This window comes from Lampetra planeri, chromosome 3 (genome assembly GCF_965212315.1).
Source record: "Lampetra planeri chromosome 3, kcLamPlan1.2.h2, whole genome shotgun sequence".
In the NCBI taxonomy this organism is placed as follows: domain Eukaryota; kingdom Metazoa; phylum Chordata; class Hyperoartia; order Petromyzontiformes; family Petromyzontidae; genus Lampetra; species Lampetra planeri.
Window position 1 is genome coordinate 7967831 of NC_136109.1, and position 144179 is coordinate 8112009.

Sequence of the window (144179 nt, forward strand, 5' to 3'; positions counted from 1 at the left end):
GGTGTGTGTGGTGGGTGTGTGTGGTGGGTGTGTGTGGTAGATGTGTGTGGTGGGTGCGTGTGGTGTGTGTGTGTGGTGGGTGGGTGTGTGCGGTAGGTGTGTGTGGTAGGTGTGTGTGGTGGGTGTGTGTGGTGGGTGTGTGTGGTGGGTGGGTGTGTGTGGTGGGTGTGTGTGGTAGGTGTGTGTGGTGGGTGTGTGTGGTAGGTGTGTGTGGTGGGTGTGTGTGGTGTGTGTGTGTGGTGGGTGTGTGTGGTGGGTGTGTGTGGTAGGTGTGTGTGGTGGATGTGTGTTTGCGGTGTGTGGTGGGTGTGTGTGGTGGGTGTGTCTGGTGGGTGTGTGTGGTGTGTGTGTGTGGTAGGTGTGTCTGGTGGGTGTGTCTGGTGGGTGTGTGTGGTGGGTGTGTGTGGTGGGTGTGTGTGGTGGGTGTGGTAGGTGTGTGTGGTGGGTGTATGTGGTAGGTGTGTGTCGTGGGTGTGTGTGGTGGGTGTGTGTGGTAGGTGTGTGTGGTAGGTGTGTGTGGTAGGTGTGTGTGGTAGGTGTGTTTAAATATGTGTGGTTGGTGCGCTGTGGGGTGTGTGGTAAATGTGTTGAGGTTTTTGTGGTGGGAGTGTTTGAGGTGTGTGTGGTAGGTGTGTGTGGTAGGTGTGTGTGGTGGGTGTGTGTGGTGGGTGTGTGTGGTAGGTGTGTGTGGTAGGTGTGTTGAAATATGTGTGGTTGGTGCGCTGTGGGGTGTGTGGTAAATGTGTTGAGGTTTTTGTGGTTGGGAGTGTTTGAGGTGTGTGTGGTAGGTGTGTGTGGTGGGTGTGTTGAAGTATGTGTGGTAGGTGCGCTGAGGGGTGTTTGGTAGATGTGTTTATCTTATAGGTGAACATGAGGGAGAAAGAAATAGCGGGTAGCCGGTGGTAGTTGTGTGGGAGGTGTGTGTGTGTGTGGTAGGTGTGTTTATCTTATAGGTCAGCAGGAGGGAGAAAGCAATAGCGGCTAGCCGGTGGTAGTTGTGTGGGAGGTGTGTGTGTGTGTGGTAGGTGTGTTTATCTTATAGGTGAACAGGAGGGAGAAAGCAATAGCGGGTAGCCGGTGGTAGTTGTGTGGGAGGTGTGTGTGTGTGTGGTAGGTGTGTTTATCTTATAGGTGAGCAGGAGGGAGAAAGCAATAGTGGCTAGCCGGTGGTAGTTGTGTGGGAGGTGTGTGTGTGTGTGGTAGGTGTGTTTATCTTATAGGTCAGCAGGAGGGAGAAAGCAATAGCGGCTAGCCGGTGGTAGTTGTGTGGGAGGTGTGTGTGTGTGTGGTAGGTGTGTTTATCTTATAGGTCAGCAGGAGGGAGAAAGCAATAGCGGCTAGCCGGTGGTAGTTGTGTGGGAGGTGTGTGTGTGTGTGGTAGGTGTGTTTATCTTATAGGTCAGCAGGAGGGAGAAAGCAATAGCGGCTAGCCGGTGGTAGTTGTGTGGGAGGTGTGTGTGTGTGTGGTAGGTGTGTTTATCTTATAGGTGAGCAGGAGGGAGAAAGCAATAGCGGCTAGCCGGTGGTAGTTGTGTGGGAGGTGTGTGTGTGTGTGGTAGGTGTGTTTATCTTATAGGTCAGCAGGAGGGAGAAAGCAATAGCGGCTAGCCGGTGGTAGTTGTGTGGGAGGTGTGTGTGTGTGTGGTAGGTGTGTTTATCTTATAGGTCAGCAGGAGGGAGAAAGCAATAGCGGCTAGCCGGTGGTAGTTGTGTGGGAGGTGTGTGTGTGTGTGGTAGGTGTGTTTATCTTATAGGTGAGCAGGAGGGAGAAAGCAATAGCGGCTAGCCGGTGGTAGTTGTGTGGGAGGTGTGTGTGTGTGTGGTAGGTGTGTTTATCTTATAAGTGAACAGGAGGGAGAAAGCAATAGCGGCTAGCCGGTGGTAGTTGTGTGGGAGGTGTGTGTGTGTGTGGTAGGTGTGTTTATCTTATAGGTGAACAGGAGGGAGAAAGCAATAGCGGGTAGCCGGTGGTAGTTGTGTGGGAGGTGTGTGTGTGTGTGTGGTAGGTGTGTTTATCTTATAGGTGAACAGGAGGGAGAAAGCAATAGCGGCTAGCCGGTGGTAGTTGTGTGGGAGGTGTGTGTGTGTTTGCGGTGTGTGGTAGATGCCGTGTCAGCAGGTGGGAGGAAGTAATACGAGTTGTGTGTGTCTGAGTTGCTGCCCGCAGGGATTGCCCACTTCACTCTCCGCACATCCCTGGCGCCTCCATCTCCTGCTGCCCACTTGGGAGGCAAGGGGTGGGGAGGGGAGGGGAGGGGATAAACGAGGGAAGAGCTCTTATTAATAAGCAGCGTCTGCTAACATTCACACAACTCACATTGAACGCGCCACTCACACCGAAACGAATGAGAGCTCAATTCCAGCCTCAGTTTTGTTAAGGATTTTCTTGAGTTCTGGTTTATTGGCTGTGGCTGCGTCCCATATCAGGCTCAGTGCCTTCGCTATACCGAGGACCGGGTTTGCTTCTGCGTTCTGGGATCCAGGTGGTGATCTGGATTACGATCTGGAGTCTTGTTAATTTTTAGTTCTGCTGTCACTTGGTTGCAAGGGTAAAGTTACAACCAGGTTCTAGGCGGTGGTCTGGCTTCCAGTTTTAGGGTTTAGATCCAGGTTTGGGGCAGTGTCTTTACACAATTATCCAAGTTTCAGATCTTGGTCCAGAATACGATATTTTTGGGTTTGGTTTGTGAGAGCAGAATGGGATCCAGCTTTTTCGGCTTTTATTTCTAATTCTGTAAAATACTTTTACCAGGGTTCCTTTTGTCCTCTTTTGCTTCTCAGTTAAAAGCTAAAATTTAGTGCTTGGTTGGGTTGCCAGGATTAATTCTCTGAGTCTTGATCTTGGGTTATCATTGTGCGCTCTGCGTTCTGCAGTTAGGTTTATGTCGGAGTCTGGATTGAGGTTCTGAGTTCCAATTTAGCATTTTTTAGTTTGAAGATTAATTTTTTTATTCATTGTGGGATTTGGGTTGCGTCCGGATTTCAAGGTCCGCATTCGGATTGGCTGCAGATTTCAGCGTCGATATCTTTCGGGGTCCAGTGTCGAGAGTTTTTTTTTTCGGGAGTTCGGGTTTTCGCTCCCAAGTTCCAGGTTCTGACTCCGGTGCAGGATGGGGGGATTCGAGGAGTCTGAGGGGGGCAGCTGCTGCTCTGGATTTCTCGACTACGAGACGCCAAAGAGCGTGGTGGTGAAGAGCAGAGGCCTCGGCGTCGCATATCGCATCGGACAGACGCTCATCCTGGCTTATTTCATAGGGTGAGTGTACAACCACTAACCACTACAATAATACACGTAATACACGCATGTATGCTGAACTTCTTTCGCGCCATACGTAGCCCACCGTGATAATCGCAGGTGCCTACACAACAGCAACACACAATACTTAATACTCAACAGGGGTATGGGCAAGAGCAGTTTCACTGTTTTTCAAAGATTTTCACAGATTTGAGCATTATCAGGCAAGAATGCTTTGGCTGGATTGTGCAGCCCGCATGCACAGCCATCACAAATCCCAAGCAGCTGCTGTTTGGCTGGATGCAATAGCTAAATGAACACGCCACACAAACTTGGCAGGCGATGAGCGATGTGGCCCGGGAGGGCCTGAGTGAATTTGCCAATGAGTGGTGCTAGTGCTGTCAATATTTCCCTCTGTGCAAATGGCTCATGAAAGGCTCGACTGGGCAGCCATCGCATTGAACAGCAGACGGTGGGTGACACAATATTGAGCTGAATGCCAGGCAGATGAAGCATAATGAGGTAGCGTCATTGTGCAGGTGGGGTGGTTTATATGCCAGCCACTGCGGTCTAGAAGCCAATGACATTTGGGTTTGTCCTGTGACCTCCTGCCACTGAGCAATCCGTTATTGTCTCCATGTAGCCTCAAAATGTACCTAGCCTGGCACAACAACCACGGGGGCCATGTCACCACCACTTTGTGTGAATATAGGCTGCTGCTGCTACTGTTCATTCTAGATTTGAAGTTTTCGTGACTGCAAGGATCCATACTCTTTGGTTCTGTCGGTAAAGTCACGTAGGTGAAAAATAAAAAATAGAATAAAATAAAATAAAAATTAACCCGTAAAAACAAAGTTTTTCACTCTGAATCCTTTATATGCGTGGCGGCTAGAGTCCTCTCGTCCTCTGGCTTGAGATGGCTGCCACCTATGGGTCAGATGATTGTCTGCCAGCATTAAGCAATTGGTAATTCAATATTTACATTTTTTTCCCTAAACAGTGTAAAATGTTGGAAAAAATTTTTCACGAAAATAAATTGTCACGCACAACGAGTCTGTGTGGAAAATGTCAGCTCGATCACGGAAAGTGGGTTAAAAAAACGACCGAAAGATTTGCACGGTCGTAAGCAAGCAAGCAAGCACGCAAGCACGCAAGCAAGCAAGCGAACTTAATATAAAGGATTTAATAAATAGAAGTAAATGAAATTACAAATTTACTGGAAAAAAAAGTTAATTAAATCACAAATGTACTTTTATTTTTTTATTTTTCACCTACGTGACTTTACCGAAAGAACCAAAGAGGTTGCTGCTACTGTTATCGTATTGTATGCTTCTCTGTAATTTTACTGTAGTAGGGAGTGGTGCCCGAGTGGTTAGCGCACTAGTTTAACCCCTAGTCCAGCTAACATCAGTGGCAAATGGCTTCTGACCCAATCGTGTGCCCCCTATAAGTCAATTCAATTTTGTGTGGTGTATTAATTTGAGCACTTGGGAGACTAAAAGCGGCTGGGCGTGGTGCTGGTCCCACCACGATCTTGTGTGCTGGGGTAGACTTTAATTGGAACTAGCTAACAGCAGTTGTTTCCAGTCTATAACGCGCTATACAGCATGTTGTAATTCTGCGTAGTGTTGTCTGTTTTCCTTTCTTCCTCGGCACGTTACTAATTAAGTAGCGTTTTAAGGTGATGCCACTCAGGATAGTCTCGTTATGTGTAAATAATTGTCAATGAGTAGTTGTTCAATTTACGTCTTTGTTAAACAACTTTGAGAACAACAACAGCATACTACCTTTCGTTAAACATATCTCTCTACACTCCACTGTCTAAGCATGTACTTCTAAACGCCAGCGCCTGTTAATGTCATGCACACGTTTTCTACAAGAGTGTATCGGTGTACGCTGTATGTAAACACATTCCTGCGGAGGGAGCTGGTAGGAACGTTGGGTTGCTCGGTCAATGGCCAGGGTCAACGGCGGCGTGGTGTATTCCGCAAATATGGCCGACTGTGAGGGCGGGCACAAGCCGGCGTGAGTAGGTTAAACGTTGAGTTTTATAAGGGCACCACGGGGTGACCAGCCCCTACCCACCCAGCCCCACCCCTTCCACCCCCCACCCAGCCCCACCCAGTCCCTCCCCACCCTCCCCACCCAGACCCTCCCCACCCACCCAGCCCCACCCTCCCCACCCAGCCCCTCTTCACCCTCCCCACCCACCCAGCCCCTCCCTCCCCACCCAGCCCCTCCCTGCACGACGGACACAATAATCCCCTGTGGGCTGGTGTAACCAGGAGGTTCCTACCAGTATAATACGTGTTTGTGTATTGTGTGTGTAGCCTGGCGTTTACGTGTAGGAATGTGTTTCTGTGCGTACTGCTTTGTGGGTGTTTGTGTGCCGGTACCTGTTTGTACCTAAAATTACAAGAATGACCAAGCCACTGGCTAAGGTGAAGGAAGGGGGAGCTCTACTGGGGAAAGAGGGACTGAGGGAAAATGTGCCAAAAAGTGGGTGAAAGTAGGAGGCCCACTCCCACCGTGTACCAACATCCCACGTCCGAGAATGAGGAGGTTCACCACAGCCTTCGCTCAGAGATTCGTAAAGCAGTGCGGCGCTGCAACGATAAGTGGTGGTCAATCCATCTTTAATATAATGGAGGCTCCTGAAGGATGCTGCTGTATGGTATATGTATGTATGTTGAACTTCTTTCGCACCATACGTAGCCAACCGTGCTAATCGGACGTGCAGGGGAAGGACAAGAAACTTAACACAAAAATAATTTCTAAAGAAATTAAGTTTTCAACCTCGAAATTAAAAGCGCATAACTCTAGCGGCTTCCTAATATCGGAAGGAAGAGTGTTCCAGACGTCCGCAGAAGCAGCGCATCTGAAAGCGTACAATGCAGTTGGCCGCAGAGGTCGCAACCGGGTACCCGATACCCGTACCCTACCTGATACCCGGCTACCCGTACCCGGCCGGGTACGGGTACCCGTTTGCGACCCTGGTGCGGCCGGGTACGGGTAGGCCGTGAGTCACTGGTGAGTCACTGTTTGTCACTCATTTCCCAACGTCTTGTCTCTTCTCACAATTCAAGTTCCTAGAATCAACCCACCCGCGCCTTCAACATGGCTTCATCCCAGAAGTCGCAATCAGGTACCCGATACCCGTACCCTACCCGATACCCGGCCAGGTACGGGTGGCCGGGTATCGGGTAGGGTACGGGTACGGGTACCCGTTTGCGACCCTGGTGCGGCCGGGTACGGGTACGGGTAAGGAATCAAAACCCGTTTGCGACCTCTGGTTGACCGTCTTTGTTCGATGGCTAAGCCAAAAGCCGCTGCCGTGAGGATGACCATAGTTTGCGTGATGGTGGTTTATGCTCCTTGACGAGATCAGCAAAGGTGTTGTGGTTGATTTGTGGCTCGGACTTTGTGTATAATTCATGCGGCCTCGTAATTAATTAATTCAATGCAGTTCGGCGAGCATTGGACTCAGCAAAGTAGGGGGATATCTTGCAGGACCCATCACGACCCGTGCCAGAGTATTTTTCTGAAAGATTTTGCAGTTTTTTTCCTAGATTTTTCTGTTTGCGCATAGTCACTTTAAGATGTTTTCTTGCTCATGTTTTTTGTTTGTTGCGGTTGCACCCGATACAAGAGCCGAATGGCTCACAGGGCTAAACCAGATAAATGAAACTGAAAAATGAAACTAAACTGAAGCTTCACCATTGGAACCTCATTTGCCAGTAAAAAATATGATAATTGTTTTTTTACCCCTTCTATCTGGCAACAAAACTGACACCTTTTTTACAAGGAGTCATGTTTGCATAGACCACAATACCTGCAGCCATAATGCATCATCAGGTCCAACCCATGTGAGACTAGGCTTTAAGGAAAGCTGTCTCGGGTGTGGACCAATCAACTTCAAGCACATTGCATATATTATCAGAGTTATGTTTTTTGTTTGCGTTATGGCTGCAGGTATTGTGGTCTATGCAAACATATCCTTGTAAAAAAAAAGGTGTCAGTTTTGTTGCCAGATAGAAGGGTAAAAAAACAATGATTAAACTGAAGCTTGGTAATGTTTTTTCTTTGCCAGACGTCCCCGTCGAGTACTGAGTTGCAACAATCGAGACGTGTCGATACAATGCTGTGCATCGCTTGTGCAGGTACGTGTTCGTGTACCAGAAGGCATACCAGGCGACTGACATCGTGAGCGAGGTCTCCATCATCACGAAGGTGAAAGGGGTGGCGGCGGTCGGGGCCGTGGGCACGGAGACGCGGCGCGTGTGGGATGTGGCAGAGTACGTCTCTCCCGCTCAGGTACACTACCCTGGGTAACCTCATACATACTCTTGGGTAACCTCACAACCCCCTGGATAACGCCACACCCTTAGATCAAGGCCGTAGCCATGGAGTCAACATTGGGGGGGGGGCAAATATTTCAGGGTGTCTGGGGGTCCCAACCCAGAAAAAATATCTAAATTTGAAAACCAATTTCCTGCCATTTCCTGCCTAAATATACAAAAATTCACTAACACGTGGGATAGACTTTTTTTTTTACCATTTCTTGTTTCATTGTATGTAATGAGGTTAGGAAATAATAAAGTACAACCATAACCGCAATCAAATAAACAGAAATCTATGCATTGTTTTATGAAGACAAGTCCAGATATTGTGGCCAATGTTTAGCAAATTGTTGTTTTTATTTACATAGCATAGCAATTTATTTATAGCAATATATTGGGGGGGGGGAGGGCATTTTGAGCATATTTGAATATTACGGCCTTGCCTTAGATAACCCCACACTCCCTGGGTAACCTCATACATACGCTTGGGTAACCTCATACCCCTTAGATAACCCCACACTCCCTGGGTAACCTCATACATACCCTTGGGTAACCTAACACCCCCTGGATAACCCCACACCCCTTAGATAACCCTACACTCCCTGGGTAACATCACACTACCTGGGTAACCTCATACATACCCTTAAGTAAGGGGCCGTCCATAAATGACGTCACGCACCTGGGGGGGAGGGGGGTCAGACATTTGTGACGATGTGTGACGAGGGGGGGGGGGGTGAGAAATGTGACGTCACATCAAAACGCGCAACTTTAAATAAATATAGAATTGTTATAACAACACTCCTACAACATCAGAGTATTTTAAGCTGGGTGGGAGGAGAAGAGCGCCTTGACAAAGGAGTTTACATATCAACAGAGGAATTAAGCATGTTGATGACACATGCAGATATGGGGTTAGTCACTCCTTGTGGAATGTGTAGGCGGTGGGGGGATCTCAAAGTCATATTATGCTAGTGTGGGATTAGCAGTAATAAAGGAAGGGAAATTTTAATAATAAAGAACTGCAGCAGCCAAACCACCGCGTATCAAGCTAGTGCACTATGTGTGTTGTTATTATAATACACATACACACGCTGCCTTTGTGCCCCGCTCTCCCACTCTCTCCCACCGCAGGGCTCCAGCAGTTTTGCCATCATCACAAACGTGTACGTGACGCCGGAACAGACCCTCGGCAACTGTCCTGAGGTAAGCAGTGTGAGGAGTTTACGGTGGTTCAAAATGGTCTGGTTGGGCCACAGAGCCAGTAACCTTTGTCTCAGTTCCTGGGTTTGAGGCATACGTGTAATGCTCTACAACAGCAGTGCTTCACGAGTTTGCTTTACTTATACAGTCTTGCTGTTTGCATTGAACAGGAGATCCTATCGTGAAGGTGGGGTATTCTTTACAATAATGCCTCGCAATCCAGCAGTTTTCCGGCGCCATAGTGGGTTTGATCCTGACCCTGGCACCTGTTGTATATTTCGAGTTTGCGTGTTTCTCTTATCATAATCACGGTGGTGTGATGTTAACTACCTCGCCTGGTATACAGGAGGTCATGGATTCGATCCCGACCCGAACGCCTGTATATTTGGAGTTTGCATATCTCTCTTTCTCCCCGTGTTCAGGTGGACTATTCTCCGGGTCCTCCGATTTTTCCCCTCCATATTTAGAATCAACGTGCGTTAGAGCATTTGGTTGCTATAAATGTCCATATGATAAGCCACTTCGTTGAGCTATCATTTGTGGCCAAGTCACTTATGAAAAAGAGCTATATAGGCCAGTGGGCCTCCCCTGGTAAAATATAAAATATTTTGTTAAAATAGTGAATAGTTTCACAAGCTTTACTCAGCTAATGAAACCCACAAGCAAGAAATTGGTTGAGAGTTTTATTGATTAAACAAATGCTGATGGGTAACATTAAGGCCAGACAGCCAGCTTGCCAATGGCTTAAGATACTTTATATTTTTTACCTGGATAGGCGAATGGAAAGTTACTTGAATGTGCCATGAAGAAAGGTACGGTAATTGCCTGAAACGTCGCCGATTATATATTTTATGATTGTATTTAAAAAGATATAAATTGTGGTTGTGCATCCCCTGCCAACACAGCACCATCACCGACTAACTTGTACGTTAAATGCTTCACATTGAAAAGAAATGTAATGTGTTTTTAATTTTCAGAGATTTTTGTCTTTGTCATGTGTGCCATTTTGTTCGTATTGCCTGTACAGTATATATTTTTCTTTTTATCTCGTATTTTTCGCCTTGTCTCGTTATATTGTCCGTTTCTATATTGTCAATCTCATTTGTTGCCTCGGTTGTATCTTTTGAGTCATCCGCTCCACATAATTTGTCACATTTTTGTAGTCGGCCTTGTTTGTGTTGCCCGTCTTGTTTCGTATAATTATGTTCGTGTATAATCAACATATTAAATGTGTGCATGACTTGTGTACAAGTTACGCTACATTTCGTATCATTCGTAATTCATCGCACATGTGATTTGCATGTATGTATGTATGAATGTTGAACTTATTTCGCACCGTACATAGCCAATCGTGATAATCGGAGGTGCGGGAAAAGGACAACAAACTAAACACAAAAAGGAAGTTCCAAAGAAATTCGTTTTCAACAGTGCATAGCTTCAGTGGCTTCCTAATATCGGAAGGAAGAACGTTCCAGGTGGCCACGGAAGCGCACCTCAAAACATGTGATGCAGTGCCCATCTTTGTTCGATGGCTTGCCAAAAGCCGCTGCGAGGATCAGTGGTTTCCTAATATTTGATGCATGCGGAGCGATCACGAGGGAGCCGGTGAGCATCGTTGGGCAGGTTTTTTTTATCACAGTTCCATCGGATTGCCCTCTCTCCAACACTAATGAGACTGATCGACACGTTTAACCAACAGCAGGCACTATTTTTCGTCAGCACACCACCGATCAGTGCCCGACTCTTCCCTTTCTATCGAGTAGGGTAAGAGCCCTACTCAGGGAATAATATGCCGCCTATATCCTGGTGCTAACGAACGATATGCCATCAGCCATAATCATTTTCAGGTGATTGTTGTCCTCTAGAGCAGTATTTCCGCGGAACACCCAGCCCCCCACCCCTGGTGACAAGACGCATTCACTTCCCTCTCTAAATACCAGTCATAGAAGATGATATTACCGGAACAATACAACTTTTTTTACACGGCAGGTTTTTCTTAGAGGGGGGGCATTTAGATCTTAGCGTGGTCTGGTTGGGCCACAGAGCCAGTAACCTTTGTCTCAGTTCCTGGGTTTGAGGCATACGTGTAATGCTCTACAACAGCAGTGCTTCACGAGTTTGCTTTACTTATACAGTCTTGCTGTTTGCATTGAACAGGAGATCCTATCGTGAAGGTGGGGTATTCTTTACAATAATGCCTCGCAATCCAGCAGTTTTCCGGCGCCATAGTGGGTTTGATCCTGACCCTGGCACCTGTTGTATATTTCGAGTTTGCGTGTTTCTCTTATCATAATCACGGTGGTGTGATGTTAACTACCTCGCCTGGTATACAGGAGGTCATGGATTCGATCCCGACCCGAACGCCTGTATATTTGGAGTTTGCATATCTCTCTTTCTCCCCGTGTTCAGGTGGACTATTCTCCGGGTCCTCCGATTTTTCCCCTCCATATTTAGAATCAACGTGCGTTAGAGCATTTGGTTGCTATAAATGTCCATATGATAAGCCACTTCGTTGAGCTATCATTTGTGGCCAAGTCACTTATGAAAAAGAGCTATATAGGCCAGTGGGCCTCCCCTGGTAAAATATAAAATATTTTGTTAAAATAGTGAATAGTTTCACAAGCTTTACTCAGCTAATGAAACCCACAAGCAAGAAATTGGTTGAGAGTTTTATTGATTAAACAAATGCTGATGGGTAACATTAAGGCCAGACAGCCAGCTTGCCAATGGCTTAAGATACTTTATATTTTTTACCTGGATAGGCGAATGGAAAGTTACTTGAATGTGCCATGAAGAAAGGTACGGTAATTGCCTGAAACGTCGCCGATTATATATTTTATGATTGTATTTAAAAAGATATAAATTGTGGTTGTGCATCCCCTGCCAACACAGCACCATCACCGACTAACTTGTACGTTAAATGCTTCACATTGAAAAGCAATTTAATGTGTTTTTAATTTTCAGAGATTTTTGTCTTTGTCATGTGTGCCATTTCGTTCGTATTGCCTGTACAGTATATATTTTTCTTTTTATCTCGTATTTTTCGCCTTGTCTCGTTATATTGTCCGTTTCTATATTGTCAATCTCATTTGTTGCCTCGGTTGTATCTTTTGAGTCATCCGCTCCACATAATTTGTCACATTTTTGTAGTCGGCCTTGTTTGTGTTGCCCGTCTTGTTTCGTATAATTATGTTCGTGTATAATCAACATATTAAATGTGTGCATGACTTGTGTACAAGTTACGCTACATTTCGTATCATTCGTAATTCATCGCACATGTGATTTGCATGTATGTATGTATGAATGTTGAACTTATTTCGCACCGTACATAGCCAATCGTGATAATCGGAGGTGCGGGAAAAGGACAACAAACTAAACACAAAAAGGAAGTTCCAAAGAAATTCGTTTTCAACAGTGCATAGCTTCAGTGGCTTCCTAATATCGGAAGGAAGAACGTTCCAGGTGGCCACGGAAGCGCACCTCAAAGCATGTGATGCAGTGACCATCTTTGTTCGATGGCTAGCCAAAAGCCGCTGCGAGGATCAGTGGTTTCCTAATATTTTATGCATGCGGAGCGATCACGAGGGAGCCGGTGAGCATCGTTGGGCAGGTTTTTTTTATCACAGTTCCATCGGATTGCCCTCTCTCCAACACTAATGAGTCTGATCGACACGTTTAACCAACAGCAGGCACTATTTTTCGTCAACACACCACCGATCAGTGCCCGACTCTTCCCTTTCTATCGAGTAGGGTAAGAGCCCTACTCAGGGAATAATATGCCGCCTATATCCTGGTGCTAACGAACGATATGCCATCAGCCATAATCATTTTCAGGTGATTGTTGTCCTCTAGAGCAGTATTTCCGCGGAACACCCAGCCCCCCACCCCTGGTGACAAGACGCATTCACTTCCCTCTCTAAATACCAGTCATAGAAGATGATATTACCGGAACAATACAACTTTTTTTTACACGGCAGGTTTTTCTTAGAGGGGGGGGGCATTTAGATCTTAGCGTTAGGGTAGTTTAACGAGGGTAGTTTACCTTATTTCATATTGAAATTAAATATCATGAATCAAATATTAATACAGGTCCGAAACAAAAGGTATAAACATTGCCATTCTTTCCGGATCAACCCGCATTTGCATGACAACCCTGCGGACCACCTGGAGGGCGGTCACGTACCATTGGGTGGTCTGGGGACCACAGTTTGAAAACCACTGCCCTAGAGGCACGTGTGGAGCACCAGGACAAAAAAGGCCTCTGACCCCCAAGTAGGCCTCTGACAGAGGTCGCAATCGGGTACCCGATACCCGTACCCTACCCGATACCCGGCTACCCGTACCCGGCCGGGTACGGGTAGGGGTAGACCGTGAGTCACTGGTGAGTAACTGTTTGTCACTCATTTCCCAACTTCTTGTCTCTTCTCACAATTCAAGTTCCTAGAATCAATCCACACGCGCCTGCAACATGGCTTCATCCCAGAGGTCGCAATCGGGTACCCGATACCCGTGCCCTACCCGTACCCGGTCGGGTACGGGTAGGGTACGGGTACGGCCGGGTACGAGTACGGGTACCCGTTTGCGACCCTGGTGCGGCCGGGTACGGGTACGGGTAAGGAATCAACACCCGTTTGCGACCTCTGGCCTCTGACCCCCAATCTACCACATTTTCACTGAGAACGCAACTAATTAGTTTTTACACTCCTGCTTAACAATTTATTTTAGTGCAGCCTCAACATACTTTTGGGGCAAGTGCTTTTAGCGGGCGCCTATGAAGGGGACGGCACGACACGCAAGGGGGTGGGTGGCCAGCACCACGCTCAACAGTCTTTGTCTGCCACATGGCATTGTTTACACACCACAGGAGATACTCATTTTAGGCTGATTCGACCTAGGGGAAGCCCAGGACCGGTTCAGATAATATCATCGTCACTGGTGTTGACCGTATGTGGAAATACAACTGAGTTTGCCGAGTTCATGGCGCAGCACGCTAACTGCTACAACTTTTTGCAGACATTTCTATGAATTCTCCCAATCCCATCAGATCTCAGAAGCTCAGCAGAGTTTTAACCTGGGTGGGTGAGCCACATGAATTAACCAAGTGCTGTAGGCGGCTGCGGGGCTGCATTGCCAGCAGGAGGTAGTGCTGCGAACACATTCCTGTGGAGGGAGCTGGTAGGAACGTTGGGTTGCTCGGTCAATGGCCAGGGTCAACGGTGGCGTGGTGTATTCCGCAAATATGGCCGACTGTGAGGGCGGGCACAAGCCGGCGTGAGTAGGTTAAACGTTGAGTTTTATAAGGGCACCACGGGGTGACCAGCCCCACCCAGCCCCACACCCCCCACCCAGCCCCTCCCCACCCTCCCCACCCCACCCAGCCCCCACCCAGCCCCACCCTCCCCACCCAGCCCCTCCCCACCCTCCCCACCCTCCCCACCCAGCCCCTCCCCACCCTCCCCACCCTCCCCACCCAGCCCCTCCCCACCCTCCCCACCCAGCCCCTCCCCACCCTGCCCTCCCCACCCAGCCCCCCCCCTCCACACCCAGCCCCTCCCTGCACGACGGACACAATAATCCCCTGTGGGCTGGTGTAACCAGGAGGTTCCTACCAGTAAAATTCGTTGTACTGTACTATACTTTCATGTCTATGCTGCCCACCTTCACTATCCCACACTGAGTTAGCGTAGTTAAGGATGGTCAAGGTAACCTCGCACGACCCCCAAGACCCGCATGGCATGGGGACCGAGGCCCTCATCCAGCAGTGGATTGACAATAGCATGGTGGGAGCGGTGGCACAGTGGTTGGCGCACTGAACTCTGAACCAGGCAACCCAAGTTCGATTCCAGCTCACGACTAACAGTGGTGAATTTTCGAACCGGTTCCTGGGCCCCTCCCCGAGTAGGATGACTAAGCCTCAAATGAGTACCTGGTACCGTTGTGTAAACATCAGCACTGGGGAGACAAATGCATCCGGGCGTGGTGCTGGCCACCCACCCACTCCCTCAATGTGGCATGCCGGCCTTCATAGAGGTTTTGTCTCAAACCGCAGTTAGAAGTTGGTTGGAAGTTCAATATTCAGTGAATATTTGCACAAGCCACAACCGTGTCCCAAACCTCAGATTAGCACGGTTGGCTACGTACGGTGCGAAAGAGGTTCAACATACATGTGTAGTGTTGTAAAGGAGGGACTTCTAAACTTCTTTATGGCACACACTGTTTATTATCTTGATACACAGTCCCTATCACACTAAGGGGTATATGGTCCCATCACCCGTTACCCTCAGAAGGTACAGGCTCCGGACCTTGCAGGTTATCTAATCTCCCTGCTCTCCCAGCGTCCTCTGGCTGGACCTAGGGGATCTCTCCCCGACCACTGGTTACTCTGAGCCCTAGCCCTGATAAGGGCTGGAGGGCTTGGTCCAGGGTCCTAGATGTCTTCGGCCGACTTGGGTCTTCGTGTAGCAGAACTGGCCAAGAGCTCTCAGCGCTCTGGCTTTTATACCTGTTCGTGGCCGGGTTGTCCAATCCCCGGCCACCTTGTGGAACCCTCCGATTGGTCCTTCCCAATCTGGCGTTTGGATCCTACCTCACCCCATTTGACCCTGACCGTCTGATTTAGCGGGAAAACCTTGTTTACGATCCGCTCTCTCACAGTTTGCGAACAGCGAGTAGTTAACACCACTACACATGTGTGAACGCTTGCACAACAACCCTCACTCTTGCTGTGAAGGTTGTGCACAAACACTCACATTCATCCAGCTTCACATAACCGTTGTTTTTTAGAAGTGTAGAGATGATGATGATGCAGTTGCGAATGTCACCTGAATATCGAACTTCCAACCGAGCCGACCACAATGTTGCAAACGGCGCGCACTTGCCCCAACACGTGTGCATGCCCACACGCATTGCACACGCGTGCTGTGTACATGGCTTTGCCTATGTTGCAATGCAGGGAAAAGTAGAATGCAGGCTGGAGAAGGTATCATCAGAAGACGTGGGGGGGAGGGGTGGTGTTTTGTAAAAAGCAGGGATTAAATCCATAGGTATCCTCTTAAACGTCAACGCTGGCGCGCTTGATCGCTATTATACAATTACGCAATGTATACATAACAACTCCTGAGTGGTCATTCGCCACTAAGTGGCGGTTACATCACCACGGCACTTGTGCCAGGCTAGGTGTGCCTTGAGGCTATCACGCGAAGTGTGGAAGGCTCGCTTGCTTACAGGAGGTCACGGTTCTGAGTCAGCTGTTATGGGACCACTGGAACCAGTCATTGCCGGTACGAGTCATCAGCAAATCCACTCAGCTCCACATCCTTCTCTACTGCATGAGCCCATCTCCTATCCAGCCTCTATCCGGCCAAACCGAAGCTGCTCTCGATTGTGCCAATTTGCTGTGGTTTTAGCCGCTCGTTGCGAGCATCACTCATCTGCCCTCCGTTGTTGTTGGAGGGCAACTGCCTCCAACTGCCCGAGTAACGTCCTTTACGAGCCCATAATAGTGCTCAGTGCATGTCTCATATAAAATAAACGCGACTGTCTTCCTTTGTGTACCACCACCAACACCACGACGCTTCCCATAAACAACTGATGGACGGATGGGAATTGATGATCTTTGACCCCGTGTTTCAAAAATCGATTCCCTTAAATGGTTTCCTGTCAAAAGAATATTCGAGCATCAGTCGACCAGATGGATGGCTTCAGGAGAGTGAAATTAATGGCTGCTTGTCGGAGCCATCCAGATGCTGGGTTCAAACCTGGCAATTATTTAAACTGTGAATCTTCTTCTTCCACGCATTTGTCCCACTTGCCAACCTTCTCAATGCTGCCCTGTCCTGCACCATCTCCCTTTCCGTTCCTCGGGCCACCGTGTCCGACCGCATCCTATCGCCTCACCTCTTTTTCTGCCTTCCTCTTGATTTATTTCCTTCCACTTGCATCACTTGCACCGTCTGACCCACATCGTTTTTCTGTTGTCTATCAACATGACCTAACCACACCAGCCTTTTCTCTCTCATCTTCTCTGTGGTTTGGTCATGTTTGTTTGTTGTAGTGCAGAGTTGGCCTGATAACTTTAATCTACATTGTCTTATGGTTGTTATTGTTTGACTTGCATCCAACTGGGATTTTTTTTGCACACAGCGTTGAAATGCGGTGTTTTTTCTGGAAGACTTTGCTGTTTTTTCCAGGATTTTTTCTGTTGCGTATAGTCACTTTAAGATGTTTCTTGTTCATGTTTTTGTTTTGTTGCGGTTGCACCCGAGTCAAGAGCCGCATGGCTCATGGGGTTATACCTAATACAATGGTACCCCGGAGATCGAACTTAATCCGTTCCAGAAGGCCATTCGAACGCCGATTTGCTTGAACACCGAATTAATTTTCCCCATAAGAATTAATGTAAATGACATTAATTAATTGGTTCCAAACACAAACAAATCTCTCATTATAAAGCATTTTTACACGAAGTTTATAGTAATTACATGCATAAAATCATACAAAAAAACAAGAAACACAATAAATAAATGGAATAAATGAATAAATATATGGAAAAAATGAAATAAATTAACATTGAACTTCACTTTTTACCTGTAGTACAGAGAGTTGATGGCTTGAGTGGAAGTGGTGAGGAGGAGGTGGTGGTGTTAAAAAATTAAGGAACGATGTTTTGCGAGTAACTGCACTGGGTTAGAGCTAAGTGTTAACTGAACTTCTCACACGGCAAAACCTTTGTCTGGGCAAGCGTCATGCACGCTGGCCATGCGCATCTCAGCCGTGCAGGTTCTTTCAAGTGGCGATTGCCCGTTCGACCTCCGAATTTCGTTCGGTTTCCGGGGCAAAACATTGTTCAGAAATATCGTTCGAACACCGATTTGTTCGAGTTCTGGTGCATTCGATCTCCGAGGTTCTACTGTAAATGAAACTGAAATATCCGCATCCACCATGGTTCCTTTGATATCCGTCCTTACTTATTTCCACTCTTCCATTTAAGTCTGTGCCCATCCCCACTGCTTCATCTACCAGTAAGCTTTGAAGCTACTGGTCTAAGCTCTCTCAAAATGAATCCTTCTCTTGCTCACTGCAGCCGATCTGCGGGACATACGCACACACCACATTTACAACCCCACTGTCCAATCTGACTCTCATCAGTCATTCACTCTTCCGACTTCCGCCACCTTTGTCTTCATCTCCTCACTTAGCACAACTCCAACCCCATTTCTCCTTGATATTGTTCCATGGTATAGCAATTTAAAAGCACAGCCAATCAATTTCGCTCTGCTGCCTTTCCATTTTGTTTTCTGGATGCATGCGATGTCATCTTTCTCCTCCTCAAGCAGTCCACTAATTCCTGACCTTTTCTTGTAATTATTCCAATATTCTACGTGGCCAATCTCATCATCCTCCCCAACAACCTTCTGCTCTTTCCATTCTATCTCGATTTGAAGTTTTCGGTAAAGTCACGTAGGTATAAAATAAAATAGATCACGACGTTTTGGGCGCAACACAAGCGTCCATCATCAGGTGGGAAAGCATGGTCTGCTGCTGAGGCAGGCTGTTTTAAAAGGTTTGCAATGGTTGTACCTCAAAGGCGCTCTCCTAGCTTACTTTTACATGCTAATTTCTCACATTAACATAGCCACTTCCATGCCCTCGTTTAGGAGGCCGCTCTTCTATCTTACAGTTACATGCTAATTTTTCACATTAACATCACTAGCCCAGGCCACTTCTTTATAACCCTTGAGCTACACCCATTTCAAAACTTTTAAAACAGTCTGCCTCAGCAGCAGACCATGTCTTTACATTCTGTTTCTCCATCTTGATATGTTGCAGACAACATACTATCACCGCCCGTGTCAGCACTCCCTGCAGCAGTAAAATCATTGGGTCCCGAGATTCTTTGCACCCTCTGCTCACTTAAGGGCTGCGGGGAACTGAGGGCCCACCCTGGCAGTCTACATAACAAAGGTTCAGTCCTAGCAGCAGCCTCAGCCGCACCAATCTTATCATAAAAAAAAATTAACCCGTAAAAACTAAGTTTTTCACTATAAATCCTTTATATGCGTGGCGGCTAGAGTCCTCTCATCCTCTGGCTTGAGATGGCTGCCACCTATGGGTCAGATGATTGCCTGCAGCAATTAAGCACTTGGTAATTAAATATATAAAAAAAAATCCTAAAAAGTGTAAAATTTGGGAAAAAAATTTTCACGAAAATAAATTGTCACGCACAACGAGTCTGTGTGCAAAATGTCAGCTCGATTGGATCACGGGAAGTGGGTTAAAAAACGACCGAAAGATTTGCACGGTCGTAAGCTCGCAATCAAGTGAACTTAATATAAAGGATTTAAAAACTCCTGTCCAGGGGCCTAACCTGGCTCCTCCCCCCTCAACCAGTATATATACAAGGTCGGGTCTCTTGCAATTTCTCTTTACTTGATACAGCAATCGTAGCTGTGACGGTTCCACCTGAAGACGGAAGCTTGTGTTGCCTCCGAAACGTCGTGATTTTTTATTTTACTTTTATTAATTTTTATTTTATTTTTTTACCTACGTGACTTTACCGAAAAAACCTAAGAGTATGAGGGCCATTTGTTTTGCCAGGACTTTTCATGTAATGGCTTTAGGGTTTTACGGCCGGTTGCCACCAGACACCAACCCTCTCCACCTTCATCCTGGCTTGGGACAGGCAGAAACACATTTCTGGCGGAGTTAATGATTTAGCCTGTCGATATTGCTTCCAAAGATCCACGATTATATGGCACTAAATCAATATTGTGGTGTTTGCAGATTATACAACGTGTATATGAATCGCATATGTACGCAAATGCTACGCAGACATCGCGTCATGTCTATCGAACAGCCTGAGCATATGACGTCATATAACTCCTTAAGTACTCTTATCTCCAGACGCCTATTATTGATCAACTCCTGCGCTCACTTATCCTCGACCGCGACTCTTTCACAGTCGTTCAATCGCTTCTTTGTCACTCTGTTACAGCTAATACCGCGGTCGCTCATAATATTCACATCTCGATATCTTTGCTAATGGGAATGAAGGACTGAGTTTAGCGAGTCTGATCGTTTCCTTTCCTCCGTGCAATGTATATAACGAGCATTCACTGCTCTTGGAAGGTTGCGAGTTCAACTTCCAGCAAGTGTTTACACGTCCCATCGTCGTATCTTCAGGGTCAATAATATGAGTCCCAACTTGCTAGAAAACAACAATGGTTGTCTCATGGATGTACTTGTTCCCCATCATAGAAACGTGGAATTTCCACTGCACCCCCAATTAGCACGGTTGGCTAGGTACGGTGTGAAATAAGTTCAACATACATACGTACCGTTGAGCCAGTGCTGTGAATGGAGATGAGCAAATTCTCCAGTGCTCATGTGAGCAGGGAGGTGTTTTGGACTGTGGCTTCATTAGTTTAATAATCGCGGAGAGAAATGCATGGGCAGTCTGTATGTGCGGGTGCATTTTTTGGGAGCAGTAATCATCGCACTGTGCTATGAACCTCGCAACATCATGAATTCAATTCCTGTTCATGGACAACATCAGTGACATAATATGAATTGGTGCTTGGCCTCACTTATATCAACTCAGTATGAAGGGAGTGCTTGGCACTGTGTGTAGAATTCAGCCTCGGTGGGACACGAGGGGTGGTCAGTGCATGTTTGATGGCCGCACTACCCTCTCGTGCGCTTTGCCGATCTTAATAGATGCTAGCTAACAGTACTTGCCCCAAAAGAAGTCTGTAAAAGGCTGCACATGAGAGTCTGCGTGAGGAGAGTGGTGGTTTCGTAGCGTGTCGCTCATTGTAAGCAACAATCCTGATAAATTTCAATTTAAAGCTTTCGTGACTGCAGGGATTCATATTCTTGGCTCTTTCGGTAAAGTCACGTGGAAGGGAAATAATGAAATACCTGATGATGATGATTGCTTGTGTTGCCTCCGAAACGTCGTGATTTTTATTTTATTTTTATTTTATTTAATTTGATTAATTAAAAAAATTTACCTACGTGACTTTACCGAAAAAACCCAAGAATATGAATATTTACCGAAAGAACCAAGAATATGAATCCTGATCAACTCAAGGTTGACGTCTGGCGATGACACGTACCACGAGTGACAATCTCTGACTGAGCCGGGTCATTCTCGTTAATGGGACTCATCCCTGGTCTCTTGAATTCTTACCTGGCTTAAAAAAAATAAACCTGAAGCCTGAAATCTCCATCTAACCGTGTCCTGGGCCTCCGCCAGTCAGCCTTTAAACGAGCTGGTCTTTAAATGAGTGTGCGTTGAACTTCTTTCGCACTGTATGTAGCCAACCCTACTAATCGGACGTGCAGGGGAAGGACAACAAACTAAGCACAAAAAGCAGTTCTCAAGAAATGAGTGTTCAATCTAGATCAAGGCCGTAGCCATGGAGTCAACATTGGGGGGGGACCAAATCTTCCAGGGTGTCTGGGGGTCCCAACTCAGAAAAAGATCTCAATTTGAAAACTCATTTCCTGCCTAAAATATATTTAAAAAAAAAATCACTAACGCGTGGGATGGACTTTTTTTTTTATTTGCATTGCTCTGTTTTTACTTTTTTTTACCATTTCTTGTTTCATTGTATGTAATGGCAGAGATTAAGGAGTAATAAAGTAAAGTACAACCATAACCACAATCATATAAACATAAATCTATGCATTGATTTATATGAAGACAAGTCCAGATATTGTGGCCAAGGTTGAGCAAATTGTTGTTTTTATTTACATAGCACAGCAATTTTTTTAAAATAGCAATATATTGGGGGGGGGGGGGGGGGAACATTTTGAGCATAATTAATGCGCCCCCCCCCCCCCCAATATAAATTATAATTACGGCCTTGATCTAGATGATTAAAAAGTACATAGCTCCAGTGGCTTCACAATATCGGAAGGAAGAGCGTTCCAGACGGCCGCAGAAGCGCATCTGAAAGTGCACAATGCTGTGACCGTCTTTGATCGAGGGCTCGTCAAGAGCCGCTGCTGTGAGGATGACCCGAGTTCGCGTGATGGTTTATGCTCATTAACAGGAGCACGAATACACTGTGCGATGCACGCACATCTGCAGTGGTGATATAAAGACGCCTGTGTGTGGAATTGGCCCCAACAGCAACAGCCTTGACGGGAATGAGGGACATTTGCCCGTATTCATCTTCTTGGTTCTTTCGGTAAAGTCACGTAGAAGGGAAATAATAAAATAATAAAACATCATTCAAATTCTCACAAATAGTGAGAATTTGTGTTAATATTCTCTGAAATAGTGATAATTTTTATTATGTTTTATTATTTTATCATTTCCCTTCTCCGTGATTTTACCGAAAGAACCAAGAATATGAATCCCTGCAGTCACGAAAGCTTTAAATCGAAATTAAAGAATATTATTGCTGCTACTTCCTGGACAATGAGGCAATGCCTGGCTAATTTTGTGAATACTTCAATGCTGTGTCTATGAGGTGGATATACTGTTAAGTAAAACAAATACGAGCGCTATATATGATGAATGTCGGCCTTGTATCGTGTTCTGTAAGCGTTGGCTGTGCTCATATTTGAACCGAGCAGGTCACGCTGTTGAGCAGTTCTTCCCCGCTGAAATTGCTTATACGTACGTGAGAATCTATTTAAAAAACTGTAAAAAAATGAAATTATTTCTATAAAGCGATCATGAAACCGGTAGACGCTGAGCAACGATAATCTGATTACATCACTGAGCATTGGGTAAAAATGTAATGGTCCGGATTTACCAGCATCCGTCCCCCTCCCGCCCGCCTCGGTTAATATCATTACGCCTGCCGACGGCTTACAGCCACAACGGAGTGAGTTGAGTTCAGGCCAAACCCTGTGGCCCATTGGATGGAGTGCGGAGACCCAATTTGTGTGTGTCTGTCTGTGACCTGACGACTGCCTGTGTAACGCACTGCCTGTTTTGATTTTAGGCTCAGATTATCCCCCCCAACCCACCCACATGATCAAACACAACGATAACGACGACACCTCGCTCCACAATTTCTAACCAAGCAACTCCTGCCCCGCTCCAAATCCGCTCTCCCACCCAAACCCACCACTTGTGTGCAGCCTCTCGATATGCGGTGCTGTGCTGCCATGTTTACGAGCTTCCTTCTTTTTGAGTACAACGTTTCGCCAGTAATTACAACCAGCTTCATCAGGCGACAGCCAGATTTGTGGAGAAGTCCACCGGTTGTTCTTCCTTATGTAGTGTTCTTCACGGAGGCACACACTTGACTTGGAGGCAACACGTTGATTCCAACACCCCAACCGGGTAACTACATAAACGTACTAAATAACAACATAGGTGATAGCCACTTTGAGTATTAACTAAGCCACCACGGGGGCAACTGCATAACCGGGTCAGTCAGTAACATTGTGACTGACCCACGATGCCGAGCGAAGACCGAAGATCGGAGAGACGTATCACCGAGGATTGATTCCAGAGAACAGCCCTGATCGGGGCTCGGGACTTGGCCTTTATCGGCCTTCCCGAAGGCTCTGGCCCCTACGTCACGTGTCCCTCTTTCCCCCTTTTGGGCCCCCCTTGCCACCTCGTCCAGTCACGTGCCTTCTCGGGGTCACCCAGACTGTCACGTGAGGCCTCACTCGACCTCTCTCTCACTGTCACCAGGACTATGCCCCCTAGGGCCTGCTTCCATGGCATACCCACCAGAGGTCGCAACAGGGTACCCGATACTCGTACCCTACCCGATACCCGGCTAGCCGTACCCGGCCGGGTACGGGTACCCGTTTACGACCCTGGTGGGGCCAGGTACGGGTACGGGTAGGCCGTGAGTCACTGGTGAGTAACCGTTTGTCACTCATTTCCCAACGTCTTGTCTCTTCTCACAATTCAAGTTCCTAGAATCATCCTAACCCGCGCCTGCAACATGGCTTCATCCCAGAGGTGGCAATCGGGTACCCTATACCCGTACCCTACCCGGCTGGGTACGGGTACCCGTTTGCGACCCTGGTGCGGCCGGGTACGGGTCAGGAATCAAAACCCGTTTGCGACCTCTGATACCCACTCTGGTGCCCGAGAGAGGCCCAAGACCCACAGCTCCACTCTTGTGACGGTAGCTGGTGCTAACCGCCATAGTGACCCCATTTACGTCACTACACTTATATAAAGGCGTAGATGTGGTTACCACACTTCTGCGTTCTTGCGCAAAGTGGGGGAGGGGGATTAATGAGCCAATGTACATTATGCATGCGCATTATGCGAGCCCTTTTATTTTGTCCTTCCGGTCCATTTTGTATATTAAAATAGGCGTATGAACGGTAACCCCTATTGAAGTATGGTGCCCTGTATAGGCATGCATTTAAACAATGTATTATTTGATGTTTGGCTTCCACGCAGCACTAAATCGGTAACTATCCGAATGGTTAAATCATTTTTATTTCTTTCAATTTCGATATATTCTCTAATTAGTCTTGGCCAGTAGTAGCTAGTTTTGCACAGAACTTCAAAATCAATTGAGTAACTATCCGAACGGTTAAAATATTTTTTTATTTCTTTCAATTTCGATAGATTTTCTAATTAGTCTTGGCCAGTAGTAGCTAGTTTTGCACAGAACTTCAACATCAAAATCAATTGAGTGCCCTTGTTGGCACGCCTGTTCTGCTACTGCTGACATTTGTATTTGGGAGAATTTAATATTTCTCTGATATTATTTTAGTCTCGTGCTGATCATTCGTCCTGTTTGCCCAACATAACATTTGCCACAAGTGCAGTTAATCCTGCACACACCTTCTGTTGATAGCTTTGGTAATACATCTTTTGTACGATATATAAATTTCTGTATTTTATGTACGGTGCCAAATCTGACTCGGATGTTTGGTTTTTTCAAACATCTGGCTAGTTTATCAGTTACTCCCGCAATGTACGGTATTTAGATCATTTTTATTACTTGGACAGTTTCAATGCTCGTGTTATTTGATTTGGTTTTGGCATTCAATGCCCTGTTGATTTGTGCATCATTGTAACCATTTATTTGCAGAGCTTCTTTAACGTGTTGAATGAATTATTAAATTATTTGCCGTGTGGCTAGACCACGGCAAAGATAAACTTAACGAATGCCAAAACCAAATCAAATAACAGGACGAATGATTAGCACGAGACTAAAAGAACATCAGATAAATATTAAATACTCACAAATTCAACTGTCAGCAGTAGCAAAACACGCGTGCCAACAAGAACACTCAATTGATTTTGATAATGTTGCAAAACTAGCTACTACTGGCCAAGACTAATTAGAGAATCTATCAAAATTTAAAGAAATAATAAAAACATTTTAACCGTTGGGATAGCTACCGACTTAGTGCTGCGTGGAAGAGAATCATCAAATAACACATTGTTTAAATGCATGCCTATACAGGGCACCATACTTCAATAGGGATTACCGTTGGTACGGCTATTTTAATACACACAATGGACAGGAAGGAGAAGATCAAAGGGCTTGCATAATGCGCATGCATAATGTACGTTGGCTCATTAATCCCCCTCCCCCCCACTTTGTGCCAGAGCGCAGAAGTGTGGTCACCACATCTACACCTCTATTTAAGGAACGAAACAGGTGGATTTCTCCACAAATCTATCTGTCGCCTGATGAAGCTAGTTGTAATTTCTGGCAAAACGTCGTACTCAGAGTGTAAATGCTGTGGCTTGGCTCTCCAACACACCGGTGTGCTGTACTAGTGACGAATTGGCCACGTTCTGTTTACGTGACAACCCTTACTAGTTGGCTGCGTCGGGTGGTGGCGGGTTTTAACGACACATTTATATATTTACACGATCTAACCCAAAAAAAACCTCCATTATGGAAGATATTATTGTGTTGGGTTTATTGTGTAGTTGGTGTGTATTGTGTGTGTTCACGTGGGCCGTGATGCATTTATGTTCTTGTAGTTTTCTACGTGGTTTTCAATGTCTGTGTGGTCATGTCTGTGGCCCAAAAGTCAGGACACCTGGGTTTATTATGTTTATTTTAACAAATCGCACAGGATAATTGTTTTTTTACCCTTCTATCTGGCAACAAAACTGACACCTTTTTTACAAGGAGTCATGTTTGCATAGACCACAATACCTGCAGTCATAATGCAAAAAAAAACATAACTCTGTTAATGTATGCACTGTCCTTGAAGTTGATTGGTCCACACCCGAGGCAGCTTTCCTTAAAGCCTAGTGCATACATTATCAGAGTTATCTTTTTTGTTCGCATTATGACTGCAGGTATTGTGGTTTATGCAAACATGACTCCTTGTAAAAAAGGTGTCAGTTTTGTTGCCAGATAGAAGGGTAAAAACCAATTATCAAATTTTTTACTGGCAAATGAGGTTCCAATGGTGTAAATCCCACAGTGTTGTATAACAATAAGAACGGAACAGGATGATTTCTCCACAAATCTGGCTGTCGCCTGATGATGCCAGTTGGAATTACTGGCCGAAAAAACATCGGACTCCAATTGTCAATTTTGTGGGTTTACTCTCCAACACACCGGTGTGCTGTACTAGTAACGAATTAGTATGTTTCTTGTTTACGTGACAAACCTTACTAATTGGCTGTGTCGGTTGGTGGCACGTTTGACGACGCATGTATATTTACGTGATCTAACCCAAAAAACCTCTTTTATGGATTATATAATGTATTTTAACACATGTTCAAACTGACTGCCATTAACATGAATGCATGAATTATCTTTTTAAATTAATTTAGGGCTTTTTTAAAGATTACAGATCTAATCTCTGAAGATTCATCAATTATGTTTGTCTCAATGCATTCAAGGGTTAATTGTCGATCTAGATTTGAAGTTTTCGTGACTGCAGGGATCCATACTCGTTGGTTCTTTCGGTAAAGTCACGTAGGTATACAATAAAATAAATTAAATCACGACGTTTCGGGCACACCCCGGCATTTTTTGCCGTGCTTGTGTCTTACTTGTAGCCTCCACTCCCTCTATCCCAAACCCCCCTCTCTATCTCTCCTCCCTGGCTCCTCCTTCCCTCTCTTACCTATATAGCCTCTTGTTACAGCTGCCCCTTTTGCCCACTTCAGCAATTGTTTCTTGCTGTGGTTGTCCCACCTGATGACGGACGCTTATGTTGCGCCCGAAACGTCGTGATTTGATTTATTTTGTTTTATACCTACGTGACTTTACCGAAAGAACCAAAAAGAGTATGTTCTTGGTCGAGTTTTGTAAATGATGGATTTGAGGTGAATGATGATAGATCAAATATTAACTTCAATAATTAACAATCAAAACATTTAATGCCAGTGTTAAAACAAATGAAATAATCCTACGTGTTAAATTTTGACTTTAAATTTGAAAAAACCACGGCAAGAAAATAAAAAAAACCCGCCACTTTTTTCAAAATTTCTTGCTGTGTTTTTCACACCTGATGTTGATTGCTTGTGTTGCAGTCGAAACGTCGTGAGAATGTTATTGTTTTATATTTTTATTATTTTATTGTTTCCCTTCTACGTGACTTTACCGCAAGAACCAAGGACATGAATCATACGTGTCCTGACTAATGGGCAACACGTTATGTGCGTGAGGCTGTGTGGGGGTGGTTTTGGTGTGGGAGCGGTGGCGTAGGCGGTTAGCGCGCTGGGCTATGAACCTGGGAACTCAGTTCTATTCCCGCTCACGACCAACACCAGCGGCCATTTTCTGAGCCAGTTCCGGGCCTCCGCTAGGTCGAATCAGGATCAAATGAGCACCTGGGAGACAAATGCGGCCGGTCGTGGTGCTGACCACTCACCCCCTCATGTGCTGTGGAGGCCGTCGTAATGTGCTCGCTAATACGCTTACCCCAACAGTTAGTTAAGGCTATAGCTGTCTTCGTAGTTTTTTTTATGAGCGTATTTCCTGTGGTTTTGTATACACGTGCGGTTTGTGTTCATGTTGGAATGTGAATGTGGTGGTGAGCAGTCGTACAGTGGTTAGCGCACTGCACTAAGAGCCCAGAGAATCGAATTCAATTCCCACTCCAGGCCAACATCAGTAAATAATCTCAAGTGGTCCTAGGCTTTCCTTAGGTCGACTCAGTCTTAAATGAGTACCTGGTGTGGTGTGTAACCATCAGCACTGCGGAGACAAAGGCCATTTGGCGTGGTGCTGGCCACCCACCCACCCCTTCGTGTGCGGTCCCAGCGTTAATTGGTGCTCGCTAAGAGCATTTGCCCCAAAGTCTGTTAAAGGCTCCACGGGGGAGATTTGTATTTGTGTGGTGAGTGTGCTTGCTGGGAATCCATCTAAGTGTGCGTTATTGACGAATGTCCACATCGACACGTGCTTTGCGGAAGCACTGTTGCGATAATGGATATAGATTACATTAACCTCAGCAACCCTCTCACTCCGCGTGTCTCTTGGCTTCCCATCTTGCTGCCTCTGTCTCATCACGACTTCCTCCATTTATTTCAGTCTCCATATCCTTAATTCCCACTTGCATTTGTCCCTGCGTCCCTCCCATCCCTGCAGTCGGTCCGTGTTGGCGAGCAAACATGTAGTTGACACGTCGCGTACATGTGTTGCGGCGCAAGTTACACGACGCAGAGGCAGGTTCTGTTAGGGGCTCACGCCGAGTTTATTGAGGTTCTTACGCCGAACCAAAACCACCCTAGCCTATAACTCCCCAGGGGACAGGGGACTGTGATCCCCTACAACGCCGGCTAACTCGGCTCTCCTCCCTGCCCCGGTCCGGGACTACCCCAACCTCGGCCGGTCGGGCGGAGTAGCCTCCCTTAGCCTCGTGTGAGGATCACCTACCCCGAGTCCCCACTCCTACCCCCGGGTCCCCCTTTAAATATCCCCCAGGGGACATGACGTCACCGTCCCCCAAGGTCCGCCTGACGTCACATTCTGCGACGCCACTCTCTCCGAGGGCGAGCGTGACGTGACGTCACCCACGACTCCTCTACACATACACAAAAAATGCAAAACCTTTCTGTCAATTCACTGCCAGATGAGGGCCTCCCCACGGTCGTGCATGCAGGTCATAAAGGGGTGGGGGTGGGTGATCATACTATACCACGTCAGTGCGTGTCGGTGAATGCATAGAGTTTGCAGCATAAAAATACAGTACAACGGTCAGATAGATATTTTTTGCATTGCCCTCTGCTGTCATCACGCAAACTCTGGTGATCCTAGCAGCGGGTTTTGGCGAGCCATCGAACAAAGACGGTCACTGCACAGAGGTCGCAAACGGGTTTTGATTTCTTACCCGTACCCGTACCCGGCCGCACCAGGGTCGCAAACGGGTACCCGTACCCGTACCCTACCCGTACCCGGCCGGGTACGGGTAGGGTACGGGTATCGGGTACCTGATTGCGACCTCTGGGATGAAGCCATGTTGCAGGCGCGGGTGAGTTGATTCTAGGAACTTGAATTGTGAGAAGAGACAAGAGGTTGGGAAATGAGTGACAAATGGTTACTCACCAATGACTCACGGCCTACCTCTACCCGTACCCGGCCGCACCAGGGTCGCAAACGGGTACCCGTACCCGGCCGGGTACGGGTAGCCGGGTATCGGGTAGGGTACGGGTATCGGGTACCCGGTTGCGACCTCTGTTACTGCATCGCGCGCTTTGAGACGCCCTTCCGCGGCCGTCTGGAACGCTCTTCCTTCCGATATTCGGAAGCCACTGGAGCTATGCACTTTGAAACAATCTAGATTGAACACTAATTTCTCGATAACTATTTTTGTGTACTCACGTAGAAGGGAAATAATAAAGCAATAAAAATAAAACATAATAAAATTCTCAGAACAGAGCTGTCGGAAAGACAGCGTCCTGTCCTTCCAACAGCTCTATTTCTTCACCTGAGGACGGCTGCTTGCGTTGTGGCCGAAACGTCGTGAGAATTATTTTATTATGTTTTATTATTTTATTATTTCCCTTCTACGTGACTTTACCGAAAGAACCATGAAGTCACGAAAGCTTTAAATCGATACCTATTGTATATTACTGATATCTATTTTTCTTATTCCTTTTCAAATGACGTTTAACAATTAAAAAGGAACATTGACTGAATTGAGACAAAACGTAATTGATGAGCTTTCAAAACACATTTCATGCATGCATTGATGTTGACGAAAGTCAGTTTGAACGTGTGTTAAATTAAATAAAGTAACCCTTTGCGATTTGTCCAAATAAATCTAACCCCATGTTTCCTGATCTTTGAGCCATCCCGTATCGTGGACGTGCCCGTGCCAGAGCCCACTCGCTTTCCTGAATGGTCAATGCGATGTCTGCCAAAGTGTAATAACGTAGGTAATTTTTAAAAAATAAAATAAATTAATTCACGACGTTTCGGGCGCAACACAAGCGTCCTTCTTCAGGTGAGGACAACTTAGCGAAGGCTATTTTTTTTTTACGTGACTTTACCGAAAAAAACAAAGAGTATGAATCCTTGCAGTCACGAAAACTTCAAATCTAGAAATGTAACAGCGTTTGTGCTCTAATCCACGGCTCCGTTTCTCTTTCTGACTCTCGGTGTAAATCCCCGCACGTGCCACGGCCGTGATAAGAGCCGTGAACTCAACGTATGGCACTCGCTTAAGGGGCCGTTCATAAATGACGTCACGCACCTGGGGGGGGGGGGGATGGGGGGTCAGACATTTGTGACGATGTGTGACGATGGGGGAGGTTTGAGAAATGTGACGTCACATCAAAATGCGCAACTTTAAATAAATATAGACAACACGTTCTACTTAATTAAATATACTTTTTAATAAATGTTTTCTTCTACAACATCAGAGTGCAGCGCCGCATTAAATACGCACTACAATGAAAATAGTTTAAAGCGATTTGAAGCATGTTTTATTTGTTTTGGGGGGGGGAGCAGAGCTTTGTGACGTCATATTTTAGGGGGGGGTATCTGACCTTTTGTGACGTGTGACGAAGGCGGGGGGGGGTCAAAAATCGTCCAAAATCGCGTGACGTCATTTATGGACGTCCCCCTAATGTCTTGAAATGCGTGTGTGTGTTTTCACAGGACGGAGAAAACAAATTCGCGAAGTGCACAAACGACACAAGCTGCCTTCCCAGGCACAACGATCACCTCTATAGCGGTGCGAGAGGGCTCTGTGTGTGTGTGTGTGCAAGATACGAATGTGTGTGTGGGGGAGCGGTGGTGCAGTGGTTTAGGAGGTGGGAAATGAGTGTAACAGCTGATTATCGTCAGCCTCGAACTTCCTCCCCCGCCTCCCTATGGCACTGCTCATAGTTTCAGTTTTATTTATTAGGTATAGCCCTGTGAGCCATTCGGCTCTTGAATTGGGTGCAACCGCAGCAAACAAAAACGTGAACAAGAAAACATCTTAAAGTGACTATGTGACTAAGTGCAAACAGAAAATCCAAGAAAAGACTGCTAAATATTGCAGAAAAAGCAACGTACACCAACGCTGTGTGCACAAATCCCAGTGGGATGCAAGTCAAACAACAACGACAACCACAAGACAACTTAGATTAAGGCCATCAGTCTAACTCCGTACTACACCAAACAAACATGGCCAAGCAAAAAAAAACTTTTCGAAATCACCAAAATAATGCCATGAAAGCAATGTAATTCTCTATTTGAAGCTTTCGTGACTGCAAGGATTCATACTCTTAGGTTTTTTCGGTAAAGTCACGTAGGTAAAAAGTAAATAAATAAGATAAGAGCTATACAGCTCAGTGGGCCTTACCTGGTAAACTAAAAAAACAATCCTCTCTGTGTTCTTTCAATTCTGGATGCCCTAATCGCCACCTACTCCTCTTCACCACCTCCTCCTCACCTCTTGACTTTGGGTCCACCGCAGGAGAGAAGACTGGACGCTGCGTGCCGTTTGACGAGAACGTGTCCACATGCGAAGTGAACGCCTGGTGCCCAGTGGAGGTGGAGGGAAAGAACGTGGGGTGACAAGAGCTTCACTTTCACACGCGCACACGCACGCACGCGCAGAGGTCGCAACCGGGTACCCGATACCCGTACCCTACCCGATACCCGGCTACCCGGCCAGGTACGGGTACGGGTAGCCATTTGCGACCCTGGTGCGGCCGGGTACGGGTACGGGTAGGCCGTGAGTCACTGGTGAGTCACCGTTTGTCACTCATTTCGGGTAGGGTACGGGTACGGGTAGGGAACGGGTGCGCGTACCCAGCCGGGTACGGGTACGGGTACCCATTTGCGACCCTGGTGCGGCCAGGTACGGGTAAGGAATCAAAACCCGTTTGCGACCTCTGCTGTTGGGGCAGGTGCTGTTAGTGAGTACACATGAAGGCCGGCAAAGGCACACGAGTAAGGTGTGTGACCAACACCTCGCCCGACCGCCTTTTTCTCCCAAATGCTGATGTTTACACACCGCACCAGGTAATAATTTGTTTAAGGCTGAGTCAACCTTTGGGGACGCCCAAGACTGGTTCAAATATACGCTTACTGTTATCGGTCGTCAGTGGGAATCGAAGTCGAGTTGTCGGGGTTCGTCGCACAGTGGACTACCGGCTCCCCACACGCCCTTACGTATATATACACACAAACACATTCCTGCGGAGGGAGCTGGTAGGAACGTTGGGATTCTCGGTCAATGGCCAGGGTCAACGGCGGCGTGGTGTATTCCGCAAATATGGCCGACTGTGAGGGCGGGCACAAGCCGGCGTGAGTAGGTTAAACGTTGAGTTGTATAAGGGCACCACGGGGTGACCAGCCCCTCCCCACCCAGCCCCATCCCTCCCCCACCCAGCCCCACCCATCCCCTCCCCACCCTCCCCACCCATTCCCTCCCCACCCTCCCCTCTACACCCAGCCCTACCCCTCCCATTTTTGGATGCACGACGGACGGACACAATAATCCCCTGTGCGCTGGTGGAACCAGGTGGTTCCGACCAGTAATAGCAAATCCATTTTATCCACGAAAGCCTCACCGAGTCTCAGTATACTCATTCAGGAAGATCCTGCTCATTTTGATGTTTGGCCAATTCATTAATGAGGAGTCCAAGTTTGGTTTTCCAGGTTATGAATATCCTTGCAGTAATGCTGGCAGTTACTATGTAGGACCGTGAGATACGGTGAAAAGTTCAACATAGTGTTTGCGCCGTGAGCGTGAATCGAACTCGGGTCGCTGAGTTTGTAGGGCGGCTCGCTAACTGCTACATTACCCATAATACGCGATCTAATAAAAAAAACCTCTATTACGCGATCTAACCCCCAAAAAACTCTATTATGTATGACATTGGTCACGAAAGCCTACGTGTAAAACTGTTACATTACTGCTCCCAAAAAAAACAAAGATCCTCCCTATAGCCTGAACAAACTGTTGTGGCAAGTGCTGTTAGCGAGCACCTATTAAACGACACATGAGGGGGTAGGTGGCTAGCACCACGCCCGACCGACTTTGTCTCCCCAGTCGCGATGTTTTTTTAACACCGCACCAGGTACTCATTTGAGACTGAGTCGACCCAGAGGAGGCCCAGGACCGGTTCAGATAATCGTCACTAGTGTTGGCCGTGAGCGGGAACAGAACTCCGATCGAAGAATTTGTAGCGCAGCGCGCTAACCGCTACACCACCGCTCCCCACCAATACCAATACCTGCCATTTGCCACGGCGCTTGTGCCAGGTCAGGTGCACTTTGAGGCCATGTGAAGTGTCAAAGGCCCGCTGATAGGTCTCGGGATAGGCCCAGGTGCCATGGGTCGGCTGACTGAGATGATCGGTAGATGCACCAGCTGTACCCCCTACTGTGCCAACTTGCTTTGTTTTAGTCGCCCGGCGCTCCGCTTGTGAGCGTCGCTCCTCCGCCTTCCGTTGTTGCTGGAGGGCGACTGCCTCCAACTGCCCAGTAGCGTCCTTCACGAGCCTCCTCCACAGAGGCCGATCTTGATACCACTGGTACCAGTCATTGGCAAGTCCACTCAGCTCCACGTCCTCTTCTACCACATTACTCCATCTCCTCTCTAGTCCGTGCCACGCCCGTTTAGCCTCCTCTATCCGGCAGACTACGTGACCCACCCAGTGCAGCCTTGCCTGCCGGAGGACCTCACGGATGTAACTTTGTCGAGACACATACGCGTTCTTTCACTGATGCATTGTGTGGCCACTCTTGGATTCTTTACAGGAAGCGTCTGCTGCGGTCGGCAGAAAACTTCACCATTCTCATCAAGAACAACATCCGCTTCTCCAAGTTCAACATCGCAAAGTGAGCAAGCGAGCGAGCGATCAGGCAGGGAGGGCAGAGCCCTCACACACACACACACACTGAAAATGTGTTGTTGTCAAAGTTGATTTTTTTCTCAACGTCAATTTTGTCGTGGTTATTGTGGTTCACTCAGTGGATTCTTGAGCAGATGTGTGGTTGTGTGGGTGCTTATAAAAGCTATGGCTGATTATGAAGTTGAATTGGTGTGCGGTTGATTGAGTGTGCGATTGGCAGTGTTTGTGGTTGTTTGTTTGATTTTGCAGTTGGCTGTGTGTCTGTGTGGTTGCTTGGTTGAGTGTGTCTGTGATTGGTGACTGTGTGGTTGATTGTGTGGATGTGCTTACAGGGGGAACCTGCCGGAGAACATGGACAAGAATTTCCTAAAGTCGTGCCACCACCACCCGAAGCACAACAACCTGTGCCCCATCTTTTCCCTGCGCGACATCCTAAAGGGCGCTGGGCAAGACTTCAAAAGCATCGGGACCAATGTGAGGAAGCCCACCATATCACGAGGGCAAGTGTCAGAGACACCACCAGAAGTAAACATAATACCAGATCCAAACACAACACCAGTGGCAGCTGCACAACCAGAACCAAACACCCCACCAATTTCAAACACACCACCAATTTCAAATACACCACTAATTTCAAACACACCACCAATTTCAAACACACCACCAATTTCAAACACAGCACCAATTTCAAACACACCACCAATTTCAAACACCCCACCAATTTCAAGCACACCACCAATTTCAAACACACCACCAATTTCAAACACCCCACCAATTTTCAAACACGCCACCAATTTTAAACACGCCACCAATTTCAAACACGCCACCAATTTCAAACACGCCACCAATTTCAAACACACCACCAATTTCAAACACGCAACCAACTTCAAACACGCCACCAATTTCAAACACCCCACCAATTTCAAGTACACCGCCAAATTCAAACACACCACCAATTTCAAACAAACCACTAATTTCAAACACACCACCAATTTCAAATACACCACCAATTTCAAACACCCCACCAATTTCAAACACGCCACCAATTTCAAACACACCACCAATTTCAAACACGCCACCAATTTCAAACACGCCACCAGTTTCAAACACACCACCAATTTCAAACACCCCACCCATTTCAAACACCCCACCAATTTCAAACAAACCACCAATTTCAAACAACCCACCAATTTCAAACACACCACTAATTTCAAACACACCACCAATTTCAAACACCCCACTAATTTCAAACACGCCACCAATTTCAAACACACCACCAATTTCAAACACCCCACTAATTTCAAACACACCCCACCAATTTCAAACAACTCACCAATTTCAAACACCCTACCAATTTCAAACACACCACGAATTTGAAACACACCACCAATTTAAAACAACCCACCAATTTCAAACACACCACCAATTTCAAACACACCACCAATTTCAAACACCCACCAATTTCAAACAAACCACTAATTCCAAACACACCACCAATTTCAAACACCCCACCAATTTCAAACACACCACCAATGGCAGCCAGATCACCAGGGCTGAACACGAGACAGTTGCCGTTGCTGAGTTGGGAAAAGTGACGAAGGCATGGGTCAGGGTTTCGGCAGGCAGTATAAGACCACGTCGGGTGCGGGAGATGTTGCGGGTATGTATAATGAACTTCTTTCGCGCCGTACGTAGCCAACTAATTGGAGATGTGGGGGGGGGGACAACGAAGAGGTTCCTGCAGCGTTGAGGTTTACTTTGCGAGAGGATGAGAGTCCAGTATCAATGATAACTCCGCGGTGTGGCATGGCCTTCGTCGGTGTGATTGTCAAGAGTTTGAGAGGGGTGCCTTAGAGGGAAACAGCTGATTATCATCAGGCCTCGGGCTCTCCTCCCCCCGCCCCCAATGGCACTGCTCACCTCAGTGTTGCAGTCTGACACCGGCATGGAGGTGGGAGTTGTACTGCTGTAATAATAGGGGGTTTCCCCCCTTTTTTCTGGCAACAAAACTGAAACTTTTTACAAGGAATCACGTGTGCGTTAACCACAATACTTGTGGTCAAAATGCAAACAAAAAACACACTAACTGGTTCTTTCGGTAAAGTCACGTAGGTGAAAAATTGTAATAAAAAAATAATAAAATCGATTAACTAAATAAATTATTCGAATTATATTTATTTTTTATTTTATTTTTTATTCTTATTTTGATTATGTGTGACGAGGGGGGGGGGGCGGTTGAGAAATGTGACGTCACATCAAAATTTGCAACTTTAAATAAATATAGACAACACGTTCTACTTAATTAGACTTTTTAATAAATGTTTTCTCCTACAACATCAGAGTGTAGCGCCACATTAAATACGCACTACAATGACAATAGTTTAAAGCGATTTTAAGCATGTTTTATTTTTTGGGAGCGGGGGGGGCAGAGCTTTGTGACGTCATATTTGAGGGAGGGGGGTCTGACTTTTTGTACCACCGTGTGACTAGGGGGTGGGGGGGAGGTCAAAAATCGTTCTAAATCACGTGACGTCATTTATGGACGGTCCCAAAGGCGGCCGTGCGTGATGCTGGCAACCCACCTCCTCCAACAACACTTGCCCCAGCGGTCTGTTTCGGCTACACGGTGTGCAGGGTGGAGTGCTGGGCGTGCTCATAGACTGGAGGTGCAACTTCGATTTCAACGCCTCGCTCTGCGAGCCGCTCTACTCGTTCCGACGCCTCGACACGGTGTCCAAGGAGAACCCCGTGGGCTCAGGGTACAACTTCCGGTGAGGTCAAACCCCCGACAGCCAACATCAGCACTAACATCAACACCAACATCAACACTAATATCAACATCAATATCAACATCAACACCAATACCAACATCAACATCAGCACCAACATCAGCACCAACATCAACACCAATATCAACACCAACATCAACACCAATACCAACATCAACACCAACATCAACATCAGTACCAACATAAACACCAACATCAGTACCAACATAACCGACATCAGTACCAACATCAACACCAAATCAGTGCCAACATCAGTACCAACATCAACACCAACATCAACACCAACATCAGTACCAACATCATCAACACAGTGGCATCACACCAACACGAGCAACAACAACAACAGCCAAAAACTCGCAGTGACACGGAATTCTCGCGGTTCGCGGACACCCGCACATGCAACGGCGAAAGGGTGGCACAAACAAAACAAGGCCCCCATTCGCCCACCGCGTGGCGTGGCGGTTGGGGTCACGGCGGATGGGGTCACGGCGGGGGGTGGGGTCACGACGGCGGTTGGGGTCACAGCGGTGGGTGAGGTCACGGCGGTGGGTGACGTCACGGCGGGGGGTGGGGTCACGGCGGCGGTTGGGGTCACGGCAGGGGGTGGGGTCACGGCGGATAGGGTCACGGCGGCGGTTGGGGTCACGGCCACGGTTGGGGTCACGGCGGCAGTTGGGGTCACGGCGGCGGCGCTTGTGCCAGGCCACGTGCACTTTCGAGGCCATGTGCGAAGCGTCGTCGAAGGCTCGCCGCCATGGGTGTTTTTTGACTGCCCTGAGATGACTTGGGCAGACGCAAACACCCTCGTGCTCGCCCACTGCGTTTTAGCCGCCGCCAGGCACTCGTTGTTGTGAGCGTCGCTCCTCGTAACAGGCACACGCAAAAACAAAGACCCCCCCGTATAGCCTCAACGGACTGTTGGGGCAAGTGCTGTTAGCGAGTAGCACCTGTGAAGGCTGCCACGGCACACGAGGGGGTGGGTGGCCAGCACCAGGCCCAACCGCCTTTGTCTCCCCATAACAGGCACAAAGATAAAGATCTCCCGTATAGCTTTTACAGACTTGGGGCAAGTTGCTGTTAGCGAGCACCTATGAAGGCCGCCACAGTACACGAGGGGGTGGGGTGGCCAGCACCACGCCCGGCCGCCTATTTATCCCCGGTGGCGACGTTTACACACCGCACGAGGTACTCAATTGAGGCTGAGTCGACCTAGGGGAGGCCCAGGACCGGCTCCCATAATCGTCACCGGTGTTGGCCGTGAACCGGAATCGTGGTGCTGGCCACCCACGCCCACGTGTGCCGTGCCGGCCTTCACAGATGCTACTCGCTAACAGCACTTGCCCCTACAGTCTGTTGAGGCTATACGGGGGATCTTTGTCTTGTAAATGCCCGTGCCGCATATGCACGTGCGTCTGCGCTACGAACCCGACGACGCGAGTTCGATTCCCGCTTACGGCCAATACCCAGTGACGATTGTTGGAACAAGTGCTGTGCCTCCCCTAGGTCGACTCAACCACAAATTGAGTAACTGGTGCGGTGTGTAAATGTCGCCACCAGAGAGACAAAGGCGGCCGGGCGTGGTGCCTACACCCACCCCCCACTCTGTGCCGTGCCGGCCTTCATTGGTGCTCGCTAACAGCACTTTCCCCAACAGTCGTAACAAGCCCAAACAAAGACTAAGGTCCCACCGTATAGTCTGTTAATAATAGGCACAAACACGCACACAGTTTCAGTTTAATTTATTGGGTATAGCCCCGTGAGCCATTCGGCTCTTGAATCGGGTGCAACCGCAACAAACTAAAAACAAAAACATGAAAACATCTTAAAGTGACTACGTGCAAACAGAAAAATCCCGGAAAAAAACAGCAAAAATCTTCCAGAAAAAGCACCGTACACCGACGCTGTGTGCAAAGATCCCAGTGGGATGCAACTACGATCGGACTGCTTCTCCTTCGCTGCGAGTCGGTGCCTTCTCTCGTTCCGCGCCAGGTTCGCTAAGCACTACGTCTTCCCCAACGGCACAGAGCACCGCACGCTCATCAAGGCGTACGGAGTGCGCATCGACATCCTCGTGTCTGGCCAGGTAAGGCCACTTCGTCGCCAAACCCTGACCTCATCACAACTCACACCGCCTGGGTTCAACCCCTGACCACATCAGAACTCACACTGCCTGGATTCAAACCCTAACCTCACAGACAAAAATTATTATAATTTTTTACACTTCTTTACCCAGGAAAGCTTAATTGAGTCTAATGGCTCTATTTCAGCAAGGTCCTGCTAGGTTTTCACAGTAGGCGGCAATACTTACTTTGTATTGATTCAAAGATTGATTGTATTTGTTTACGTGGGTAAGAAACATTAAGCCTTTTAATGATATCGTCGGAACCCTAAGCCAGCAACTACTTTGGACCTGGATTTGAGTCATGGGTCGAAGTGTGTCTCCCTCTTTTAAGAGAATGCACAATAGCACGTCACAGCACTTAGGCAGCGCCTTAAAGGATCAGAGTTTGAGCCCTGGATTTTCAGAAGGTTAATACTGCTAGGAACCCACTGGTTCCACCAGCCCCCAGGGGATTATTGTGTCCGTCCGTCCGTCCGTCGTGCAGGGAGGGGCTGGGTGGGGAGGGAGGGGCTGTGTGGGGAGGGGAGGGTGGGGAGGGGTTGGGTGGGGAGGGTGGGGCTGGGTGGGGAGGGGAGGGTGGGGAGGGGCTTGGTGGGGAGGGGCTGGTCACCCCGTGGTGCCATTATAAAATGCAACGTTTAACTTACTCACGCCGGCTTGTGCCCGCCCTCACAGTCGGCCATATTTGCGGAATACACCACGCCGCCGTTGACCCTGGCCATTGACCGAGCAACCTAACGTTCCTACCAGCTCCCTCCGCAAGAATGTGTAACCTAAGGAAGTTCACAATCGCCATTTATTTGAGCACCATAACCACTGTCCAAGCACTGCAACTGGACGACTCTCTGAGGAGGTTCATAATGACCACGTCACGGCATTAAACTGCATTTCTGAGGTCCCGAACTCGGTCCACTGGATGGGGTCTCTCTGTTAGGGAGTCCACAATTGCCATTATTACAGGCCCTGGCTTAAAGCCCTCTATCTCGGTGCCTCTCATCGGCTCATAATTACCAATGTCGCAGCACCTCTTGGGTCGTGGATTGGAGTCTGGGGTTTTAGTCTCCCATCGCAGGCCCCCATGTTGCACGGTCAGTCTGCTCACCTACGATTGCATGAACGTTCAACTGTTGCACGCAATGTGCTGCTGCTGCATTATGAGGTTGGCGACACTCAGTTCTCTCCCCGACCACGGCTAACATCAGTGGCAACTTATATCTAAAGGTGTGCCCTCCACCCCCACACCGCAGCCTTCAACCTGCCTTGTGCAGTGTGGTGAAGGAGGAGGTCTTGATCCAGCAGTCCATTGACAAAGGCTAAACAAATACTCTTGTATTATATGATGATTATTATTATAAAATGTTACAGGTTGTTGAGGTGGTGATGGTGGTGGTAAGGATAGTGAGTGCTGTATGTATGTATGTTGAACTTCTTTCGCACAGTACATAGCCAACCGTGCTAATCGTAGGTGAGTCGGAAGGACGGCAAACTAAACACAGAAAGCAGTTCTTAAGAAATTAGTTTTCCATCTAGATTTAAAAGTGCATCGCTCCAGTGGCTTCCTAACATCAGAATGCAAAAGCATTCCAGACGGTCGCGGGAGCGCATCTGAAAGCCCCTGTTGCGGTGACCGTGTTTGTTTCAATGGCTGGCCGAAAGCCACAGCGAGGATTGCCGGAGTTTGCGCGATGATTTGTGCTCCTTGACGAGATCAGCAAAGATATTCTGGTTTATTTGTGGCAAGCACTTTGTGTGTAGTGAGTGCGACCTTCTAATGCAGCTCAGCGAGCACTGGACGGATATGGTCGGATCTTTAGTTTTCATTTTCTTGAACCGGGTGCAAGAAAACAAAAACATGAACAAAAAAACATCTTAAAGTGACTATGTGACTATGCGCAAACAGAAAAATCCAGGAAAAAACTGCAAAGTCTTCCAGAAAACGCACCATACACCAACGCTGTGCAAAAATCCCAGTGGGATGTAAGGCAAATAACAACAACCACAAGACAACTTAGATTAAAGCCATCAGTCTAACTCCGTACTACAACAGACAAAACATGGCCAAACCAAAAAACTTTTCGAAATCACCAAAATAAAGCCATAAGCAATGTGTAATAAAGGACTCGATCCTGGGTCTGTCTCCGTTGTCCTTTATTCGGGTTCTTACACTTGTCCCACACGGCCCTCGCTCAGAGCTCTCCCCTTGGCAGCTCCATAGCTGCCCTCGCTCCCGTAGCCTCCACACCTCTGCAGCTCCGCTGCAGATCCCCTGTGCAGTCCTCCGGCTGCCCTCACTGCAGCTCCACCGCTGCCCTCACTGCAGCTCCACCGCTGCTCGTCGTTCCTCCGTGCTTGGTCACCGCTGGCCGACGGTGCCAAGTCTTACTCTCCGTGTGTGTGGCGATCTCGCCACTCCTCGACCTCCGCCCTGCGTGGCCTCACTCTAACTCTATCTCCCACACTCTCCCGTCTCTTCCGGTATCTTTCCCTTAAGACCTCACCCCTCTCTCACACGTGACCTAACTCCTCCCCCCCATGACGTCATATCCGCGAAGCCGTTTACGCCCGCATTACAAATGTAACAGTGATCATAGGAACTGTGACCGAAATTTCACAATAAACGACATAAACAACTTGTACCACCAAACCCTGTAGCCATAGCTCACTGTATGAGTCACTCCACAACAGCAGGAGCATCAGAAGGAGTATCAACATTTTTCAATGCACCTTTGAGATCAGCACACTAAGTCAAAACACAAGATCATACTTTGCAGCGGTCATCCGGAGCGAAAACATTTGATTTTAGGCCACTGAATAGCAGAACCTGTCACGACACGTGCCAAATATTTTTGTGTACACGTTGCAGCTTGATGGTTGATGCACCTTGACTGTGCGTGTGTGCAGGCCGGGAGGTTTGACATCATCCCAACCATCATCAACCTCGTGGCAGCTCTCACTTCAGTTGGAGTAGTAAGTAGACTCGCTCGCAACGCACTCTGATGCCCTGCGACAAAACGCACCACATTACAATGCAGCGCGAGGTATTGTGCTAATATACAATTTGCTAGAATACAGCGCGGTTCATTGAATTGCCTCGTAACGCACTCCACTACGTTTACAGGGAATGTCAAAATAAGAAAATCCAATGCGCTGGTACGTAACGAAGGTCACTATAAAACAATGCGATGAATTACAATACTGCACTACACTGCACACTAACACAATGCTCATATACAATACAATATTCCGTCATTATTTACGCGGCCTCAGCCAAAAATCTATTTTGAATCGATATCATATGCTCGACTACGTTATACGACGGCGGTCAATCAATTTATTCTCACGAATCACATCGGATGATTCAATTTCTGAGAGCAAATGTTCAAACTGACTCCCAATAATACTTATACATGCATTCTCTTTTGAAATAAAAGTAGGATTTCCTTTTTTCAAGATTACAGGTGTAAACTTTTAATATTCATAAATTATGCTTCGTCTCTATTTATCCAGGGTGCTTGGTCGAGTTTTGTAAACGACAGCTTTGAGATGACCCCCACGGGAAGAAGAAAAATGATAAATTAATGATAATAGATCAAATATTAATCTTGATTTGAAGCTTTCGTGACTGCAGGAATCCATAATCTTTGGTTCTTTCGGTAAAGTCACAATTGTAGGTGAACTATCCTAACCCTGAGACCTACATGCCCCCCATAACAACAAAAAAACAACCATAGATAAAAAATAAAATAAAATAAATCAAATCAAATCAATCACGACGTTTCGATCGCAACACAAGCAACCGTCATCAGGCGGATCCGAATAAACAATTAAATGTTTCCATGCTCGCGTTAGAATAAATGAAATGACCCTAAGCGTCCCGCCTTTTGGGCCACCATGTACACGTGTGTGGAGTGGTAGTGGACTTCCCATTACCACGGTTAACTACGTACGGTCAAAAGAAGTTCAATATATATCCGCAGTATTGCACTACGAACCCGGCGACGCGAGTTCGATTCTCGCTCACGGCCAACGCCGGTGACGATTATTTGAACCGGTCCTGGGCCTCCCTTAGGTCGACTCAGCCTCAAATGAGTACCTGGTGTGATGCGTAAACATCGCCGCTAGGGAAACAAAGGTGGTCGGGCATGGTGCTGGCCACCCACCCCCTCGTGTGCCATGCCACCCCTACAGTCTGTTACTGGTAGGAACTTCCTGGTTACACCAGCCCACAGGGGATTATTGTGTCCGTCCGTCCGTCGTGCATCCAAAAATGGGAGGGGTGGGGCTGGGTGGAGAAGGGAGGGTGGGGAGGGTTGGGAGGGGCTGGGTGGGGAGGGTGGGGCTGGGTGGGGGGTGGGAGGGGTGGGGCTGGGTGGGGAAGGGCTGAATAGGTTAAACTCAATGTTTAACCTACTCACGCCGGCTTGTACCCGCCCTCACAGTCGGCCATATTTGCGGAATACACCACGCCGCCATTGACCCTGGCCATTGACCGAGCAACCCAACGATGCTACCAGCTCCCTCCGCAGGAATGTGTTAAGGCTACACGGGGATCTTTGTCTTCGTCAGGCATCCATCATCTGTGACTGGGTGCTTCTGAACATCATGCGTCAGCGCTCCGTCTACCGGCAGAGCAAGTTCGAGGAGGTGAGCGTGCAGCCAATACCTTCCAGCCAGGTCTCTTCCGCTCTTTCTGCATCGTTTTGGCATCAGATGAGGACAATGCCATTCAATCGCTGACCGTGAGCAGTGCATTACCTTGTGTTAGTGGCCACGTGGGATGGTGATATCGTGGAACGACATGCCGTGTGTTTGTCACATGGCAAAATGGCGCGTTTAATCCTCGGAGCTAGAATATGCCGAGTTAACCTTTTCCCGATCCGAGACATCTGAGTCTCAGAACGCGTTAATGTTATTTCTAGAGGCATAGAGCCGTTGTTTTCAAAGGCATTGTACTCACCGCTCTCAGAACTGCAGCGACACGACCGCACTGTGCGATAGCTGGCGCCAAACTGTGCCACACGACCTCCCGCATGGCCTTTTACTCACGATTCCATTCTGATGACGTACACGGACGTCATCGGAACCGGAATCGGAAGAAAAACTGATAACGTACACGTGTCATCAGCATGGCAAAGAGTTAACTGGCATCTCAAATGTATTAGGGCGGTGATGTTGTCTCGCGGTAGCACGTTCACCTGCCCCAATGAATACTGCGGGTGCGATAACCATAGCAACATTACGAGTCGTATGCTTCACTGTGAGCGTTAAATAACCCCTAACGTTGTCCGCAAGAGGATAGGCCATAGTATTCCAGCGTCAGGGTCCAAATTTGACAAATGCGTAAATTACCAGCAAATTAGTTAAGTTGTCACGGTGTTAGGGCGTGTATTTTTTTCCCTGTGTTTTTTGTGTTTCAAAGCCCAATTTTAGTGGAAAAAAGCATGTATTGTAATTATTAAATACATACAGTATATCGTTTATACAGTACGGTATTGTAAAAATTGCTCTGTTTTCGCTAAATTATCACCATTCTTTAAGACTCCTGGTTAGGCGAGGCCATCTTCGACTTACGATATTTTCGACTTACGATGGGGTAGTCGTAACGTATCTCCATCGTAAGTCTGGGACTACCTGTACTTTACAACATTAGACTTTCATTGTCATATCGAATAGCTCGCTGACGTGTGTTTGCTGTTGTTGTTGTTGTTCTTCAGCGCGAACAATTTGCCGAACGATGCGCGGCACGGCGCCGAAAGAGAGACCCTTTCAGAGAGCTGTGTCGTCACGTGTGTGTCTTGTGTTCAGGTGACCTCCTCCCAGCAGTGCAAAGCCAGCATGGAGTTTTCACCGTCGCCCTCACAGACGGTCGTGGTCACGAGGGTGAACGGCATCCCCAGCAGCTACCCCTCCTCTGACGACTCCATCCTGTGATCCCTCTCTCCACGACGCACCTCCAATTACCACCAGCACCTCCAATTAGCACCAGCACCTACAATTACCACCCACACCTCCAATTAGCACCTCCACCTCCCATTAGCACCTCCACCTCCAATTGGCACCTCCACCTCCAATTACCGCCCACACCTCCGATTAGCACCCAAAATTCCTATTAGCACCAACACCTCTGCTTAAAACCCACACCCTCACTTAACACGGTTGGCTATGTACGATGCGAAAGAAGTTGAACATACATATGCATTTATTCTAGATTTGAAGTTTTCGTGACTGCAAGGGTCCATATTCTTTGTTTTTTTCTGGTAAAGTCACGTAGGTAAAAAAAGAATAATCATGTTTTTATTTTTTACCTACGTGACTTTACCGAAAAAAAAACAAAGAGTATATGCATACATGTGTACTCGCCCGAAACCCCCGCTTGGCTGAGACATCGGTCACGATACTTTCTCGTGATCATTCGCCTTCTGCTAGAGCTATATCTCCAAGACGTTCTACCCCGAGTCCAGTTATATCTTGAGTGTTGAGGCTCAAGCAATACACTGATGGTGAAACACGGTCTTCTGGACGCAAAGCTTACGATACTGATCTTGAGACAGAGGTTTTTGGAATTAAGTTTTAATTAAGACAGTGATCCTTAAACCTAGACGTCTAGAGGTGGGTATTGAGACATTAGTCTCCTCGAATGTTATTGCAGTATGTATGTATGTATGTTGTACTTCTTTCGCACCGTATGTAGCCAACCATGATCATCGGAACTGCAGTAAACAGTGATTCTGAAGCATGGTCGTTCAGAGCCAAGTTGAGTCATAGTGAACCCGAGTTCTTCTGGGGTCATATTTTGAGAAATAAATCTGAAACACGGTCTCCTGGAGCAATATCTTAATCAGTACGTCAGTCCTGATGACGATATTTGAGCAAAGGTTAAATATGCTCCACCTGATGCCCCATACTCCTGGAACAAAGTTCTGAGATGCTGATTCTGAAACTCATTACCGAGTTACCATTGACATCGAACTCGAGGGAAAGGGAGTTCACCTGAACTCGAGTTAAACTCACATTGGTGACACAAAACGAGTGATGTGGCTCATGGGAATGCGGAATTAATTGCCCAGCTCAAGGTCCCATGACACGAATCCTAAAACTTGCTGTCATGATGCTGGATCTCAAGATTTTTAATTCTGAAACCTGACCTCCTGACATTGCCAGTTCATTTAATTTCAAACATACTCCCTGTAGGCCAGGGCTTTGTGGAGGTCCTCTGCAAATCCCAAGATCAGACGAAGTAAATTTGGATGGGTACAGGGCGGGAATAGCGTGGATCAGGGTTTGAAAGATTGCATATGGATTAGAATGGATATGGGTTACGGACAGTTTATCCAGTTCATTGGAAGTGGGTCGAGTTTAAGATTATTCAAGTGAGTGGAACCTCATTGAAATGGATTCTTATTATGTAGATGTAAATCCTGATTATAGATTGTCATGAATAGATTTACTTTAGAGGAGAGTCTTGTTATTGTGCATGTGAATGTTACCTATTCAACTGTAATTAATAAACGTACCGTATATATGATTCGATGCATCTAATTTATTTAACAACGTAGGAGCTCATTGATATGATCATATGTATAGGGGAGGTCTGATTATCATGGTTTATGAAGAAACCACGATTATCTAGCCATGATATTGTGCGGCCCAAAATTCAGGACACACGGTTATTTTTATTTTAACATGTTCAAACTGACTCCCATTAACATTAATGCATGCATTAATTGTCCTTTTTTAAATGAATGTCGGACTTTATTAAGACTACGGGTGTGATATTTGAACATTCATCAATTATGTTTCGTCTCAATTCATTCAGGGTTCTTGCTCAAGTTTCATTAACGACAGATTTGAGGTGACCCTACAGGAAGAAGAAAAATACGTATTAATCATAACAGATAAAATATTAACCTAAAGAATCAACATTAATGCCAGTGTTGAAATTAATTAAATGACCGTATGAGTCCTGCCTTTCCAGTCACCCTGTACACGTGTTCGGAGCAGTATTGGACTTGTTATTTTATATTGCCAGATTCATACATAATGATTCACCATTGGCTGTCATGTACGATATAATTTCATACTCTTGGTTTTTTCGGTAAAGTCACGTAGGTGAAAACTAAATAAAATATTTATTTTTTTATTTTTATTTTATTTTGTTTTTACCCACGTGACTTTACCGAAAACTTCAAATCTAGATATAATTTCACACATTTATAAATCGCCTGGGACATTTAAACATACCCCAGAGGTCCGTGTACCCCTCATTGAGAACCACTGCTCTAAACCATACATTCCTGTTGCGATGTAATTCCCAACATTAACACCCCCTAGTAAATCTCTGCAAACTGTGCAGCTTTTGTTCAATTTCCTATGTCAGGAATCCATGTGTAATGAGAGAGCACACCGACATACTGAGGGCTGCATAGGCTTTGCCGCATCGGTCATTGCCAATCAGGGCTACGGGTTCGATCTGGGCCAAAGTTCATGGGCGGAGCTCAGGGGTACATTTGGGAACCATCGAGAAGGTTTTGAAGGGGGCGTGGTTAGAGGCGGGGCTTCGCTCCGCCAAGGAGGATATAAGGAGAGGCAGGAGGAGAGACTCGGGGTTCGGTGTGGAAGCCTGGGTCCGGACTGCATCTCCGCCATTTTGTCACGCCACCGACCACGTGGTAGCCTCGAGGGCCGAAGCTCTCCCGATTCCCGGCGAGCCGTCGACCAGCGATGCGCAGGGTCGCGTCGAGGAAAGCCACGTCGAGGGAACAGAGGAGCAGAGAGCGCGTGCATGCGGCAAGAGGGAGAGAGGGTGACCACGTAAAGAGAGTGCGGAGCCGATCAGTCATCTCCATATATATAAACGGCAAAGTTGTGAATATGTGTGTCTGTTCAAAATGTTTAGAGTATTTCCCGACATGCAACAAACTGGACATTTGCCATGTGGGTACTTTCCAGACTGTACACCATGCAAAAATTATAAAAATACACTTTTTTGGGGGGAGGGGGGAGCTCAATATAGCATACATTTTTTGCACGCCAAGTGAGCTGTGACGTCACATCTGTCACGTGACCCTCGCATGTGGAAGCGTAACGCATTGTAGTGTCGTGGTTAGCACGCCGCGCTACGAACCCGGCGACCCGAGTTCGATTCCCACTCACGGCCACCTCCGGTGACGATTATTTCAACCGGTCCTGGGCCTCTCCTAGGTCGACTCAGCCTCAAACAAGTAACTTGTGTGTGAACATCGCCACTGGGTCGTGGTGAATCCAAGTCCCGGGCGAAGCCGGGTAGTACAGCTAGTAACTAATAAAGAAACGACGCAAGTCTCAAACGTGTCGTGGAAGTCGTTTATTACACACACACGTGTCACAGCAGGTAATATAGCACAGAGAGAAAAAACTACATAGTTTAGGAACATTACTCCGTTGCTTTTCACTCTGAAACGTACGCATGTTTTTATGTTGAACTTCTTTCGCACCGTACGGAGCCAACCCGTGCTAATCAGAGGTGCGAATGCGAATTTACAATAGCTCTCCTGCCCAGTGTGAACATGGCAACGTTGGACCAACGTTGCCATGTGGTTGTAACCGTTGGACAAACGTTGACCCAATGTGTGTATTTCGTCGCCAGTTTACCAAGTCAAATGGTATGGGGGTTTGCCTTGAAACAAGTTATTAAAGATATCGGAGACAGTGAACCGATTGCCTAAGAGATTCAACTCGAAACTCACCTAAGAGATGGAACTCGAGTGGATTTGCGGAGATTAGAGGGAATGGCTCTGCTTTAGATGAATATATGACACAAAGTGAATCGAGATTCACGGACATTGATCTAGGTTCGCGATCGTAGATCAGTATTGCAGAATTGGGCCTCGGTTAGAGTCTATACAGATTGTGGAGAGCAGAGAGAGGATCTGAATTTGGGAACTGGCCATCGAATCCGAGATCCTTTGTATCTCTCTGGATCCGAATTAAAGGTGCGGATCTGCATCACAGAGATTCAATCTAAATTGTAAGGAATGGACCATAATTAGATGGATCTAAACCGGCAACCATTGTCATTAATTGGAGTAGGTCATTAAACTGTTTAAACTAAGCTAAACTGTTTATTTTTTATTTTACTAGGTAAGGCCCACTGAACTATATAGCTATTTTTCAGAAGCGACTTGGCCACAAATAATAGCTCAACGAAGTGGCTTATCACGTGGACATGTATATCAGACCAAGGACTGGAAACGCATGTTTCTAAATGTGGAGGGGAAAACCGGAGGATCCAAAGAAGAATCCATGCAACCACGGGGAGAGAGGCATGCAAACTCCAAAAATACAGGAACCAGGGTCGGGATCTAACCCACGATCTCCTGTATACCAGGCGAGGTAGTGCTCTGGTGGGTCCAGAGCATGTGACTCACAATTGTAAGTTCGTGAATTAAAAAACAGGTTTTGGTGTTGACTCAAACTTTTGTCCTACAAAAGGTCGACAACACGAGTACCACTTTGTGGGAAGTCAACTTTGGTTGTTCTGGAGGGGAGAGATTGGCACACGCCATGAAAATGTAGCATTTTCACCGCTGGCTTAAAGGTCACCAACAGAGACAGATTCCACCCGGTTACCTGTTTAAACAGAGAGACGCTTTGAGTTTTACTGGTAGGAACCACCTGGTTCCACCAGCCCACAGGGGATTATTGTGTCCGTCCGTCGTGCATCCAAAAATGGGAGGGGTGGGGCTGCGTGGAGAGGGGAGGGTGGGGAGGGGCTGGGTGGGGAGGGGCTGGGTGGGGAGGGTGGGGCTGGGTGGGGGGTGGGAGGGGTGGGGCTGGGTGGGGAGGGGCTGGTCACCCCGTGGTGCCCTTATAAAACTCAACGTTTAACCTACTCACGCCGGCTTGTGCCCGCCCTCACAGTCGGCCATATTTGCGGAATACACCACGCCGCCGTTGACCCTGGCCATTGACCGAGCAATCCAACGTTCCTGCCAGCTCCCTCCGCAGGAATGTGTTGTTGGACCCCGACTAGATACATTCCCAATGTAAACTCGCCCAAGGGCTCTTAGTGCTGCCCTACAAAGATAAACCAATAGAGTAGATGAATGAAGATCGATTGAGTAAGTGAGACACACATTTGTCCCCAGTATCTGGTGCCCAGAATCAATGCTGATCTCGTCAAGGAGCATGAACCATTTCTAGATTTGAAGCTTTCGTGACTGCAATGATTCATATTCTTAGGTTTTTTTCGGTAAAGTCACGTAGGTAAAAAAATAAAATTAATAAAAGTAAAATAAAAATAAAATAAAAATCACGACGTTTCGGAGCAACACAAGCTTCCGTCTTTAGGTGGAACCGTCACAGCACGATTAATTTAAAATTTTTACCTACGTGACTTTACCGAAAAAACCTAAAAATAAGCATAAACCATCATGTGAACTTCGGTCATCCTCGCAGCAGCTGTTTTGGCTACCCATCGATCAAAGATGGTCACTGCATTGCGTGCTTTCAGATGCGCTTCTGCGGCCATCTGGAATGCTCTTCCTTCCGATATGCACTTCTAAATCTAGATTGAAAACTCATTTCTTTATAGCTGCTTTTTGTGTTTAGTTTGTTGTCCTTCCCCCGCATCTTCGATTAGCACGGTTGGCTACGTACGGTGCGAAAGAAGTTCAGCATACAGTAGTCCACGACTGCCAACTCCTGTGTAGCTACACCTGTCCTGACAAACGTGTCTGCGCTTGGTGTCATGTTCCTTCACAATGCTTCATCAAGTGCTTACCGAGCATTAATTACAAAGTAATATATGGTGCTCGCATTGAGAGATGCCTTGGGCTGGGGCTAATGGCCAAACATAAGGTTGTATGTGTGATTGGCGGTAGGGAATATTGAATTTGGGCAACCGATACTGGGCACACGTGCATGTCTGTATGTTGAACTTATTTCGCACCATACGGAGCCAACCGTGCTCATCAGAGGTGTGGGGGAAGAACAAACTAAAGGGGCCGTCCATAAATGACGTCACGTACCTAGGGGGAGGGGTCAGACATTTGTGACGATGTGTGACGAGAGGGGGGGGGGGGGTGCGAAATGTGACGTCGCATCAAAATGCGCATCTTTAAATAAATATAGACAACACGTTCTACTTAATTAAATAGACTTTTTCATAAATGTTTTCTCCTACAACATCAGAGTGCAGCGGTACATTAAATACGCACTACAATGACAATAGTTTAAAGCGATTTGAAGCATGTTTTATTTTTGTGGGGGGGGGGGGGGGGGGGCAGAGCTTTGTGACGTCATATTTGAAGGGGGGGGTCAATCGCGTGACGTCATTTATGGACGGCCCCAAACACAAAAAGCAGCTCTAAATAAATTAGTTTACAATTTATATTTAAAAGTGCATAGCTCCAGTGGTTTCCTAACGCCGGAAGGAAGAGCGTTCCAGATGGCCATAGAAGCGCATCTGAAAGCGCGTGACCATCTTTGTTCGATGGTTACCCAAAAGCCATTGCGAGGATGACCGGAGTTTACGTGATGGTTTATGCTCATTGCCGAGATCAGCAAGGTGTTGTGGTTCATACTCTTTGGTTCTTTCGGTAAAGTCACGTAGGTATAAAATAAAATAAATTAAATCACGACGCTTCGATTGCAACACAAGCAATCATCATCAGGTTGGAAAACCACAGCAAAAAAATTACTATACTGATACAATAATTTTCCTGTGACGGTGCCACCTGAAGACGGAAGCTTGTGTTGCCTCTGAAACGTCGTGATGAAATTTATTTTTATTTTATTATTTATCTACGTGACTTAACCGAAAAAACCAAAGAGTACGGACCCTTGCAGTCACGAAAACTTCAAATCTAGAATTAGTTTAAATAATGTGAGCCATCTTCCTCAAACTTGCTGGCCCGCCCATACTTTGCTGACCCGCCCATGCTGGACATCTGTGAAAAAAGAGCTTCATAGCTCATCGGATTCCTCCTGCAGTCTAAATAAAACATTTTATTCAAACCATTATCATGACCATCATCACCACCAACTACATTATCATCAGCAGCAGCAGCGGAAGCATCATTTCCATAATCGTGACCGGCACTTCATTTCAGAATTTTGGAACGCTGTTCTAGCGATTATTTTGGCAAGTCCGATTCAGCTTGCCTTATTGTCCTCATTGCACTCGAGATTCCAATAATCATGTCCGCAGGATTATATGGATATAGGATCCAAATACATTGTATTGTTGTGGATAAGCGTATACTCAGAGTGATAGTGTCTTACGCCGATAATTAATGCCTACCCAAAGCCAGCCCCAGGGGCGTTCCGGAAAATGTCAATGGAGAAAATGAAACCCCAATCGTTAACACCACCACCACCACTATCATCATCACATGAGCATCCTTTTCACTACTATAGTTTTACCACCAGAATCATCAACAGTATCATCGAAATCACGATGACACCATCGCAAGTCATTATCGCCACCACCAACACGACCACAACCATCAAAAGAATAAAGATTTTAATTTATAGGACGCTGATATTTCTCAAATTATTTGGTGATGCTGCTGGTGCATTGGCAGTAATACACAGGCACAATTAACAGAAGAGACACTCAAAATATTCGTCAATAACGCTGTGTTGTCTTAAAATAAAATAAAAATAGATATGCGACGTTTCTGCCAACGGGTCTTCTTCATAGCACGCATAATTATCGTCATCACCACCATCACCAACACGATCATTATCATCAGCAAAATCATCATAATTACTACCATCATCAAAGATAAAGATCCCCGGTATAGCGTAGAGCCTTTAACACACTGCTGGGGCAAATTCCCGAGTCCGCGACGACAATTCCACATTCCTATGGCAGGGCCAGTTTATATATATAGGAGGGCGATGACGACATGGCCGAGCGGTAGCACTTCCGTGGCTTATTGCGGAGGTTTCACGGCTCGAATCTCAGCCGCCGCCCCCATTAATACTGCAGTGTGTAATGTCCATGATAACACCACGCGCCGACTGTTTCACAGTGGCCCGTGAAAGATCCAGCGATGTCATTCGCCAGCGCAGACTGTCGTGTGCCTTTGTCATTTGACAAAATGTGAAATAAACGGCAAAAATTCTCAATTGTGATGATACACAGCAGCGGTCATCGCCCCTACTGGCAGCAAACGAATGCCTCAGATCACTCGGGCAAATAAACGAAACTTTTTACTGGTTGGAACCTCTGGTTACACCAGCTCACAGGGGATTATTGTGTCCGTCCGTCCGTCGTGAGGGGAGGGGCTGGGTGGGTAGGGAGGGGCTGGGTGGGGAGGGGAGGGTGGGGAGGGGCTGGGTGGGGAGGGTGGGGAGGGGCTGAGTGGGGAGGGGCTGGGTGGGGAGGGTGGGGCTGGGTGGAGGGAGGGAGGGGTGGGGCTGGGTGGGGAGGAACTGGTCACCCCGTGGTGCCCTTATAAAACTCAACGTTTAACCTACTCACGCCGGCTTGCGCCCGCCCTCACAGTCGGGCATATTTGCGGAATACACCACGCCGCCGTTGACCCTGGCCATTGACCGAGCAACCCAACGTTCCTACCAGCTCCCTCCGCAGGAATGTGTTTTAAAAATGTTACCAGGTAAGGCCCATTGAGCTATATATAATACTCCTATCATGGTCTCTTGAGTTCTCATCTGGAAGTACAAAGTAAACTTGAAACTAAGACGAATCTATGCGATCTAACCCAAAAAATCATCTCATGGAAAATATTTGTCGTGACTACGTGTTCAACTAAGGGGCCGTCCATAAATGACGTCACGCACCTGGGGGGGGGGGTCAGACATTTGTGACGATATGTGACGAGGGGGGCGGGTTTGAGAAACGTGACGTCACATCAAAATGCGCAACTTTAAGTAAATATAGACAACACGTTCTACTTAATTAAATTGACTTTTTAATAAATGTTTTCTCCTACAACATCAGAGTGCAGCGCCACACTAAATACGCACTACAATGACAATAGTTGAAAGCGATTTGAAGCATGTTTAAAAAAAAATTGGGGGGGGGGCAGAGCTTTGTGACGTCATATTTGAGGGGGGTTCTGACTTTTCGTGACGCCGTGTAACGAAGGGGGGGGGTTCAAAATTCGTCCAAAATCGCGTGACGCCATTTATGGACGGCCCCTAAGACGAATGTTGACTTCCCAAAATGCGGTGCTCATTTTGGGTTGACGGTGATGATCAGAATTAGAATCTTTATTTATCCTGGAGGAAGTCCGATGAGCTGCGAAGCATTGTTTTGTTCACAGACGATGGGTCATGTCGATCACAATTTAGGATTCATCTTCTTGGTTCTTTCGGTAAAGTCACGTAGAATGGAAATAATAAAATAATTAAAATAAAACATTTCGATTTAAGCTTTCGTGACTGCAGGGATTAATCTTCTTGGTTCTTTCGGTAAAGTCACGTAGAAGGAAATAATTAAACGATAAAAATTTAACATAATAAAATAATTCTCTGTCTCCTTGACAGACCTGTTCTCCACCTGAAGACGGCTGCTTGCGTTGTGGCCGAAACGTCGTGAGAATTATTTTATTATGTTTTATTTTTATTATTTTATGATTTCCTTCTACGTGACTTTACCGAAAGAACCAAGAAGAAAAATAAAAAAATAAAAAATAAATGTTTTATTATTTTTTTATTATTTCCATTCTACGTGACTTTACCGAAAGAACCAAGAAGATGAATCCCTGCAGTCACGAAAGCTTTAAATCGAAACACAATCTAGGAGTCAACACGAGGACCAAGATCGCAATACTTGAGCAAGCGCAGAGGGGGCCAAGGTGGAACAGACAGGGCCTGGCAGGAGCGTAACCAGCGTGGGGCCAGGAGGTGCTTTGGCCCCCCCTGGTGGCCAAAGCTACGAGTTGAGCCTCCCTTGACAACCACCATGATATCTGTTTTCAACAAAGTGTAAACGAACACAAACGTCATCATTAGAACTCCTTTGCCAGTTCTAGATTTGAAGCTTTCGTGACTACAAGGATTCATACTCTTAGTTCTTTTGGTAAAGTCACGTAGGTAAAAAATGAAATTAAAATTAATAAAAAATAAAAAAAATCTTGATGCAGCAAATCTGGCTGTGACGGTCCCACCTGATGACGGAGACTTGTGTTGCCTCCGAAACGTCGTGATTTTTATTATTATTTTTTTATTAATTTTAATTTCATTTTTTATCTACGTGACTTTACCGAAAGAACTAAGAGTATGAACCTTTGCCAGTACCAAATTATAATAATAGGGGGTTTCCCCTTTTCCCCCCCACCTTTTTTTGTCTTTGAGCTGTACGCCTTTTGGCGTCCTCTGGTCTAGCACCAATTGAGACGAGGCTCAAAAGAAAGCCGTCTCTGGTGAGGACCAATCAGTTTCAAGGACAATGCATATATTATCAGAGTGTGTTTTTTGTTTGCATTTTGACCACAAGTATTGTGGTTAATGCACACATGATTCCTCGTAAAAAGGTTGCAGTTTTGTGCTAGAAAAAAGGGGGAAACCTTATTATTATGATTATTATAATTTGAACACAAACGTATTTAAAACGGGGTTTAAATATTTTATTTACGAAAATGCATTCATTTACGTTACACCTTCTATTTTAATTCAATAAGAGCGGTCACGAAAACATTGCAAAAACGTAATTTTACACTTCCGTAATGGAAGTGTAAAATTTCGATTTAAAGTTTTCGTGACTGCAGGGATTCATCTTCTTGGTTCTTTCGGTAAAGTCACGTAGAATGGAAATAATAAAATAATAAAAATAAAACATAATAAAATAATTCTCACGACGTTTCGGCCACAACGCAAGCAGCCGTCCTCAGGTGGAGAACAGGTCTGTCGAGAAGACAGAGTCTGAAACGGAAGTGTAGTGGCTGCATTTTACGAATAGGGAGCACCCCTCCAGCGGAAAATGTTCCAGACCGTGAGCGTAACGATGATGTGATTATATTAGATTCTTGGTTCTTTCGGTAAAGTCACGTAGAAGGGAAATAATAAAATGATAAAAATATAAAACAATAAAATGCTCACGACGTTTCGACTGCAACACAAGCAATCATCATCAGGTGTGAAATCCACATCAAGACATTTTGAAAAAAGTGGCGGTTTTTTCTTAACGTCAGCACCACGGACAGCGATTTGGAAGTTGTTCATCTATGTTCGGAAAAGAGGAGGGGGGAGAAAAGTAGAATGGAATGCGGTCTGAAAGTCACCGTAAGCGTGAACACAATCAATTAAGACCCGAAATGGTTGATCAAATCCTTCCAATGATTGCTAAGCCAGAATCCATCTTCTCGGTTAAAATTGTCTCTGTGTTTGTATATGTGGATAGCCTCATGAACGAATCTCTCATGGTAGCCAGATGGCTTGCAGAGAACCTCTGTGATAAGATGTGATCATAGGCAAGAGGAGCCGTGGTATTATTAATCCTAACGAATCAAATATCCCTGACCGATTGCGCACCCCCTGAGCTGATAATTAAGTTATGCTATTGGGACCTGGCCATACGAATGTGAAATAAAGCATCACACTGTGTAATAATACAAATAATTGTTGTTCCTGGGTAGTGTTATTTTGCAATTGCTTATGCCTCAAACATACAGAAAAATTGCTTTTTTTTCCCCACAAACTTTTATTTTGTGACCAGGACGGTGATATTTAGAAATGTACCTATTTTCAATGAGAAAACGTGTGCATTTGTGTAATTCCTTCACGTAAAAGCCCGGTCACAAAAGCAAAGTTTGTGGGGAAAATAGGCATTTTCTATACTTTTAAGGCATAATCAACTAGAAAATAACATATTTTTAGGGTTTTTCCGGTAAAGTCACGTAGGTAAAAAATTAATAAAAGTAAAATAAAAATAAAATAAAAATCACGACGTTTCGGAGGCAACACAAGCTTCCGTCTTCAGGTGGAACCGTCACAGCACGATAGCTGTATCACTTGATACAGCACGATAGCTGTACCACTTGATACAGCTATCGTGCTGTGACGGTTCCACCTGAAGACGGAAGCTTGTGTTGCCTCCGAAACGTCGTGATTTTGATTTTATTTTACTTTTATTAATTTTATTTTTTTGCCTACGTGACTTTACCGAAAAAACCTAAAAATATGAATCCTTGCAGTCACGAAAGCTTCAAATCTAGAAAATAACACTTAGTACCCAGGAATAAAAATCGTGTTACATAATGTCATTAATCGAAGAGTGAACAGCAGAGGGCGCTTGAGCCACACGCATTGCTGCACTCCACCGTGACCAGGGCGGTGAAGTATGATCAAGCAACAACAGCCGCTGTGTGATCCATACATTACAGACGACCCAGGGCCCCCACCACCGTCACCGTCGATTAGTGCGTGACGTATTCCTAGCTAGAGCGATGACGTCATTATATCTGTAGAGTTGGGCGTTGGCTCGCGCTCACCCTGGAGTGACGTCATGTCGTTTTTTAAGAGCGAGAGGGGCGTGCTTCCCGGAAATGACGTCACGGAGCCCCGAGTCAGGGGCAGGAAAAAACCGCGGGGGGGGGGGACAAGAATCGATTTCGATTCCAGAGCAGTAATCGATTACTACTCTCAAGATAACGTACATCGAATCACGTATTCGCTTACTTTCGATTATTCTACGCCGTGATTGATCCCGTACCTGGGAGACTCTCTAACCAACCGTTGAGTTGGCACGTACCAACAAGCGTACGCACACAAAGCAGCAACCGCGGCCGTGGAATCGATCGCAGTGCACGGAATCGATATCGTGGAATCGAAGTAGAGACCTGACGCGTGACGTCACGGAGAGACGCGGAAGTGAAGAGGTGGGGAAGTGGCCGAGCAGCAGCAGCAGCCGTCGTTCGTACAGCGCCTCGTCTCTTCCTCCTCCTTCTCGTCTCTTCCTTCTCTTCCTCGTCTCCTCCATCTCCTCCTCGTTGTCTCGCCCCCTTTGCCGTCATCATCATGCCGGTGAGACGGGGAGCCCGGGAGATGGAGCGCCGTCTCTGGGTCGCGGGGTGACGGCGGTGATCGACGCTGCCACGCCCCGGGCCCCGCCACTTGGCAGAATGGGGGGCAGCCGTGGGGAGCGTGCAGGGAGCCCTAAGGGGGGAGCATGGGGACAGCCTGACGACGTCTGGGTTAGACATGTAGGGAGACGAGTGTAATGGCGTGCTGTGTTTGTATGTTGGACCTAGGTTTTCCACCGCATGTCGGAAATGGGGGGTGGTGGGGGGGGGGATTGGTACGCAAAGCGGAAAAGCAGAGGGAAGCAACGGGACGTGAGAAACGCGCAGAGGAGGGAGCACAGGTTGAGTGCAGGGGAGGTTTCGAGGGAGCGTGGGGAGTTCTAGGCCAAGCATGGGGGAGTAGAGGGATGCATAGTGGGCGCATGGGTAAGCATAGAGGGAGTCATCATCACGATCCATGGGCAGATCGATATCCCACTGCACATTTCGTAATTAGTTTCCACTTTCCTCTGCATTGTGCCAATATGTATATTCTTGGTTGGTTCGGTAAAGTCACGTAGAAGGGAAATAATGAAATAATAAAACATAATAAAAATTATCACTATTTGTGAGAATTTGAATAAAAATTCTCACTATTTGTGAGAATTTTTATAATGTTTTATTATTTTATTATTTCCCTTCCTCGTGACTTTACCGAAAGAACCAACAATATGAATCCCTGCAGTCACGAAAGCTTTAATTCGAAATTGTGCCAATATGGTCAAGTAGTGCCACATCTCTCTGGCACCAATCTCTAGAGGAGGGGGGGGGGGTATGGGGAGGCACGGGGGGAGCATTGACGAATGCATGGGGCATAGAGGAAGCATTGAGGAAAACAACACTATTTTAATTCTACCAGGTAGGACCCACTGAAGCTACATATGCTATTTTTTAAATCCTTTATATTAAGTTCACTTGCGCGCTTGCTTGCTTGCTTACGACCGTGCACATCTTTCGGTCGTTTTTTAACCCACTTCCCGTGATCCAATCGAGCTGACATTTTGCACACAGACTCGTTGTGCGTGACAATTTATTTTCGTGAAAAAAATTTTCCAAAATTTTCCACTTTTTAGGGAAAAAAAAAATTCATATTTAATTTAAAATACCAATGTGATAAAAATGAAACTCTTACTCAAGAAAAACAGAAATGATTAATAAAATAAAACCGATGCCACGCATATAAAGGATTTATAGTGAAAAACTTTGTTTTTACGGGTTAATTTTTTTATATGATTTGTTTCGGCTTGGGTCTAATTGTCCACGCTCAACTGACGTTGGCTGTAAATCACCACGGCTCCTTACGTTATGGCAAGCCTCGGGGCCACTTGCTGGAGTCGTGGAGTTCTGCCATTACGAGTACGGTACATTTCATTAAAACGTGTTTTTAAAAAAGTTGTTTAAATATTACTTTTTTCAGAAGCGACCTGGCCACAATTGATAGCCCAATGAAGTGGCTTATCACGTGGAAATTGATAGCAGCCCAATACTCAACGCATGTTGATTCTAAATATGGATGGAAAAAACCGGAGGACTCTTGAGAAAAATCCACACGACCACGGGGAGAGAGACACCGCAAACTCCAATTATACAGCAGCAGGCGTCGTCAGGGTCGGGAGTGTGCCCTGTATGTGTGTGTGTGAACGTGTTGGTGGAGGTTTTGGCATCTTTTCACGCGAATGCGGTGTTTGTGATGGTACACATGCTTGTGTGTTGTGGGGAGCGGTAATGTAGTGGTTTGCGCACTGCGTTACGAACCCCGCACGGCCAGAATTCAGGACCAACAGACAGTGGCGAATATTTGAACCGCTCCAGGGCCTCCCCTAGGTCGACCCGTCCTCTAATGAGTACCCAGTGCGGTGTGTAAACATCGCCACTTGACAGACAAAGACGGCCGGGCGTTGTGCGGACCACCCACCCCCTCGTGGGTGGTCAGCACAATGCTCGCTAACAGCACTTGTCCCAAAAGTATGTTCATGCTATACGGGGGATCTTTATCTTTTCGTATTCTCTATGGGGAACGGTTGTGTCGTGTTTATCGCGCTGCGCTACGAACCCGGCGACCCGAGTAAGAGTCCTGCTCACGGCCAACATCGGTGGCGATTTTAGTCGCTTGCTAACATCTTTGTGTGCTGTGTGCTCAGGCCTACCACTCGAGCCTGCAGGAGTCCGATAACCGGATGGTGGGGAACATGGCTTTACTCCCGCTGAAGACCCAGTTCAAGGGCCCTGCTCCCAGAGAAAGTGAGTTTCTGAGATCCTGGCATTTGTGTGGCACCGGGAGGTCGGTGATCATGGTTGAAGATTTGAAGCCGGATGGTGGTGGTGCTGATGACGTCACAGCGGCTCATTGGAGGTTTGATATTGACTTGTATGTGTACGTGATTCTGTGTGTGTTTGCGTGTGGTACTTAGCTAGGGAGATGGACATCATTGATGAAGCCATCATGTACTTCAAGGCGAATGTGTTTTTCAAGAACTACGAGATCAAGGTGATACGTCCACCACATTTGCCATCACCATCCTCACCTGCATCACTATCACCATCAATGGCATTGCCATCGACCCCATCACCATCTACATCGCCATCATCCCAACCTTTATCGCCATCACCAGTTTATATGTCCACATCAACTCAATCAGCATCTATTGTAAAACACATTCCTGCGGAGGGAGCTGTTAGGAATGTTGGGTTGCTCGGTCAATGGCCAGGGTCAACGGCGGCGTGGTGTATTCCGCAAATATGCCCAATTGCGAGGGCGGGCACAAGCCGGCATGAGTAGGTCAAACGTTGAGTTTTATAAGGGCACCACGGGGTGACCAGCCCCTCCCCACCCAGCCCCTCCCCACCCTCCCCACCCAGCCTCTCCCCACCCTCCCCACCCCACCCTCCCCTCCCCACCCAGCCCCTCCCCACCCACCCAGCCCCTCCCTGCACGATGGACGGACACAATAATCCCCTGTGGGCTGGTGTAACCAGGAGGTTCCTACCAGTAATATATCGCATCTGCGGCTGGATTGTGTGTGTGTATGCGTGTTCAGATTCGGAGGGATGGGTGGTGTAGTGGTTAGTGCTCCGTGCTACAAACCTGGAAACACGAATTCGATTCCCGCTCATGGCCAACACAGTGACGATTATCTGAACTGGTCATGGGCCTCCCCTAGGTCGACTCAGCCCTAAATGTGTACCTAGTGCGATGTGTAAACGTTGCCTCGAGGGAGATCAAGGCGGCCGGGCGTGGTGCTGGCCACCAACCCCTTCGTGTGCCGTACTGGCCTTCACAAGTGCTCACTAACAGCACTTGCTGCAAAAGTCTGTTAAGGCTATACGGGGGATCTTTGTTTTTGTGTGCGCTTTCAGAATGAGGCAGACCGCACTCTGATCTACGTGACTCTTTACATCACCGAGTGCCTCAAGAAACTGCAGAAGGTGCGTGATGGTGATGTTGGTGATGATGTTGGTCGTGGTGAAGATGTTGATAGTTTGTTAATGTTGGCTTAGTTGATGGGATGTTGGTGTTGATGGTGGTGATGTAGCGATTGGTGCGCTGCGAACCCAATGACCCAGGTTCGATTCCCGCTTATGGCCAACACCAGTGACGATTATTGGAACCGGTCCTGGGTGTCCCTTAGGTTGACTCGGCCTCAAATGAGTACCTGGTGTGGTATGTAGATATCACCACTGGGGAGACAAAGGCGGCCGGGCGTGGTTTTTACAAGCTACCCCCTCGTGTGCCGTGCCGGCCTTCATAGGTGCCCGTTAGCAGCACCTTCCCGAACAATCTGTTACAGGCTATGCGCGGGATCTTTCATGTTGGTGATAATGACGACGACGATGCTTATGGAGTGGAAGTTGATAGAGTTGATGTGATATTGGTAGCGATGATATCGGATTACAGTAAAACCTTGGATTGCGAGTAACTTGGTCTGCGAGTGTTTTGCAAGACGAGCAAACATTTTAAATAAATATTAATTTGATAAACGAGCGAGGTCTTGCAATACGAGCAGTACGTGTTTACGCTTTTTCTGCCGAGCGTCACGTGATCACAACTGATGTACGAGTGCTTTGATATACGAGTGCTTTGGATTACAAACACGTTTCCGGAACGAATTATGCTCGCAATCCAAGGTTTTACTGTATTACCATTGAGGTGATGTTGGTGGTGACGGCGTTCACAGTCTTGATACTGATGACGTTCGTGTTGATCCCGTTGATGTTGGTCGTCAATCAGTGTTGTTGTGCTGTTATTATTTGTATTGGTCTTGATGCTGCCCACTGACGGTGTTGACGTTGTTGATGGTGTTGGTGCAGTGCACGTCCAAGGGCCAGGGAGAGAAGGAGATGTACTCCCTGGGCATCACGAACTTCCCCATCCCCGGAGAAGGCGGCTTTCCCCTCAACGCCATGTACGCCAAGCCCAGCGGGCGCGCCGAGGAGGGTGAGGCAACGCCCGCGCGGCCGCACTACCAGCCGACAACCCCCCGCGCTGCGCAACGACTTGGGGCGCGTTGTCGCGTCACGGCACGATGCCGGGGAACGCAGCGTGGCAGGGCGGCTTGACACGAGGACACGGTGTTATGACACCACGTGGCAACGCGATGCCACGCAACACATTGACATGTCACGTAACACACGGACATGTGACGTAACACATCATAGCGTCAGGACAGGACGCCACGGAACACAGCGTGGGGCGCCGCGGTGACGAGATGTTAGCTCCTTCGCCTGGTACGCAGTAGGTCGTGGGTTTGGTCCCATCCTTGACGCCTGTATATTTGGAATTTGCGTGCTCTCCCTGTGGGTCCCTCCGGTTTTGCCCTCCACATTCACAAACATGTGCTGAGATTATATTATTGGTTCTTTCGGTAAAGTCACGTAGAAGGGAAACAATAAAATAATGAAAGTAAAACATAATAAGATAAAATTCTCACGACGTTTCGGCCACAACGCAAGCAGCCATCCTCAGGTGAAGAACAGGGCTGTCGGAAAGACAGCGTCCTAATAAACATAATAAACATTAGGATGCTGTCTTTCCGACACCTCTGTAGAGATTGAGGTTACCTGTCTGCTGGGTGTAGTGATGATGAGAGGTTACCTGCGTGCTGTGTGGAGAGATGTTGAGAGGTTACCTGTGTGCTGTCTGTGTAGAGATGATGAGGGGCTACCTGCAGCAGCTGAGGCAGGAGACGGGGCTGCGTTTGTGTGAGCGCGTGTTTGACCCGGCCACGGACAAACCCAGCAAGGTAAGATCATGCACAGTACATACACACGCACAGAGTATACGCACCCACACACACACACCGATACACAAATATGCAGCGAAACTGTTGTGGTGAAATGGTGAACACCGTGGACTTGAAATCCACAGTTAGCAAGTTCGATTTCATCTCCTGGCACGGCAGTTGAAGCAAGGAGCAAGTTGCATAAATACACCCCCCCCCTCCATTCACTGCGTGTTACTGGTAGGAACCTCCTGGTTACACCAGCCCACAGGGGATTATTGTGTCCGTCCGTCCGTCGTGCAGGGAGGTGCTGGGTGGGGAGGGGCTGGGTGGGGAGGGCTGGGTGGGGGGGTGGGTGGGGAGGTGCTGGGTGTGGAGGTGGGGCTGGGTGGGGAGGGGCTGGTCACCCCGTGGTACCCTTATAAAACTCAACGTTTAACCTACTCACGCCGGCTTGTGCCCGCCCTCACAGTCGGCATATTTGCGGAATACACCACACCGCCGTTGACCCTGGCCATTGACCGAGCAACCGAACGTTCCTACCAGCTCCCTCCGCAGGAATGTGTTTACCCAGCAGTATCAACGGGTACTCCACACTCGGTCGATCGGCAGGTCGCGTATGGTGGGGTCAAGTGTGGGTCGTCCCACCTCTTACGAAATGTCTGTGCAGTGTGGAAGAGTGATACAGTATACCTCCTGGAGGGCCTCTCTGGAGGTCCCGCTAGCGGAGAACCTTCACCCTGCAGTGGGCGTGAGCACGCAATTGCAGGGCTGCCCCTTTACCTTTTAAAACATACGCGCGCACGTATATTGCTCATTCATAAACGTGTATGTATGTTGAACTTTTTTCACACCGTATGCAGCCAACATGTTGATACGATACACACGTGGTATATCCAACTTGTACACACATGCAGATCACATGCACAATCACGCACGTACTTACACACACACGACGCTTACACATTATTTCACACATTCACACACGCACAATATATGCTCGTGCACAACGAGTCCTATACATACGCGCACCTATTTGCACATACACATAAATAATATGTACTGCACATACATATCATGCATGCGCATAAAACACAGACATTACTGCCCCTTTCAAACCATGACTAGATGAAGGCTTTGCCATTCCGTATTGGGCAAGGGAGTTGTTCGACCATACTTCACTTTGCTGGACAATGCTGGTTGGTGAATAATTGGGTCCAAGACGAGCTCAGATGTCACTCCACACTGATAACACATTTCTCCTGCAGAGGGAGCTGGTAGGAACGTTGGGTTGCTCGGTCAATGGCCAGGGTCAACAGCGGCGTGGTGTATTCCGCAAATATGGCCGACTGTGAGGGCGGGCACAAGCCGGCTTGAGTAGGTTAAACGTTGAGTTTTATAAGGGCACCACGGGGTGACCAGCCCCTCCCCACCCAGCCCCACCCCTCCCACCCCCCACCCAGCCCCACCCTCCCCACCCAGCCCCACCCCACCCTCCCCACCCACCCCCTCCCCACCCTCCCCTCCCCGCCCCACCCTCCCCACCCACCCACCCACCCCCTCCCCACCCACCCCCTCCCCACCCACCCACTCCCCACCCACCCACCCCCTCCCCACCCTCCCCTCCCAACCCAGCCCCTCCCTCCCCACCCAGCCCCTCCCTTCACGACGGACGGACGGACACAATAATCCTACCAGTAGTATACACGGCCAAGAATCGAACTTCTTAGATCAGAGGTTTGTGGCGCACACAAGACAAAGATCCCCAGTTTCTCTTTGAATGGCACTTTCACCCAAGGGTCTGTTAAGGCTATACAGGGGAGCTTTGTCTCGTTTGTCCATGATTGTGCTTCATTAGGCCCTTGTGTTGTGCAAGCATTTTGTGCATTCGTCTGCTAGATTATTTTTCATGAGTGCTCATGTGTATGTCCATGCGTGCTTCTACGTCCATACATGCGAGTGTGCGTGCGTGTTTCCGTTTGTACGCATGCGTGTGGGGAGCGGTCGGCTGGATTTTGTGCGCGTGCTTATTCGGATTTGGAGGGAGTGGTGGTCTAGCGGTCGGTGCGCTGCACTGAACTTGGTGACCCGGGTTCGATTCCCGCTCACGGCCAACACCACCAGTGACGATGATCTGAATCGGTCCTGGCCCTCCCCTAGGTCGACTCGGCCTCAAATGAGTACCTATTGCGTCGGGTGAACATCGCCACTAGGGAGACAAAGGCGGCCGGGCGTGATGCTCACTAACAGCACTTGCCCAAACAGTCTGTTAAGGCTGTATGGGGGATCTTTGTCTTCTCAGTCAGTCAGTCAACCCATGGCACCTGGATCTGTCCTCTGACCTGCCAGCGGGGTGTTGGACACTTCACGAGGCCTTAAAGCGCACATAGCCTGGCACAAGCGTCGTGGTGATGTCACCGCCGCTTAGTGGTAAATGGCGGTCGTTGTTGTGTTCTTGTGCGTGCTTGTGTTATACGCATTTGTGCGCATCAATGTGTACGTTTGTATCCGTGTGTGTGTGTGCGCGCGCGCGCGCGTGTTTATCGGTGTTGCAGTGGTGGATGTGCTTCGTGAAGAGGCAGTTCATGAACAAGTCGCTGTCCGCACCGGGACAGTAGCGAAATCCAGGCAGCACGGCGGATACCGGCTCGGTCGTCACACCGAAGCTTACGACAAACCCCGAAGCCTGGTTTCACACACGACTCTTACACCCTGCACTCAACCCAGCTTAACCCTAACCCCAGCCCTAATAAACCTGGCTTAATCTTAAACCAGCCACTCGATCTAGCTTAGCTCTAACCACAGCCAATGAACCTGGATTAACATTCAACCCAGTCCTTTGCTGACACCTTAATCCTGGTGCTAATGCCAATTGAACGCATGTCTGGTTCTAACTTGGTTTATATTGAAACATACACCCAGCCCCCTACGCTGGCTCTGCCCAGTGTTAACCGCAGCTCATACAGACTTTAGCCATCAAAACCTGGCTTTAAACCTCTCGGCTCTAAATAAATCAACCCTAAATGTACCTTAAACAGCCCTAAAATCTGTCTTTAACACCAACCCCAAGTCCCATCCCTCTCCGCCAATGCGGCTGGGGTGGGGTTTAAGGGGCGATCGGGCGAGGAGGACGAGATGGGGCGATAAGGTGGGGCGGCGATGAGAGAGGTCTCGCAGGACATGATGTTCATCCAGCGTGTGTGTTGGTGTGCCTGTCTGTATCTTTGTACACTTGCGAACAATTTTTCAATAAACTCGTCAGCTCGTTTCACAAAGTTCGATTCACCGACATGTTCCTTGTGTGCTACTGTGGTGGGGGGGGGGGGGCAGTCGTCGGTGCTGTCAACGTGGTAGTCGTGCACTTGTTTTAAAAACGCACCACAGCGGTTAGTTATCGTGGTGGTGCGATGCTCGCTGACAAACACACCTCGCCGAGGTTTAACATTCCCATTCCACTTCTTTATTAACCATCAATTCCACCGTTCGTGAATTTAACTTTTTAGTTTTTTTATCCATTAAACCTTTTTTAAAATCATCATCCCAAAAAAAAAAAAACCGCAAAAAACTACAGGGCAAGCAGCATGGAACAAAGCGTGGGTCCACAACGAGCGACAGCCGGCCATTATGAATAAGCCGGGAGGGACACGCGCACACGCGTACACACGCACTCGCACTCGCGCGCTTTAAGACGTCTCGGGTCTCCTGGCGGGGAGTTTGAACGCGGTATCGGCCACGCCGGGGGTCCGTGTCGCCCCGACGTCAACTAGAAGCCTCCCCCCTCGCCTAAAACAAACGGAAAAAAAAATAAAATTTCTCGCAACAAAAACTTTATTTTTTTGGCAGCGACCAAACGCCCATTTTGCGTGGTTTCTCTAGCATTTCAGTTTGGTGCTGGCGATGATTTTTAAATAAATAAATATTGTCTGGTTTGTTTCAAAGAGGAGAAACAGAAACGTGGGATTTTTTTTTATTTTTTTATGTCATCGGTGGACATGAAACTGAGAAGGCGAAACTCTCCGGGCCCTTAACCGTCGCCCGCCAAGAATATATGGCACGGCGTCACAGTGGGAGAGGGGTAGCTGTTTGTCCCACGTTGACCGTGCGTAGAGTGCGAGGTGGTTAGGGTTCGGGATCGGGGTTGGGTTGGGGGCAGGAAAGAAGTTTGAGAGATTTGCATGAAAAATGCTTTAACTTTTCTCAGCATTTTCTTACACGAGACCCACACCCTGCTGATGAAACCCAGCAAACTAGATATCAAATTCCTGATGGGCAAATATTAACCCAGAAGAGATGATATTTTACCCATTTAGCAACTGAACAAATCTGCCCTTTTACATAATTACCTATTTTGTGATTCGTATCGAATTGTACGTTTTGTGCTTTTTCCCTGATGAATAAATATGGGCGGAATCACCGACGCAAGTCTGATCCCTCCCACCCCCCCTCCCTCTTCCCCTTCCAGTGTCTTCCCAGGCTCCAGGCTCCGGATTCCAGGCTCCGGGTTTTGGCCTCGCCCTACCTCAGTTTTCAACTCCTCGGTCCTTCCCTGCAGAGAGAGAGAAAGGGGGGACATGCAGTCAGGGGTGGCAGCAGTTTAGGCTGTGTAGGTCGGCTCGCCGCCGGGGCCCACGACCGTGGGGGGCGAGAGTTCCATTCCCCCGGTAGTCACCGTGTGGCTGTTCCTGTGGTGACGTTCGCAGGGTAACTGCTGTTAATCCGACACCAGCTGTGTCCATCCCGTAGACACCTCGTGTCACAAACAATCGACGTTTATTTGCGCAAACAAGGATGCAGCAGTCTCACAAAGAATAGGGATGCAGTCGCACTCATCTCCACTGGCAATTTGCAGCCAGTGGTGGAAATTCCACGTTTCCATGGCGGGACAAGTTTTCCCATCGTACCAATTTATTATGGCATCCCCCAAAAAGTGCTTGCTCATTTTGTCGAACCGTCCCAAGGGCCTGTGCTTCAACTAGAAACCTTCCAATAGTGATTCCAGCATTATTGCCAGACCAGTGGTTATTGATTAACATGGCCACCACCGTGCTGACGAGTCTTGGTGAGAATTAAGGCTGTGCGGCCCAGTGCCGTCTTGTTTTATTACGCCGATGTCAACTGGGAAACATTCATCTTAGTGAGGGAAATGGCTCAAGCGCTGTTACTTCTCAGTCAGTAATCCAGCCCTTGCCAACTGAGGCCATCATCATCCCACTGCGGTGTCAATAAAGCAGTAGAATGCAGCACCACTTTGCATTCTAAATTTAAAAATAAACGTCCTCTGCCATAGAAAGGTGGAATTACCTCCACGAGCTCGGTACCCTTAGTAAAGACGACTGGTGCCCAACGCTCGTTGTATATCGGCGTTGTGCCATTATCATGAGCGTCTCCCACACGGAGATGCTGCTGCTAGTTTTCCTGCCAGTTGTGATTATGTTCAGGATCTTGGTGAAACAACGCAAGGTTCCTAACATTTCTATCAGTGGTGGGGATACTTTTTTCTGGATTAGGCCAACAATAGGACTTTCATATACCCTGAGTGGAAAAATTCTTTTTTTTCCCTCCACATTTAGAAACATGCGTTTAGAGCATTTGGCCTGCGATAAATGTCAACATAATTGATAAGCCACTTCGTTGAGCTATGAATTGCAATAACCAGGTCGCTTCTGCAATAAGAGCCGTATCGCTCAGTGGGCCTTACCTCGTCAAAATAATAAAAAACGGTTTAGTTTAACACGCGCACCTCAGCGATAGCCAATGATGGCAGGGAAAAGCAACGCGTGTGTCGAATACACGTCGAGTCCTCAACTCGCGAAATCATCTGCAGCCTTGCACGTGGGGGGAAACACTCCATCCCGTACAGACGGAACAGGTAGAGTCCACATTGTGCCTCCTTCCCCTGGCGAGCCAGGGTACGGGCACCTTGACGCTCACGGGAAGGGAGTTTCACAACACTTGTGTGATCCATCAACCCTCGCTGCTGCCTCCACCATATAGATAGATGCAAACAACTGGGAAATCTATGCTCTTGGTAGACCATCATGGAGGGCGAAAATAAACAATGGAACTCAGCATAATAATAGGGGTTTTCCCCCCTCTTTTTCCTGGCAACCAAACTGAAACCTTTTTACGAGGAATCATGTGTGCATTAACCACAATGCTTGTGGTCAAAATGCAAACCAAAAACACACTCTGGTAATATTAGCATTGTCCTTGAAACTGATTGGTCCACACCAGAGACGGCTTTCTCTTGAGCCTCGTCTCAATTGGTGCTAGACCAGAGGACGCCAAAAGGCGTACAGCTCAAGGACAATGCACTATCAGAGTAATGAGGGCTCGGGTTAAGCATATACATCGAAAAAGGGGGGAAAATCCCTATTATTATATTTTGGTACTGGCAAAGGAGGTCTAATGATGAAACTCAGCATTTTGAGGCCGAGCGAAGAGAGTTGATAGCCGCAGAGCACACAAACACTAGAGACAGAGACAATAACGAGTGGAAGCTTTAGGATGGACCATCCTGGTGCCCCCACTGTGCCAAGATCTGCAGGTCACGGATTGGCCTACTCAGCCATCTCCGGACCCATGGACAGCCAGGTCCACCCTCACAACACAGACAAGTGACGCCTGGAGGGACATCATACTCGAATACGAGGGATCCCAGAAGAAGGGGGATTGCAGGCATCGTGCGACGCATGCGTTTGCAATTCTTCCAATATAAACAATCGCCTTGCGAACAGCAAAAAAACTAAATGGGGTGGGGGAGGGCGGAAACAAGCCTACAGGTGAAGAACGCGTGACATCACATCTCGATGCTTTCTCACAATTGGCCCACATCGGGGTGCATGTCAAAGGAAAGTGGTGGTGTGTCTATTGAATATGCTACACGACCACTGGTTTACATCGGGCCCGGGGCTAAGAAGTGGGGAAATTGTTTAGGAGGGGCGGGGGGGGGGGGTGCTACGGTGGCGAGATGTTAACTACCTCGCCTGGTATATAGGAGGTCGTGGGTTCAATTGCAACCCGGACGCCTGCTGCTGTATATTTGGAGTTTGCGGTGTCAACTCTCCCCGTGGTCGCGTGGATTTTTCTCCGGGTCCCCCCGGTTTATCCCTCCCAATACAAAAGAAACAACCCACCGCGAACATCGTGAATAACGTTGCCTTACACGAGCGACACAGGGCGATCCGTTTACAGACACCCCAGTGATTTTGAGTGGACGAGCTCCTCCTCCCGATGTCCAAACGTGCGGCTGAATGTCGTGAAAGCGATGGCTCCGTGCCTCACAGGCAGAGGTCGCAAACGGGTTTTGATTCCTTACCCGTACCCGTACCCGGCCGCACCAGGGTCGCAAATGGGTACCCGTACCTGGCCGGGTACGGGTAGCCGGGTATCGGGTAGGGTACGGGTATCGGGTACCCGGTTGCGACCTCTGCTCACAGGGGAGAGCGTTGACATATTTAATGAGCGTATCTCCGAGATTGATATTTAAAAAAAACACCATTCCGCAATATATTTCTCCATATTTGTATTATTTCGGTGGGGTATCTATAAATGGATCGCGCTGTACCATAAGTATCGATTTTGACTTCAGACTTTCGTGACAGCAGGAATTCATATTCTTGCATTTGGAGGCTTTGTCTCCTCTTTTCTCTCCGCCGAATGAAGACCGCTCGTGTTGCGATCGAAACGTCGCGCGTGGTTTTTTTGCTTTTATTATCCTCAATTTATTATTGAAAATGTAAATTTTATTTAATTACACTGGTCAACAACAACATTTTTTTTTTCTGGCCTGGACTTTTGCAGCTGTTTTAGACTAATTTCAGGGTGCTGATTCCAAATCTGATCTCAGATTTGCTCTATCACGTCTCATTTTTATGCTATTAGCATACCCTATTTTCATTGATTTTACCCGAAATTAACTCTGTCACTTATGACTGCAAGTTGTTGCGAGTCAGTGACTGCTTTAGTGTTAAAATATGGTGCTGCACTTTTAGGATAGTGTGTTCATAATCTCATTTTATGTAGATATCCACATTTTTTAAAATATTTTTCTTCTGCAGTTTTTATTGAAAATGCAATATTTGATATCTCAAAAACCTGATGTGATAGACAAAAACTGATGCCAGATTTGGAATCTTATGCCAGAAAAAGTGTGTTGACCAGTGTTATTTAATAAAAAAAAATACATTATTTACAGCGGACTGACATTGCGGACAATTTGCCCGCTTCGAATAAGATGGGCAGAGAGATCTTCTGACTTGTAGCTGTTGATCGTGGCTTTAACTGCGATGTCTTAAAGCGCACACACACACACACCGGGCAATATCATAGAGCCACGCTCAGCCAATTGTTCGTGCCTCACGTGGACTCCACCCCAAGGATCAAGAGGAGCCGAACTGACAACCATCCCTCTCGTGCTTCGAGGGATTCAAACAGCCATTGCCCCAAAAACCCCTCCTCGCAGACAATAAACCACAGGCACATTTCCATTCCTCCAGATTTCGTTGCTGCTGCTGCTGTTGTTGTTGTGCAAGCAATCCCGGTGCCTTCGCCAGCAAGAGAGAGGAAAAGCAACCGAAGAAACTTCGGGAAGAAAAAAAAAGAGAGAGAGAGAGAACCGAGCCGAGGCACGGTCGAACCCAGCGTGTCTGGAACCTGACAATTGCGCGGCTGATACACGACAGGCATTTCTCAAACGTGCAGCATCAAGGCATTGGGGCAGACGCCCACGTGGTAAACGCAGACACATTCGCAGGCGATCAACGCAGACGACCCCCCCACCCCCTCCCTCCCTCCAAGGGCTCCTCTCCACGAGCCACGCATCTCGTCATAAAGCGCGTTCCAACTCACGTTGCGGGCAATCAGGCGGCAATCCCAACGTGGCCGGTTCAACAAATGCAGGTTCGCAAATCCAGACCCCCCCCCCCCCCCCGTGGGTCCTCCGGGTGCAGGAATTGCATGCACGCAATGTGGCAGGCATTGCAGGCAATGGGGGTGGCTGGGGGTTCGGTACCTGGAGTCGAACTGATGTTTTTGGAGGTGGTTAGGCTGTGATGGCAGAACGTACGCGTGGAATGGGAGGACACGCGGTGAGGTTAGGGTTTCACACAGTACGCACACACACAGTACACACACACACAGTACACACACACACAGCACACACAGTACACACACACAGTACACACACACAGTACACACACAGTACACACACAGCATACACACGGTACACACACACAGTACACACACACAGTACACGTGGTGATGTTTACACGGTACACACACAGTACACACACAGTACACACACAGTACACGTGGTGATGTTTACACAGTACACACACACACACAGCACACACAGTACACACACACACAGTACACACACAGTACACGTGGTGATGTTTACACAGTACACACACACACAGCACACACAGTACACACACACACAGTACACACACAGTACACGTGGTGATGTTTACACAGTACACACACACAGTACACACACAGTACACGTGGTGATGTTTACACACAGTACACACACACAGTGCACGTGGTGATGTTTACACAGTACACACACACAGTACATACACACACAGTACACACACAGTACACACAGTACACACACACAGTACACACACAGTACACGTGGTGATGTTTACACACAGTACACACACACAGTACACGTGGTGATGTTTACACAGTACACACACACAGTACATACACACACAGTACACACACAGTACACACACACAGTACACGTGGTGATGTTTACACAGTACACACACAGTACACACACAGTACACGTGGTGATGTTTACACACAGTACACACACACAGTACACGTGGTGATGTTTACACAGTACACACACACAGTACATACACACACAGTACACACACAGTACACACACACAGTACACGTGGTGATGTTTACACAGTTCACACACAGTACACACACACAGTACACACACAGTACACGTGGTGATGTTTACACAGTACACACACAGTACACACACACACAGTACACACACAGTACACGTGGTGATGTTTACACAGTACACACACACACAGCACACACAGTACACACACACACAGTACACACACAGTACACGTGGTGATGTTTACACAGTACACACACACAGTACACACACACAGTGCACGTGGTGATGTTTACACAGTACACACACAGTACACACACAGTACGCGTGGTTATGTACAAACACAGCACACACAGTGCACGTGGTGATGTTTACACACAGTACAAACACCGCACACGTGGTTATGTACACACAGTACACACGCACAGTACACACACACACAGTACGCGTGGTTATGTACACACACCGTTTAATGGCTGGGATGGGAACGCACACAGACGTAATGTATACGACCTCGGGGTGTATACATTAGATTAATAATCATCCACGTGTGTGGGTTTCCTGTTCGTACGTGGTACCTACCACACATTTGTTAGTCATTTCAAGTCAGTCAACCCACGGCACCTGGATGTCCGTCTCCTGACCTCCTGCACCTAGCCTGGCACAAGCCACTTTGTGGTGAAGGACGGTCGTTGTTGTACAACGCGTGCTATACGGGGAGCGGTGGCGCAGTGGTTAGCACACTGCGCTACGAACCCGGGGACCCGAGTTTGATTCCCGCTTCACGGCCAAGAACATTGGCAGCGAATATCTGAATCGGTCCTGGGCCTCTGCAGTTTATCAACATCGCCACTGGGGAGACAAAGGCGGCCGGGCGTGGTGCGGCCGTGTCGTGCGCCGTGCTGGTCTTCATGCGGTGCTCGCTAACAGCACTTGCCCCAAAAAGTCTGTTGAGGTTACACGGGGGATCTGTCTTTTTGTGTGTGTGAGACCAGATTTATCCAACTTTATGTGATATGAAGAAGGGCTCTTGGCCGAAACGTCGCCGATTATTGATGTTCTGCTTTTAATGCACGACGTTAGAGGTGATAGACACAAAAAAAAAAAACTAAAAAATAATTCACTTGCGGTCACACTGATTGATCCGGGCACGGAGTACGATCCATTCCAGGTTTTTTTGCGTGTGTTAATGTCCGTGTGTGTGTGTCTGTTGTGTGGTGCATCAGCCAGTCATCTCAGTCATCTCAAGCCAGTCAGTCAACCCGTGGCACCTGCTGGGTCTGCCCCGTGACCTCCTGCCAGCGGGCGTTCGACACTTCACGTGGCCTCAAGGTGCACATGGCCTGGCACAAAGCGTCGTGGTGACGTCACCGCCACTTAGTTGCGAATGGCGGTTGTTGTTGTGTTCAATGACTCTCCGTCATGTTGAACTTCTTCCTTTAGAGCCATGCGCCTCTCAACCCGCAGAATTTTAGTCCAATTGGCCAGAGAGATGAGCTCGGTCAACGTTTACATATATAGATAACGTCAACGTTATACTGGTAGGAACCTCCTGGTTACACCAGCACACAGGAAATTATTGTGTCCGTCCGTCGTGCAGGGAGGGGCTGGGTGGGGAGGGGAGGGTGGGGAGGGGCTGGGTGGGGAGGGTGGGGAGGGGCTGGGTGGGGAGGGTCGGGCTGGGTAGGGGATGGGAGGGGTGGGGCTGGGTGGGGAGGGGCTGGTCACCCCGTGGTGCCCTTATAAAACTCAACGTTTAACCTACTCACGCCGGCTTGTGCCCGCCCTCACAGTCGGCCATATTTGCGGAATACACCACGCCGCCGTTGACCCTGGCCATTGACCGAGCAACCCAACGTGTTCCTACCAGCTCCCTCCGCAGCAGGAATGTGTTTGTCTTTGTTGTGCTCTCACCCTCCAGGTAGTTTCGTGCGAAGAACTTCATAACCTCATCGATGAGGATGACGGGGAGGGATATCTTCATCACCATGAGCCATTTCGTCAGGTCCAGAGGACTCACTTGGAACACCATCTGTACACACACACACACCGTGCAGACAACATTACTACATCACCATCTATATACACACCGTACAAACATTACTATACTACCACAAACATACAAACACCGTACAGACTAGATTACTACAAAGAAGGCAAAGATCTCCCGTATATTCTCAACAGACTGTTGGGGCAAGTGCTGTTAGCGAACACCACATGACGGCCTGGCACGGGCGCAGATGGGGTGGGTGGCCAACACCAAGCCCGGCCGCCGTTGTCTCTTTTTTACACCGCACCAGTTACTCATTTGAGACTGAGTCGACCTAGGGGAGGCCCCGGTTCAGATAATCGTCACTGGGTGTCGTTGAGCGTGAGCGGGCATCGAACTCGGATCGCCGGGTTCGTAGGGCAAGCGCGCTAACCGCTAAGCTGCCGCTCCCCCACCACCTCCACCACGACTGCCTTGACCACCACTGCCACCACCAACACCACCACCACCACGGCCTTGACTACCACTGCCACCACCAACACCACCACCACTGCCTTCACTGCCACTGCTTTCACCACCACCTCCACCACCACCTCCACTACGACTGCCTTGACCGCCACTGCCTTCACCAACACCACGACCAACACCTCCACCACCACCTCCACCACGACTGCCTTCACCATCACCACCACCTCCAACACCTCCACCACCTCCACCACGACTGCCTTGACTGCCACTGCCTTCACCACCACCACGACCACCACCTCCACCACCACCTCCACCACGACTGCCTTCACCACCACCACCACCACCACCTCCAACACCTCCACCACCTCCACCACGACTGCCTTGACTGCCACTGCCTTCACCACCACCACCACCACGACGACTGCCTTGACCACCACCGCCGCCACCACGACTGCCTTCACCACCACCACCACCGCCACCACCACCGCCACCACCACCACCACCACCGCCACCACCACCACCACCGCCGTGTGTCCGTACCGGCAGGGGTTCCACGTGAAGGATGAGGAAGTGCAGGGACATGGAGAGCAGCATGGAGCCCAGGAGCCACAGGTTCACCCATGGCGGCATGCGCACCAGGGACTGGTTCTCCGACAGACTGCAGAGACAAAGGCCATCATCCATTTAGTACGTAAGCATGGCGGGGGGAGGGGGGGTTAACCCAAATGCGTACGTCACACGGCGTCACAAAAAGTCAGACCACCCCCCCCCCTCAAATATGACGTCACAAAGCTCTGCCCCCCCCCTCCCCCCATAAAAAAACATGCTTCAAATCGCTTTAAACTATTGTCATTGTAGTGCGTATTTAATGTGGCACTGCACTCTGATGTTGTAGAAAAAAAACACTTAAGAAAAAGTCTATTTCATTAAGTGGAACGTGTTGTCTATATTTCTTTAAAGTAGCGCATTTTGATGTGAGGGGCTGGGTGGGGAGGGTGGGGCTGGGTGGGGGGTGGGAGGGGTGGGGCTGAGTGGGGAGGGGCTGGTCACCCCATGGTGCCCTTATAAAACTCAACGTTTAACCTACTCACGCCGGCTTCTGCCCGCCCTCACAGTCGGCCATATTTGCGGAATACACAACGCCGCCATTGACCCTGGCCATTGACCGAGCAACCCAACGTTCCTACCAGCTCCCTCCACAGCAGGAATGTGTTTGCGGTGGTGGTTGTTGTAATTATTGCGGTATTAGTAGCTGTGATGGCGATGTTGGTGGCCGTCGTTATTGTAGTTGCTGGTGAGCGGTGCCTGTGCTTGCTCGCCTGTTGAGGGCGTTGGACATCTCGATGGTGACGAGCACGGACAACGCCATGGTCATGGGGACCGGAGACTCGAAGATCTCGCAGTCCTCAACGTCGTGAAACGCCGGATTGTCCGGGCCGCACTGCAGGAAGTGGCTCTGCAAACACATTGACCGCACCGCGCCGGTCACAACGACTCCGCTCCCATTAACCGCGCCGGTCACGCCGCACTGTCCAAATCACACCGACTGCGCTCCCATCAACCGCGCTGGGCACACCGCACTCACCGCGGTTGGCTGTGTACGGCGCGAAAGAAGTTAAACACGAACTAAACAATTTTTTATTTCACCAGGTAAGGCCCACTGAGCTATGTAGCTCTTTTCTAAATCCTTTATATTAAGTTCGCTTGCTTGCTTAGGACCGTGCAAATCTTTCGGTCGTTTTTTAACCCACTTCCCGTGATCCAATCGAGCTGACGTTTTCCACACAGACTCGTTGTGCGTGACAATTAATGTTCGTGAAAAAATTTTTTTCCAAAATTTTACACTTTTTAGGACAAAAATATTATATTTAATTACCAATTGCTTAATGCTGCCAGACAATCATCTGACCCATAGGTGGCAGCCATCTCAAGCCAGAGGACGAGAGGACTCTAGCCGCCACGCATTATAAAGGATTTATAGTGAAAAACTTTGTTTTTACGGGTTATACTTATTCAGAAGCTCCCTTACGGCAAATCATAGCCCAGCAAAGTGGCTTATCGTCAGGTGGACATTTATAGCAGCCAAATACTCTGAACGGCGTGATGCTGATTCTAAATGCGGAGGGGGAAAATCAGAGGACCCGGAGAAAAATCCACACGGCCACGGTGAGAGATAGAGACACCGCAAACTCAAAATATACAGGCGTTGGGTCGGGATCAACCCACGACCTCCTGTATGCCAGGCGAGATGGTTAACATCTCGCCACACATACATAGATACACCAATCTCACCCCTCTTAACCGCACTGTGTTAACTGCGCGTGATTAACAACAGTACTGCTTGTGTGGTTGTTTGTGACCGTTTGTGTGTATGACTGTGTGTGCATTGTCCGTGTGGTTGTGTGTGTGGTTAACTGTGTGGCAGCGTGGTTGACTGTGTGGTTGACTCTGTGTGTGGTTGTGCGGTCGACTGTGTGTGGTTGTGTGTGGCTGCGTGGTTGATTCTGTGGCTGTGTGGGTGACTCTGGTTGTGTGGTTGACTCTGGCTGTGTGGTTGACTCTATGGTTGTGTGGTTGACTGTGTGTGAGCTGTGTGCTCGACTCTGTGTGATTGTACGTGGCCGCGTGTGTGTGTGTGCCGATCACCACGCACCAGCTGGTAGTAGCTGAGGTGGGGCCCGTCATCGGCGTACATGAACCACCAGGCGGCCGCCCCCACTGTCGCGCAGCCCACATAGCCTGGTGCACGGGGGGAGACATTCGAGTTGGATGAGGAGGAGGGAGGCACAGGGAGGAAGACGAGGAGGAGAGAGACACAGGGAGGACGAGGGAGACAGGGAGGAGGAGGAGGAGGAGGGAGACAGTGGAGGAGTAGGAGGATGAAGATGGAGACACAGGGAGGAGGACGAGGAGGGAGACACAGGGAGGACGAGGGAGACAGGGAGGAGGAGGAGGGAGACAGGGAGGACGAGGGAGACAGGGAGGAGGAGGAGGACGAGGAGGGAGACAGTGGAGGAGTAGGAGGATGAAGATGGAGACACAGGGAGGAGGACGAGGAGGAGGAAAACACGGAGGAGGAGAAGGGAGACACAGGGAGGAGGACGAAGAGGAGGGAGACACAGGGAGGACGAGGGAGACAGGGAGGAAGAGGAGGACGAGGAGAGAGACAGTGGAGGAGTAGGAGGATGAAGAGAGAGACACAGGGAGGAGGACGAGGAGGAGGAAAACACGGAGGAGGAGGAGGGAGACACAGGCAGGACGAGGAGGAGGGAGACACAGGGAGGACGAGGGAGACAGTGGAGGAGGGGGAGGATGAAGAGGGAGACACAGGAAAGAGGACGGGGAGGAGGAAAACACGGAGGACGAGGAGAAGGGAGACGGGGAGTACGAGAAGGAGGGAGACAGGGAGTCTCTACAACGCAGAGCAAAACCCACCACCGCTCAGGCCCTGTCACGAGACACCAATGGACAGTGACAGGGCCTATTATTTTTATAATTTTATTATTTGTTTTTATTATTATTATTTATTTTTTACCTACGTGACTTTACCGAAAAAACCTAAGAGTACCAATGGACCCTCCCCCCACGACCCGACGACCCACGGTACGCCCTCACCTCCGATGGCCATGTATCTGAAGAAGAGCCATCCGCTGATGAGGCCCTCTTTGGGGCTGCGAGGAGGCTTGTTCATGATGTCCAGGTCGGGGGGGTTGAAGCCGAGGGCGGTGGCCGGGAGGCCGTCCGTCACCAGGTTCACCCACAGCAGCTGCACGGGGATCAGCGCCTCGGGGAAGCCCAGGGCGGCCGTCAGGAAGATGCTGAAGTGGTACGGGTGGAGGAGAGGCAGGCGGGGGGGGGGGGGGGGTGAGAAGGGAAAGAGATTGTGAATAGAACTCGAAGTATAGAAGCATGGAGTCGCTGTGTTGCAGGTGATGGGGCATGGTGAGGACATCTGAGATATGGAGACGGGGAATATGAGAGAGATCTGGATATGCAGGAGGGATATGGCGAGGATGTGACAACAGGACGTAAGGGATAGATATGGGAAGGTACATTTGGATGCTAAGAGGACACTGAGAACATAGGACACGAGGAGACAAGGTCACGGGGACAAGGAGGGAAAGTGGGGCATGAGGACGCAGGGACACACAGAGCCGAGGACAGAGATGGACAGTGGAAATTATTACACAACAGAGGAAACAGTGAGAAAGAGAGAGAGAGACGGGCACACCGAGACAGCTAGGGACGCAGAGAGAGAGAAAGACGTGGACACATGGACACAGGGGCACAGGAAGACAGAGAGACGCCCCAGGGACACGGGGAGACGGAGAGACATAGAGAGAGAGAGACGCACACACGGGGGTCGCATTCGGCAGTGTGCTCCTCACCACACGACCTCGCCCACGTTGGAGGAGATGAGGTAGCGGATGAACTGCTTCATGTTGTTGTAGATGGCGCGGCCCTCCTCGACGGCGGACACGATGGAGGCGAAGTTGTCGTCGGCAAGCACCATCTCGGACGCCGACTTGGCCACGGCCGTGCCGGAGCCCATGGCGATGCCGATCTCGGCCTTCTTGAGCGCAGGGGCGTCGTTCACGCCGTCGCCCGTCTGATGGGGTGGAGGGGGGAGAGACGGGGAGTGCGGGGAATTGCGGAGCGTGAGACGCGGGACATGGGGAGAAGCGGCTGGCACGATGGGAGCACCAGTGCGGTGGAATTCGCCAACACCAGCAGCAGTAGGTACCTCTACTACCACCACCATCATCATTATTAATACCACGGCCACCACAATCATCATCACAGCCATTAACGCCACCGCCACCAGCAGCTTCACAATCACCACCGCCAGCAGCAGAACCTCCACTACCACCACCATCATCATCATCAATACCACTGCAACCACAATCATCATCACAGCCATTAACGCCACCTCCACCACTACAAGCAGCCTCACAATCATCACCGCCAGCAGCAGTACCTCCACTACCACCATCATCATCATCAATACCACTGCCACCACAATCATCATCACTGCCATTACCGCCACCACTACAAGCAGCTTCACAATCACCACCGCCAGCAGCGGTAACTCCACTACCACCACGATCATCATCATCAATACCACTGCCACCACAATCGTCATCACAGCCATTAACGCCACCGCCACCACTACAAGCAGCCTCACAATCACCACAGCCAGCAGCGGTAACTCCACTACCGCCACCATCATTATTAATACCACTGCCACCACAATCATCATCACAGCCATTACCACCACCACGACAAAACCAGCCTCGCAATTTGCACCCACCACCACCAGTAGCTCAACAATCAACACCACTGCCCCCACCGCCACCACCGGTACGTCACCCACCATGGCGGTGATCTCGTCGTATCCCTGCAGGTACTCCACGATCTTTGACTTGTGCGAGGGCTCGACACGGGCGAAGCAGCGTGCGCGCATGGTGGCGGGTCCCTTGTCGGAGCTGGGCAGGTCGTCGAACTCGCGGCCCGTGTACGCCTTTCCTTCCACGTCCTCGTCCTCCGTGAAGATGCCAATACGACGGCAGATGGCCACGGCCGTGCCCTGCGCGTGGGAGGGAGGGGAGTGGAAACAAGTAAACCCGTAAAAACAAAGTTTTTCACTATAAATCCTTTATATGCGTGGCATCGGGGCGGTTAGAGTCCTCTCGTCCTCTGGCTTGAGATGGCTGCCACCTATGGGTCAGATGATTGTCTGGCAGCATTAAACAATTGGTAATTAAATATGTTTAAAAAATTCCCTAAACAGTGTAAAATTTTGGAAACATTTTTTCACGAAAATGCATTGTCACGCACAACGAGTCTGTGTGCAAAATGTCAGCTCGATTGGATCACGGGAAGTGGGCTAAAAAACGACCGAAAGATTTGCACGGTCCTAAGCAAGCAAGCAAACTTAATATAAAGGATTTTAAAACAACGGGACCCGTCACGGGAAGGAGAGGAATGTCTCCTGATCGCATCGAGGCCAGTGAGGGCACCGCGATGTTGAGATGTCAACTACTTCGCCCGCAATACAGGAGGTCGTAGGTTTTCGAACCCGACCCTGACACCTGAATATTTGGGGGGGGTTTCTCCGGTTCCTCCGGTTTTTCCATCCACTATTATCAATTTCCACACGATAAGCCACTTCGTTGAGCTATCATTTGTGGCCAGGTCACTTCTGAAAAATAGAGCTCACTGGGCCTTAGCTGGTATAATAAAACAAACATGTATAGCTTTAAATAGTTGTAGAGTACTCGTCACAGGACATACACAAAATCTTAGATGTGCAATGACCCCCTCGGAGGAGATTTCCCAGGAGAGCCACCTCACTCGGGAAGAGGACCATTCTGGCCAAGCTGGGTTATGGTGGCTGACAAAGATCCCCCGTGTAGCCTTAACAGACTGTAGGGGCAAGTGCTGTTAACGAGCACCTATGAAGGCCGGAACGGCACACGAGGGGGTGGGTCGCCAGCACCACGCCCGACCGCCTTTGTCTCCCCAGTGGCGATGTTTACACATCGTTTGAGGTTGAGTCGACCTAGGGGTGGTTGAGCGCACTGTGCCAGGAACCTCGCAGGCTGAATTGGATTACTGCTGACAGGCAAGATCAGTGGCATATATATATACTTTATCTACAAACCGGTCCTGGGAATTCCCCTAGATCGACTCAGCCTCAAACGTGTACCCGATGCGGCACGTAAACAACAGCACTGGGGAGACAAAGGCGGCACCTAGTTCGCCGTGCAGCCCTTTCGTAGGTGCTCACTAACAGCACTTGGCTCAACAGGCTAGTCAGGCAATACGGGGGATCTTTGTCTTTTGTGTGCGCACTTAACCTTGAAAGGGAAGCTACATGGGGGTGGGGGGGGTCTTCATGTGCCCACGCACTCGCTCGTGTGTGTGTGTGCCCGTGTAACGTGTGCGTGCGTGTGTGTGTGTGTTCGGCCGGATCGAGGGGGCTAAACAGGCGCGGCACGGGCTAGAGAAGAGATGGAGTTATGTGGTACAGGAGGACGTGGAGTTGAGTGGACTTGCCGATGACTGGTACCAGTGGTGTCAAGATCGGCCTCTGTGGAGGTTCGTGAAGGACGCTACTGGGCAGTTGGAAGCAGTCGCCCTCCAACAACAACGGAGGGCGGACGAGCGACGCACAGCAAGTTGGCACAGTAGGGGGCACAGGTGGTGCATCAGCTAGTCATCTCGGTCATTTCAGTCAGTCGACCCGTGACACCTGCGTCTGCCCCGTGACCTCCTGCCAGCGGGCGTTCGACACTTCACGTGGCCTCAAGGTGCACATGGCCTGGCACAAAGCGTCGTGGTGACGTCACCGCCACTTAGTGGCGAATGGCGGTTGTTGTTGTTGTTGAGTGCGCGTGTTTCACTCGCCTTGTTGTCGCCGGTGATCATGATGACCCTGATGCCGGCCTCCCTGCACAGGATGATGGAGCCCATGACCTCCTTGCGAGGAGGGTCCAGCATCCCCACGCAGCCCACGAACGTCAGATCCGCCTGTGGCAGGGAAGAGGCCGATCATTTCACACGCATGGATATTCCAACCCGCTCGCACGCTGTTGTACCGCGTGAATACCGCGTTACGCGCGGGGGGTATGTACACTTACGTACGTCGAACTTTCTTTTAGACGCCGTACGTAAACCAATGGTGCTAAATCAGAGGCGCTAAGGACATCAAGATAATCTTCTTGGTTCTTTCGGTAAAGTCACGTAGAAGGGAAATAATAAAATAATAAAAAATAAAACATAATAATCGACCCAGCTTAAATATACGCTGCCAAGCTTGGCGGTGTTCATTGGGACGCTGTCTTTCCGACAACTCTGCTTCTTCACCTGAGGACGGCTGCTTGCGTTGTGGCCGAAACGTCGTGAGAATTTTTATTTTATCATGTTTTATTTTTATTATTTTATTATTTCCCTTCTACGTGACTTTACCGAAAGAACCAAGAAGATGAATCCCTGCAGTCACGAAAGCTTTAAATCGACATCAAGATAACTAAATGGGGCGCCTCGGTGGCTAGGAGATGTTAAATGCCTCGCCTGGTATGCAGGAGGTCATGGGTTTCAATCCCTACCCTGAGTTTGGATGTCTCTCTCTCTCCCCGTTGTCACATGGATTTACCTCCGCATTTAGAATCAACGTGTGTGTTTAGAATAAAATAAATTCAAAATAAAAGAAAGAAAAAAGTGTTTTTTATGTAAAAAAAAATTATACCTACGTGACTTTACCGAAAGAACTAAAGAGTATGGATCATTGCAGTCACGAAAACTTAAGGTTTAGATTGTGTGTTTAGAGTGTTTGCCTGCTCTACATTTCCAAGTGATGAGCCACTTCGATTTATGGCCAGGTCGCTTCTGAAAAAGAATTCAATGGGGTCTTACTTGGTAAAATAATTTTTATAGTTTTAACTATAGGGGCCGTTCATAAATGACGCCACGCGATTTTGGAGGATTTTTGACCCACCCCCCTTCGTCACACGGCGTCACAAAAAGTCAGCCCCCCCCTTCAAATATGACGTCACAAAGCTCTGCCCCTCCCCCCCCAAAATAAAACATGCTTCAAATCGCTTTAAACTATTGTCATTGTAGTGCGTATTCAATGTGGCGCTGCACTCTGATGTTGTAGGAGAAAACATTTATTAAAAAGTCTATTTAATTAAGTAGAACGTGTTGTCTATATTTATTTAAAGTAGCGCATTTTGACGTGACGTCACATTTCTCAAACACCCCCCCCCCCCCCGTCACGCATCGTCACAAATGTCTGACCCCCCCCCCCCCCCTAGGTGCGTGACGTCATTTATGGACGGCCCCATATCGTGAGAGCCCTGTGGCGGCGCAGACGTTAAACAGCACGGGCGGTCCTCGGTTTACGAACCCAATTCGTTCCCGAGACCCGTCCGCGCGTAATTTTTTTTTAAGTTTAAACGCGCGCGGAGAAACGCGCGCTAGCAAACCTCGTAGCTGCCGAACTTGGTGGAGTCCTCCAGAACCATGTCCTCCCGGCGCGGCGGGGTGTCGCGCGTAGCCAGCGCCAGGCAGCGCAGCGTGTCGCGGCCCGTGCCGTACTCGCGGATCGTCGACATGATCCTGTCCTTCACGCCGGGGGTCATGGGCACCTTGGTGGTGCCGACACGCACGTGGGTGCAGCGGTCCATTACGCCCTCGGGCGCGCCCTGCGCGTGCGTGCCGTGGGGGGAGGGGGGGAGGGAGAAAGGGGGTTGCGGTGGGGGATGGAGGAGAAGGGGGGACGGAGAGGAGAAGGAAGGAGGGGGTAGTGGAGGGGGGAGTAGGGGGTAGAAAGGAGGAGGGGGAGTGGGAAGAGGAGGGAAGGGGTGGACGAGGGGTCGGGGGGGTGGGGACAGAGGACCGACCAGTATAAGGATAGGCTCAGAATTGAGGGATGAGCCGTAATCCTGGTTTGCCGGAAAGATGAAACAGCAAACAAATGTGGACTCCACCCGTTCTGTCTGTATGGGGGATAGAGTGTTTCCCCCTCGCACGCGCGTGTTTTCTCCGGACACTTTAAAGCGTCGTAAAGAATAAGATCGAGGCGAAGGTGGCGTTAGCGGTTTGGGGTCAGGTTTAAGCCTCGAAATCGATGGGATAAATATCGATAAAAAGTGGGAGGAGGATGGGGGGGGGGGTAAATCTGTCATCCGCTTGTCGTGAGTGAGTGGGCTCGGACCGAGAGACGACGCTACAATGTGTGTGTGCTGAGTGCGGCCTCGTGCTCGTGATGTTTTCGATGCAGTGACCGCCTTTTGATCGATCGTGTGGATCGCGCGCGCGCGTGTGGGTGGGTGTTGTGGGTCCGTGCCGACCTTCACGAAGAGCTTGGGACCCACGGCAGAGCGGGTGGGCTTGGTGGGGACGCAGTAGACCGACATGGACTTGCGGTCGCGCGAGAACTCCAGCGTGAATTCCTTGCGCATCAGTTGCTTGATCACCTGGGGGCGGGGGGTGGGGTTGGCGCGAGACGGGGGAGGGTGGGGGGCGGGGTGGAGGAGGGTGACGGGGGGGCGGGGGGGAGGAGGGTGGGGGGGCGGGGTGGAGGAGGAGGGTGGCGGGGGGGACGGGGGGGAGGGGCAGGGCGTATGGGGGCGGGGTGGAGGAGGGTGGCGGGGGGGGGTGGAGGAGGGTGACGGGGGGGGGGGCGGGGGGGAGGGGCAGGGCGGAGGAGGGTGCCGGGGGGGGCGGGGGGGAGGGTGACGGGGGGGGGGGAGGAGGGTGACGGGGGGGGGGGCGGGGGGGAGCGGCAGGGCGGAGGAGGGTGACGGGGGGCGGGGGGGAGGGTGACGGGGGGGGGGGTGGAGGAGGGCGACGGGGGGGGGGGCGGGGGGGAGGCGGGCGAAGGAGGGCGGAGGAGGGCGGGGGGAGGAGAGAAGGGGCTCCGTTGGCTACGTATCGTGCTGAACTAAGTTCAATATCACGAAGGTTTTTGCTTAGAGTTAGATAGCGTCAATACAAATATGCGCTTACGCCATCTAACCCCCCAAAAAACACGTTACCACGGACACTATCGGTTGCCAAAGCCTACGTGTTAAAGTGTAACATCCATACAGACCCCCCCGGTCGTTCATTCATTCGGTCGTTCATTCGTTCACCGGGTCTCACATTTATTTTCTCATTCGCTTGCTCGCCCGCCGGCTCATCCATTCGCTCATGCGTTCACTCAAGCGACCTGCGGATCGATCGATCGACTGGCACCGATTATTGAATTGCTCGCCTCGCCCATCGGTGTGTCCGCATTATCGTTCGCCGGCTCCTTCAATGAATTGCCTTCACAAGTCAATTCTTTGAGACGCCGCTCAATCCCTTTGTCCGTTCACTGGTTCGTCGCGAGGATGGCCACATCGGTGGGTGAGTGGAACGAGCGAGCGAACGAGCGAGCGAGCGGTGTGAGCGAGCGGTGTGAGTGAGGCTCACGTTGTTGCACGCGTTGGCGCGCTCCACTTTGGTGAGCCTGTTCACGTCTGTGTCGAACACGTTCATCTTCTCCACGAGGCACGTGAGCGCCGTCTCCGTCGCCTCTCCCACCTTCTCGAAGATTCCCTTGGCCTGAGAACATCACAACACCACCATCATCGTCACCCCCACCATCACCAAGCGTCCCCTTTTTCCACCTTCTCTCCGTCTACTCCTGTCTCCCCGTGTCTCCCCGTGTCCCCTTTATGTGTCCCCGTGTCTCACCGTGTTCCTTGTGTCATCTTGTGCCTCCCCTGTGACCCCCTCCCCCCCCCACCTCGTGTCTCCCCGCATGCCTCCCTTGTCCTCCCGTGCCTCCCCCTGCGTCTCCGCGTGTCTCTCCGTATGCCTCCGTGTCTCCCCGCGTGTCCCCATCCCGCTTTGTATTCCCGCATGCGTCTCGTGCCTTGTCATGTCACTCAATGTGTACCCGTGTCTCTCTGTGTCTCTCTTAAGTCTCGCCCATCTCCCCATGCCTCATTCTCCCCTTGTTCCCTTGTCCCTGCAGCCAGCTATGGCTACAGGGTTTTGGTGGTACATGTTGTTTATGTCGTTTATTGAGAAATTTCGGTCACAGTTCCTATGATCACTGTTTTTTGGTTTGGCCATGTTTGTTTCTTGTAGTACGGAGTTAGAATGATGGCTTTAATCTAAGTTGTCTTGTGGTTGTTTGTTGGTTGACTTGCATCCCACTGGGATTTTTGCACACAGCGTTGGTGTACGGTGCTTTTTTCTGCAATATTTTTTGCAGTTTTTTCCTGGATTTTCTGTTTGCGCGTAGTCACTTTAAGATGTTTTATTGTTCATGTTTTTTGTTTGTTGCGGTTGCACCCGATTCAAGAGCCGAATGGCTCACAGGGCTACACCAAATAAATGAAACTGAAAACTCAAAACTGAATCCCCGTTGCATCTTCCCGTGTCCCCAGCGTCTCCTCGCCTCGTTGAAGTCCAGCGAGGAGTCGTTGCAGAGCGCGCAGATGGTCGCCAGCTCCACCAGGCCGTCGTACTGCCCTGTGCGCACTTTGCTCTCGTTCTTGTACCTGCCGAGGTCACAAATTCACTCGCTCATGGGGTCGCTCGGGGGGGTACCGGGGGCCATCTGTGGGTGAAGGTCAATGGGCGCGTGGGTGCAAAGAAGTCGTACTTTTATATGTTTTCGGTAAAGTCACGTAGGTAAAACATAATGAAATGAAATAATAATAGATGAAAATAACTCAATCAAATCACGACGTTTCGGAGGCAACACAAGTCTCCGTCTTCAGGTGTGACCGTCACAGCCAAATGTACTGTATCAAGTGAGACGGAGACTTGTGTTGCCTCCGAAACGTCGTGATTTTATTTAGTTATTTTATTTTATTTTTTTTTACCTACGTGACTTTACCGAAAAAACCTAAGAGTATGAATCCTTGCCGTCATGAAAGCTTCAAATCTAGAATGCAAAGAAGTCGTGGGATCTAAAGGGCGTGGGGGGTCATGGCGGAATGAGGTCAGGAGGGTAGCCCGAGGTTAATTAGGCGACGTGTAGATCGTGAGTGCGTGGAGTGGTGTGCGTGGTGTGTGGATGGTTGTCAGCGAGTTGCACGGTGTGTGTACGGTGTGTATGGTGTGTGCGCGGGGTGTATGTGGGGAGTGTGTGGGGTGTCTCTCTGTGTGTGCCGTGGGGTGTGAGGCCTACACGTCTCCTTCCGGCGCGTATGTGGACCCCGTGATGTGGAACTCGGCCAGGGAGCACGAGTCTCCTTCAACCTTGTCCAGCACGAACATCTACAGCACCACCACCATCAACATCACCACCACCACCATCAACATCAGCAACATCACAGCCATTGCCAACATCATCACGATCATCAACATCATCACGATCATCACCAGCATCATCAACTCCACCACCGCAGACATCATCACCACCTTCATCTCATCATCACCACCGCCTCCACATCCTCCCCAAATAGAACAAAATACGTAAGATTATCCCGTGTAGCCTGTTGGGGCAGGTACTGTTGTTTTTTGCGAGCACCTGTGAAGGATCGCACGGTTCACGAGGAGGGGTCGTGATCGGGAATGGAATTCGGGTCGCCGGGATCATAGCGCAGCGCGCTAAATACCCCCCCCCCCCCCGCGCCCCGCACACAACAACAACAAGGGCGCTTGTGCCAGGCTAGGTGCACCTTGAGGCCACGTCAAGTGTGTAAGGCCTCGCTGCTGGCAGCAAGTCACGGGACAGACCCGGGTGCCACCAATATGGTCGACTGACCGAGACGAGTGGCAGATAATACTGTAGCTAAAATATATCTCACACACTCCTTTACATTCCCTATTAAAGCGAGACAGAGATCCCCCCCATATATTCCAAACGTCGCTGCCGGCAAGGTGGTGGGGTGGGGTGGGGGGGAAGGCGCTCCGCTCACCCTGCAAACGCTCATCTGGTTGGTGGTGAGTGTGCCGGTCTTGTCGGAGCAGATGACCGAGGTGCATCCGAGCGTCTCGACGGAGGGCAGGCTGCGCACGATGGCGTTCTTCTTGGCCATGCGGCGCGTGCCCAGCGCCAGGCACGTGGTGATGACGGCGGGGAGGCCCTCGGGGATGGCGGCCACGGCCAGGGCCACGGCGATCTTGAAGTAGTAGACGGCGCCGCGGATCCACGAGCCGCCGTGCACGGGGTCGTTGAAGTGGCCGATGTTAATCATCCACACGGCGATGCAGATCAGAGTGATGACCTGGGGTGGTGGTGGGGGGGGGGGGGGGGTGAAGGGGGAGAGAGCGCGCACGATGTTGTTAGCTGATGGAGGAGGAGGACAGAGGGGACAATGGAGGAGGAGGAGGACAAAGGGGACAATGGAGGAGGAGGAGACAATGGAGGAGGAGGGGACAATGGAGGAGCACAGAGGGGCAATGGAGGAGGAGGAGACAATGGAGGAGGAGGGGACAATGGAGGAGCACAGAGGAGACAATGGAGGAGCACAGAGGGGACAATGGAGGAGGAGGGGACAATGGAGGAGGAGGGGACAATGGAGGAGGAGGGGACAATGGAGGAGGAGGGGACAATGGAGGAGGAGGGGACAATGGAGGAGGAGGGGACAATGGAGGAGGAGGGGACAATGGAGGAGGAGGGGACAATGAAGGAGGCGGGGACAATGGAGGAGCACTGAGGGGACAATGGAGGAGGAGGGGGACAATGGAGGAGGAGGGGACAATGGAGGAGGAGGGGACAATGGAGGAGGAGCACAGAGGGGACAATGGACCATTGATGGTCGCGCTGGTGGAGGTGTTCGTGGTGGTGACAGTGACGATTTTCGTGTTGCTGCCGGTGACCACGCAATGTCACACTGCTGCTGCTGCTGGTGGCGGTGGTGGTGAAGGAGGCCACGGTGGGGCTGAGAGCGAGGGGGGAGAGGGGGAGTCACCTTGGAGAGCTGCTCCCCGAACTCGTCGAGTTTCTGCTGCAGAGGAGTCTTCTCCTGTTCGGTGGCCGCCATCTGGTCACGGATCTTGCCGATCTCGGTGTTCACGCCGGTCGCCACCACCACGCCGACGGCCTTGCCGGCCGCGATGTTCGTGCCCTGTGGGGGGGGGGGGGTGTTGGGGTCAAACGACGACGAGGTCAAGCTCAGTCGTGGCGCAACACTTTAACGCACTGGACGTGCGAGCCGGAGGTTGTGCGATTACGCACTCCGGTGCAGATTTGAGAGCGTGGGGAGTTTTAACGTGATATATTTTTTATATGTTCTTTGGTTCTTTCGGTAAAGTCACGTAGAAGGGAAACAATAAAAGAATACAATTATATAACAATAAAATTCTCACGACGTTTTGTATTCTTGCTGTGGTTTTCACACCTGATGACGATTGCTTGTGTTGCAGTCGAAACATCGTGAGAATTTTATTGTTTAATAATTTTTTAATTTTATCGTTTCCCTTCTACGTGACTTTACCGAAAGAACCAATAATATGAATCCTTGGAGTCACGAAAACTTCAAATTTGGTGATATTTTTTCGGTTTGTTAAATAAATGCAGCCAGTCATCAGGGCGCCCCCGGCTTGTCTGTTGGCGGTGGTGTCGTGTGAATGGCACGGGCCCCTGGGTGCAAGGAGTTCAGACGAAACTTTTTATTCTACCAGGTGAGGCCCACTGAGCTATACAGCTCTTTTTTTCAGAAGCGACCTGGTTTTTTCGGTAAAGTCACGTAGGTAAAAAGTTAAAATTAAAATTTTAAAAAGTAAAATAAAATAAAAATCACGACGTTTCGGAGGCAACACAAGCTTCCGTTTTCAGGTGGAACCGTCACAGCACAATTGCTGTATCAAGTAAGTATCAATTACTTAAAGTAAGTATCAAGTACTTGATACAGCAATCGTGCTGTGACGGTTCCACCTGAAGACGGAAGCTTGTGTTGCCTCCGAAACGTTGTGATTTTTATTTTATTTTACTTTTATTTATTTTAATTTTCATATTTTACCTACGTGACTTTACCGAAAAAACCTAAGAATATGAATCCTTGCAGTCACGAAAGCTTCAAATCTAGAACCCATAAAGTGTTGTCAAACAACCCCCCCCACGGACGATGAGGCATTGTTCATCGAGACTCACGGAGAAGAGCATGTTCTTCTTGTCCTGGTTGACGGCGCGGGGGTCTGGCACGGGGTCCGTGTGCTTGATCACGGACACCGACTCTCCTGCACTCGCACGGATGACGACGGGGCCAGAGGTGAGTGGGGAGCGGTGGCACAGTGGTTAGCAGCTGCGGTGCTGCACTACCGAGCCCGGCAAAATCCCGCTTCGATACCCCGATCACAACCAATTTTGTGCAGTGGCGAAGTATCTGAAACTGGATCTGGGCCACCACTTCTAAGTCGGCTCAGCCTTAAATGAGTACCCAGTGAGGGGTGTCTTAAACATCAGCGCTGGGAAGCTGGAGGGCATGGATCTTGGCCATCCACCCTCTCGCTGACAGCACTTTGCTGGGTGGAGGGGTGGTCTTTGTATTATAAACAGTGGTTATTGGACTGCCGGCAGGCGAATAATTGTGCATTCATACGCGGGCGTACTCGACTCGCGTACGGAGTGTGCACGTGCGCGCGTGCGGGAGTGTTGTTGCTGGCTGACTGGCTGGCGGCCTTCATAGGTGCTCGCTGACAGCACTTGCTCCACCCACCAACCAAACAGTCTGTTGAGGGCTAAACGGGGGATATTTGCCTTTTTTTGGGGCTCACTGTGGGGGCGATGGTGGTGTTGAGTCGGTGGTGAGCGGTGGGTGAGCGAACTCCCGTACCGGTGAGGATGGACTGGTCGACGCGCAGCGTGGTGGACTTGATCTCTGAGAGGCGGATATCAGCCGGGACCTTGTCTCCAACTGTGGTGGGGGGAACAGACGGCAGTAGCAGTAGCAGCAGCAAGGCAGAGATTATTAGTGGTCACGCTCACGGTCCTGGTGGAGTGTTGTGCTGCTGGTGGTGGTGCCCGCGGCTCGTGTCGAAGGGCCTGTTTGAGGTGGCGGAGTAGCATTGAAGATGCTTGGTGATGGAGTCGGTTAGGTAGTGATGAAGGTTGTGATGCAGGTGGTTGGTGATGACGTTGCTGAGGTGGTTATGGAGGTGGTTGGTGATGGAGTTGGTGAGGTGGTTATGGAGATAATTGCAGAGGTGGTTGGTGGTGGAGTTGGTGAGCTGACTGTGGAGGTGGTGTTTGAGGTGGTTGGTTATGGACTTGCTGAGGTGGTGATGGAGGTGGTGGTGGAGGTGGTGTTCGAGGTGGTTGGTGATGGACTTGGTGAGGTGGTTATGGACGTGGTGATGGCGGTGGTGATGGCGGTGGTGATGGAGATGGTGATGGCGGTGGTGTTCGAGGTGGTTGGTGGTGGAGTTTCTGAGGTGGTGATGGAGGTGGTGATGGTGTTCGAGGCGGTTGGTGATGGAGTTGCTGAGGTGGTGATAGAGGTGGTGGTGGTGGTGGAGGTGGTGATGGAGGTGGTGATGGAGGTGGTGGTGGCAGTGGTGGTGGTGGAGGTGGTGATGGAGGTGGTGGTGGCGGTGGTGTTCAAGGCGGTTGGTGATGGAGTTGCTGAGGTGGTGATGGAGGTGGTTTATGATGGAGTTGCTGAGGTGGTGATGGAGGTGGTGATGATGATGGAGGTGGTAATGGAGGTGGTGATGGAGGTGATGGAGGTGGTAATGGAGGTGGTGATGGAAGTGGTGATGGTGATGGAGGTGGTGATGGAGGTGGTGATGGAGGTGGTGATGGAGGTGGTGATGGTGATGGAGGTGGTGATGGAGGTGGTGATGGAGGTGATGATGGAGGTGGTGATGGACGGTGACGTTTGGCTGTGCGTGCCGCGCGTGTCCCCCCCCCCTACCTGCCACCTCCACCAGGTCCCCGGGCACCAGCTCGCGCGCCTTGATTCTCTGCACGGCCTGGCGGTCCTGCCTGTACACCTTGGCGATCTCGGGCTCGTACTCCTTCAGCGCCTCGATGGCGCTCTCCGCATTGCGCTCCTGGCAGTGCGCAGGGCCACGCGCAGCACGGCATTACACACAGCACACACAGCAGCACACACAGTACACAGTACACACACAGCACACACACACAGTATACACAGCACACACACACACAGCACACACACACACAGTACACACAGTATATATATATACACACACACAGTACACACAGCACACACACACAGTACACACAGCAGCACACACAGTACACACACACACACAGTACACACACAGTACACACAGCAGCACACAGTATATACATACAGCACACACACACAGTACACACACACAGCGCACAGAGCAGCACACAGTATATACACACACACAGCACACACAGAGTACACACACACACACACAGTACACACACAGTATACACACACACAGTATACACACACAGTACACACAGTATACACACACACAGTATACACACACAGCACACACACAGCACACACAGCAGCACACGCAGTATACACACAGCACACACACAGCACACAGTATATACAAACACACACAGCACACACAGTACACACAGCACACACACAGTATATACACACACAGCACACACACAGCACACACACACAGCACACAGTGTACACACACAGCGCACGCACACACAGCACATGCAGTACACACACACACAGTATACACACACACACGCAGTACACACACAGCACACGCAGTACACACACAGTATATATACACACACACAGCACACAACGCACACCCAGCACAGCATTGCACGCGGAACACCCATCATTACACACAAAGTGCACGGCACTATATACAGGTGTGTGTGTAGAGGTGTGTGTGTACAGGTGTGCCTCAAATATTGGAAGAGGTCACCCCCTGTGAGTGGCTGGCTGAGGTACCAGCTGTTGAGGAAGTACTGAGGGCGATCCGGAGTCTGAGACCAGGGAAGGCACCGGGCAGAGATGATCTCCCAAGCGAAATGCTGAGGGAGGGTGGCGTTTGTGCACAGACTGCCCTATATGACATCATAACAACAGTCTGGACCACTGGACGGGTTCCGCAGGACTGGAAGGATGCCCTGGTGGTCCCCCTCTTTAAGAAGGGGGGACCGTACCGACTGTAACAACTACAGGGGCATCTCACTCCTCAGTGTGCCGGGTAAGGTCCTGGCAAGGATTATTCAACATCGCCTTGCTAGGCACGCTGAGGAGAGGCTTGCGGAGCCCCAATGCGGTTTCAGGAAAGGGCGGTCCTGCACAGATGCCATATTTTCTGTCCGTCTGCTACAGCAGAGGTGTAGGGAATTCCAAAAAGACCAACATCTCTGCTTTATTGACCTGGTCAAGGCCTATGATACCATCAGTAGGACTGGGCTCTGGGTTGTTCTTCGTGCTTTCGGAGTCCCTGAGCCTCTGCTCACGATCATTAAGGACCTTCATGATGGTGAGCGGGCCCGGGTAAAACTACGTGGCCGGGAGTCGGAGCCTTTCCCTGTACACCTTGGGGTGCGACAGGGATGTCCTCTGGCTCCCACATTATTTAACATCTATTTCGACTGCGTAGTTCGTGAAGCCTTCAATAGCTGTACCGGGGGAATTACCATTTGGTACAGATATAATGGGAGGCTGATCGACGCCCGGGTGCGATCAAGGGATGGCTCCCTATTGGTCAACCACATTATGTATGCCGATGATTTGGTAATAGCTGCTCATTCAGAAGAGGAGTTGGAGACGCTGCTGCTGAGACTGGAGCGTGCCACTAAGAGGTGGGGCCTTACCATCAGCCCCACCAAAACTAAGCACATGCCTGGGTATTTTGTACCATCGGGCACTCCACCCCCACAACTCCCAATCGGTGATGGGGTAGTTGTGGAGAGAGTGGAGAGTTTCCCATACCTGGGCAGTGTGCTTATGACCGGCTCCAGTTTATCAGCAGAGGTCTCACTCCGAATCAGTCGAGCGGCAATATCTTTTCATCGGTTGCGTAACGCTGTGTGGAAGCTACCTGGTCTGTCGCTCCGCACGAAGCTTCAGGTCTTCTCGGCCACGGTCATTCCCTCCCTTCTCTACGCTTGCGAAACGTGGACCCCCCTAGTGGAGCATCTTCGCCGGTTGGAAACATTTAGGCTGGCCAGCCTACGATCCATCATGGGTTTAACCAGGCTGGATTGTGTGAGGAGCTCACAAGTCCTTGAAAGATCTGGGCAAAGTCCAATCAGTGAGCTCCTCCGGCAGGCAAGGCTGCGTTGGCTGGGTCATGTAGCCCGCATGCCCAGCCACCGCATGCCTAAACAGCTTTTGTTCGGCCGGATCGAGGGGGCTAAACGGGCGCGGCACGGGCTAGAGAAGAGATGGAGTGATGTGGTACAGGAGAACGTGGAGCTGAGTGGACCTGCCGATGACTGGTACCAGCGGTGTCAAGATCGGCCTCAGTGGAGGAGGCTCGTGAAGGACGCTACTGGGCAGTTGGAGGCAGTCGCCCTCCAACAACAACGGAGGGCGGAGGAGCGACGCTCACAACAACGAGCGGAGCGCCGGGTGGCTAAAGCACAGCAAGTTGGCACAGTAGGGGGCACAGGTGGTGCATCAGCCAGTCATCTCGGTCATCTCGGTCAGTCGACCCATGGCACCTGGGTCTGCCCCGTGACCTCCTGCCAGCGGGCGTTCGACACTTCACGTGGCCTCAGGGTGCACATGGCCTGGCACAAGCGTCGTGGTGACGTCACCGCCACTTAGTGGCGAATGGCGGTTGTTGTTGTTGTTGTGTACAGGTGTGTGTGTGTACAGGTGTGTGTGTGTGTACATGTGTGTGTACATGTGTGTGTACATGTGTGTGTGTGTACAGGTGTGTGTGTGTACATGTGTGTGTACATGTGTGTGTGTACAGGTGTGTGTGTGTACAGGTGTGTGTGTGTGTACCGGTGTGTGTACAGCTGTGTGTGTGTGTGTACAGGTGTGTGTGTACAGGTGTGTGTGTACAGGTGTATGTACAGCTGTGTGTTTGTACAGGTGTGTGTGTGTGTACAGGTGTGTGTGTGTGTGTACATGTGTGTGTACATGTGTGTGTATGTACAGGTGTGTGTGTGTGTGCAGGTGTGTGTGTACAGGTGTGCGTGTGTACAAAGGTGCTCGCTAACAGCACTTGCCCCACCAGTCTGTAAAGGCTATACGGGGGGGCCTTTGTCTTTATGTGTGCAAATGTGCGTATGTACAGGTGTGTGGAGGTGTATATGTACAGGTGTGTGTGTGTGTACCTGCCACACGCCCACGATGGCGTTGGCGATGAGGATGAGCAGGATGACGAACGGCTCCACGAATGCGGTGACCGTCTCCTCGCCCTCCTCGAACCACGCGAGCACCTGGCGGGGTCAGGGTCACTGGGTCAGGGTCACTGGGTCAGGCGTCGCAACACGATCAGAGTCAGGGTCGCTGGGTCAGGCACGGCCATGGTCACTGGGTCAGGATCAGGGTTCCTGGGTGAGGGTCGCTCGATCAAGGTCAGGGTGTATGTTATTCATTGGGTCAGGGTCACTGTCATGGTGATTGCATTCGGGTCAGAGGGTCTTGTGTCAGAGCCCCTGGATCAATCAGGTGTAATCAGCGGTCACTTGGTCAGGGTCAATGTCATTGTTTGTTATTGGGTCAGGGTCAATGTCATTGTTATTGGGTCAGGGTCAATGTCATTGTTATTGGGTAAGGGTCAATGTCATTGTTATTGGGTCAGGGTCATTGTTATTGGGTCAGGGTCAGTGTTATTGTTATTGGGGTCATGGTCAATGTCAATGTTATTGGGTCAGGGTCAATGTCATTGTTATTGGGTCAGGGTCAATGTCATTGTTTTTGGGTCAGGGTCAATGTCATTGTTATTGGGTCAGGGTCAATGCCATTGTTGGGTCAGGGTCATTGTTATTGGGTCAGGGTTAATGTCATTGTTGGGTCAGGGTCATTGTGATTGGGTCAGGGTCAATGGCATTGTTATTGGGTCAGGGTCGATGTCATTGTCGGGTCAGGGTCATTGTTATTGGGTCAGGGTCAATGTCATTGTTTTTGGGTCAGGGTAAATGTCATTGTTGGGTCAGGGGCATTATTATTGGGTCAGGGTCATTGTTATTGGGTCAGAGTCAATGTCATTGTTGGGTCAGGGTCGTTGTTATTGGGTCAGGGTCAATGTCATTGTTATTGGGTCAGGGTCAATGTCATTGTTATTGGGTCAGGGTCAATGTCATTGTTTTTGGGTCAGGGTCAATGTCATTGTTATTGGGTAAGGGTCAATGTCATTGTTATTGGGTCAGGGTCAATGCCATTGTTGGGTCAGGGTCATTGTTATTGGGTCAGTGTTAATGTCATTGTTGGGTCAGGGTCATTGTGATTGGGTCAGAGTCAATGTCATTGTTATTGGGTCAGGGTCGATGTCATTGTCGGGTCAGGGTCATTGTTATTGGGTCAGGGTCAATGTCATTGTTTTTGGGTCAGGGTAAATGTCATTGTTGGGTCAGGGTCATTGTTATTGGGTCAAGGTCATTGTTATTGGGTCAGAGTTAATGTCATTGTTCGGTCAGGGTCGTTGTTATTGGGTCAGGGTCAATGTCATTGTTATTGGGTCAGGGTCAATGTCATTGTGATTGGGTAAGGGTTAATATCATTGTTATTGGGTCAGGGTCAATGTCACTGTTATTGGGTCAGGGTCAATATCATTGTTGGGTCAGGGTCATTGTTATTGGGTCAAGGTCAATGTCATTGTTTTTGGGTCAGGGTCATTGTCAGTCAGGGTCAATGTTACTGTTATTGGGTCAGGGTCAATGCCATTGTTGAGTCAGGGTCATTGTTATTGGGTCAGAGTCAATGTCATTGTTGGGTCAGGGTCGTTGTTATTGGGTCAGGGTCAATGTCATTGTTATTGGGTCAGGGTCAATGTCATTGTTATTGGGTCAGGGTCAATGTCATTGTTGGGTCAGGGTCGTTGTTATTGGGTCAGGGTCAATGTCATTGTTTTTGGGCCAGGGTCTATCTCAGTCAGGGTCAATGTCATTGTTATTGGGTCAGGGTCAATGTCATTGTTGGGTCAGGGTCATTGTTATTGGGTCAGGGTCAATGCCATTGTTGGGTCAGGGTCATTGTTATTGGGTCAGGGTCAATGTCATTGTTTTTGGGTCATGGTCAATGTCATTGTTTATTGGTTGGGGCAGGGGTCACTGGGTCATGGTTACTACCAGGTTCCCCCGGCTCAGGGACATTGGAACAGGATCAGGGCCACTATAATAGTCCAGGTAATTGCCATGGTGTGGATAGTAGGGGTCACTGGTTCAGTATAAACGGTCAAATGTCACCATGGTCAGGGTCACAGGGTTAGGGTCACTGCCAAGACAAATGTCCCTGATGATAATAATGTTAGGGTGATACTAAGGTGGAAATCGAGGCTCAGGTTATAATTAGGACCAGTGTTAGAGCTATGGGGCTAGGTTCAGGGCTTAGCATTTGTCCAAACAGTCTGCTTAAAGGCGATACACATTTGGTGTGATGTATCCTGTGGTGTGATGCGATCTGCGGTGTGATGTGAGCTGTGGTGTGATGTGAGCTGTGGTGTGATGTGAGCTCACAAAGGAGATGCAGGCAGCCAGAAGCAGAATCCTCACGAGCAAATCCTCAAACTGTTCCACCACCAGGTCCCACAGAGACTTACCTACACAGCACCACCACCACCATCATCAACACCACCACCACCATCATCAACACCACCACCACCACCATCAACACCACCACCACCACCATCATCAACACCACCACCACCATCATCATCAACACCACCACCACCACCATCATCAACACCACCACCATCATCATCTTAGTTTTTTCGGTAAAGTCATGTAGGTAAAAAATGAAATTAAAATTATTTCTATTATTTCTATTATTACTTTTATTAATTTTAATTTCATTTTTTTTTACCTACGTGACTTTACCGAAAATGAATCCTTGCAGTCACGAAAGCTTCAAATCTAGAACCACCACCATCATCATCTCGTCAACCTCACAACCAACACCACCAACCCACCAAGGGCCGGCAAATGTTATAACGCGTGCGTCCACTAGGAGGGGGTGATATTCCCTCTTTAACCACTGGATAGTGCTGTTCAATGGTGCTATGCCATCCGTGTCCACCAGGGGCTGCTGTTCCACGTGTAACCCACAGAGGAGGTGCTATTCTCTGTTTAACCGATAGGGTTGCGATGTCACCTGTCACTACTGGGGCGCTATTTTAGGCGCGTCCACTCGAGGCCACAATTTCATCTGAAACCATGGGGGGGGGGGGGGTTGCTATTCCAGTTGTATCTACGAATGGTCTCATGCTGCGTCCATTAGGCGGCGCTATTCCGTTCGTGCCAACTGGAGGCGCTTATTCCATGTCACCATTCCAGCTGTACTCCATTAGGAGTGCTATTCCGACTGTGTCTGTTAGGGGGCGCTATGTAGTGGCTTGCAGACCTCTAGAATCAAGAATCTTTATTTGTACCGGACGAAACCGATGAGCAATGAAGCGCTTTTTCACAGATGTCAGAAAGTTACAACGACAAGCAATACACAAGCACGATAGGAGTGCACAAGTGTTGGAAAGGTAGGCAAATCGCTAACAGCAAAAACTATTTTAATTTGACTTGGTAAAAGCCCACTGAGCTATTAGGTGATTTCTTTTTTATTATATAAGCGACCTGGCCGCAAATGATAGCTCAGCAGAAGTGGCTTATCACGTGGAAGTGTATAGCAGCCGCCAAGTCATGGACATCGTAGTCTCGCTGCCATGTGCACGCTAAGTGGGCGGCTACACCGGGCCGGGTATTCTCTGCCGGGTGACGCTGTACCCCGGTGTTGGTCTGCTAGGGGGGGTAGTGACCATGCGCTGCACGAGTTGCTACTCACCCTCCTCCGCCGGCAATTCTGCGAAAACAAAACACAAAAAGAAGGAAAGGTGATTAACGACGATTCCAGAGAAAACGGTCAAGGTCAAGATCGGGGTTAATTATAATGGGTAAAGGTCAGGGGTTAATGGACAGGGTAACAAAAAAACAACACAGCGGTGCTAATTGAGCGCAACTTTAAAGTGTTTTTTGTTGTTTTGTTTCCTAATTAACGGAGATTCACGCTTGTGGGAAGACGGACCCGAGGGGTAACTACGGAGCCTGGGCGAGCACCGATCATCCACAAGGGAAGATTCTATTTCCTCGTATTTTTGGTTTCAAAGTCTTCAAGTGCAGAGAGAGGTGGCTTGTGCCGCGGCATTGGCCATTGCCGGTCCGTCTCAACGGAAGCTGATCTCGCAGGTCGAATCACCCGCCACCTGCTGGTCGAGTGAGATTGATTTGGAGGCTGATAACCAATGCCAGTCGCCACACGCCACACACGCGTCCCTCCATATATATGTCCCCGTCAGCTCGGTGGTTGATTAAATTCGAGAGCAACGTTTTGCTCAAGTTCGCTGCTGCTGATAATACGTTGGCAGCGGTGTGCACAATTAACAAGAACTCAACACATTCGGTAATAACAAGACTGTGTGCTTAAAATAGATTTTTTACAAGTATGTAATAGGAGACGCACGGTAATGCGCTGTGAAAAGTGCCATTCCCTGAAACGTCGCCTATTATGTAACTTTTTCCAGTTGCCGCAGATTATGTGGCTCGATTACATCTGCCACTCTGCCCCCCCCCCCCCCCCGTGTAAAACACGCGTTTGATCGGTAATTTAATATAATTAATCATATTTATTATCATCAATATTATCCATAATTATTCCCAACCCTTTGTTAACCCACTTCTGGACGATGAAGGCGTTTTCCCATGCTGCGTTGAGTCATGAAGGTTTCTGACCATACTTCACCACGCCGGTCAGCGCGAGTGGGTAAACGAATATCACCACTAACGTCTCAACAATTTAAACAAAAAATGACATGTAAGATTAACCTATTATACTCGTTAAATTGAACTCATTGGGTAGGGCCACAAACAAATCATTGCACAGCTGCGCCACACCTCAACCCCATATCCCGTTACGCTCATCTAAATATGTCTCTGTGTAACTCTCTGCGTTTCTATGCAAGTCTATGTGTCCCTACGTACGTCTGTGTGGCTCTGTGTGAGTTTGTGTCTCTCTGTGAATCTCTCGGTTGCTATGCGGGTGTCTCTCTCTGCGTGTCGGTCTGCGGGTCTCAGGAGAATCCCGAGGACGTGTGACGTAATCTCTACGAATTTTTCCAGAGGGCTTAAGAAAGTGAACGTCTGCGACAAATATATATATCGCTGAAACCCAAAGGCTTATCACTGGGATAGAGAAAAAAAAACTTGCAAAGACATTAATTATGCATATTGAACACGCAGGCTGTCGCGACCAATATTATTCATAATAAATGTGTGTTGGGTTAGATCGCGTAAGTATAATTGTGATTAATTATGCCGATTTGGGCCCGACAAAAAAAAACTACAAAACCATTTGCTGTTTTATTTCCTGTAGGGTAGGATCTCTATAAAAATCCAAAATTTATCTCAGCCTCTCGATCATGAAATTAAAACGTATCTACGATGTCCATCGGCATCATCATTATCATCGGTGAACCAAGTTCTTTGCCCTCCTGTGGAGTGTGACATTTACAAGGTCAATAGGATGCACACATAAGCCAGAAATCCCTCGTGTAGCCCTGGGTAATCTATAGGAACAGGTGGTTGCTGGCGAACACCTATTAAGGCTGCGTGCAGTCAAAGTCAAAATTTAAATCTCCGCATCTCCCGTTTCAAGCGACTGGAAATTCCTCATTCCTTAGGACCAGGATCAAATCGCAAACACAGAGGACAACCTCTGGCAATGTATTTATATTCATCATAACATTGTGGGTGGCCTTAAAAGGAAAACACTGTAGACGACGTTTCTGGCATTGACCCTTCTTCATAGCGCGGACAAAAGTGTGGTGATACGCTTATTCAATAAATATGGTGTGCGTGGTGGTTGCGGTCAGGACATTGAGTCCGGCACAATTGAGGTTATAGTTTCGAACGCCTGCCATTCGCATGCCGTTTACTTAGTTCAGAATGCGGCGAGTCACCACTCTATCACAATCAGAATAATTAATTTATACTGTAGGAATCCGATGAGTTATAAGGCTTTTTTTTTTTACAAATGCCCAGCAGAGACCTTGTGTTCTTCGAATTCGGGTCTCAGCCACGCGAAATTAAACCGGCTTCCCAAGTGTAATCGAGTTTGAAAGGCAGAAAATATAAAATATGAATATTAAATCATCTTGAAAAATGTCTTCCTTTGGAACCATCCGTTAGAATGAATAAAGAACGATGACGATGACATATATCTGTCGAGGAAATGCCCTGTGAGTCGTAGGTATTTTTTAAAATTCACGATGGTCCTGCAAATAATATATTTTTTTGCCAATGTGTTTTTAAGAGGGAGCGAGCGAGAGAGAGAATTGTTTGGTGTGGGAAGAAGCCGCACGACCTGAGAATAAAAAAAAACTCTCACCAAACGAGCATAGGAGGCGATAAACACTCACACGTGTCCCCTGGCACATACTAGTTTGCGAACCTTCTTGCTGTTACTGCCGTACATTATCCTCCTCGCTCAGATGATCCACCAAAACGGGTGCCTGGATCACAGCCACGTGTGTGTGCGCCGTCACTACGCGCGGCCTTCAATTCATGGAAACTTTTCGCTGAGATCAACCAACTTCAATTAATTCCGAGGCCAGTTGCGCTATCACGACACGGACGCAATCGATCGAAAACTCCAGCAGAGCAGAGCAACGCATCACCCCAGGACTACCGCCTCGTTGAGATCCCCCATCCTGTGAGCGATCCTCATCATCATCGTCGTCGTCATCATTATCAACTTCCATAAACGCCATGAGAGAGCTGCGTTTGTCGCATGCCAGAGTTGGGTTGTATCATCCAATTCAATTGATTGATCGACCCATTCGTTTATTGACAACCTATGAGTCATTCATTGAAAGCCTGATATTCAATGTGAATGACTGGGTGGCTGGGCTGAAGTCATCGACTCTTTGCACTTGAGAATATCCTGAGCCATGTGGCTACCCTTGTTGTGTTTGTTCTTCCCAACCAGTGATACAAGACTGCTTCCGCTTATCAACCATATCATCATCTACTTCGGGTTGATAAAATAGGTACCGCGATTTTTTTTGGAGGGCACATCAACCCTGTGAGTTAACTGACTCCCACCTTCATCCTCCATCCCCTACCCACCCACCATAGGAAAATGTAGAATTTACACCCCTGGGCTCAATGGTCTAAATAAATGAAACGCTTGTGACCACGTGGCCTTCCATGGGCTGCCGCCAGTTGCTATTCTCAGTGTCAACGAAGTCTCCCCGCGTCTCTCCATTTGCTCCGTGTCCGTATGTATGTACGTGTGCGTGCTGAACTTCTTTCGCACCGTACGTAGCCGACCATGCTAATCTGTGCGCTGCACGTGGCACTCACCAAACAGCGGAGGACCAATCAAATCGCGCGAGCGCGCTGATGGCTTTTGAGACGCCGTTCAAAATGTTTGTTTAAATGCCCTCCATACCACGCGCTTTCGTTGTATTATTATCATTATTATTTTCAAAAAAATTGTTTTTTACGAAAACCCAACTTGGAATAGAACAATCTGACGGAACGCGAGTGGAATAATTCAATACGATCGTGAAAATTGTCACTTACATTGACAATCGTCGCCACCACCACCACCACCATCGTCATCATCGTATAATGTATACGTCAGAACGCACAATGTATGGGATTGCCAATGAAGAGTATTTTTCCAATTAAAACATATTTACCATTCCCGTCAATTCTATGTGAATGCTCGACGACTCGCAGACCCGAACTGCAGGGCGCGTGTTTGCGTCCCCGCGTGGGTGGCTGTACGGGAACTCACCGCTGGCGACACGCCCGATAACCGGTCACAGCGAGTGGCGTGTTCATGCCCATCGCTGTGTTCGGGGGGCTCGTGTTGATGGTGGTGATGGTGCGCATGCCGATGATGATGATGGTGGTTGGTGGTGGTGGTGCCCTTGGTAGGCGGTACTGCCCGGTGCACGTGCGGATTGATGGTGGTGGCTATTCGTGTTTTTGGTGGTTGCACGTGCTCCGTAGTGATGTTAATGATGATGACGCTGGTGGTGGTGGTGCTGATGATGTTTGTCGTGGTGGTGGTGGTAGTGGTGATGATGTTATCGTTGCTCATTCTGGCGCGTAATGATGATGGTGATGATGGTGGTGATGGTGCTGATGATGGTGATTACGCAAGTTTTAAATGTGTGCATGTGATTTTTTTTCCTCTTCTGCAACGAATGGTGATGCACGTATTTACGATGCGCACTTCTCTCCTCGATGTTACAGCCTCCCCCCCCCCCTCTCTCTCATCTGCCCCCGGGCACCGCTCAAACCACCACCACGACCACCTCCTCCCCGTGTATCTCCTCCTCGTGCTCACCGTTGGGTCCATGCTTCTCGCGGAGTCGCCGCACCTGCTCCAGGGACAAGCCCTTTTGCGGGTCGACGCTGAAGAACGACACAACCTCGGCGACCTCCTTCGCGTGGCCCTGATCCATGGTGACTCCTTAAAGCGACCTTCTTTCCAGGCGCGCACCGTCCAGGTTCAGCACACCACACGGCACCAACTTCTCCTCCTCCTCGGCAGCAGCAGCACTCAACCACCCACACCGACCCTTCCTCGCTTGCTCCACCAACCCCCCCCCCAGTCCACCACGGCCGCTGTGTCCCGCGCGCGCGCACGCTGCAGTTATAAGCCCACACCGGGATGGTGGCCCCTATCTTCTGTCTTGTTCTTCGTCGTCGTCTTCCTCTTCGTACTGTGCTCCGGGTGCACGCGCGTGTGCGTGGTGTATTGTGTGTGGTGCCTGGGAGGTGTGTAGAGGTGTGTGCGTGTGCGTGTGCGCGCGTGGGAGGTGTGTGCGGGTGTGTGTGTGTGTGTCTGAACTCCACGCTATGCGCGCACACAACGCACGCTCGCACCTCGGACCTGCTTTATAAACGCCACTCTTCTTTTTTGGGTACCGGTGGCGGGGGGGCGGTGCGGGCGAGGGGGGGGGGGAGAGGTGGTGAGTGGGGGGGGGGGGTGATTTGGGGGGGCTGATGGTGGTGGATGGTGGGATCGCGGGGTGGGTAGGTGGGGTGCGGAGGGGGGGGGCAGTCAGAAGGGGGGGGGGGTGTGATGGTAAAAGTTGGAGCCTAAATTTAGAAAAGTTCTGCTCGAGCAGAAAACTGAGCCGCAGCTCCGAGATTGAGCACGCATGTGAGACGGGGGTGTCTGTGTGTGCGTGTGAGTGCGTGTGAGTGTGAGTGAGTGTACGTATGGGAAGCTGGAGTGCAGTGGTCAGCGCGCTGCGCCACCAACCCGCAACCCGAGTTCGATTCCGGTTCACGGTCTGCAACGGCGTCGAATATTTGAACCTGGGACTCTGCTTTGTCTGTTCAGCCACAAAAGAAGTACCTGTTGAGATGTGTAAATATCGCCACTGGGGAGACAAAGGCGGTCGGGCGTGGTGCTGGCCACCCACCCACCCCTTCGTGTGCCGTGCCGGCCTTCATAGGTGCTCGCTAACAGCACTTGCCCCAACAGTCGGCCACGACTATATGTGGGATCTTTGTGTTTGTGTGTGCGAGTGTCGGTGTGACTATGAGCGTGCATGTACTCGTGTGTGCGCGCGTGAGTGTTGTATCGGGAGCGGTGGCGCCGTGGTTAGCGCACTCGGCTACGAACCTGGCGGTCCCAGTTTGATTCCCGCTCATGGCCAACACCAGTGACAAATATCTGAAACCGACCCCGGGCCCTCCCCTTGTTCGACTCAGCCTGTGAACTTTAGCACTGGGGAGACAAAGGCGGCCGGGCGTGGTGCTGGCCACCCACCCCCCTCGTGTGCCGTTCCGGCCTTCGCAGGTGCTCGCCGCTGACAGCACTTGCCCCAACAAACAACAAAGGCTATACGGGGTATCTTCGTGTTACGTGGTGTGTGCGCGTGTGCGTGCGTGTGTTGGCGTTTGTATGTGTCGGTATGTACCCGCGGGTATGTTTCAACGGCTAAAATCGCGTACATCTGAATCGTCTTATCGTTGTTGTTCATAGGCCGTAGGGCAGGAGACGTTTCGCCCCCGTGGTCTCGCGAAGCGACGATCCCATGATGGAGCTCCTGCGAACGAGCCGCTGACGCAGCTCCATCGCAGTCGGCGGCGGACGACCTCTCGGGAACGGTCGCCTCCTCCTGTGGGTTCCACTCCAATGGTTGCTCCTCGACCCACCTGGTGATGAATGTGTGTTGAACTTCTTTCGCACCGTATGTAGCCAACTCAACCGCACTAATCGGTGGGTGGGGGGGGGGCAACGGACTTAACACAAAAAGCAGTTGGAAATAAATAATCCATAATAAAGGTGTTTTGGGTTAGATCGCGTAAAAATAAATGTGTCGTTAAACCCGCCACCACCCGACACAGCCAATTAGCGAGGTTTGTCACGAAAACCAAAATGCGCCAATTACGACTTCAATACGCCGGCGTATTTAGAGAGTAAATCGACAACATTTACAATTCGATTTACGACGTTTCGCTGGTGATGACAACCAGCCACATCAGGCTACATCCAGAAATTCGTTTTCAATCTAAATTTCAAAGTGCTTCCTCGCATCGGAAGGAAGAGCGTTCCAGACGGCCGCGAAAGCGCTTCGGTCATCGTCCCTTCCAGCCACGTGACCTGCATCGGCACAATTTTTTTTATTTCTGAACGGTCAATGGGATGATGATGACGATGATAAATCCAACTTTTGGATGTTCTCTTAACCCACTTTTTCCTCTTCCTTACTCCAGGCGATGACACGGTGTTGCTGTATTGTGTATGTACGTTGAATTTCTTACGCACCGTACGTAACCAACCGTGTAAAAATCGAAGGGGCATGCACGTGTGTCCTATAAATGTGCACTTGCTTACGTGGAGATGCCTGGTCACGTGTGTGTACCGTGTGTGTGTACGCGTGTGCAATACGTATTCACGTTACATACGTGTCTACGTGTCTATGTGTGCATACGTGTCGGTTATTCATGTATATTATATGCGCGTGTGGATATAATACACACATGTACGTGTGTATGTTTCTTTATATGCAAATGTGTTTATGTATGCATGTATACGTGTACGATGTGTGTGTGTGTAACTGCGTTGTGCGTCAAATGAGTACCTGGTGCGGTGTGTAAACATTGCCACGACGGAGACAAAGGCGGCCGAGCGTGGTGTCGGTCACCCACCCCCTCGTGTGCTCGAAAACAGCACTTGCCCAAACAGTCTGCTAAGGCTATACGGGGGGTCTTTGTCGTTGTGCATCTATAGGTGCATTGGGGAGCGTTCGTGCAAGGGTTAAGACACTGCGCTACGAACCTGGCGACCAAAGTTCGATTACCGCTCACGACTAATAACCGTGGCGAATACTTGTGATCCAGTCTTGTGCCTCCCCTAGGTCGACTCAGCCTTAGATTAGTATCTGGGGCGGTGTGTAGACATGAGCACTGGGGAGGCAGATGCATGGGTGGTTATGGCCACACCACCCCCTCGTCTACCGTGTATGTATCTAAGTGCGTATTTGTGTACAAGTGTGTGTATATTAACTTGAACTTGAATCTGTTATGTATGTCTGCTGAACTTCTATCGCACCGTACGTAGCCAACCGTGTTAAGCGTAGGTGCGGGGGAAGGCCAACAAACTAAACACAGACGGCAGTTCTCAACAAAATAGTTTTCAACCGAGACGATTTAAAAGCGCATAGCGCTCCCCAATATCGGAAGGCAGAGCGTTTCAGACGGCCGCTCATCGTTCGATGGCAGCAGCCAAAAAAGTTGTTGCTGTGAGGATGACACGGAGTTCGCGTGATGGTTCGTGCCCCTTGACGAGATCACCGAGGTACTGCCGTTCATTTTTGGCAAAGCGCTGTGTGCTCACGATGTGCGTTCATTCAACGATGGGACACTGGCAAAAGAAAGCGGAACGGAGTCTGACAATTACGCAAGGAAAGCACCCCAGGAGGAGCACACGCAGGTTTTGAATTGCACGGAGTGGCAGTGAAGAGAGGAGACGTGGCTCAAATACAAAGATCCCCCGTGTAGCCTTCAACAGACTGGCGGGGGGGCAAGTGCTGTTAGCGAGCTCGATGGATTGGCGTTGGTTGGATCGAGAGACGACGATGGCTTGGAGATCGTAATCCGAAGTTGATTGATTATATATTTTTCGTGTCTAATTTTGCGCCGAATTATGTACGTAATTGTGTTTGCTTACCCTACTCGTATCATTGTGTGTGTATTCATATATTTCAGTAGGAGTCTATAGATATGTGTGTGGGTGTGTGTACACACGTGTGTGTAATTATATGTATGGCTGTCAGTGTGTGTCTTTGTTGCTGCATCTATGCACATGTATATAGATATGTGTGTGTCTGTGTTTGTGCGTATGTCATTAGATATGCATTTGTGCATTCGTATGCGAGCATGTATGTCTGTGTCAATATATATCTATGTGTACGTCATGATGTATGTGCATACACGTATGTGGGGAGCGGTGCCACGGTGGTTGACGCACTGCACTACTAAACTGGCGATCCGGTCAGCCTTAAATGAGAACCTGGTACGGTATTTAAAATAAAAAACATCGCCACTGGGGAGACAAAGGCGGTCGGGCGTGGTGCTGGCCACCCACCCCCATCGTGTGGCGTGCCGGCCTTTTTCGTTGTTCGCTAACAGCACTTGCCTCTAGCGTCTGTTAAGGCTACATGGGGGATCTTTGTCTTGTCCTTTATATATACGTATAGCCTGGGTCTTTCTCGTGACCTCCCGCCGGCGAGCCTATGACACGTCACTTTGCATGTGTGTATGTCACGATATACGAATGAGCGTATGCTTGTGTATGCGTGATTACACTTTGTAACACGATTTTCGTTCCTGGGTAGTAAGTGTTATTTTCTAATTGCTTATGCCTCAAAAGTATAGAAAATGGCTGCTATTATCACCCACAAACCTTGCTTTTGTGACCGGGACTTTGCGTGAAGGAATTACACAAATGCACACGTTTTCTCATTGAAAATAGGTACATTTCAAAATACCACTGTCCTGGTCACAAAAGCAAAGTTTGTGGGGAATAATAGCCATGTTTTGTACTTTTGAGGCATACGCGGTTAGGAAATAACACTTACTACCCAGGAACAAAAACATATATTTATTTTTTGTTACACAGTGATTTCACTATCTAGGGCATATGTAGTGACATGAATTGGTCACTAAGTAGCATAGCGCTGGCTGCTGGCAGGAAAGGTGATCTGCAGCTTGTTGAAGCCCATTGTCCTTGAAACTGATTGGTCCACACCAGAGACAGCTTTCTTTTGAGCCAAAAGGCGTCCTTTGGTCTAACACCGTTTGAGACGAGGCATATATGATCAGAGTATGTTTTTTTTGTTTGCATTCTGACCACAAGCTTTGTGGTAAATGCAGACATGATTCCTTGTAAAAAGGTTTCAGTTTGGTGTGTTAACATATTCACACCTGTTTTGTTACCAGAAAAAAGGGGGTAAACCTATTATCATATTTTAGTACTCGCAAAGTAGGTCCCATGATGATTGGTTTTATTATTATCATTAATGTATCGCGGAACCTTCCACCACCCGACACGGCCAAACAGTAAAAAAAAGTGTCACGTTGACAAAAGACAAATAGTTCACTACTTTAGCCCACCGGTGTGTTGAAGAGTGAATCCACAACATTTACAATTTTATTTGTATTTTTTTTTGTAAATGTTGTGGATTCACTCTTCAACACTTGTGATCCCAAAAGTGCCCGTCCATCGCTGTCACTCATCCCTCAATCCTTGTAAGCACGCCCTTGGACAAGCTAAATCATTCGATTCTCTCACCGTGTTGGAGGCTACGTCGAGTGCCTTGAGCGAAGGTGCTCTATAACTATGACTTAGATTGGGTCGACCCAGCCTGTGTGTCAAAGCGTCATCAGCGGGGGAGACAAAGGCGACCGGGCGTTGTGTCAGGCACGCAACTTATAACAGGTGCTCGCTAACAGCGCCACGCCACTGCCAATCAACGCATTGCAGGATCGCGAGAGAGATGGCGGTGGCTTTGGGGAGGCCTCCATCTAGCAGTGGATTGGTCATGGCTGCTGCTCCTGAAATACAATATATAGATTTGACTTGTAGAAGATTTCGATTTAAAGCTTCCGTGACTGCAGGGATTCATCTTATTGGTTCTTCCGGTAAATTAACGTAGAAGGGAAATAATAAAATAATAAAATTTTCACATAATAAAATACAATTCTCACGACGTTTCGGCCACAACGCAAGCAGCCGTATATTTAAGCTGCCAAGCTTGGTGGTGTTCATTCAGACGCTGTCTTTCCGACAGACCTGTTCTTCACCTGAGGACGGCTGCTTGCGTTGTGGCCGAAACGTCGTGAGAATTGTATTTTATTAGGTTTGATTTTTATTATTTCATTATTTCCCTTGTAGAAGATTCTCAATGAAACCTGCACAGGTTTCGTCGTCCTTCCCGATCCCCCCTCAAGTTCCCCCACCACCACCACTGCCATCGAGAGCGACCACGTGCGTACGGGATTCCCCAATATGACGTCACTTGCTGTGGTGTCTCCCTCCCCCCCTCCCCCCCGCGTACGGCCCCTCCCCTTCTGCCCCCTCCTCCCCTTCCTTCCCGCCCTCCCTACCCCAGCGTTCACCAAAACCCTCTTCCCTACCAAGCCATCCATGGTGGTTAGGGAAGGTGGCGAAGGGGATACGATGGATAATTGTGAACTGACATCCACCGCGATGGATGAATACGTAACTGCTACTAAGCTATACAAAAAAAACAAAGATCCCCCGTACAGCCTTAACAGACTGTTGGGGCAAGTGCTGCTAGCGAGCACCTATGAAGTCCAGCAACGACACACGAGGGGGTGGGGGGTGGCCAACACCGCGCCTGGCCGCCTTTGTCTGCTCAGAGGCGATGTTTGCACACCGCACCAGGTTACTCACTTGAGGCTGAGTCGACCTAGGACCGGATCCATAATAATCGTCACTCGTGCTGGCCGTGAGCGGGACTTGAACTGGGATTTTTGCACACAGCGTTGTAATGCGGTGTTCTTTTTTTTCTCTGGAAGATTTGCAGGGTTTATCCAGGATGTCTCTGTTGCGCGTCGTCGCTTTAAGATCTTCTCTGTTCATATTTTGTTTGTTGCGGTTGCACCCGACTCAAGAGCCGCATGGCTCACAGGGCTATTACCTAATTAAATGAAACTTGAACTCGGGTCGCCGGGTTTGTAGCGCAGCACGCTAACCACTACACCACCACCCCTTACAAACGCTTAAACACATTCCTGCAGAGGGAGCTGGTAGGAACGTTGGGTTGCTCGGTCAATGGCCAGGGTCAACGGCGGCGTGGTGTATTCCGCAAATATGGCCGACTGTGAGGGCGGGCACAAGCCGGCGTGAGTAGGTTAAACGTTGAGTTTTATAAGGCCACCACGGGGTGACCAGCCCCTCCCCACCCAGCCCCACCCAGCCCCTCCCCACCCTCCCCACCCAGCCCCTCCCCACTCTCCCCTCTCCACCCAGCCCGACCCCTCCCATTTTTGGATGCACGACGGACGGACGGACACAATAATCTCCTGTAGGCTGGTGTAACCAGGAGGTTCCTACCAGTATAAAATATTAATTAAGTGGCATTTGCCCAACATCGCAATGCAACAATTATTTTTTTTTACTGGGTCAGGCCCACTTAACTATTTCGCTCTTTTTCAGAAGCGACCCGGCCACAAATGATAGACTCAACGAAGTGGCTTATCATGTGGAAATTTATAGAAGCCAAATATTGCAGTAAACGCGTGTTCCTAACTGCGGGGGGAGAAACCAGAGGACACGGAGAAAAATCCACGCGATCACGGCGAAAACGTGCAAACTCCAAATATACAGCAGCAGGCATCGTCAGGGTCGGGATCGGACCCTCGACCTCCTGCATACCAGGCGAGGAAGTTAACATCTCCGAGCCACCGTGGCTCCCTCCCGATAAGGAATCTTGAGGCCCAGTGAAGCGTTGCTGGATAAATAACTTTTCATTATACTCGCCATCGCATCATAATACCGCAACGTGACATTAGTCGCATTACATCATCACATTACATTATCGCATCACTTCGCATTACATATTCTCTAGCATCACCACGCAGAGTCGCTTCGAAACACATCGACACATCACGTGGCACCACCATCAATTAAACAACAATCATACTATTGTAACGTCCCACATCAACGAGGAGTGCATCCCCCCTCGAATCACTTCACTCCACTTCACGGAAACACGATCATTACATCGCCCGGTATCGTTTCACATCGCATTGCCACCCGTCACATCACACAGCTCAAATCTCCCCACCGATGGCGCTCACTGACGGGACTTGCCCCAATAGGGGCCGTCCATAAATGACGTCACGCACCTGGGGGGGGGGGGTGGTCAGACATTTGTGACGATGTGTGACGAGGGGGGGGGGGTGTTTGAGAAATGTGACGTCACATCAAAATGCGCAACTTTAAATAAATATAGAATTTCGATTTAAAGCTTTCGTGACTGCAGGGATTCATCTTCTTGGTTCTTTCTTTCGGTAAAATATAATGTTTTATTTTTATGATTTTATTATTTCCCTTCTACGTGACTTTACCGAAATATAGAATTGTTATAGCAACACTAAATGTTATAACAACACTCCTACAACATTAGAGTGCAGCGCCACATTAAATACGCACTACAATGACAATAGTTGAAAGCGATTTGAAGCATGTTTTATTTTCACAATGGAAATATGGTTTTGGCGGGGGGTAAGGGGGGAAAATCTTTGTGACGTCATATTTCAGGGGGGGGGGGGGTCTGACTTTTTGTGACGCCGTGTGACGAGAGGGGTGGGGGGTGGTAAAAAATCGTCCAAAATCGCGTGACGTCATTTATGGACGGCCCCACAGTACATGTAGTCTCGCTAACACCGCGGGGCTGCTTTGTCTATTTTTTTTATGACGAGCACACAAGCAGCGGGTATTGGTCTGCTTTCAATTGACTTGAGCGTCAAACTCCACGGGAGGGAAATGACTTGGTCCGCCGATACTCTGAATCGGATGTGGTGTTGCTGTTGAACTTGTAACTTCATATTCTTTCATTCTTTCGGTAAAGTCACGTAGATAGAATAAAAAATAATAATAAAAAATAAAGTGAGTAAAACTAAAATAAATAAAATTATAATTAAATAACTAAAACACTCGTGTAGACTGTTGCCTGGTTATTAAGTTTGGTGAGTGTACTGGCAGTCTATAATGTAGACTGTAGCAATGGTTATTAAGCTGGGTGAGTGAACTTGGAGTCTATAATGTTGACTGTAGCCTGGTTATTAAGTTTGGTGAGTGTACTGGCAGTCTATAATGTAGACTGTAGCAATGGTTATTATTCTGGGTGAGTGTACTGGCAGTCTATAATGTAGACTGTAGTCTGGATATTAAGTTTGGTGAGTGTACTGGCAGTCTATAATGTAGACTGTAGCCTGGTTATTAAGCTGGGTGAGTGAACTGGGAGTCTATAATGTAGACTGCAGCCTGGATATTAAGTTTGGTGAGTGTACTGGCAGTGTATAATGTAGACTGTAGCCTGGTTATTAAGCTGGGTGAGTGTACTGGCAGTCTATAATGTAGACTGTAGCAATGGTTATTAAGTTTGGTGAGTGTACTGGCGGTCTATAATGTAGACTGTAGCCTGGTTTTTAAGTTTGGTGAGTGTACTGGCAGTCTATAATGTAGACTGTAGCAATGGTTATTAAGTTTGGTGAGTGTACTGGCAGTCTATAATGTAGACTGGAGCCTTGTTATTCACCTCGGGGAGCGTACTGGCAGTCTATAATGTAAACTGTCGACTAAATTTCGGCTGACGATGCCTTTAATGAGTAAAATTAATTGACCTCCGAGCCGTACATATTTCAGCACTCAAAAAACTGCCAAGAAAGCATTCTCTTCGTGAGTTTTCATATTTATAAGCATTTCCTCGGCTCTTCTCGAAATATCGGTAGAATTTACATCAGCCAGAATGTGTATTTGCACTGGAGGAATCCGATGAGCTATAAAGCTTTTTTTTTGCACAAATGTCCAGTAGGGGCGGGTCAGAACGTTACAACAAGACAACACGATACAAGTGCAAAGTAAAGGAAACGTAAACAAATGATAATGTACAGGGTGGTGGTCCAGATGTCGCCAGAAGAAAAGGGGAAACCCCCTATTATCATTATCTTATCGTAATAAATCACTTTAAATATTTTCCAATAAAAATGTAAAAAATTTTTTTTATCGTAACAGGTAAAGCACACTGAGCTATTAGCTTCCTTTTCAGAAGCGACTTTGCAACAATGGCCTCTGTTTATACTGGTAGGAACCGCCTGGTTCCACCAGCCCACAGGGGATTATTGTGTGCGTCCGTCCGTCGTGCATCCAAAAATGGGAGTGGTCGGGATGGGTGGAGAGGGGAGGGTGGGGAGGGGCTGGGTGGGGAGGGGCTGGGTGGGGAGGGGAGGGTGGGGAGGGGCTGGGTGGGGCTGGGTGGGGGTGGGAGGGGTGGGGCTGGGTGGGGAGGGGCTGGTCACCCCGTGGTGCCCTTATAAAACTCAACGTTTAACCTACTCACGCCGGCTTGTGCCCGCCCTCATAGTCGGGCATATTTGCGGAATACACCACGCCGCCGTTGACCCTGGCCATTGACCGAGCAACCCAACGTTCCTACCAGCTCCCTCCGCAGCCCCTCCCTCCCCACCCAGCCCCTCCCTTCACGACGGACGGACGGACACAATAATCCCCTGTGGGCTGGTGGAACCAGTGGGTTCCTACCAGTACCAGACTCGTAGCCTGGTTTTAGCATTCGAGATGTTACGAGATCGATGGCAGGAAGGCTGATTTGGCCGTAGGCTGCAATGATGATGATGTGGTTCGTGATGATGTGATGCCGATCGTGTTCATCGTGATGATAATGAGGTTTGTGACGATGACGATCTGGCTCTTGCTGTTGATATGGTTCACAATGATGATACGACTCGTGTTTGATGTGACTCGTGATGGTGTGATGCAGGGCCGTAGCCACGGAGTCAACATTGGGGGGGACCAAATCTTCCAGGGGGTCTGGGGGTCACCCCCCCAGAAAAAAAAAATCTACATTTTAAAACGAATTTCCTGCCTAAAATGTTTAAAAAAATCACTAACACATCGGATGGGCTTTTTTTTACAATAATGTCTAATAGTGTACTGTATTACATTGCTCTGTTTTTTTTATTTTTTACCTGTTCTTGTTTCATTGTATGTAACGGCAGAGATTAGGGACTTATAAAGTACAACCATAACCACAATCATATTATATTTATATCAATTCTATTTATAGCAATATATTGGGGGGGGGGACATTTTGAGCATATTTTAATATTAGAGGGGGTGTCCCTCCCCCCTCCCCAATATGATGTATGATGTCGATCGTGTTCGTGATGATGATGATGAGAATTCACCCCCTACCTCGCTGCCCCCCCCCCCGGTCACGTGAGCAGCGCGAATGGACAGCTCGTCCTGACCCCTGTGGTGAAGGAGGGCGGAGGTGGGGGGGGGGAGGGTAGAGGGGAGGGGCGGCATGGAGGGGGGAGGGGTAGCGAGTGACGGGGGGAGGGGGGTTCGCGTGCGCGTGCGCGCGCGCGCCGCGTGTTATGCAACTGGTGTCCACATAACGTTTCCATGTCAACAAATCCCACACAAGAAACAACACACGCACTTCTACACTATCACACACACACACACTTATACACTGTCACACACACGCAAACTAACACACACATTTATATACTGTTACGCACACATACACTAACACACACATTTGTACACTATCACACACGCACACTTGTATAAACACCCACGTTTGCACTATTACACACATGCTTATACAACAACCGCCATTCGCCACTCAATGGCGGTGACGTCACCACGATTGCTTGTGCCAGACTATGTGCACGTTGAGGCCACGTGAAGTGTCGAACGCCCCCTGGAACGAGGTCACGGTGCAATGGGTCGACTGACTGAGATGACTGGCTGATGCACCACCTGTGCCACCGACTGTGACAACTTGCTGTGCTTTAGCCACCCGGCGCTCCGCTCGTTGTTGTGAGCGTCGCTCCTCCACCCTCCGTTGTTGTTGAAGGTCGACTGTCTCCAACTGCCCAGTAGCCTCCTTCACGAGCCTCCTCCACATAGGCCGATCTTGACACCGCTGGTAGCAGTCATCAGCAAGTCCACTCAGCTCCACGTCCTCCTGTACCACATCACTCCATCTCTTATCTAGCCCGTGCCGCGCCCGTTTAGCCCCCTCGATCCGGCCGAACAAAAGCTGTTTCGGCAAGTGGTGGCTGGGCTTGCGGGCTACATGGCCCAGCCAATGCAACCTTGCCTGCCGGAGGAGCTCACCGATGGGACTTTGTCCATATCTTTTAAGGATTTGTGAGATCACACAATCCAGCCTGGTTAAACCCAGGATGGATCGTAGGCAGGCCAGCCTAAATGTTTCTAACCGGCGAAGATGCTCCATTAAGGTGGTCCACGTTTCGCAAGCGTAAAGAAGGGAGGGAATGACTGTGGCCAAGAAGACCTGAAGCTTCGTACGGAGCGACAGACCAGGTAGCTTCCACACAGCGTTACGTAACCGATGAAAAGATAATGCCGCTCGGCTGATTCGGAGTGAGACCTCTGCAGTCAAACCGGAGCCGGTCATGAGCACACTGACCAGCTATGGAAAATTCTCTACTCTCTCCACAACTGCCCTATCACCAATTGGGAGTCGTGGGGGTGGAGTATCCGATGGTACAAAATACCCAGGCAGGTGCTTAGTTTTGGTGAGGCTGATAGTAAGGCCCCTTTTCTTAGTGGCAAGCTCCAGGTTCAGCAGCAGCGCCTCCAACTCCTCCTCTGAGTGAGCAGCAATTACCAGATCATCGGCATACATAACATGGTTGAGCGATAGGGAGCCATCCCTTGACCGCACCTGGGCATCGATCAACCTCCCATTGTATCTGTACCAGATGGAAATTCCTCCGGTACAAGCATTGAAGGCTTCACAAACTACGTGATCGAAATAGATTTAAATAATGTGGGAGCCAGAGGACATCCCTGTCGCACCCCAAGGTGAACAGGGAATGGCTCCGACTCTCGGCCATGTAGTTTTACCCGGGCCTGCTCACCATCATGAAAGTCCTTAATGATCGTGAGCAGAGGGTCAGGGACTCCGAAAGCACGAAGAACAACCCAGAGCCCAGGCCTACTGATGGTATCATAGGCCTTGATCAAGTCAATAAAGCAGAGATGTAGGTCTTGTTGGAATTCCCTACACCTCTGCTGTAGCAGACGGACAGAAAATATGGCATCTGTGCAGGACCGCCCTTTCCTGAAACCGCATTGGGGCATCTGACTCATCAGCCTTGCCTGCATCCCTCTACGGATGTTCGTCTTCGATGGGGGCATAAGTAACCACGACCACCACTCCTCGCCTCTGGTTAATGGGAAGGTGAGCCCAAAGTCGCCTGGGGCTTATAGCTTCCCACACCTCACCGCCACGCTCCCACGCCCCCTTCATTCTTTTGTTCAGAAGAAGAGCCACTCCCTGTTGTTTGGCAGTCTCCTGCCCCGAGTAGAGGACTGTCCACCCCTCGTGATGGCAGGAGCCACAGCCAGTCCACCGGACCTCCTGAATACCACAGAGATCCAGGCGGTACCGGTCCAGCTCCCGACAGAGGAGTGGCAGCCTTTCCTCTGCAGTGAGCGTTTGAACATTCCACGTGGCCACCCGTATTGTTTTTGTTGTTGTTTATGGATGAGCCCCGAGGGTAAGGATTCAGTCTCCTGGTTCCGCCAAATGGGGTTTGGCCAGGAGACGTCCCACCGGGGCCTCCGGCACAAGCTTTATTACATTTTAAAATCGTGGTTTGGTGGTAATGAATTGAAGGTGGAGAGGTTACCAGCACCTCGCACCCGTCCAGAGCCCCCTTTTGGCCGCTGTAATGGTTATAAACGCCATGACGGGAATGGCCAATCTAAATTGGCCCTTACCCCCCACGGCAATGCTCACCACAGTGCTGCTGTCCGGAACCAACGAGGAGGTAGGGGGTTGTTTTTGCTGGAAAACACTATCACACACACAAAAAAAGACAAAGATCCCCCGTATAGCCTTAACAGACTGTCGGGGCAAGTGCTGTTAACGAGCACCTATGAAGGCCAGAATGGTACACGAGGGGGTGGGTGGCCAGCACCACGCCCGACCGCCAATGTCTCCCCAGTGGCGATATTTTTACACACCGCACCAGGTACTCATTTGAGTCTGAGTCGACCGAGGGGGGAGGCCCAGGACCGGTTCAGATAATCGTCACCGGTGTTGGCCGTAAGCGGGAATCGAACCCGGGTCGCCAGGTTCGTAGAACAGCACGCTAACAGCTACACTACCGCTCCCCCCACTCCCATACAACTATTACACATACATACACTTATGCACTATCACACGGACTTATACACTATCACATACATGCATACACACACTTATACTCTTATCACCCACCATAATACCCTAACCCACTCACACAAGTGTGCATTCCCAAACACACCCGTGTACAATCACGCCTTTGTGTGCTCTCACTCACACACTGTTCCACAAAATCACAGCTGCGCCAGGCTAGGTGCACGCTACGGCCGTGTTCTCAGCGGTGGTGTGGGAGGTAATGGGTCCCAACCCGGATAGATTAGCCATCTCTGTTGTCCTCTCCTACACACACAGACGTGTAGTGCTTTAGACGCCCAACGCTTTGCTTGTTGTTGTGAGCGTCGCTCCTCTACCTTCCTCTAGGGGCGGTGGCATGGGGGCCTCAGCCGCTTGTTGCAGAGGTTTACGGTTCGAATCAAGTGGCCGCCCTGCTTAATAGTGCGGGTGAGATCATCATTATTATGATCCATGGGCGGATAGCTCCGTAGGGTGTCCACTGCACATTTCGTAACTTGTTTCCACTTCCCTACGTCTTCTGCCAATATGCTCAAGCAGCGGACAACTTTCTGGTACCAATCTCTTGTGTTGTGGTCAAGCAATTCTCTGTTAGGTCGTCCTGTCTTTCCGGTTCCTTCCATTTTACACGCTTTTATTTAACTCACTCTGTCTGTTGTCGTTGTTGTTGTATCCTTAAATCTCGTAACTCAATTTTAACCCACTTCCCAATGTGGTATCGACTGCAAACTTGGTATACTTGTGTCATATTGATGGCAATACTATATTCTATCATAACAAATATATATTTCAAAAAAATGTATATGTTATGTTTCGGCTTGGGTCTAATTGTCCACGGTCAACTGACGTTGGCTGTAATTGACAACGGTCCCTTACGTTATGGAAAGCTTCGGGGCCACTTCCTGGAGTCGTGGAGTTTTGCCATGACTAGTACATTACATAAAAGCGTGTTTAAAACAACTTTTTTAAATATATTACTTGTTTCCAAACAACTCGCTTTTAATGTTCATGTTGTTCATCCCACATATGTGTCCAAATTGTGCCAGTTTCCTTCTCATTGCTGCCTGCATTATGAGGTCTTATTTTACGTGCAACATTTTACTTACTTCTACGTTGGTAACTCTTTGTGGCCAGTTGTAATGCAGTATCCTTCTATAGCAATATATAACAACTCTACGAGCCGTCTGCTTCACAGTGGACGTCGATCATAGCTCCCCTGACGTCATTCGCAAGAGTAGGGCCATTGTGTTCCGGCATCCGGCTCGACAATTGTTTTATTCCCAAAAATCGAAAATTAACGGCATATTACACAATTTGGATTATACACAGTCCCTTACTGGCAGCAGGCGAATGCTTCAAGACACTCTTGCAAGCGGGACTCATCCTCCCCTCGAGTTCTCACCTGGTTAAACAAAAACACATTCCTGCGGAGGGAGCTGGTAGGAACGTTGGGTTGCTTGGTCAATGGCCAGGGTCAATGGCGGCGTGGTTTATTCCGCAAATATGCCCGACTGTGAGGGCGGCCACAAGCCGGCGTGAGTAGGTTAAACGTTGAGTTTTATAAGGGCACCACGGGGTGACCAGCCCCTCCCCACCCAGCCCCACCCCTCCCCACCCAGCCCCTCCCCACCCAGCCCTTCCCTGCACGACGGACACAATAATCCTCTGTGGGCTGGTGTAACCAGGAGGTTTCTACCAGTATAGACGTGAACTATGCTGCGGCTGCACTTAACAGCTCAATAGCTTACTCCACATCCCGAGTACAAGTCGTTCCAGTGGTGTCACTCAGCTTCAAAGCCCTCCCGTGCCACGTCAGCTCATCATCTCCTCTGCAGCCCATGCCAACCCCCTTTGAGCCCCCCCCCCCCCTCTCCTCTATCTGACCAAACGAAAGTTACTTGGGCATTACGGTGGCTAGGGCATGCGGGACTACATGGCATAGCCAACCGCAGCCTCGCCTGCCGTAGGATCTACTCGCTGATGGGACTGGGTCAAGATCTCTCAATGATATTAAAGCTCCTCACATAATCCAGCCCGGATTGATTGATTGCAAGGCAAGTCCTCCCCGAGAACGGCTAGGATCTACTTTATAATGCCGGTGGAAACGCTGCATGGCAGGACCAGCTCACACGATTGAGTCGTAGGCAGGACCGCCTTAATGTTTCAAGCTGACGCAGGTGTTCCTTTAAATAGGTATGATCTTACGAGCGAATGCTTTCTCGGTGTTCAGTTTCACGAATAACAAAAGACATGTCATCTATCTACGAGCTCCTCGTGCAGTCCAGCTTTAGACGGGCCCAGGACAGGGTGAGAGCTGAGATGAGAAGCCTTTACGAGACTGTTGGGGCAAGTGCCGTCAGCGAGTAGCACCTGTGAAGACCGGCACGGCGTCACACGAGTGGGTGGGTGGCCAACACCACGCGCGGTCGCCTTTGTCTCCCCGAGTAGCGATGTTTTACACCTCTCACCGGCTACTCCTTTGAGGCTGAGTCGACCTAGGGGAGGCCCAGGACCGGTTCAGATAACCATCACCGAGTGCTGTTGGCAGTAATCGCGGCTCGCTAACCGCTACAACTAAATGCACGCACGCACGCACGCGAACACAACTCGTTAGGGCTGGGATCATTTGCGAGGCTATACGGGGCATCTTTGTCTTTGTGTTGGTGGAAACAGCGGCTGTTGCTGCTATGGCCGAGATATGGATGCCACTGGCACCCCCCCACCCACCCACCCGCTCGCTGCCTCCCGGTGCCCAATGTGAGTCCGTGTCTCTCCAGAGCCATGCCATGCCCTGCTTAGACGCCGGGCTATGATTTACGCTCGTGAATGCGACGGAGTTTTATTTCGGGGTTCGGAGTTGGGCAGTGTCTGTACTCATGTAAGGCTGGGTCAATCTAGGCATACCCAGGGACGGGACAGGTGTTGGGATATCACGTCTCGCCACTGATGGTAGCCGTGGCCGTGAGTCCACTGCGTCAACGCTCTCCTCCAGCCTTCGTGTAGCCTCAACAGCGAGTAGCACCTTTGAATGCCGGCACGGCGCATCATAACCATACGTACACGCACGCATATGTAACACGCGCGCACGTTAAACCCCACGGACGGACACAAACGTTCGCGTGTAAATAAGGCGCACGCGCACGTACGGTGCGCACACTCACCGAAAAAAACAACATCACACGTGTAACCTTTACCAGAAGGCCACCGATACGGGACACAAGGTGGTCAAAGAAGCACGCGCAGCCGCCTTTGTCTTCCCAGTGCTGATGTTTACACACCGCACCAGGTACTCGTTTTAGGCGAAATCCACCCGGGGGATGACCCAGGACTGGTTTAAATAATCGTTTCTGGTATTGGTGGCCGTGAGCAGGAATCGAACCTCGGGTCGCCGAGTTCGCGAACCACTAGACCGCCGAACCCCACGAACACACATGTACGCATGTACATACACGTACATACATGAAAGACGTACACACACACGCACGCACGCGCATAAATCCTCGCGTCAAGGCGAAACTTGACACCGTGACACGTGGCTCTGTGTGAGAGGGAGAGAGTTGCTTATGGGACAAAGATGCCCCGTATAGCCTCCAACAGACTGTTGGGGCAAGTGCTGCGAGCGAGCAGCACCTACGAAGGCCGGAACGGCACACGAGGGTGTTGGGTGACCAACTACCACGTCCACAACCGCATTTGTCTCGCCAAAGTTGCGGATGTTGACACACCGCACCGGGGACTCATTTATGGTTGAGTCGTACTAGCAGGGGAAGAGAGAGGTGGAGGTGGTGGTGTAGAGATGGTTGTAGTGGTGGTGGTAGTCAACCTTAGGTCGACTCAACCAGTCGGGAGACAAAGGCGGCCGGGTGTGGTGCTGGCCATCCACCCCCTCGTGTGCCGTTCCGGCCTTTTATAGGTCCTGCTCGTTAACGGCACTTGCCCCAACAGCCTGTTAAAGTCTATCCCCAGGGGATCTTCGTTTTTGGCGAAGTTCATGGCAATGTCATTTTCTACCCGTGCATTCATGTGATATGTGTGTTTATGTAATGACGCATGTAAATTATTACTCGATGAAAGCCTACCCACGTGGGGGAAACGGGGAGATGTGGGCGGGTGGCGAGATGTTGACTACCTCGCCTGGTATACAGGAGGTTATGGGTTCGATCCCAACCCTGTCGCCTGCTGTATATTTGGAGTTTGCGGTATCCCTCTGCCTGTGGCCGCGTAGACTTTTCTCCGGGTCCTCCGGTTTTTCCCAATGCACGTTGATAAACATGCGTTTAGATTCTTATTTGGATGCTATAAATTTACACGTGATAATCCACTTCGTTGGGCTATCATTTGTGGCTACGTTGCCTCTGAAAAAGAGCATTACCTGGTAAAATTAAAAAGTAGTTTAAATAGTCAAAACTAAATTTCAATAGAAACTTCAGAAATGTGGCCAGGTTCTTCGTGCAGTGCACTAAACCACTGGGCCACCGATCCCCATGTTTGTGCATCCAGGACAATCCTTGCAATCCATGGACCACACAGGAGGCCACTTGCCGATTCGAGCAGTGTTTTCAAACATTAATCAGGCTACTCACCCTTAAAGCTGCCCACTGGGTCACTCATTAATCTCGTAAATTAAAAGTAGAAACGTTGCCCATCAACTCCCCCCACCATACGAAAGAAGATGCGTGTCATTTCTACCGTCTTTCGTTTGGTGTCCAGGGCGTCCGTCCGTGTGTATCGTCAAGTCGTCTATGGGACTGCGCGCTGTGCGCCTCTGTACTTGACATCTGTGAAAAGAGCTTTACAGCTCTTCGGATTCTCCCAGCAATATATCAATATTCTTACTCTGATGGACTGAGTCTGCCTTATCATTCACCCGCTTCATCCTCGCCTGGCTCAAGTGGCAAGGGTCTGCGAAAGGGGCATGCACTCAGATTCGACTAGCAATCGAAGTCTCCAACAACTAAAATTTCTATTTAAAGCTTTCGTGACTGCAGGGATTCATCTTCTTGATTCTTTCGGTAAAGTCACGTCGAAGGAAAGTAATAAAATAATAAAAATAAAACATAATAAAATAATTCTCACGACGTTTCGGCCACAACGCAAGCAGCCGTCCTCAGACGCTGTCTCCCCGACAGACCTGGTCTTCACCTGAGGACGTCGTGAGAATTATCTTATTATGTTTTATTTTTATTATTTTATTACTTCCCTTCTACGTGACTTTACCGAAAGAACCAAGAAGAAGAACTAAAATTTCATTCCGTGTCTGTAGCAACTGCAAAAAAAATGTGCGCCCGCCCCCCAACCGCCCCCCCCCCCCAGACCACGTTCATTTTTGCTGCCAATGCTTGAGAGGACACTGCCTGAGGGTTTAGGTGTGTGACTCGTGATGTGTGCACGAAGCCCCGGACTGCCGCTCCAAAGGAAACTCCCGGGGTCTTGTAGTCCACGAAACTCGTTACCCTCTCTCGACAGGAACCCCCCCTATTATGTCAGCTTGAAACGTTTTGACTGGCATCTACCTATAACCCATCCTGGGTTTAACCACGCAGGCTGGATTGTGTGAGGAGCTCACGGAGAGATCTGAACACAATCCCTTCCAATGAACTCCAGCAGACTGAGGCTCCGTTGGCTGGGTCATGTAGCCCGCATGCTCAGCCACCGCATGCCCAAGCAGCTTCTGTTTTACCGGACAGAGGGGGGCTAAACGGGTGCGGCAGGGGGCGAGAGAACAGATGGGCTGATGCGGTATGGGAATATTTTGGAATTGATGTGGGTGGTGGTGGTGGTGGTGCTCCAATTAGCATACTGCGCCATGAACCTGGCCAGTTGAATTTGATTTCCGGTCACAGCTAACATCAGCGGCGAGTGACATTTCAAACCATCTTTCCTTCCTTCGGCTCTTCACCAAGCCATACTGGCCAGCGTGGTGAAGTATGGTATATACAAAAAAAACATGACATGATGTGGGGAGGCCATCGTCCAGCAGTGAATTGACAAAGGGCAGTGTGAATTTGAAAAGCCCTTGCCGACGACTGCTACCAAGTGGTGTCAAGATCGGCCTCTGTAGATGAGGTCCATGAAATACGCCACTGGGCAGACGGCGCTCACAACAACGCGCAGAGCTTTGGGTGGATAAAACACAACGAGTGGCCCCTGGTTTCTGCAGGACGTTCCCTGGGCCTGTCTCGCACACAACTGCTCGTGACCTCCCATGAGCGGGGCCTAGCAAGGATTGCTATTCTGACCGAGAAGTAAGACGTCCGTTCGGAATCCGAAGCGGTGGCCATAGGAGGTCGCACACGGAGAGTAGTAACTCGTTGACATAACAGCGGGGGGGGGGGGGGGCATCAAGGGGTCACCATCGTCTACCTCCCAAGCCATTTGATATGCTAGTTTTTATTTTATTTCACCGGGTGAGGCCCACTGAGCTATATAGGCATTTTCAGAAGCGTAAAATCGTTGAGTGCAGTAAAGGTGTCAGTTTTGTTGCCAGATAACAGGGTAAAAAAACAATTATCATATTTTGCTACTGGCAAAGGATGTTCCAATGGTGCAGTAGTGGTGGCTTGTGGGTGACCGGCATTAAGAAGGTTCATTTGTTGGTCGTGGAGTCAAGTCTGTCACTCCCATCATCAGATTTCTCAATACACTGCTGAAGGTTTCCCCAAGCCCACGATCCAGTAATCCCATAATAATCCACTTATGTTTACTTCACCAGGTGATGCCCCTTGAGCTACGTAGCTCTTTTTCAGAAGAGACTTGGCCACAAATGATAGCCCAACAAGGTGGCTTATCATCGCGGAGGAAATGTATAGCAGCAAAATATTGCAAATGCGTGACGTTGATTCTAAATTGTGGCCGTGGAAAACCAGAGGACCTGGAGAAAAAGCCACGCGACCACGGGGAGAGAAAGACGCAAACTCCAAATATACAGCAGGCGTCAGGGTCGAGGTCGAACCCACAACCTCCTGCATACCAGGCGAGGGAGTTAACATCTCGCCACCGTGGCGCCCCAAAGCTTGTGCATGGACATCCAACCTTAACGTCACGCTGTAGAATGTTGCTCTCCCTCCATACATCTTCATCATCAGCAGCAGCGAGCATTGAGCACTCCACCCACAGCACCTGGGCGTGTTCGCTAAGTGCTCAAGCCACGGCTCCGGTTGCAGATGCCGACGCCCAGTTATTAATACGGCGCATTGGGACACAATCTATTAAGTTCTATATCGCCGCGTGTGCAGTCGCTAAATGGTGATGGGATCATTGCATCGTTGGGCAGTGAATTATAATGGAGGACGGCGGTGGCTGGGGGAAGCCTTCATCCAGCAGTGGATGCATTTACCGTGGCTGATGGTGATTAATACGCGAAAATAATTTAATATGTATTGAACACACCGACTCGGGGTCATGTTTTGTTTTATTGATAAAAAAAATCAAACAACTCAACACATTTGATCACGATAACGCCTTCCGTCGATTTATTTTTTCAAATTGTACCGCATTTTTTTACTAAAAATATGTGTTGTTCTGTATGCTAACGATGTAACCTCTCGATTAGACATCTGTAAAAACTACTGGACATCTGGGAAAAAAAAGCTTTATATAGCTCGTCGGATTCCTCCAGCATAAATAAATATTCTGATTACGATCTCCCCTTTGATACCCCGCGGGTCTCGTTATGTCAAAAGCAGCCTTCGAATCAAAACGGAACTGATCATTATCGTTCGTTAACACGAATACGCGTAAAGGTTCACCGCCACGCACCCCCACCCACGTTCCATGCAATGAATTGCCACGGGTTCACGATGGGCGATTGCGTTCAATAACAAGAACAACAGCAGCAATAACAATACATTGACTATTTGCCCTTGTCGTATAACCGCCTCCTTCGTCTCGTTTGATTTAATTATTAAAACCACGATCCTTGTCCGTGCGTTCTGTATCTATGGACGTAACGGGGAGAGCGTCACATCGCGCGCAAATTAGTAAGAAGTTAACCGATTGGGGGGAGGAAGAAAAAAACCCCCCAAGTCGACGGGTCTCCATCGCGACTCGAGAAACGCGCGACGCGGACAAAAAAGGCGAGCGACGTTTAAATAATAAATCCGCGCTGTCGCGTGAAACAGAAACCGAATCGCGAGTCATAAAATCAGCTTGAAGGGGGAGGGGGTGGGGGATGATGGTGAGGGGTGGGTGGGTGGCGATGGTAGGAGGGGGGGGGGGTGATGGGGGGGGGGTGAGAAGTAGGGAGGGGACGGGTAGAGGGGTCGGTGGGAGGATGGTGGTAGAAGGGGGGGGGGGGTGGGCTGGAGGGGTGGGGGTGATGGGGGGGCTCCCATGTCGTGCCCGCACTCCTGTGCGCGCGGCCCTGCCAAATAGGGTGCTCGTGCGCCTCATCGCGACCAAAATAGGCGGCCAAGGAATATGCTGAGTCGACAGGCGAGGAAGCCTTGGGAGGGGGGGGCGGTTGGGGGGGGGTGATGGGGGGGGGGGCTGTTTCCTATCAATATCGTATCCCCCTCCACATGGAACCTAGACCTCCACCACCGCCACCACCCTCCCTCTTAAAGCTTCTAAAACCCTCCTCTGCTCCTCTCCCATCACCTCCCTCCCACCCTGCCTCAATCAGCGCCCTCTGAGACGTGGTGGGGTGGGGGTGGTGGTGGGGGGGGATGTTTGAGAAGGAGAGGACATCTTCTTGGGTTTATTCTGCAGACGCGTGGCCATGTGGGGTAGTGAAGGCAACGCGGGCAGCGAAATCATGGGCAGCAGGTCCTGGATGGGGCTAGAAAGGAGAGTTAAGGCATAGCAGGAGCAGCGTGTCACATGACAGATATGCATGAATAACGATGTCAATAATTAGGATAATTGGCGGTACTTTGTGAATCCACTGGCTGAGCTAAGTCGGCCATCCGCACGTCGTGTCTGTCAATGGGGCGCGGGGTGTCCTGGTAGGAGCGCAATCTCAACCCTTTAAACTTCCGTCTATATGTTGAACTTCTTTCGCACTGTACGTAACCAACCGTGCTAATCAGAGGTTTTCGGACGCACAGAGCGTGATGGGAGGGAGGACCGATCCCATGGTCACAGTCGAGTCTGTTTGTGCTACGGAGGGCGAGACGTTAACTACCTCGCGTGGTATACAGGAGGTTTGTAGGTTCGATCCGGACGCTGACGCCTGCTGTTTATTTGAAGTTTGCAGTCTCACTCCTCGTGGTCACGTGGGTTTTTCTCCGGGTTTTTCCCCCCTCCACATTTAGAATCGACATCACGCGTTTAGAGTATTTGGCTCCTATGAATGTCCACGTGATAAGCTACTTTGTTGAGCTATTATTTGTGATAGCCAAGTTGCTTCCGAATAAGAGCTGTACAGCTCAGTGGCCCTCACCTGGTAAAATAAAAGAACACAGAGGGAGCTGGTAGGAACGTTGGGTTGCTCGGTCAATGGCCAGGGTCAACGGCGGCGTGGTGTATTCCGCAAATATGGGAGCGCGGGCACAAGCCGGCGTGAGTAGGTTAAACGTTGAGGTTTATAGGGGCACCACGGGGTGACCAGCCCCTCCCCACCCAGCCCCACCCTCCCCACCCAGCCCCTCCCCACCCTCCCCACCCAGCCCCTCCCCACCCTCCCCTCTCCACCCAGCCCCACCCCTCCCATTTTGGGATGCACGACGGACGGAGGGACACAATAATCCCCTGTGGGCTGGTGTAACCAGGAGGTTCCTACCAGTAATATATTTCAGCATCGTCGTTCGTGAAAATGACATCTCACAATTTTCGCTAGGAAACCACGGGCACGAGCCAGAAGGCTGCCCGGCGGAGATCCGACTCCGCCAACAATTGCTCTGCAGTTTTCTACATGTTCAGATGTCTCCGGTTAATTAGTGAGTGTTTATACATGCGGGAGGAAACTGCAAAAAAAAAAACCCATACATGCAAGGGGGAAACACTCTATCCCATACGAAAGATGGCAAATGAAATAAGGCCACACTTTGCTGCACTGCATTCTGCTGGTGACCCAGGGTATGGTACCATCGATGCCAACGGGAAGGGGATTTTGGCAACATTTGTGTGATCCACCAACAGTGCTGCATTCCATGCCATGCACTGCCACCACTGCCCACAAAAAAAACATGTAACACATACGTCAATGATCATTGATCATGAACTATAATCATTTCACACGTGTCGTGTGGAAAGAGTCACCTGTTCCACTGATTTAATAACTTGTCACGGTGTGCAATCGCCATTCGAATTAATAATAGATTGTAATGATACTCTTGTTTGTTCCCAGCCTGCACGGATTGTTCCGTCTGATGTGTTTCTCGTGATATGTAGACAGCGTTGGAATTGCGTTAAGGACAAGATCTGCTCGTGCCGTTGGCTGCGTCTTCTGTAATAAATACGCAGCAATTCGGGCACTTCATCATCATCTATTATTATTATTATTAGGACTCAGACAGCAGAGGCTGAGTGTTTTAGAAGTGGCAGCAGGCCAACTGGTCTTCATCGAAAACCTCAACTGCCTCAATAACAATACCCGCTGTAATGCGCTGTCGTGGATTATGGGCAACGACGTGAATCGGACAGACAAGAGTAAAAAAAACACGATTGAACGTAAAAAAAATATTCTCTTCCAAGTCCATGTGCATGTCGGCCATCCGAACCCAGTGTATTCAAGCGGGTGGGTACTTTTTGATTTAAAGCTTTCGTGACTGCAGGGATTCAACTCCTTGGTTCTTTCGGTAAAGTCACGTAGAAGGGAAATAATAAAATAATAAAAATAAAACATAATAAAATAATTCTCACGACGTTTCGGCCACAACGCAAGCAGCCGTCCTCAGGTGAAGAACAGGTCTGTCGGTAAGACGCTTTCCACAACGCAAGCTTTCCACAACGCAAGCAGCCGTCCTCAGGTGAAGAACAGGTCTGTCGGAAAGCGTCGTTCTTTCGGTAAAGTCACAACGCAAGCAGCCGTCCTCAGGTGAAGAACAGGTCTGTCGGAAAGCGTCTTTCCGACAGAACCAAGAAGGGTGGGTACTTGTTACGTTAAGTTTACCTGGTGGTATAGGCAAGAGAAACATCGTCCCAGTGTTGTAACCCTCCACCACCCGACACGGCCAAACAGTAAAAAATAGTTCTAGATTTGAAGCTTTCGTGACTGCAAGGATTCATACTCTTAGGTTTTTTTCGGTAAAGTCACGTAGGTAAAAAGACGGAAGCTTGTGTTGCCTCCGAAACGTCGTGATCTATTATTTTATTTCTATTATTTTTTCAATTGTTTTCTATTTTTATAATTTAGTTATTTTTTACCTACGTGACTTTATCGAAAAAACCTAAGAGTAGTAAAAAATAGTATCACGTTGACAAAAGACAAATAGTTCACTACTTTAGCCCACCGGTGTGTTGAAGAGTGAATCCACAGCATTTACAATTTTTGATGGTAATTACATCCAGCATCATCGGGCAATTCGCCAGAATTATGAAGCACTCACTTGCTCCCGGTCTTAGCAGGGTGGTGGAGGGTTACGACTCATTTATAAATAACGCGATCTAACCAAAAAACCTTTTTTATGAATAATATTGGTCGCTAAAGCCTACGTGTTAAACTGAAAAAGTACCAGTGATCATCGACAAACGAACGGGTTACGTTCCTGAGACCCGTTCGTGAGTCGATTTGTTCGTATCTCAGAACTCGAATATTTAACTGTGAGTGTTATAAAATGTGTTATGGTTCAACAACAAAATTGAAAGCATTGTTCAACTCATGAATACGAATATTGTACATTTGCATTTAAGACTGTAATAAATACTGTCTAGTAAACACATCATAAAATTAAGTACAGTAAAACCTTGGATTGCGAGCATAATTCGTTCCGGAAACGTGCTTGTAATCCAAAGCACTCGTATATCAAAGCACTCGCACATCAGTTGTGATCACGTGACGCTCGGCAGACAAAGCGTATGCACGTACTACTCGTATTGCAAGACCTCGTTCGTTTATCAAATTAATATTCATTTTAAAATGTTGCTCGTCTTGCAAAACACTCGCAGACCAAGTTACTCGCAATCCAAGGTTTTACTGTAATATGAAAATAATTTTTTTTTTCACTTACCTTCAGTTGAACGCTTCACCGTCATTGTGCATCACGCGAGACGTTGGGATTCATTACATCTCGCGGAGGATCGTTCCACCGAACAAAATAGTTCCGCGGTTCGGTTCGCAACTGCAACCGAATGTTCACAAGTCAGACGGTCATAATAATACCTCATGGTGGTTTATTCGTACGCGTGGATGTTCATAGGTCGGACGTTATGCAAACTGAATTAGGTGCAGTAGCCGTGGCTTGTGGGTGACCAGCATCCTGAAGGTTCATTTGTCGGTCTAGGAGTCAAGTCTGTCACTCCCATCATCAGCTTTGGTCAATCCACTGCTGGATGAAGGCCTCCCCAAAGCTCTCGCCAGCTCTCACGATCCAGTAATGGCATAATCATCTACCTCTTTTTGATACTCTTTGGTTCTTTCGGTAAAGTCACGTAGATATAAAACAAAATAAATTAAATATCCACGTGACTTTACCGAAAGAACCAAAGAGTATGGATCCCTGCAGTCACTAAAACCTCAAATCCAGATGACCTTTTTTACTTTACCAGGTAATGCCCCCTGAGCTATATAGTTCTATTTCAGAAGCAACAACTTATAGCTCAACGAAGTGGCTATTTACGTGGGAAAATTATAGCAGCCAAATACTCTTCATGCATGTTTCTAAATGTGGAGGAGTGGGGGGAAACAGAGGACCCGGAGACAAATCCACGCGACCACAGGGGGAGAGACACCGTAAACTCCAAATATACAGCAGGCGTCATGGTCGGGATCGAACCCACGACCACCTGTATGCCAAGGCTACCTGTGCGTTCTTTATAGCTTCCTGTCCGTCATAATATTCTTGACAATCGGCCATATCTGGATTTTAATTAAGGACGCACATTTAGCCAAGACGATGGTACTAGTTGAATTTAAGCTGACATGAAAACACGTAACAGGTATTCATCTTATTGGTTCTTTCGGTGAGGTCACGTAGAAGGGAAATAATAAAATAAAAAAAATAAAACATAATAAAATACAATTCTCACTGTTCTTCACATGAGGACGGCTGCTTGCGTTGTGGCCGAAACGTCGTGAGAATTGTATTTTATTATGTTTTATTTTTATTATTTTATTATTTCCCTTCTACGTGACTTTACCGAAAGAACCAAGAATCCCTGCAGTCACGAAAGCTTTAAATCGAAACGTAACAGGTAGGCCGCGAGAAAGCTACCGTCTGCTTCATGAATGCGAATTAACGACAAGCCACAGTGCAATTGTGGCCATGCAATCCAAGATATGGACCATACAGCCTATGTCCCTTCAACGGAGGAAGAACAGAAACACATTCCTGCGGAGGGAGCTGATAGGAACGTTGGGTTGCTCAGTCAATGGCCAGGGTCAACGGCGGCGTGGTGTATTCCGCAAATATGGCCGACTATGAGGACGGGCACAAGCCGGCGTGAGTAGGTTAAACGTTGAGTTGTATAAGGGCACCACGGGGTGACCAGCCCCTCCCCACCTAGCCCCACCCCTCCCACCCCCCCACCCAGCCCCACCCTCCCCACCCAGCCCCTCCCCACTCTCCCCACCCAGCCCCTCCCCACCCTCCCCTCCCCACCCAGCCCCTCCCTCCCCACCCAGCCCATTCCCTGCACGACGAACGGACGGACACAATAATCCCTGTGGGCTGGTGGAACCAGTGGGATCCTACCAGTAAAACTAGACTCACTCTAAGCATCGCCTCTAACGTCACAGGCCGCTTCACATCAACAAAGACACTTGCAGCTGGGAACTGATTACTGCAAATGTGGGGGCCTAAATTGGGCACGTATAATCATTCTACTCTCATCTCCTAACCTTATGTAGATTTATATCGCGGCCCTATTGCAAGGCGCTTTACAGCAATTATAAAAAAAAAACTGTACATAAGATGATAGCGGTTGAGATCAAGAGTGGGGTTATTCCAAGTGGTGGTGTAGTTATGGTGACAGGAGAACGGTCGAAAGAGGTTAAGGAGGGTTAGGGCAGTGAGTGGGGGGGTGGGGCAACATTTAAGGAAGGTTTTAATAATTGTGTAAATGCGGTGCATCATGGGTGATCTTTGATTGATGGTCTCGTGACGGAACGTGCCACCGTGAAATATGGCGGTCGCAATATAAGTTTGTCACGATACGATATCAATTTTTACGTTATGACGATTAACACCATATCAGTTTACCATACCTTAATAACCGTATTTAATACTCTATGGTTCTTTCGGTAAAGTCACGATGGTTTAAAATAAAATAAAATAAATCACGACGTTTCGGGCGCAACACAAGCGTCCATCATCAACACAAGCGTCCATCAGATGATGGACATCAGATGATGGACGATGCTGGACGCTTGTGTTGCGCCCGAAACGTCGTGATGTATTTTTTTTATACCTACGTGACTTTACCGAAAGAACCAAAGAGTAGGGATTACATTTATGGTAATGTACTTTGCTTTTGCTTGTAGTACGAATAACGATTATTCAAAACGGTCTTCAACAACTTCATGGGCTGGTCATCCAGATTGGACAATGGAACACACGAGTCACAAATACGAAGGAAACATCATCACATTGATGATGCACCACTTCGCTACTCCTGACAAAATTATGCGGCTCAACCACCTCATCGTGATATTACATTTGTTACTTAATCAATCAATCAAACTGTATTGCTTTAAAGGCACCTTTCGTAAAGCCAATATGTAAATGATTATCGTCCATTAACATTTAAAAACCATGCAATTCAGATACTAGTTAGCTTGATCTTCAACAATGCATTTTGTAAAAAAGAAAAATGATGTTATCTGTGAAAGCCAGGCTGAAGAGGATAAAGTTTTAAGTATTTTTTTTTACTTTAGACGATCCCCTGCGTAAGCAGAAGAGCGGGCCCCAGATATTTGTAATCGGATGTTTAGCAATCCCTCATCAGCGGATCGAAACAGTCGGGAGGCGAAGTAGGGAGGCAGAATCAGTAATACCTCGATATATGATGTAGATGCGTTCCTGGAGCTTCGTTCGTATATCGAAACATCGTATATTGAATAACGTATTACATCAGTACTACGAGGATTTGTTCCCAGTCTATCGTAACTGACCATTTCATACTATAAACACTTCATAACTTTTATTTTGATTTAAAGCTTTCGTGACTGCAGGGATTCATATTCTTGGTTCTTTCGGTAAAGTCACGTAGAAGGGAAATAATAAAAGAATAAAAATATAAAACAATAACATTCTCACGACGTTTCGACTGCAACACAAGCTGTGGAAATTTTCTTGCTGCATTTTCACACCTGATGATGATTGCTTGTGTTGCAGTCGAAACGTCGTGAAAGTTTTATTGTTTTATATTTTTATTATTTTATTGTTTCCGTCCTATGTGACTTTACCGAAAGAACCAAGAATATACTTCATAACTTACCATTCATATTGTAAACCAAGATCATGTATGTTGGAAATAATATATTTTACACTATAAAGTATTAAAATATAATAAAACTAACATAAATGAAATGAGTGTCACTGTGAACAGAGAGGTCATTGTGACTACATCTGAATCTCACGATCATTAGAGGTCTATATTACCAGGTGTTCGATTTATTTCTCAATCATTAAAATCGTGCTAACCGAAGGTGTGGGCTAAGGACAAGAAACTAAACACAAAAAGCAGTTCTAAATAAATGAGTTTTCAATCTACATTTTAAAGTGCATAGCTTCCAGTGCCTTCCGATATCGGCAGGAAGAGCGTTCCAGACGGCCACAGAAGCGCATCTGACAGTGCGCGGTACAGTGATCATCTTAGTTCGATGGTTAGCCAAAAGCCGCTGCTAGTGTTCATGTGTAATAAAAGACTCCGTCAAGCACTGCTGGTCTCCGCTTGTCTTTTATTTAGGTCCTTCTCCGCACCCCGCTGGTCTCCTCCTCGGACCAGCGTCGTCTCCTCCCGCATGCCGCGCACGCTCCCTCTCGCATGCCGCGCACGCTCCTCCGTTAGCTCCTCTACTCCCGCACTCCGCACACCGCTGGCCGACGGCGTGCTGAGGTCCTTCGGCCACGTGGCCGATGGCGCAGATCTCTCTCACCACCCAACGTGGCACAGACTCTTAACTTCCCCGACTGCCCCCGATCTCTTCTGGGCTCCCACTTATATCCATTTCCCCCACGTGACCCTGACTCCTCCCCTTCCGGATCGTCAGATCCGGCCTTCCCATACTACCCCGCTGGCTTCGCCCCCATTCACCTCGCCTCCCATTGGAGCAGAGGTGAACGGTGGCCCCTCCCACACGCCCCGCAGACCAGGCTCCGCCCCCCAATACCTCGTGTGATTGGACCAGAGCCTAGCAACAACCCCATTTACGCTCGCATTACACATGTAACGGTTTATGTTCTTTGACGAGATCAGCAAGGTATTGTGGTCCATTCGTGGCAAAAACTTTGTGTGTAATAATTGCGACTTTGTGCAATCGCAGTTGTTCATATGGTGCTTACCGATGCGCTCTGTGGTGGCGAGATGTTAACTACCTCGCCTGTTATACAGGAAGTAGTGGGTTCGATCTCGACCCTGACGCCTGCTGTATATTTGGAGTTTGCATGTTCTCGCCGTGGTCGAGGGAATTATTTCTCCAGGGCCTCTGGTGTTTGCCTCCACACTTAGAATCAACATGCGAGATTATTTGGCTGCTACTATAACTTTCCACGTGATAAGCCATTTTCTTAAGCTATAATTTGTGGCCTGGTCACTCAGTGGGCTTTAACTAGTAAAATAAAAAAAGAGTTTAGTTTAGTATCCCAGCTAGAGCGTGTCGGTGACCACCTATGCAAGCCAGATTAAACGCAAGTACTAAAACTAGTTTTTTTTAATCATGACGCAAAGTGTAAAACAATGCATGGAACAGTGTACTATTAAACCCGATTCTCAAGTGTAACTGAGTAGATGGTCTCAGCCCGGTCACACATAACTACACAACCCCCCACCCCACCATCTAATGTTTTATTTGGTTCTGCACATTTACTTGAGAATTCAATACGAGTTTCCCTCGCTCTATGCGGTAGGAGTAGTAGATGCGTTCCAAAAAGGACACAAAGCGTGCCGAAAAACGCACACAGTGCACACTACACAATGTTATACCACGTCCGACCACATCGCCACATATGTTTGCAAACTGCATAGTGTAGCGAATTTTGGGTAGAAATAGGTGAGCCGCATTTATTGCGAAATCACACAAACTGAACCCGCATAAAGCGAGCGAAACCTGTATAAGTTTGGACTGTCAGCTGATGAACATTATTATCTTACGAGCCTTTTGCCCGTCCAAATAAATCTGAAACTTGCAAGCAAAAAGCAGACCGCGACGTGATATTCATTGCATCAATGCGTGTGCAATTTGTAAGGCCGCGGTGATGCAGACCTATTTCATTTGAAGGTTATAATCCCTTGTTCATCATGACGTCCTTTTTACTTTGATGTCTCAACGGCGTTACGGAGATCGCGTGACGTGAGGGTTCTGCCTTTGTAGTGAGGGTTGTGAGTTGACGCCGAGGAGGGGGGAGGAGGCGCCTCGGCCCCCCATGTGGAGTGACGTCAGCCGCTAATTATTATGAATGGAGGGGGGGGGGTCCATTTGGAGGACGTCACCTTATAATGATTATTCATGAGGGGGGGCTGGTCGATGTGGAGTGACGTCACCTGCTCATTATTATCAATGAGGGGGGGGGATCCATGTGGAGGACGTAACCTGTTCATGGTTATTATTAATGAGGGGGGCTGGTCGACATAGAGTGACGTCACAAGCGTTGCACACAGACATTCTTGGCTCATTATAGGAGGTAATAATAATGGGGGGGGGGTGTACATTTGGAGTGACGTCACCCGCTCATGATTTTTAATGAAGAGGGGTGGGGGGGGGGTGTCCATTTGGAGGACGTCACCTGCTCATGATTATTAATGAAGGGGGGTGGTCGATGTGGAGTGACGTCACGAGCGAAAAGGACAGACATTCCTGGGTGACTATAGTAGGCATGGCAGATCAGCTGTGAAAGAGCTTCCGCTCTCTTTAATGGCTACAGGGTTTGGTGGTACATGTTGTTTATGTCGTTTATTGTGAAATTTCCGTCACAGTTCCTATGATCACTGTTACATTGCTTTTATGGCTTTATTTTGGTGATTTCGAAACGTTTTTTTGGTTTGGCCATGTTTGTTTTTTGTAGTACAGAGTAAGAATGATGGCTTTAATCTAAGTTGTCTTGTGGTTGTTGTTCTTGTTGTTTGACTTGCATCCCACTGGGATTTTTGCACAGCGTTGGTGTACGGTGCTTTTTTTTCTGGAAGACTTTGCAGTTTTTTCCTGGATGTTTCTGTTTGCGCATAGTCACATTGTCACTTTAAGATGTTTTCTTGTTCATGTTTTTGTTTTTTGTTTGTTGCGATTGCATCTCATTCAAGAGCCGAATGGCTCACAGGGCTATACCAAATAAATGAAACTGAAACTGAAAAGATATCTGCGTGGGGTCTCACCTGATTCCATCACGCAAAGAGTTAATCATCTTAAGGGGGTTCTCACCTGGTGAAATAATAATAAAATAAGCACTTGTGGTATTCACGATAATCTTACAGCACAGAATTGCGTGTTCTCCCCGTGGTCGTGTGGAACAATACATCCAGGACCTCCGGGTTTTCCCTCCACATTTATACAGCACGTCTGTGGAGTATTTGGCTGCTGTAAATCTCCACGTGATCAGCCACTTCGTTGAGCTATCGTTTGTGGCCAGGTCACTTCTGAAAGAGAGCCGTTTAGCTCAGTGGGCCTTTCCTGGTGAAATATTTTTTGTTTATTTATTTAGCTTTATTTATTTCATTTAGCCGCCAGTAGACGCTGTTTTCCGACAGACCTGTTCTTCACCTGAGGACGACTGCTTGCGTTGTGGCCGAAACGTCGTGAGAATTATTTTATTATGTTTTATTTTTATTATTTTATTATTTCCCTTCTACGTGACTTTACCGAAAGAACCAAGAGGATTTTTTGTTTAGTTTAGTTTAAACAAATTAGCCAACGATGCTGCTGCTGCGTTGACATTGGTGCACAAGCACGTACTAACCAAAAAAAAACACTCAACACGTTCATCATTTGTAGCCCAGAGGCTGTTACGTAAGGCGATACATGTCTACACTATTGTTAGCTTTCACAGACCCATTTCCCATCTCGAATCTAGCCACAGACTTCTGGCAGACGGTGACAAAATAATGCGAAGAGATACATTATACTCAGCGGACTCTTGCACGGCTAAATAAATAAACGTGAAGATAGTATGACTGTCCAGCAGGGAAGGGGTGGGGGGGATCTCCATGGTTAAATAAAGCAACTATAATTTATATCAATACCTTCAACTGCAGGCTAAAAACGAGGCGCAGGCTTTTGGCTAAACCGAGAGGCCGCGACCCGCTGGCAACACGCGAGATTAAATGTAAACGCGAGTCTAGCCACCACAGCCGTTATGCAATATTGCGCATTTATTTTTAGCCGGGTGGCGTTACCCATCCACGATGAGTTAGATTGATTATTGAATCAACAAGATATTCTTTGCGCAGACAGGCGGCCGTGCTAAATTTAGGGCCGACTTTTTTTTCTGGGAATAGGTGGTCAGGAGAGAGAGAAAACGCCTCACCTACCACTCTAAAAGCCTGTCCCATAGCGTCCCCCATTTACAATCCAGTCCCCTTTTTTTGAGGCCAAGTGGTAAATCTAACTGTTGTCGCCAGATTGATTTGACTTCATGGACCATTTTAGGCGTTGCAGGTCGTGGCGTTTTTTTTTGTGATGGGCACTGGGGGGGGGGGGGGTCGGGGCGTGGGGGGGGGGGTCCTGACGTGAACTTCACAACGAGAACGTTGACAGCGGTGGTGAAATGTTTGGTTCCCACGCTCCTTGATCAGAGGCATCGGTGGGAAGTGAGAACATGGGGGTAAAAGATGACTTTTGTGTGTTTTGGTTCTTACCTGCACGGGACTTCACCGACCTGAACTCGGCAAAACCCACTCGTGTAAAAACACGCGAAAAAAAGAAACTCTACAAAAACAACACACAAACATTCTGTCAAGATATCACACGAAGAAATTCATGGGCGCGTGAAAGTAGCAAAATGAACGTTGATTATTGGTAAATAACAAATAGTAGCCCTTACAGAGCGAGGTGCGAAATCGTAACCTAGCATAAGACACAGAACCATCAAACTATTTGGAGGAATTCTATGCGAATCTCGAAATCAAAAGTGTATGTAGGAAACAAATATATTTTCAGGTGAGGAGGATGTTTCATAGGCCATCCCTCAAGGGGTAACAGCCACTAATCATGTACGTATGTTGAACTTTTTTCGTACCATACGTAGTCAACCGTGCTAATCGAATAATCGCAGAACTCTGGACACCATCGAAGAATCAAAGGAGCAGTCTCAGCCGTTGGGATAAAAATTAGCGGACCAACTTTATTTCCTAAATGTTTACACATTCATAAAATACCTCACTCCGAGAATGGCGCCTCAATGATTCTTTTCAAGTAAAATAAGTTACAAAACACAAATTAAATCAGCAATCCGGAAAGATTTTTGCTTACGAAATTTGGATTAACACGTGGTAGGCTTTCGCGACCAATATCACCCATAATAGAGGTTTTTGGGTTAGATCGCGTAAATATATAAATGTGTCGTTAAAACCCGCCACCACCCGACACAACCAACTAGTAAGGGTTGTCACGTAAACAAAACGTGGCCAATTCGTCACTAGTACAGCGCACCGGTGTAGTGTAGTGCAGTGGCGGCTCCTGCAAAATCTCTCAGGGGGGGCAAATGTCTGGATGATTGATAAGGATAAGGTCCACCCATGCAATGGATAAATTAACAGCTTAAGCATGTAAAGGCAACCTCACTTCTTTAATATTAATGAAAAATAAAGTGACTCTTACAATACATCTTGTTTGTTTCGAAACTCACTATTAAAACAAACCACTCAAGTTTCTTTTATTAAAGATTCCACTAGGTGGCGACAAATTATATTGTTGGATGAAACGTGCTTACGTATGATGACGTAAGCACGTATGATGACCGTAAGCACGTTAGGGCGAGCCCTCCCAGAAGCCATAGAGAATGCATTGCAGCGCCCCCGTTCGAAAAAAAACATCTTTGAATGTAAGTCTATGGGACCACTCGGGGCGATTCTCAGCTGGAGGGAAATCGCCCAAAAAGAGGCGGTACTCCACAGAACGTAGCATGACGCTGATTGGACTATATCCAGAGGCACAGTGACGGCTAGCGTGACTCTGTGGTTGAATGACATTGGTGGTGCGTCGCCCAATCGCCCTAATGAAGAAACCGCCCCTGGTGTAGTGTATATAGTAGTGTAGTGTATAGTGTAGTGTATAGTGTAGTGTATAGTGTAGTATACTAGTACAGCACACCGGTGTGTTGGAGAGCCAAGCCACAACATTTACAAACTGAGTACGACGTTTCGCCAGTAATTACAACCAGCTTCATCAGGCGACAGCCAGATTTGTGGAGAAGTCCACCTGTTTCGTTCCTTACATAGAGGCGTAGATGTGTTGACCACACTTCTGCGCTCTTGCACAATGTGATGATCAGCACGAGACTAAAATAACATCAGAGAAATATTAAATTCTCCCAAATGCAACTGTCAGCAGTAGCAGAACACGCGTGCCAACAAGGACACTCAATTGAATTTGATAATGTTGAAGTTCTGTGCCAAACTAGCTACTACTGGCCAAGACTAAATAGATAATCTATCGAAATTGAAAGAAATAAAAATAACTTTAACCGTTCGGATAGCTATCGCCTTAGTGATGCGTGGAAGCGAATCATCAAGTAATACATAATTAAAATGCACGCCTACAAAAGGCAGCGTACTTAAATAGGGATTACCGTTGGTAGGGCTATTTTAATAAAAACACAATAGACAGGAAGGTCAAGTTCTAAGGGCTCCCATAATGTACGTTGCCTCAGTAATCCCCCACCGCCCACCCCCTCACATTGTGAAACATCGTACTCAGTTTGTAAATGTTGTGGCTTGGCTCTCCAACACACTGGTGTTCATTCTCACTTGATACGGCAAATCTAGCTGTGACGGTCCCACCTGATGACGGAGACTTGTGTTGCCTCCGAAACGTCGTGATTTATTATTTTATTTATATTATTACTTTTAGTCATTTTTTATTTTATTTTTTACACCGGTGTTGCTGTACTAGTAATGAATTGCCACGTTCTATTTACGTGACAACCCTTTACTAGTTGGTTGTGTCAGGTGGTGGTGGGTTTTAACGACACATTCATATGTTTATGCGATCTAACCCAAAAACCTCTATTATGAAATTTGGTTTGCAAAAATAATAGGTAAGAGGTAAACGAGTTAATAATCTCAGATTCGCTGACGACGCGGTGATTAGTATGACAGTGGTGATGATCGACAAAAAAATTAACAAAGAAGGCTGCAAAGCGAAGCTAAATGTGAATGTGATCAATGTATGCATGTTGAACTTATTTTGCACCATACGTAGCCAACTGTGATAATCGGAGGTGCAAATGGCATATACTGTACAAGTTTATATGCACAAAAATACATAACTATTGGGAAGGACACAACTGAAAAACACAACGGAGTACGTGTACCAACAGCAATTATTGAAGGTAGTACATGTTGTTTATGTCGTTTATTGTGAAAATTCGGTCACAGTTCCTATGACCACTGTTTCATTGCTTTTATGGCTTTATTTTGGTGATTTCGAAAACGTTTTTCGGTTTGGCCATGTTTGTTTGTTGTAGTACGGAGTTAGACTGATGGCTTTAATCTCAGTTGTCTTGTGGTTGTTGTTGTTTGACTTGCATCCCACTGGGATTTTGCACACAGCGTTGGTGTACGGTGCATCTTCTGCAATATTTAGCTCTTTTCTTGGATTTTCTGTTTGCACTTAGACACATATTCACTTTAAGATGTTTTCTTGTTCACGTTTTTCTTTTTTGTTTGTTGCGGTTGCACCCGATTCAAGAGCCGAATGGCTCACAGGGCTATACCTAATAAATGAACTTGAACTTGAAAACAGAGGTGGCCTATTGGATGGAATGCTTTATCCTAATTATTTAAATATAAAATTGCATTTAAAAAAGTAAAAGCATCATACCAATGTGCCTCCACACTCTGGAACTCTCTTCCACGTATCAAAGTTCATCTATGCACAATTATATTCAATCAACGTGTAATTTATTCAGCAAAGGACTTTAAGTATTTATTTTAGCTTTTTTAATTAGCTTTTTTAATTAGTGTTTAGCTTCATGCGTTATCCTCATGCTGAGAACCTGTTGCTGCTGCTGTGTCTTGTACAGCGCTTTGAGATCCTTAATGAAATGCGCTGGATACATATAATTACTATAAATGTAACTGCAAGGGAAAATATTTTAAGCGGTGGAAATTAGTCATGTGATTCAGAACAAAAGTTGAAAAGTACAGTTATACCCCGATATACGTCTCCCCCTTTTACGGCGTTTTGCAAATACGTCATCACATTATTAACACAACGATAGTACCCGATTTGCGTCGCCTCAAACCACAATTACGGTCGCTGATAGCAGCATCATCATCATCCGTCCTTTCTCATATCCATCGCCTCGGCCTTCGCCTCCACCTATCCCGTAAATTGCTTTGATTTACGTCGTTGCGACATCGCCTCACCTTTCAGGAACGCATCCCCGATGTAAACCGGGGTATTGCCGGATATGAAAAGGCTGGAGAAATGCATGCTGGGTATCACGCTGAAGACGGTCACTGTGGCCGTCTGGAACGCTCTTCCTTCCTATATTAGCAAAGCTACTGGGAGCTGTGCACTTTTAAATCTAGTTTGAAAATTCAATTCTGTCCAGCTGCTTGTAGTGTTTAGATTGTTCTCCTTCTCCCGCACCTCCGATTCCCCCACACCTCCGAAAGACGTTCAACATAAATACAGAAAAACATGTGTAAGCCGTGTCACATTCACTGTTAAAAGTAAAATGGCCTTGGGCAGACCACGTGGTCCAGAATGAATTGCGGCCAAAGGAAAGAACGCGTCCCCCCAATTTCCACAATGGCGGAGATGGAGCGATGAAACCGGCTCATGCGCAGGAGCGAGATGCCTTGTGGCACCACAAGACTGTGACGTGACGACGCAAGGAGACCTTCATTCGTGATGTATTATGCGGGGGCTTGCATGAAATATTGGGTAGGAACGCGCATCGTGCAGATGATTGCCAGGTCAAAGGAAGTGTTTGTGTTAGCAGGGTGCGGGAACATTACGGGGTGGTATTTCTAGCAAAGCACCCTGCCACCTTTACCTACATAGTGATGTTACTGGTAGGAACCTCCTGGTTACACCAGCCCACAGGGATTATTGTGTCCGTCCGTCGTGCAGGGAGGGGCTGGGTGGGGAGGGAGGGGCTGGGTGGGGAGGGGAGGGGAGGGTGGGGAGGGGCTGGTAACCCCGTGGGTGCCCTTATAAAACTCAACGTTTAACCTACTCACGCCGGCGTGTGCCCGCCCTCACAGTCGGGCATATTTGCGGAATACACCACGCCGCCGTTGACCCTGGAATGTGTTAACACACCGCATTTAAGGCTGAGTCAACATAGAGTAGGCCCATACCAGGTTTAGCTGGCTACGTACGGTGCGACAAAAGTTCAGCATACATTAATCGATATTAATCGAGGAAATATGAATTTCAACTTGTAAAGTGCCGCACAGTATATTCGCTCGCTCTCTTAGAGAGATCGGATGCCTTGGACACTCAAGTAACAAAGTACAAGCAGACGGGCAGCAGCCACGGGGTGAGCCGGGTTCTGCCAAAGCTCTGGGGTCCTCCGTGTATGAAACTGTTATCGGCAAATTTATTAGGGTTTACACGTGGGAAGAAACCGGAGTGCCCAGAGGAAACCCAACGCGTTCAAGGGGGCAACACTCGATCCCGCACAGACGCAACAGGTGGAGTCCACATGTTTGCTGTACCGCCGCTACGGATGACCTATGCAAGAAATTATCATGTATTTAGATTATAGTGTGCTGCTACTACTATTGATACTCCTGCTATTATGGATTGACTCATGCAGCTAGCTAAGGATGCTAGGTTTAGTAATTAATGTTATGTATGTCGCTGTTGCTAACTTTCAATCACATTTCCAATGATCACTGTTATGTTGTTTTTGTAGCATTATTTTAGTGATTTCTAAAAAGGTTTAGTTTAGCTATATTTGTATGTTGCAGTTTAAAATTATACTTAGGATTTGTATCTAAATTGTATAGTGATTGTTATTGTGATCAAACATCAAACTGGGATTTTTGCACATTTTTTCGTACGCAGCATAAACATATGGTGCTTTTTCTGGAAGATTTAATTGTTTTTATAGGGGATGTTTCAATTTGCGTGCATTAAATTTTAAATGTATCTTGTAATTTTATTGTTTGTTGCGGTTGCACCCGAATCAAGAGC

At 48.6% G+C, this 144179-nt stretch overlaps 3 protein-coding genes across 4 annotated transcripts; 2 read left to right on the forward strand and 1 right to left on the reverse strand.

Annotated features, from left to right (window-relative positions):
* Positions 1–3110: 3110 nt before the first annotated feature.
* LOC144737563 (P2X purinoceptor 3-like) lies at positions 3111–46404 on the forward strand. Its single transcript, XM_078620322.1, has 12 exons — positions 3111–3256; positions 7396–7549; positions 8707–8778; positions 30804–30879; positions 31609–31705; positions 33903–33983; positions 34330–34471; positions 36632–36768; positions 38776–38869; positions 41810–41875; positions 43475–43552; positions 44714–46404. The coding sequence occupies exons 1-12, from the start codon at positions 3111–3113 to the stop codon at positions 44837–44839; spliced, it is 1269 nt and encodes a 422-aa protein (XP_078476448.1). The 3' UTR covers positions 44840–46404.
* Positions 46405–57682: 11278 nt separating this feature from the next.
* Positions 57683–66415, forward strand: ARPC3 (actin related protein 2/3 complex subunit 3). The gene is made up of 7 exons (XM_078620347.1): positions 57683–57883; positions 60063–60162; positions 60333–60409; positions 61279–61347; positions 62230–62356; positions 63067–63161; positions 65696–66415. The coding sequence occupies exons 1-7, from the start codon at positions 57878–57880 to the stop codon at positions 65756–65758; spliced, it is 537 nt and encodes a 178-aa protein (XP_078476473.1). The 5' UTR covers positions 57683–57877; the 3' UTR covers positions 65759–66415.
* Positions 66416–66577: 162 nt separating this feature from the next.
* Positions 66578–104939, reverse strand: LOC144737568 (sarcoplasmic/endoplasmic reticulum calcium ATPase 1-like). 2 transcript variants are annotated; one of them, XM_078620337.1, is made up of 24 exons: positions 104410–104939; positions 99838–99855; positions 98523–98605; positions 96180–96284; positions 92815–92953; positions 91735–91815; positions 91053–91138; positions 89872–90027; positions 88876–89184; positions 88143–88231; positions 87405–87507; positions 86429–86560; positions 85324–85449; positions 84457–84675; positions 82877–82999; positions 80841–81053; positions 79855–80075; positions 79082–79284; positions 78120–78205; positions 76786–76922; positions 76007–76124; positions 74923–75040; positions 72154–72188; positions 66578–67686 (listed from the first exon to the last, which is right to left on the reverse strand). In XM_078620337.1, exons 1-23 carry the CDS (start codon positions 104525–104527, stop codon positions 72184–72186), a joined length of 2988 nt encoding a protein of 995 aa, XP_078476463.1. In that variant the 5' UTR covers positions 104528–104939; the 3' UTR covers positions 66578–67686; positions 72154–72183. The 2 variants fall into 2 exon arrangements, with proteins under 2 accessions (XP_078476463.1, XP_078476458.1); XM_078620332.1 differs by lacking the exon at positions 72154–72188.
* Positions 104940–144179: the final 39240 nt, after the last annotated feature.

What these genes read in the sequence shown, in the direction of transcription:
- LOC144737563 (XM_078620322.1), top strand. Translation starts at nt 3,111, where the DNA reads ATGGGGGGATTCGAGGAGTCTGAGGGGGGCAGCTGCTGCTCTGGATTT. An exon ending in TCCAAGTTCAACATCGCAAA is followed by an intron (nt 33,984 to 34,329) that starts GTGAGCAAGCGA and finishes ATGTGCTTACAG; the next exon opens with GGGGAACCTGCCGGAGAACA. An exon ending in GGCAGAGCAAGTTCGAGGAG is followed by an intron (nt 43,553 to 44,713) that starts GTGAGCGTGCAG and finishes TCTTGTGTTCAG; the next exon opens with GTGACCTCCTCCCAGCAGTG.
- LOC144737568 (XM_078620332.1), bottom strand. Translation starts at nt 104,527, where the DNA reads ATGGATCAGGGCCACGCGAAGGAGGTCGCCGAGGTTGTGTCGTTCTTC. An exon ending in ACCAGATGAGCGTTTGCAGG is followed by an intron (nt 88,232 to 88,875) that starts GTGAGCGGAGCG and finishes GTGGTGCTGTAG; the next exon opens with ATGTTCGTGCTGGACAAGGT. An exon ending in TTCACGTGGAACCCCTGCCG is followed by an intron (nt 75,041 to 76,006) that starts GTACGGACACAC and finishes GTGTGTGTACAG; the next exon opens with ATGGTGTTCCAAGTGAGTCC.
- ARPC3 (XM_078620347.1), top strand. An exon ending in GCCTCAAGAAACTGCAGAAG is followed by an intron (nt 61,348 to 62,229) that starts GTGCGTGATGGT and finishes GTGTTGGTGCAG; the next exon opens with TGCACGTCCAAGGGCCAGGG. An exon ending in CCACGGACAAACCCAGCAAG is followed by an intron (nt 63,162 to 65,695) that starts GTAAGATCATGC and finishes TCGGTGTTGCAG; the next exon opens with TGGTGGATGTGCTTCGTGAA.